Source organism: Molossus molossus, unplaced genomic scaffold (assembly GCF_014108415.1).
Source record: "Molossus molossus isolate mMolMol1 unplaced genomic scaffold, mMolMol1.p scaffold_m16_p_1, whole genome shotgun sequence".
Taxonomy (NCBI): Eukaryota; Metazoa; Chordata; class Mammalia; order Chiroptera; family Molossidae; genus Molossus; species Molossus molossus.
In genome coordinates this window covers 121784676-121926206 of record NW_023425344.1, presented here as the reverse complement: position 1 = coordinate 121926206, position 141531 = coordinate 121784676, and the positions used below count along the sequence as shown (strand labels likewise).

At 49.5% G+C, this 141531-nt stretch overlaps 5 protein-coding genes, 1 long non-coding RNA gene and 3 pseudogenes across 7 annotated transcripts; 3 read left to right on the top strand and 6 right to left on the bottom strand.

Moving 5' to 3' along the window:
* Positions 1-19109: 19109 nt before the first annotated feature.
* On the top strand, positions 19110-20634 carry LOC118637756 (small proline-rich protein 3-like). The gene is made up of 2 exons (XM_036273351.1): positions 19110-19114; positions 20196-20634. Exons 1-2 carry the CDS (start codon positions 19110-19112, stop codon positions 20632-20634), a joined length of 444 nt encoding a protein of 147 aa, XP_036129244.1.
* A 2663-nt stretch (positions 20635-23297) lies between these two features.
* ODF3L1 (outer dense fiber of sperm tails 3 like 1) lies at positions 23298-26839 on the bottom strand. Its single transcript, XM_036247396.1, has 4 exons — positions 26719-26839; positions 25792-25902; positions 24325-24438; positions 23298-23779 (listed from the first exon to the last, which is right to left on the bottom strand). The coding sequence occupies exons 1-4, from the start codon at positions 26837-26839 to the stop codon at positions 23298-23300; spliced, it is 828 nt and encodes a 275-aa protein (XP_036103289.1).
* A 10506-nt stretch (positions 26840-37345) lies between these two features.
* Positions 37346-73923, top strand: CSPG4 (chondroitin sulfate proteoglycan 4). The gene is made up of 10 exons (XM_036279168.1): positions 37346-37402; positions 57818-57981; positions 59395-62922; positions 64063-64545; positions 64880-65056; positions 66883-67081; positions 67163-67297; positions 67410-67576; positions 71593-71776; positions 72066-73923. Exons 1-10 carry the CDS (start codon positions 37378-37380, stop codon positions 73880-73882), a joined length of 6879 nt encoding a protein of 2292 aa, XP_036135061.1. The 5' UTR covers positions 37346-37377; the 3' UTR covers positions 73883-73923.
* A 6747-nt stretch (positions 73924-80670) lies between these two features.
* LOC118619586 lies at positions 80671-81183 on the bottom strand (annotated as a pseudogene).
* Positions 81184-88814: 7631 nt separating this feature from the next.
* Positions 88815-92816, bottom strand: LOC118617809 (annotated as a pseudogene).
* Positions 92817-108767: 15951 nt separating this feature from the next.
* Positions 108768-119138, bottom strand: SNX33 (sorting nexin 33). Its single transcript, XM_036269911.1, has 2 exons — positions 116494-119138; positions 108768-110566 (listed from the first exon to the last, which is right to left on the bottom strand). The coding sequence occupies exons 1-2, from the start codon at positions 117959-117961 to the stop codon at positions 110313-110315; spliced, it is 1722 nt and encodes a 573-aa protein (XP_036125804.1). The 5' UTR covers positions 117962-119138; the 3' UTR covers positions 108768-110312.
* Positions 119139-123330: 4192 nt separating this feature from the next.
* Positions 123331-125898, bottom strand: LOC118635018. Of its 2 annotated transcripts, none has more exons than XR_004960426.1 (3): positions 125813-125898; positions 124867-124949; positions 123331-123733 (listed from the first exon to the last, which is right to left on the bottom strand). It is a non-coding gene; the product is annotated as an uncharacterized LOC118635018 (long non-coding RNA). The 2 variants fall into 2 exon arrangements; XR_004960428.1 differs by having other exon boundaries at positions 124867-124954; positions 125813-125891.
* A 134-nt stretch (positions 125899-126032) lies between these two features.
* On the top strand, positions 126033-127732 carry IMP3 (IMP U3 small nucleolar ribonucleoprotein 3). The gene has a single exon (XM_036271500.1). The coding sequence runs from the start codon at positions 126088-126090 to the stop codon at positions 126640-126642; it is 555 nt and encodes a 184-aa protein (XP_036127393.1). The 5' UTR covers positions 126033-126087; the 3' UTR covers positions 126643-127732.
* Positions 127733-134939: 7207 nt separating this feature from the next.
* LOC118634609 lies at positions 134940-135682 on the bottom strand (annotated as a pseudogene).
* Between the last annotated feature and the right edge of the window lie 5849 nt (positions 135683-141531).

Sequence of the window (141531 nt, the reverse complement as noted above, 5' to 3'; positions counted from 1 at the left end):
TCCATGACAATGATGTAAAGAGGTAAAAATGAGGGACAGGCAAGGACCAGAAGGAAGAGTTTTGAGGTCCCAGGCTCATCCTCAGCCCTCCTTCCACAGACCCCCACCCATCTATCTGGTCCCACCCCCATCTCTACTATGTGCCTGGCAGGTTCATGATGCTGACTCAGCAAATTTGACCCCCACACATAGACTCCCCATGCAGCCTTGACAGCGGATGTCTGCCCAGCTCTCTTTGGCCTAGGTGGGCTCTCACTCACAGCAAGGAAGCCCAGCCCCAGCCTTCCTGGGAATTGAAGGCTCAGGGACCCCAGAAGGACTGCAGCATGAAGAACACTCTGTGCCCTCCCATGGAGGTATGGCTTCTCTGCTGTGGGAAGAAGGTCCTTCAAACAGAGCCATGGGCTCTGTGTCCCAGCTCAAAGGAAAAGACACCTCTCAGATGTGCAGGCCACAGAGATCAGTATGCCCCAAGCCCTTGCCGCAGCTCTGGGAGGAGAGGCAAGAAGTTGCCTCAGGGCCCCCACTTGCTGGCCCAGAGAGAAGGGCCAGATAAGCCCTGTTTCCAATGTGGGATGTGCCATAGCCTCTTCTCCTGCAAGAACCCTGCTGCTTAACCTCCGGGGTGGGGGGGTGGACATACTGGGTTAAAGCCACCACTGGCCATGTGATTCTCCTCTCTAAGCCTCAATTCCCCTTATGTGAACTACCTAAGGCACCTAGGGTGGCTTCTCTGTGTTCTAGTCTGTGGGGTTTGGGGGTTGGAAGATGAAGATTTTGTAACCTTGTGTTACTGCATTCTCAACCTTGTGTTAATGCATTCTCAGAAATCTGGCCCAACGAGATGCATTGAGTGCTTTATTTGCATGTGAATAAGGGTTTGTTATCCTGTAAAAAGCAAGAGACAAAGCTAGGGTGTATGGTTTGCAGAAATGCCATCTCAAGGAAATAATTTACATAAATCCACTTGTAACTTGGGGGTACCAATCTGCAAATAAATAGGACTGCATCCAAAGATCTGGTGCATTTGCTCCCTTACAAAGCTCTTCCTCACTCCAAGCAGTGGGTGCTTGTAGTTTCATTGTGTTGCACCTATCCCGGCAGGCCAAGAGATGGCAAGTGGTGACCCCAACGTGACTCAGATACGCAGCAGTGAGATTCAACCTGACCAGCAATGTAACAGTATGTAAAAGGGAATTAGAGATCTGGATCCAAAGTAAACTTCACTCAAGAAAGAGTTTTCTGGAGCCAGCGGCGCCCAGCTTGGGACAGCTGCCCGCATATCTAGTGTTGTTAGGAGTTTCCAGTAAGACAGCATGGGGTCAGGATTTTCTAAAGATCAGTGACTCTAGCCCTGGCCAGTTTGGCTCAGCGGTTGGAGCGTCCACCTGCGGTCTGGAGAGACCCGGATTCAGTTCCCGCTAAGGGCATGTACCTCGGTTGCAGTTTGTCCCCGGCCCTGGTTGGTCGTGCGGGTGGCAGCCATGTGTCCCTTTCACATCGATGTTTCCCTCTCTCTCTCTTCCTCTCTCTCCTTCCCGCTCTTGGTACAAAAAATGGAAAAATATCCTTGGGTGAGGAAAGGAAAGAAAGAAAGAAAGAAAGAAAGAAAGAAAGAAAGAAAGAAAGAAAGAAAGAAAGAAAGAAAGAAAGAAAGAAAGAAAGAAAGAAAGAAAGAAAGAAAGAAAGAAAGAAAGAAAGAAAGAAAGAAAGAAAGAAAGAAAGAAAGAAAGAAAGAAAGATCAGTGACTCTATGCATGAGTTTTACAACAGCTGCTGAAAGCTGCTCAGTGTTCTGCATCAGAGCAGCAGCTCTGGAAGCTTCTGAGGGATGTTCAGGAGTTCTGCCTGTGGTTCCCTAAAAAGGGCACATTGGATTCTGACATATGGTTCTGTTATGAAAAAGACTCAGACAGCCCTGGCCGGTTTGGCTCAGCGGTTAGAGCGTCGGCCTGCGGTCCGGAGAGACCCGGGTTCGGTTCCCGCTAAGGGCACATACTTCGGTTGCAGTTTGTCCCCGGCCCTGGTTGGTCGTGCGGGTGGCAGCCGCTCGATGTGTCCCTTCACATCGATGTTTCTATCTCTCTCTCCCTTCCTCTCTCTCCCTCCCACTCTATCTGTACAAGAAATGGAAAAATATCCTCGGGTGAGGATAAAAAAAAAAAAGACTCAGACAGAACACCGGAGGAAGCGAAGAGGTTCCTTTATTCATGCATGCGGACCCAGAGGAGGCAGTCTCCAAATTCTGGGCCCTGAGTTGCAGGGTGCACCTAGCTTTATAGTGAACTGGGTGGACATTCTTTAGACGTGAGAGCAGTAAGCAGCTTACAGAAGCAGAAAGCAAAAAGGTCTGGTTATCCCTAGGAGGCAAAAGGGTCTAGTTGTCTCCTGGGAAGCAAAAGGGTCTAGTTATCTCCTGGGTACTTGCTTTTTCTAAAATGGCTGTTTACTTCTTCTATCAGTTCAAAGTAGGGGAAACTTTTAGGGTGCACAAAAATTTAGGGTGTAAAATTTCCACCTTGACTCTTATGGCAATTGATATTTGCAGCATTGCAGCAGCGGACTCAGGAGATCAGTCCCAGCAGCGTGGCGGCTTCAACCTCCTCTTTGGAGGATATTAAGGAGCCAACCACCCCTGCATGGTTGCCAAAGGAGGAAAGTTTTTCTCCCCATCCTCCACCTTTTGTGGAGGGTTTCTTAGCCTCACCACACCCAGCAGTGGAGGGCTATCTTATAGAGGCCAGGAAAGTGGGCAACCTTGGGGCTTTCCCAGCTATAATATGGCCAGGTCAACAACCTGTGCACGAATATTTGCCCTATCAGGTTTTTAAAGAATTCAGGCAAAGCATAAAGGGGAATGGTTTGCATAGCTCCTTTACTATAGGAATGTTGGAGGGAATAGCTGCTAGTTATCTGATGACTCCCTGGAATTTGTAAAACAGTGTTGACACGGGCCCAATTCTCCCATGTGGAAGTTCAAACAGAGCCTCCACAGCAGGAAGTGCCAGCCTGGATCTTATCACCACCACACAATTAACCCTTAAGGAGTCTGATGATGTTTGTTTAGTTCCTACAGGAGTGTATGGCCCCTTGCCAGAGGGGAAAGTAGGTTTAGTGATTGGAAGATCTAGTTTGACAGTGAAAGGAATACAAGTGATGCCAGGGGTAATTGACTCAGATTTTGAAGGAGAAATTAAAGTAATGCTTAAGGCTGTGGGCTTTCATGTATTAACACTGGAAACCTGAATATCTCAACTCCTTTTGTTATCCTACTGGGTTCCTGGAGCCACCTCCATGATAAGAGGGAATGCAGGGTTTGGGAGCACTGGTCAGTGTGATGTTCTCTGGACTGTGGCTATTAATACCAGAAAGCCCTTGCTCTCCATTAATATACAAGGGCAACTATTTTCAGGATTAGTGGATACAGGGGCAGACATTTCTATTATAACAAGGGAATGGCATAAAAAATGGCCTAAAGCCCAGTGCCTCTGCTAGTAACAGGAGTGAGAGGAACTCAAGCTCCTCCACAAAGTACTCGCGCCCTTTCCTGTACAGGTCCAGAGCGACAAAAGGATGGATTCAACCTTATGTCATGGAGTCTTCCCTAACTTTGTGGAAAAGGGATCTTCTCTCTCAATGGGGAATGGTTATTCAAACCCAGCCTTTTGGCTAGGGGTTGTCCGATGGCCTGGGGGACTGGCGCCAGGCAAAGTGCTGGACCATTGTCTCCTTGCTCAGCCTTGTCTCCCACCCTGAACGGCCTGCCTCTAGGCTATAGATTAACTCCCATCTTGCTCTTATCTATTCACATTCCAGAGGCTCCATGCATAGCCCCCACAGGGCCAAACCCTAAGGGACAAATTCCAGCTGCAACAGGCAGATATAAAAGACACAAGCCCCTACATTGAGCGCGGCTTCTAGGACTCGACCCCCGGAGTCTGTGAACACGCCCGGAGTGCACCCAATAAAGCCTGATCCCTGTTTATTTGGCTGATTGGCTCTCCAGTCTCTTCTCTGTTTTATTCGGCGGCGCCCCCCGATTCCTTACAGGGGTCACTGGTAAAATTCCCCTCCTTTCATTGGCCTGGAAAACAACAGAGCCAATATGGGTTGATCAGTGGCCCTTAAAAGGGGAAAAATTGTTACATGCAAACAGATTAGTAAAAAAGCAATTAGAAGCAGGTCACATAAAACCTTCAGTCAGTCCCTGGAACACTCCCATTTTTGTAATTCCTAAAAAAGGAAATGGAGATTACTACATGATTTGAGGGAAATCAGTGCTATTAAAAAAACCCATGGGAGCACTACAAGCTGGGGCTAGAATTGTATTCATTGATGGATCAGGTAAATCTCACAAAGCAGAAGTATCCTGGAAAGAAAATGAAAAATAAAAAATATCAGCAGCCTTGAGCCTGGGTCAACTCAGTATGCTGAATTACGGGCTGCAATATTAGCTCTTCAACATTTTACAGAAGAGCCCTTAAATATATATAGTTAGTGATTCACAGTATGTAGTTAAAGTGTTACAAAGAATAGAACAAGCCTTTATTAAGCCTTTAACTGATCAACATCTATTAACCTTATTTTTGTCTCTCAAAGCTTTAATAGGCCAACGGAATCATCCTATTTTTTTTTTTTTATCCTCACCCGAGGATATTTTTCCATTTTTTGTACAGATAGAGTGGGAGGGAGAGAGAGGAAGGGAGAGAGAGAGAGAAACATCGACGTGAAGGGACACATCAAGTGGCTACCACCCGCACGATCAACCAGGGCCGGGGACAAACTGCAACTGAAGTACGTGCCCTTAGCGGGAACCGAACCCGGGTCTCTCCGGACCGCAGGCCGACGCTCTAACCGCTGAGCCAAACCGGCCAGGGCTCATCCTATTTTTATAACCCACATTTGATCTCATTCCACGCTCCCTGGACCTTTAACACAAGGAAATCAACAGGCAAATGCCATCGTAGCAACAACTCTTGCATTTCAGCAAGAGCAGTGTTCACATGCCTTTTTTCACCAAAATGCTCGAGCACTCATGAAAACCTTTCATTTGACCCTCTCGCAAGCTCAAGATATTATTAAGTCTTGCCTAGATTGCCGACTTCCTGAAGGGACTTCAACATCAGCAGGAGTCAATCCTCAGGGTTTATCCCCTAATGCCTTATGGCAAACAAATGTAACACACATTTCACTATTTGGTCAATTTCAGTGGGTACTTACTGTAAGGTCGGCAGGCTCTGGAGTGTTGCATGACCAGGGAAATGGACGACCAGAGGAGAAATCAAAACCTAACTCGGGACCCTCTGCCTTACCTGGATGCAGCTGAGGTGACACTCCTGGTCATGTCCCACCACCCTTCCCAGCCAATCAACATATGCCACACCCAAATCTCCCTAGCAGCTTGTCAGTCACCTGACATCATGCCTAATCACCCCACCTAGGTCCCTAACATTCCTATAAATCTTCCCTGGCAAAAGTAGCAGCACGACTTCCCTGGCCCCCGCTACGTGGACCAGAGAACCTTGCCCAGGAAAGCTTCAATAAAACTTTCTTGCCTGGCCCTGGCTGGTTTGGCTCAGTGGTTAGAGTGTCAGTCTGCGGTCCAGAGAGACCTGGGTTCCCTTCCCACTAAGGGCATGTACCTTGATTGCAGTTTGTCCCCGGCCCTGGTTGGGTCGTGCGGGTGGCAACCACTCGATGTGTCCCTTTCACTTCAATGTTTTTCTCTCTGTCTCTCTCCCTCCTTCCCACTCTATCTGAACAAAATGTGGAAAGTGTCCTCGGGTGAGGATTAAAAAAAAAACTTTCTTGCCCACTTTTGCGGCTCCATTTCTCTTTCTTCCTCAGTGAGATACCTTACATCTGGTGCCAAAAACCAGGTGGAGCTTAAGCCCACCTAGGCCGCTCCTCTCCCTCCCTCCCAAGGAAAACCAGGAACCACCGGCCTTCCACACAGTTCAGCACATGGTGTGGTAAGTCCCCCTGCCTCTGGCCTTCCCTCAGTTCTCTCCACCAGCAGGGCTCCCTGTCCATAATCACAGCTGCATCAGGGACCTTCTTTCCATTCTGAGTGTGTGGGGTTCCACGGAGCCCCCCACTCTGTCTGTCCAGTGACCAGAGATTGAGTTGCAGGACACCAATTCTCATCTCCGATCATGCCAGGACTGAGGCCGACCATGGGCAATCAGGAATCTTGACTGGATCCAAAAACACCTCTTGGATGTCTCATTTTAAATCTCTCAAAAATAGATCCCTCCCTAAAGAAGAAGAAACTGTTCTTCTCCACTATGTCCTGGTCACAATACCCACTGGACAACCAGTCCAGAAGGCCTCCTGAAGGGACTTTCAATTTTACCATACTCACCAACTTAGAAAACTTATGCCAAAGAAATGGAAAATGGTCGGAAACCCTATATATTCGGCCTTTTTGGTATTTGCGATCCTGTCCTAACCTCTGTGCTTTCTGTTCCATGGCACAGGTCCTCCTAGCTAAAGACACCCCCTCCAGACCCTCAGCTCCTGACCTCTTCTCATTTGCCAACCCCCCAGAGGAACTGTCCCTGCCTCCCATTTGGCCTGACCCCACTCCTAACTCTCCTCCACCTTATCCTGACCCATCCACCTCTAACCTTCCTCCACCCTCCATCTCGACTCCCACTCTCTCCTCCCCTGTCAGTGCTCACATGAGGTCACATCATGACCCACGGGAAGGAGCCGACCTCCTCTGCCCTCTTCGTGAGGTAGCAGGGGCACAGGGACTTGTGCGGCTCCATGTCCCCCTTTCTCTCTCTGATCTATCCACTATCAAAAGGCATTTAGGATCTTATTCTTCCAATCCCCCAGCCTTTATCAAAGAGTTCAGATATCTCACTCAGGCTTATGACCTTACCTGGCATGATCTCTATGTCATTATGTCCTCACCCCCAACGAACACGATCTGATCCAAACAGCAGCAAGAGCCCATGCCAATCAGGTACATCTTACAGACAATCAGATGCCCATCAGGACTCAGATAGTCCCCGACTGGGCTTTTCAAGCAGGACAGAATGATAGACAGAGGCGAGACCAGATGGTCCAATGCCTCTCGGCAGGCATGCAGAATGCAGCCCAAGAGGTAGTTAACTACGACAGACTAAGTAAGAGAAGTCACTCAGGAACCTGATGAGAACCCAGCTCTATTTCTAAACCAACTGACTGAGACTGTGGTTCCCCACACCCGACTGGACCCTGCCTTAGTAGCGGGGGCCACAGTCTTAGCTACTCATTTTATCTCCCAGTCAGCTCCAGATATTAGAAAGAAACTTAAAAAGGCATAAGAGGGCCCTCAGACCCCTATCTGAGACCTGTTGAACATGGCATTTAAAGTCTTTAATGCCCGGGAGGACAAGGCTGAGGCCACTCATCAGGCCCAAATGTAGTAGAAGGTAAACCTCCAAACCCAGGCTCTAGTGGCAGCTCTGAGGTCAGCAGCCCAGCACGGGCAGGGTACAAGGGGCGCCCGACCTAAGAAGCATAATGTCTCCAGGCTACTGAAGGGAACCCCACCAGGGGCCTGCTTCAAATGTGGCAATGAAGGCCACTGGGCCTGTCAATGCCCATGTCCACGGCCACCTACAAAACCATGCCCAGACTGTAAGTAGCCTGGTCACTGGCAGAGCGATTGCCCTCTCCAGGTGATGGGCTCATCCTCGGCACCTCCACGCGGGGAACAGGCTGGCCAAATGGGCCCATTGCTTTAGCTCCTCGGCCTCATGGACGACTGACGTGGCCCGGACTCTAGGACTCCAATCACCCCTGCTGAGCCCAGGGTAAAGCTGCAGGTAGCGGGTAAGTCCATCTCATTCCTGGTGGACATGGGGGCTACCTTCTCTGTTCTGCCATCTCACTCTGGGCCTCTAGTCCCTTCTCAGGTCTCGGTTATGGGAATTGATGAGACACCCTCCTTTCCCCTTCGCACACAACCTCTGTCATGCAGTCTAGACGGATACTTCTTCCTTGCTATCTTCACCAGCCCACCAGAAAAAAAGAGCAGTTTTCCTCCCGGTCCTAGTGGGTCTCTTCCTAGCCTCCTCCTTCATTGCTGCAGACATGGAAGGTGGCACCATAGGCCACAGCATAACCACCACCACCCAGCTAGAAGAAAAACTCTGCATAGTTGTAGAGGTGTCAGCCACCTCCCTAGCCTCTCTCCAGCGCCAGACCACCTCCATTGCTCAGGTGGCACTCCAAAACCGATGGGCACTGGACCTACTAATGGCTGACAAAGGTAGAACCTGCCTCTTCCTTCAAGAACAATGCTGTTACTACATCAATGAGACCAGCCTCCTAGAAGAAAATATCAACATTTTAGATTGCCTACAGGACAAACTCCGCAGGAGACAGACTACAGATAACCCTTTCTCAGGATGGTGGCAGTCCCCAGCATTTACATGGATAGCTCCTATCCAGGGGCCTCTCCTAGTTATCTGCCTGTTACTGATGTTTGCTCCTCTTTTCCTCAGATTTTTGCAGAAGTGCGTCCGTGAGTTTTCTTGAGTGGCTATGAACCAGATGTTGCTTCACCCCTACATGCGACTCCCAACTGAGCCTCTGGCTACTGACCTCCCAGACTCATGATGCCCCTACCCAGCAGGAAGTAGCCAGATAGAAAGTGGCACCCATATCTAACACAAAAGGTTGATATGTAAGGTCTGCAGGCTCAGGAGAGTCGCATGACCCGGGAAATGGACGACCAGAGGAGAAATCGAAACCTAACTTGGACGCTCTGCCGTACCTGGATGCAGCTGAGGTGACGCTCCTGGTCACATCTCACCACCCTTCCCAGCCAATCAACATACACCACACCGAATCTCCCCAGCAGCTAGCCAGTCACCTGACACCACACCTAATCACCCCACCCAGGTCGTAATATCCCTATAAATCTTCCCCAGGCAAAAGTGGCCCCTGCCCAGTGAACCTCACCTGGGAAGGCTTCAATAAAACTTTCTTGCCCACTTTTGTGGCTCCATTTCTCTTTCTTCCTCAGTGAGATACCTTACAGGTACGTGTTACTATAGATACCCATTCCAATTTCCTACATGCAAACTTCACTACCAGGGAAAAAGCCAAAAATGTTAAGGGTCATTGGCTGTCCTGTTTTGCACATATGGGGGTGCCACTGAAAATTAAAACAGATAATGGGCCAGCCTATACATCTCAAAGCTTTAAATTATTTATCCAATAATGGAGCATTAGCCATAAAACTGACATCCTCTATAACCCTACAGGACAAGCTATTGTTGAACATGCTCATGTTACTTTAAAATTATTAATTACAAAACAAAAAGGAGGGAGTATGGGTGAACCCCCTGTAAATCAGCTTTCTCTGGCAATCTATACCTTAAATTTTAAAAATTGAGATCGCTTTGGCACTACAGCTGCAGAGCGACATTTTCGACAAAAGGCTTCTGCCACAGGGCCCAAGCCTTTAGTCCGGCACAGAGATCCACAGCAGGGCCTGAACGGCAAGGTCCTGCAGAGTTACTGGCTTGGGGGCAGGGCTGTGCTTATGTTTTGTCTCCTACAGGTCCCAAGTGGCTGGCAGCACGGTGGATGAAACTTTACCATGAACAGGAAGGACCTGCCCTTCAACCTGACTCCTCAGATGGCACAGCTGACCTTGGACACTGATTGTAAAACTCGCACTTGCTCTCAGACTCAGTCCCAGGGCCCCTCTCAAACCTTTTCTAGGGTTACCTGGGGAAGTCTTAAGCAGTTGCAACAACATTCTGAGGAAATGCTAACTAGAATGGGGGCTTCTCTTACCCCAGAGAATATTTTTGACTTGCTGATCTATAATCTCCATCCAATCTAGGGTAGGTATTTTATGCTACTTGCCTATATTACTGAAGCCTGCAGCAACAGATACAATTGGAGGCTCCAGCGTGATTTCCTGGTGTTTTGCTACACCAAGTGGTAGATGCCTAGGATGGACAGCCTCTCCTGATCCGGCCATCAGACCCCTATAGATCCGAGGGCCCCAAAGATCCTACTTGGGTTTCCAACGAGTGGCCAGGAAATGCCAAGACATCCCCAAAAAGATTGAAGGAGACCTGGTAAAGCCTTGGAGGTGCGTTCTGGGTGACCGGTCTGTCTAGATGAGAGTGAGAGGGCCGGACGTGGCGCAGCCTCTCCTCTCCTGGGAATCCCCCTAAGACGTTAGGTGGGGTTCAAATCCGGCAAATTCTGTTCATTCAGACCCACCACTGGGGTGGAAGGGGAGACTGATCACCTTCCAAGTGGCATAGGCGCCACTCAGGATAGGAAATTTCTGGAAGAAAATTTAAACAGTGTGTGAGTGTGACTATGTGAATGTAATTGTGTGTGAGTGCCCATGCTCCAGGATGCTTGTTGTGAAGCCTGTGTGAGTCCACACCTGTGTGGGGAGCAGCCAGGCGGACGAAGCAAAAGTTTCTGTCTTGTGTGTCTTCCCTTGTTTTTGTCCTCATCTGCCTCCCTACTGTGTCTCCCTCAACTTTGTTATTGTTAGTCTAATCATGGGTAGCAGCCCTACTGCCCAGAAGACCTCAGTGGGTTGCATTTTGAAACATTCTTAGAGAAAAGTTTGAGGAAGGTTCTGATTTGGGCACATATACTGGTAGTGGGCCCCAAACTGGGCCCCAAGAGAAACCAGGGCAAAGGTGGGGCAGTGCCTGCGAGGCAGAGTTACAGCTAAAGGCCCAAACAAGTTTCTGGCCCAAACATACACTCTTTGGGCCCTAATTAGAGATTGCCTCGATCCTGTGCAGAAAACAAAAAGGTGGGGAAGCAAGGTGTAGTGAAAGACTCGAGGAAAGCCGAGAAAGGCTATGAGTCCTTAAAAACTCCCCCACCGTCTTCCGCTACAGCTGTGATTAATATTTGTGCTTTGAAGGCCTGGAAAGAGCTCCCAACAGAAGAAAAAAAATTGCTAGATCTTACATCCATCAGACAAGAACCTGAAGATACATATCAAGATTTTCTAGCCCGGTTGCTACAGGGAGTTAACAGAGTAATTTGTGTTTCAGGGGCTGTCCCTGCTGGTGGGCTGCTCTGTGCATCCTGCACAGTACTGCGCTTTGAGACTGGGGTCCAGTGTGGAGAGCCCCTCGTCCTGGGAAATGGGGCGGTGGGTGGTGGGCACACAGGCACTTACACAGAAGGGGCGTGTTCCTTCGGTGCCAGCCCAGGAAGCTCATCTGTCCGCTGCCCCAGGTTTGGCAACAGCTAGTTTCCAACAGGCTTCTCTGAACTTTGGGGAGTTGAAAATAGGAATCCCAGGTGCGGGTTCAAAGTGCTCTTGGAGAGTTGAAAAATACTCTGCCCTGCATAAACATGCACGCTAGGACAATGCTCCCCTTTCCTGTGTCCTTATGTAAACCTGGGGTCAGAGGATATTTTCCCATCCCTCTGCCCACAGTGGGACCCAAATACTGCTGGGGGAAGGGCTTCCTTGGACACTTTTCACCGTGTTCTCCTGTTAGGCCTATTGGCCCAATTGGCTGAAATAGCAAAGGTGGTAGTAGCAGGGCTCTCGAGGAAGGATCACCCTAGGAAGGGTCTAGATGGCAGGCCTAGGTCCTGATTAGGGATAGAAAAATGACACAGCCAGGGCTCCTTCCAACTGAGCCCTCAGGAGCCTAGTATAACAAGACAGTAGGGGACAAACTAGTTAGTTTCCTGATAGATACTGGTGCAGCAGACTCGGTCCTGACCAGGCCAATGGGCCCCTAACCTACCCCTGGACTTCAAAGAGGACTATGGACTTTGGGAGAAATACTGTGACTCATTTGTTTCTGGTCATGCCAGAGTGCCCATACTCCCTACTCAGACATGATCTTCTCCAATGACTGCTCAATTACTGGCCACTGCCACTCCAGGCCAGCCCCACCTCAAGTTTTACAAGACATTGGCCATAAATCCTGCCAGCCTGATTCCTGCATGATGACCTGGAGAAACCTCTACAGGACTACCTGCAGGTAATTGACATAGTGCAGACGGCCCGCCCAGACCTCAAGGATGTTCCATTGTCATCATCAGTAAAGGTATTGTTCATAGACAGGAACAGCTATGTCCAGGAAGAAATCAGGTATGCTGGGGCAGCAGCAATAACTCTGAACCATGTCATTTGGTCTCAGTCATTAAGTAGGGGAACTTCAGTCCAATGGCCTGAATCCAGGCTCTCCGATGGGGCAAGAGAAATCTGATGCAGATCAGAAAGCTTGGGAGGCAACCCTAAAACCAGTGGGGCCTCTCCAGATATACTAGGTCAGAAAATGACCTGGCTTAACAGAAGCAAATCACCCAAGAATCAATGGACGATGGACACTGCCTGATGGGAGGTTGTTAGTCCCAGAGGGTTTAGGTTGGACTTTAGTCAACCAGCTGCACAAGACTACCCACTTAGTTTACACCAAGCTTACTAAACTCCTGAGAGGCAGGTAATGTCCAGTAAGGTCACAGGAAAAGGGAGAAGGCAGAGAGAAGCAGGAATGCGTGGGTCTGAGTAGGGAGGAAGAGAAGGAAAACTGGGCCATGTGCAGACAGCAGAGAAATTGAGCAAGCTCTCAGGTTTATGTCAGGGAAAGGACTAGGAAAGTCGCAGAGGGTCTATGCAAGTTAAAGAAAGATTATACAGAGGAAATAAAAAAACAAACAAGGATAAAAGAAAGGGATATACTTACTGCAGGACAACAGGACCTTAAAGGAAATCTTAACCAAATTTACTTTAGAAACCAGTGAAAACTGGGACACTCTGCTCCCCCTTGCCCTCTTACAGTTCTTGCAGGCCCTACAGTCTGCCCTGAAAGCTGTCCATAAATTCATCTACGATGCCCTGCCTGTGCCCATCTCGAACCCTGTGCACCCTTTCCAGCCCAGGGACTCAATATGGTTTTCTGAGGACTCTGGTGAATGGTGTTCTCTATGCAGAAGACCAAAAAATGAGTGATGACGCTTCTGACCACAGCAGCAGTGGCAATCCCACAATTTCAAGAAAACAAAAAAGGGGGAGATGTGGGGTTGGGGGTTGAAAGATGGATGTTTTGTAACCTTGTGTTAATGCACTCTCAACCTTGTGTTAATGCATTCTTGGAAACCTGGCTCACCCAGATGCATTGAGTGCTTCATTTGCATGTGAATAAGGGTTTGTTATCTTTTGGCTTCAAAGTCTCTTCCCCGTAAAAAGCAAGAGACAAAGCTAGAGTGTATGGTTTGCAGAAATGCCATCTCAAAGAAATAATTTACATAAATCTGCTTGTAACCTGGGGGTACCAATCTGCAAATAAATGGCACTGCGTCCAGAGATCTGGAGCATTTGCTCCCTTGTAAAACTCCCCCTCACTCCAAGCAGTGTGTGCTTGTAGTTTCATTGCATTGCACCAATCCTGGCAGGCGGAGAGACGGCATCAGTCCAGAAGCTCACAGAGGGATTGGAGACCCTCTGATTCTACTCAAGTGCACAAGGGTTCAGCTAGGAGATGCTAAGGGAAGGGAAGGTGGGAGAGAACCCAAAAGCCTGGAATAAAGAAGGCCCAGGAATGACCACTTTGCCCCAGCCCCAGAACAGGCAGCAAAGCCCAAAGAGCCACTTCTCCAGGAGAAGGGATTCAGGTGGCAGCTGGTAGTCATAAAGCCATTCAAAAAGGCTCCTGACAGCCAAGGATAAGTGCCTGTGCCACCACCAGCATGAGCCAGTAAATTACCATTGAAGACTGTACCCCCTCACTCTGTATTTATATCTGCCTTGGTGCCTAAAAATGAGTATTTATGCATTTTCAATATTTAGGGTAAATACTCCCTCACTCGGTGCCACGTGATCGCAGTGCATTACACAGGTTCACTGAAACACTCCTCTCCCACCTGGTTTGCCAACTGCAGGGCTTCTAAGTGGGTCCTGGGCTGAGAGCACCCTGAAGAGCCCCCACTGTCATCTGCAGGCTCATGTGCCCCATGGGGAAGTGGAGAGAACAAAGGGCCAAGCAGAGCTGGACTGTCTCTTCCAGTCTCCAGATCTTTCTTTGTATCTGTTCACATGAGATCTGCTTCATCCTGGCTCTGACTCTGTCTCTTTCTCGAACCTCTGTGTGTCTCTGGGCTTGTCTGTCTGCCTCTCACCAGCTCAGGCTCAGGCTCTTTCTCTGATTCTTTCTTAGTGTCTCTGCATGTCTCTCATTCCTGGTTCCATCTCTCTCTGTATCACTCCAGCCCACCCCTATCTCCCTGCTGTCCTGATTCACACACTTTCTTTCCTTCAGAGTTCCTGTTTTTGTCCACCCGTCATCCTGACTTTGTCTTAGGGATGAGATCAGGGCAGGATTGGAAGAAGTTGTCCTGGTGTCCAGGGGAGCCTCCTTGGGCAGTCATGTCTCCCCCCCACCCTGACCCTGTGAATTGAGAACCCCCTCGGCCCCTGAGCCAATGAACCCACAAAGAAGAAGTGGGACTAAGAGTGGGAAGTTTCTGGGGGTATGTTTCTACTCAATGAAAGCAACTGAAAGACAGTGAGTGTTCCATCCCAAGCTGTGCAGAGGGAGCTCTGCAAGGAGATTTCTACACCATTCCAACCACGTGCCCTGAAGAGCTGCTGAGATTTGGGCTGAGTGATGGGGTTGCTGGGCCTTCCCTGAGCTAAAAGGGTTAATGCCCTGAGCCCTGAGGGTCTCCCAACCTGCTCCCACCCCTTCTTCACCTTCACCCTTCCAGCTACCCCCTCTTTTTCCTCCCTCCCCGTTGTCCCTCTCTCCTTCCTTATTCCTTTTCTCTCTCCATCAGGAATGGTAAGAATTCATTAAATGTGTCCTCAGCTCCTGTCTCCTCACTTCCCCCAAGGAATTAGCCAGTTCCTGCACCTTGAGCCCTGTGTATGTTCTAGGAACATACCACTTTTGTGCGCTGTTGCATGAACTGGCCCATATAGGTGTTCCTGCATATAAAGGGCACACTGTGCTTCCGCCCGTTTCTGCAGGTTCACCAATGTGGACACAGGTGTGAACAATTTCAGGTGCACTGCTGGATCTGAAGACACATCATGATCACCCTGCACACACACATTCTTCCTGGCTCCCCAGCAAGAACCATTGTGCCTCGTCTTTGGGGTAATGATGGCGACAGCAGCGACAGTGCAGATGGCAGGAGCTCCAAAGCGGGAAGGTGGCAGTGGTGCAGAGAAGACACTCACTAATGAGGCCACTTGCCTTGCCAGCCTGAGAGTTGGTGCCACTAATTATTACCTTAGTAAGCACTTCCCCAGAGAAGGGCTGCTGCCTGAGCCCTGCTCTCCCCCTCCCCCGGGACCCTTTTCCCCACCTCTTCCCAGTCTTGAGAGACTGCAGGAGCCAGGGGACCAAGAAGGGCAGCCAGAGAACAGAGCTGTGTCTAGTCCCACAAGGAAATTCAAGTTACTTGCCTGCCTGCCTGCCCATTTTTCTGATGCCACGAAGCCCACTGTTAAAGCACACTCTCCAAAAGGCCTCTGGGGATCCAAGGTGCTTCTGGGGGAAGGGAAGCCTATGTGCCCTGACCAGTCCCTCCACAAACAATGAGCATGCTTCTGTGAAATGAGCACTAGGCTGGGAGTCTGGTGGGCTGGCTGATAATTCCAGCATTGTGTAACCTTGGGCAAGTTCCTGTGCCTCTCTGGGCCTTGGTTTCCTTGTCTATAATATAAAGGAAAAGAACTAAAGTTATTTTCTCAAAGAATAACGTATGCATCATTGGTGAGAAACAAGACTATTTCAGATAGTACACAGATAGCATGTTCTATTTTAACTATATATTTATTTTCATGTGTCTATTCTCACATGTGTGTTTAGCACATCAGACCCCAGGGGCCAGCTCATTACCCCATCCCTGTCCCAATCTGGACACCTCTTCTACACTCATAGTTCACACCTCCCCATGATCCCCCAGCTCCCCACACCCCCAGGCAAGAGATGTACCAAAGGGGGCCTGCTCCCTGGCCAGAGCTCAGTCCTCCTAGATCTGCTGCTTGCTCACCCCTTCCCATTGCCCTCAGAAGGATCTATCCCAGGGCCAAGCCAAGGCTGGACATGCCAAATTCCAGAGCCAGAATGGATCTCTGAAGTGATCCAGAACACACATGCAGATATTTTACAGGTGAGAAACCAGAAATCCAGAGAGACACCTTGCCCAAAGTCACACAACACAGTGGTGTGGCTGAGATCTGAGCTCACAAGACCCCTGGACCAGTCATTTCAGTTTCTGGTCATGGCTAATTGTCATATGGCCATGGGAATAATTTTCATCTCCAAATGCAGGCCCCTCTCCAGAGCATGGATGGACCTGGGTTTGAATCTCTGTTCCACCACTTTGTGGCTAAAAGTTACAACCTCTCAATAAATAAATAAATAATAAAAGTTACAACCTCTCTATTTCCTCACCCAAAAATTGGTGCTCAAAAATTACCCTAACCCCTTGTGGTTGTTATGACGCTCAAGTGATATAATATTGGTAAAGTCCAGGAACAGAGTGGGGCCCCTGGCAGGTTCTTCCTGCATAGTGAAGATAGGCCTTCATCATCCCTAATATGTCAAGGGGCCCCATTGCCTTTTGCTTAGGGGAAGGGGGACAGTTCAGGACAGTGGAGCAGGAAGAACAAGGAAAGAATGTGTATAGGGCTGCAGGGCAAGAATAAGGCCACTTCCTGCTGGAGGAAAGCCTGGAACACTCCCTTGAAGAGGTGGCTTCAAGCAGAGGATTCAGTGTTCCACCTCTCTTGCCCTGAGGCCCCTTGGGGGTTTCCTGTGGACCACATGGCTTCAGGGAAGCACCCTGCTCTGAAAGCCAATCCCAGTCCAAGCTTCTACCCTGAGTGATCTGGAGGTAAGTTCCTCCCCTCTCTGGGCATCTGCAAAACGGGTCCAGAGAGGACCAAAGAGCACTCCCTTAGAGGCCTCTTCCAGCTCTGGCCCTTTTGCAATCTCATCCATACCTCTCTCCTGCAGTACCCAAATCTTGCCACTGGGAGGCAGCATGGAGTTGAGCTGGGGAAACCTTCCTTTCCGCTGCCGAGGCTGGAACTGCTTGCTGGACAGTCCCTCCCCCAGCACCATGTGTTCTTTGTTCCCCCACACCCTCAGTCGGCTCTCCAAGGAACCAGATCTGGGTGAACACCCAAACTCAGACAACATTTGATCCTTCCCACAGCCCTGCAGAGCAGCCAGCATTCTCTCCACTTTCAAGATGGGGAAACTGAGGCCCAGAGAGGGAGGACTTGTTTGAGGTCACTCACTAGACATGGCAGAGCCAAGTTTCCACAGCCCTCTTTCCCAGCCCCAGCCCCTAGAGGAGGCTGTTTGAAGGGAAGATTAGAGTCAGATTAATTTGGGCTGGAACCCTGGTGCCCCCAACCCTGGCTGTGTATCACTCGGCAGGTCATCCACCCTCTCTGACTTTCAGCTTATGTAAGTACCTGGCACATGGAAAGTGCTGAACACACGAAGCCACTGCTTTTTTTCCAGTAGACTTTACAGTCCACAAGAACAGACACTTGTCTATCTTACTCACCTTGGCATCCCAGAGCTTGGAGGCCCTCTCCCTTCTGGGCCCTGCTTGGGACTCAGAATCAGGGTCTCCTTTTTCAAGCACTTTCTACCATCCCAGATTAACTCTTTCATTTGTCTCCTGACCTAGTAGCCCTGCCTGGTGTTCACACGCACCCGGGCCCTGAGGCAGGGGCTTCTGCTCACCCGGCCCACCTTTCTCCCATCTCTCAGATCCCTCTTCTCCATCCTTGTCACTCTCTGTCCCTCTCTCCTTCTGAGTCTCCACTGTACACTACATGCTGTGTTTACAATGACGACAGTTTTTTATTTCTCTTTTGTCTCCCTTCCTCCCCTGAAGGGTAACATGCCTCCACTCTCCTAGGGAAAAATGAAGCTCTGGAAGAGAAGAGCAAACACAGGACAGTGAGACTATGGATGCCCCCAGCCACACTGCCCACAGGCCACAACGCCCATAGTCCTCGTCTTGTCAGGGCCTCTAAGAACAGCTTCGTTATTTGCGGGGTGACTAAATATCCATCTTTACTCTAGAGGATAAACAGGGCAGAGGGACATGGGAGCAAGAGAGAGAGTGAAGGACAGGAGGGGAAAAAAGCCAGAGGGAGGCAGAGACTTGGAAAGAGAGGAGTCAGATGGGAGGCTGTGGACACAGAGAGGAGAGGAGAAGCTAGAAGGAACAGGACTCTCTGCCTCCAGTGAGCTTAGAGATGCAGCCGTTGACCCCAACCAGGAATCCAGGGACACATGCCCTCCAACCAGCTCCCCCACCCCCATCCGGTCCAAGGATGAGGAACTGGAGGGCCAGGTGGCAGGAGCTCCTACCAGCTTGTCCTTGGGTGGCTTCTCAGGTAGGCATCTCTGAATGCTGGGTCTGGCTTATCTTGGTAGGCAGGGTCTCGCAGCCAAGTGTACCTCATCCAGAGGTAAGACTCTAGGAGCCAGCCAGTGGCAACTCTAACCCCGGGGGCCCAGAATCATGCCCCAACTCCCTGAGCACAGAGATCCTCCTGATCTCCCCTATGCACCTATGCCTGGCATGGAGAGAAGAGGAGGCATTGCCTTGGTTTTTCTACTTTATTCTTCAGGGCACTGGGCCTTCTGAGTGAGCCTGGGGGAAAGGGATGTGTGTGGTGTATACTGTAGTGTCTGTTTGCACGTGTAGTATAAGTGTATGCTGTGTCTATCTTTCCCTGTGAGTGTAGTATAAAGCCTGTGTTTAAGTGTGTCTGATACTGGGGGTGCCTGTGCATGCGTGTGCATACACAAGTAAGCATGTGCAGTAAGGAGTGTCTGTCTTGCCTCTGTGTATATGTGGGTAAGGGATGTGTGTTTGTGCACAACCCCTACCTGTGTGCCTGTCTGTGGTGCATTAGTGTTTTTCTAAAGTCAGGTCTTCACATTTGCTCCTGGCTCAGAGCCACCATGCCCCCAGCTCCTGTGAGCCACAGTAACAAATGGCCTTCAGTATCTCTTCAACAACAATAGAATGACAAAGACCAGCCCCCCAGCCAGTTTATAGGAGGGTCATGTGATTGTAGTTTTACCACCCAGCCCTGGTAGGGCTGATCCATGGAGTGAGTCCCCTAGAAAGAAGGAAAGAAGCTCTGGTGGGCACCCTGCCATACCTTGAATCTTATCCATCCTCCAATGTCTGCTCAGGTTTGGAGGCAGCTGCTTCTCATCCTCCCAGCAAGACAGCCTCTGAACTCTTGAAAACCTTTGCCATCCTTTGGTATACTCAGGCATACCCAGAGCCTAGCAAAAGGCAGATCAGCTAATGTTTGCAAAATGAAGAAATAATCTTTGTGTGATAAAGTGCTGGGCTCCAGGCCTAAGATTTAAGTCCTATAAGACCACACTTACTTCCAGGTCAAGCTGGACCCTCTAAGGTGTTTAAAAGAGGTGGGGCTCTGGCCAGTGTGGCTTAGTTGGTTGAACATCATGCCATGTACCAAAAGGTCTCCAGTTCGATTCCCAGTCAGGGCACATGCCAGGGTTGAGGATTTGACCCCCAATTGATTGATCGATTGCGCCCGCGCTCTCTCTCATTCTCTCTCTCTCTCTCTCTCTCTCTCTCTCCTACTCCCTTCTTCTCTCTTAAAACAAAATCAATAAATTTTTTTTAAAAGGTGGGGTTAACACTCAGACAGGCCTGGGAGGCCATACCCACCTGACCTTCTGCAGGTTACCTACTTTGGAATCAAACTTTTGACAAAGCAGTCCCCATCTCTTGGCCTTGACTTAAAATTCAAGAGGGAGGCAAGGCCAAGAGATAAGGACCACTTTGTCAAAACTTTGATCCCAAATTAAATAGCTGTGTCATTTTGCAGGCTGAGGCACAAGGCAAGCCCATTCACTTTCCCTAGAGGCCACGTCTCCTTCTTGGCAGGGCCATCTTCATCCCCTGAATATGCATTCTGAACCCTCCAAATTCCTTCTCTCCTTCCCATAAGACCACAAAACCACACTAGGTTTAGTTCTAGCTCTAGGGCTAACTTCCAGTCCCTACCCAGATAGGGAGGCAGCTGGAGTCTGTCCCAGAGTGAGTCATGAAGGCAAAAAGTAGGATTTAGTCCTAATATAAGTCAAGGGTCTCACATCTGACTGAGCCCTGACACTAGTCACAGACTAAGCCACAACTCTGGTGACACACAGCCCAGACCCTGCTCGCACGCTGAGCCCCGACCCTGCTCGGACGCTGAGCCCCGACCCTGCTCACACACGGAACCCCGACCCTGCTCGCACGCGGAGCCCCGACCCTGCTCGCACGCTGAGCCCCGACCCTGCTCGCACGCTGAGCCCCGACCCTGCTCGCACGCTGAGCCCCGACCCTGCTCACACACGGAGCCCCGACCCTGCTCGCACGCTGAGCCCCGACCCTGCTCGCACACGGAGCCCCAACCCTGCTCGCACGCTGAGCCCCGACCCTGCTCGGACGCTGAACCCCGACCCTGCTCGCACACGGAGCCCCAACCCTGCTCGCACGCTGAGCCCCGACCCTGCTCGGACGCTGAGCCCCGACCCTGCTCACACACGGAACCCCGACCCTGCTCGCACGCGGAGCCTGGACCTTTATTTAGAGACAGTCCATTAATTTGTCATATGGCCAAAGTTACTTTTCTGACTCTGTGCCTCAGTTTCCTCATTTTTCTACCCCCAGGACTTGTGAGGGGCTGAGCACTAAGATAGAAAATCCTCATTCAAAGGCTGCCATGTAGCTCTTCTGACCCAGTAACAGAAGAGCCTCAGCTGCTGAAAAGAGCCAGCCCCGCTCCTACCCAACACTTGCAGCCCAAGCATCCCTAATTATTGCAGCCTTCATAGTAAATGAAAATGTTGCCTGGGCCTGTTTGCTCAATGGTCAGAGTGTCGGCCTGTGAACCAATGAGTCGCGGGTTCAATTCCAGTCAAGGTGGCATGTACCTCGGTGTGGATTTTCCCTGGCCCTGGTCCGGTAGTGCGGGAGGGAACCAGTTGATGTGGCTCTATCACATTGATATTTCTCTCTGTCTCTCCCTCCCTCCCACTCTATCTGATAATAAGTAGAAAAATATCCTCAGATGAGGAATAAGAAGAAAGAAAGAAAGAAAGAAAGAAGAAAGAAAGAAAGAAAGAAGAAGAAGGAAGGAAGGAAGGAAGGAAGGAAGGAAGGAAGGAAGGAAGGAAGGAAGGAAGGAAGGAAGGAAGGAAGGAAGGTAAATAAATGGCATTGTTGGCAAAATGACATCTTTCTAATCTGCTGCAAGACAGATTGGTCCCTAAGCTCACTCACTCCCTATCAAGCCTGCCCAGCCCAGGCTTGTCAAAGACTGTGGAAGACAGGATAACACAATACTCCGGGCCTGAGAGGGCCTGGGGGAGGGACTTCAGGCCCAGAGCCAGGTATGACCTGAGTTTTTCTACAAGCCTATTTTTAAAATACTCAGGTGTGTGTGTGTGTTCTTTTAATATTCTGAAGATATTCTCTGCTACTTTCTGGCAAAAGTTAGTTCAATTAAATTTTCATTTTCAATTAAAGCCTAAATATTTCTCAAATGCACAAAGATGAAGCAGCAGACACATCAGAACATTCTGAGTGGCCTTTTCTCCTTCCTCTCTCAGCTCTTGGGGCAAGAGATGCAGAAGAATGTGTCTCTGCCTGAGCCATGGGATCTGGGGGACATTTTGCCTCCTCTCCTCTTCCCCTCAGCCCCTCTCTCTCCATAGTCCACCCTCACTCCTGCCATTGGCCCCAGGCTGCAGAGCAGGGGTAGAAGTCCCCCCTCACACTGCCTGTGTCCAGGGGGCTGGGAGAGGGGCTGGTCCCAGGCATGGGGCACATCAGAATGGGAAATCCAGATACCAAGAATTAAGGAAAGACAAAGACCTTAGCCTTTCCAGAGCTGGCACCTGTCTTCCCAAAAGCCAAGTCAAAGGGTTGGGGGCGGTGGGCAAGGCCTGGACTCAGGAGCGAAGCAACACTGTACCGTCCTGACTGGTGTGTGGCTCCTCCTCTAACAGGCACTGCAGGGCTAAACTGTTGAGGCTGGGGACATACAAGTGACTCTCCAAAGACAACATGTGACATGCAGACCCTCCTCCTACCAGCCTGCTCGGCCCTTTTGCCTCCTTCCTAGGCTGACTGTACAGCCTTCAATCTCTGCCCATCCTGCCAACCTTTTCTCTCTGCCCAAAGAATTCTGAAAATACTACATTTTATCTAGCCCCACTGCACTGAGGACAAAGTCTGAGTCCACTCCAAGCTGACCATCATCTGGTCCCATTGCCAGCCAGCCTCCTGTAGCTTGGGCTGTTACCCTCTGCATTTCCTCATCTCCCTGCTCTGCACCCTTTGGTCTCATCTACTTGCCTTTGCTCTTATCTTTACCTCCACCAGGAATACCCTTCCTTCTACACATTACCTCTGCTTGTCCTCCTGGTACCCTCCCCAGGAAAACTCCCCTCAGAATGACCCTTCCCCTCCTCTGCCCACCCACTTGCTCTGCTCCCCTCTGACATACTGAGCACTGTCAGAGACCAGAGTCACACAGTTCTGGACCTGGAAGAAACCTGGATATCCTCCAGGTCAACCCCAAGGCCCAGAGATGGGTGGAAGCTACACAGGACCACACAGCACACTAGTGGCAGAGACAGGACTAGAACTCAGCCCCCTAGAATCTCTGCCCAAGGCTTCTTGAGAACATGTGGCCTCCCCTGGTGAGCTAGAACAGAACTTCTCCCAGACAAGGCCCCTGTAATGCCTCCCAGTATCCCCACCCCTCATCCAGGGCAGGGCCCAAAGGAAGCAATCATGAACATTTGCAAAATAAAGAAATTAATAAATAACAATATTTATCTAATACCTTCTGTGAGCTAAACATATCAGGCACCAGCTCTGCTACTCAAAACCCAGGTAATTGCCCTGGCTAGTTTTGCACAGTGGTCGGAGTGTCAGCCTGCTGACTGAAGGGCTGAAGGTTTGATTCCCGGTCCAGAGCATACACCTGTGTTGCGGGTTTGATCCCTGGCCCCAGTCAGGGGTGTTCAGGAGGCAACCAATTGATGTGTCTCTCTCACATTGATATTTTTCTCTCTCTCTCTCCCCCTCCTTCCTCCCTTCCATCTCTCTAAAAATCAATAGAGAAATGTTCTCAAGTGAGGATTGATAAAAATAATAATAATAATAATAATAAAACTGTTCTAAAAACCTAGGTTGCTCAATTTGGTATAGAAAATATCCTCTGTGGGGAGGAGTGTGTGAATACACCAGGAGATGCCTCAGTTGTGAATGTCAATGACCAGAGGGAACAGGTAGGGTGAGTGTTTGATGCCCATTGTGAAAGCAGGTGTGCGGGGCTTGTGTACTGTGACCTGCTGGACATCATGGGAACCCGGGCCAGGCTGAGGTGTGTGGCCCATCGGGTAGGCAAAGCGCTTGGCCATGCTGTAGATGGGGCTGCGGTTCTGGTAGACAGACGGCTCAGGTCGGGTGTGCGTGGCTGGCCCAGGACCTCCTGCCACATTCTTCTTGCAGAACCAGTTCTTGTCTGTGGAGGCCACACTGTAGCATGGAGCAGCTCGGTTGATGGGAATGTTGGGCCCCAGCAAGAGTGGCAGATCATAGCGGTTGGGGGCCGGATTGGGGTCCGTCACTCTGTATGGGCACCGGTAGCCGAAAGTGTATTTTGGAGCCCTGCGTTCCCCAGGAGGGTGGGTCTTCTCCAAGCAGTAGTGGCAGGAGGCTGGGGTGGAGCTCAAGCCTGAAAGGGGTGAAGGTGGGGAGCTGAGGCCTTGGCCAGCCTGGTGTGACTTCACTAGAACCACCCTAGCTTTGGGCAGGGACACATCCAACCCATCATGGGGCTATGGGCAGGGGAGGGACTTAGGCCATCCTGATATTAGAATGTGACACTATTGTCATAATATAAAAACCACAAATGTCATCAGAACATCACCCTTGAGCTATCAGCATTCTGACATTGTCCCTGTGATAACACCAAGAAACCATCCTAAAGTCCACGAGTTCATTAGCGTGGCAATACTAATGAGGCCCAATATGAGCCCCACTTTTATCATAACAATCACCCTATCACATATATACATAACACTGGCTTTAAGCTGTTAAGTACTATGACACAGACATGGTGACATCAGTGTCTTGATGTGAAACTACAAGGAGATGCCAGCATCCACAGACACACCTGGAGAGAGGAGTCCTGATCCTTTGCCCCTGTTCAGGTCCTAAGGGTGAACCTCCATTCTTTAACCTCCCACCCCCCACCCCCCACCCCCCATCCCATCTTACACAGGTTAGAGATGCGCTCCTTCATCGGGATCTGCAGGCAGCTGGACATTCCAAACCGAGTTATTTTAGGATTCAAGAAATAGCAAGGCTCAGGGTTGCATGCATCTGTGATCCCTGCAGGAGAGGCAGCCGAGGAGCTCAGTCAGCCCCAGAGGCTGCCCCAAGGTGAGCCTGGACTGTCCACAGGTGAGACCCTCCTCCCCAAGAGAGGGGATAAGGGTTTCCTTTCAATTCTTTGGGCTCTTGGGTATTTTGGGAACTTTGAATCCTCATCTGTAAAATGGGGCTTTTAACATTCTCAAAAAGTTGTTCAGAGGGACAGATAAAATAATAGCTGCACAGCAGTTTGGTCCACTGGTCAGGGATTGGTGCTAAGCGGTCATAGTAGGCATGGTGGCTATTATTAGTATTAAAAGGAGGACCAAACAAAATAAACTGACAAACAAAATAGTTGCAGAGGCATAGATGCATGGAACAGACTGACAGACCTCTGAGGGGAGAGGGGTAGGGAAAGAGATTACCCAAAGGCCATATATGCATTGCTCATGGACATAGACAATAGTGTGGTGAAGGTCTGGGGAGGGGCAGGGGCTGGGTGGAGGGGGACAAGGGGAGAGGGAATGGGGGACATCTGTAATATTGTCAACAATAAAAAAGGGAGCCCACCCGGCTGGTGTGGCTCAGTGGTTGAGTGTCAACCCATGCACCAAGAGGTCACCGGTTCAATTCCTGGTCAGTACACAGGCCCAGGTTGTGGGCCCGATCCCCAGTGTAGGGCATGCAGGAGGTGGTTAATAAATGTTCTCTCTCATCAGTGTTTCTATCTCTCTCTCCCTATTTTTCTAAAATCAATAAAGGGGAAAACATTTTTTAAAAGGGGGGGGCAGCCTCAGCCATGGGAGCCCCCTGCTGAGGCAAGTGTGTCACCCCAGCGAGGGGCCTAGCAGGCACCCTAGATCTCAGACCTCCAGATACATACCCCTGCCCAGCCTCTCCTCTCACTGGCCGTGGCCAGCAGTCCCATTTCTCTGTGACCCTCTGCTCCTGTTCTTCCAGGGGTTTCTAAGCCACCTGGGAAACTTTGGGAGCTGCTATTCCCACCACTTTCTTCCCAATCCCCAGCTATTCCTGCCCAGCTGCTGTGGCTAGTGAATCCATAGTAGCCAGACTGCAGGGCCCCAGCCAGTAACCAGACAGAAAGGAGACCCTGCTCTGCTAGCTGGACGGTGATAGCATCCCTTTAAAGCTCCCTCAGGAGGTGCAGTTGGAAGATGCCCAGAGTTGCCTTCAGAGTTGCTGACATCCATCTGGACACAGCAGATCACTTTGATGTCCAGCTCAGGGCAAGCCTGGGTTCCCAAGGGCCTACAGCTACAGATAATGGCTCCTTTCCTCTCAATGCCACCTCCAAATATCTAACAATAATAACCCTACAACCAAGAGGTGATGGATGTGGGGGACACTCACGCTTCTCCGAGTGCCGAGTGTGCAGAGTGCAGGCTGGCTCCTGGAACATGGTGTTGTCATGGCCTAGGTAGCCTGTGCAGGATTGCCGCAGATACTTGGCAGGCCCCGGACCTGTGAGAATGGACAAAGCAGCACTCAGTCTGGGCCCACCAGATCAGAGGCAGGAAGCCCCAAACACGGTGCACCATGAGAACACTGGGGTCCTTGCTTCCACTGATGTCACACTACCACAAATCCCACCATCGGGCTGCTTCCTTGGGTGAAATACTGTTCCCAGATAAAATGTAATTTCTCTTGGACAGGCAATGCATAAGAAAGGTAATAGTTACAATTAACTAAGAACTTATTCTGTGCCAGGAAATACACTAAACATTTTATATGGATTATTTCAGTTAAGCCTCCTTACAACTCTGTAAGATACAGACGATCATTTTTCCCATTTTACAGATGAGAAAACTGAGGCTTAAAAATATCAGTTTGCCCAAAGTCACACAAGCTGGTAATGTGAAAATTCTGAGACAATCAGCAAACAGAGCCCAAACATTTGATCACTTATTAAACCACCTCCTAAACAGAGCAATAGTCAGTCATTAATAATGTAGTAAAAATTAGTATTTCTCCTGTCAGTTGAAAGTAAGATTCAAGGGAAGTGAGGAAAGCTAAAGCTGGGTTAAAGGCTCCAATAAATCTATAGCCTTTTTCCAAAGCTGGCTTCACTTTATGCCTCATGCTCCCTTCATCTCCTACCCACCTCCTCCCCCAAAATTCCCAGCAGCTAATCACTGCCTATAAGTTTCAGCTTGGAGGCACAGATCTTCTGTGGACTTTGAAGAGAGTCTGCAGGAGGCAGTAGGGAAGGCAGGGACACCTTCAGCGCCCAGCAGAGAGAGGAATGGGCCCAAGCTCAGGGCAGGGGTACACTCTCACCTTTGATCATGGCCATGATCACAGGGGTCTGCTTTACTTCCTGCCATGAAGGCATCTGCACCTTCTTTTCTAGGTGCTGCCCACAGGACACAGAGTTCCTGGACCCCTTGGGCAGTTTCATGGCTGAAGCCAAGGAAGAGCAATAGCAACTACCAAAACATTTAAGCAGCAGGCAAGGAGCTGGGATTGTGTGGGGCCTGTTCCAGCTACCCCTGCCCAAGCTCCTGTGTCTACTCTCCTTCCTTCCAGAGATGGCGAGGGGGCTGAGAAGGAAGTCAATACTCCAGCGTGAGCAGCTGATACAGTCTAGGGTACAGCTAGCCACAGGGCCCAGCAGGCAGGAACTGGAGATGACATCACTGCAGAACTTAGACTGTGAAGCCCAGCGTTTATTTCAGTCAGTTGCCATGGTGCCTGAACTGTGGCACTGAAATTCTATGCTAGCAGCTCAGTTGTGGAACCCTGAGAACTCAACCCCACTTCACTTTACTCCCAACCAGACTAAATAGCCTGAAGTATCCCCAGGACCCTAGGTCAGGGAAGGAAAAGGGAGAGGTGGAGTGACAGAGCCAGATCTTCACTCCTGGTGGGTGCCCTAGGGTTGGGAAAAGGAGCAGAAAGAATAGGTAGGTCATGGGTTAAGGGTTCCTGAAGCCTTCACAGCCGCCTAGGGTAGCCCTTTTCCCCCTCCTCCTCCTACCTATCGCCCCAGACTCCCACCTATGCTCTTCCTTCTATCAAAGTCTGTTTTTCTTTGGGAAAGGATCAAACCAATTATTTCACATGAAGGTGTAACTGCCTGATAGCTTCCCAGACTCTTTTTCTAAGGCCAGTATCTAGAAATCTATGTCTAGCTCAAGGAACACTTGCCTGCTGCTGGCATTTCAGTCAGGGAATGAGAAACAAACACAGGAGGATGGAGGAATGGTGCTGAGCCTTAAGAAGCCACTTCCTGTGCCTGTGGTCAAGAACACCCCACGGGGGGGGGGGGGGGGCGGTGTGAGAAGAAACATATGATTGAAGTATGAGCATCAGAGCTGAGGAAATGCTGGAGACTTCTACACCCTTAAAATTCCAAGAGTTTTTTGGGGTCCCAGGGCCTGCTTGCACCTACCAGTTCATAGCTCAGATGAGATTTGATGGAAACCAGGCAAGAGGGGTTTCCATCTTAGGAACAGATGACAGTTGGCTTTAGAGAGGGTGTCAGTCACAGCCCCAGCACATAGATAAGGAAAGAGAGGCCCAAAAAAGGGAAAGACTTGCCCAAATTCTCCCCCCACATCAATAGCAGAGACAGAACCAGGACAAAACCCCAGGGCTCTCTTTGGATCATAGGCCCTGAATCTAACGGAAACCAAAACATGCTGTGCACTCATCCCCGCGAGCAGGCGCAGTCAAGACTTGAAGCAGAACAGCCATGCCTGCTGCGTGTTCCAAAAGCCCCTTGTCAGACTAACAGGCTCACCTATGGAGTAGCCAAGCCTCTGACTTCTGGGGAGGCCAGGCTTGACAAAGTGGGGATTGGCCCAGCCTCAGCTGGCCTGGGGCCACAGGCAGTGTCACATCCACACCCCATCCTCGTCAGCTTTTCCTGGAGAAAGCTGTGAGCCCGCTGGGCCAGAGCCCTGATGGTCTTCTCATGCCAATAGGGGCCAGATGTGGAGCCAGAAGCTTCACCTTCTTGGTTAGGGGGTGGGTGGGAGGGTGGTTCTTGGTATTTCAGATTCAGGGAGCCTTCCTTACACTTCCCCCAACCCCCACCTCCTGCATCGCTCCTGTCTGTCATCCTTGTGCACAGCTCTCTTGGAAAAGCTGAGCCACTCTACACCCCTGCTTCTGCTCCAAATGCTCCCTCCCTCCAGCTCTTACAGAGACCTGGTTCACCCTGAAGACAGACCTCAGTCCTCTCCAAAGCTTCTGTTCTGTCTCCTATACCCCTGTCCCTCCAAGCCCAAGGTAGAAAGGGTCGTTTTTCTCCTCAGTACCCACCAGGCACTGCTCCTCCAGGGTTCCAGCCTCCAGAGTGCCCCTCCTCATGTCCTCAGGACTACCATCTGTCCTGGCTTGTACACTAGTGGCTCTTCTTCCCCACCTCACCAACTCCTGCCATTATCCTGGTGACTTAGGCCTCCTCAGGGACCTCCCATCAATCCTTTGTCCTGCCAGTTCCCAGACCTCCACTCCCTCTCAGCCACCCGCCCCCAGCACATCCCAGCTTTCTCCCTGCCTCCACTGCACTGACCTCCATTCAGCTCTGACCTTCCTTCAGAACGCCAGCCCACCATTCCACTTGGCTGGTCCTAGTACTCTGGCACAAATCACCTACTACCACTGAGACCCTGTCTCTGACCCTGCAGTTTTCCCCATCCTTCAGTCCCTTCCTGCCTTCATTAACCTCCTTGTCCAGCTTTTTTTCCGTAAATCATCATGTCTGCTTTGTCCACCTGCACCAGGCAGCTAAAAGCTTATGGTCTCTAAACCTTGGATTTGCCTTCATACCCATCTCCACTCTGGTTGGCTTGCTGTCTCCCTTTCCAGAGATTATTTCAAGCACAGCTCACTCCCCTCTTCAAGACTGGCCCTCCCTCCAGCCCCTGCTCCACCTCCTCCTCAGTTAAGAAAAGAGAGGCCCCTCCCTGCCACACCATCAAAACCATCTGCTTCCACTGTCACCTGCTCTCACTTCCCTCTGGGGCTAGGAAGGCCTCTCTAAGACTTCTCCCGGCTCCTCAAGAACATTTGGTTCTCCATGACCCCTCTTTGTGTTTTAACCCCTCATCTGGCACCTTCTTAGCTCACTCTACATACCCTACATTCTTCCATCTATTACAGACCATATTCCTGGCCCCATCACTGCCTAGACCCCTTTCCTCCAGTCCACAGTCAAACTTCCTTCAAGTGGCATTTCCCTATTGTCTGTTCTCACCTCCCTTTCACACTTCGACTCTCCACCAACTGGCTTCGGGCCCATGACTCTACCTCCACAATGACCAACATGTGGAGGCTGCAACCAATCGATACTTTCACTCTCACACAGTTAGCCTCTCAGGAATGCTGGACCAAACTGACTGCCCATTCCCTCCTCCTTGCAGCACCTCCTCTGGTTCTAAGATGTTCTGGTCTTCCTCCCATGTCCCCACTGTGCCTTCACAAGCTTTCTTCCTGGCTCTTCTTCCTCAATCTGACTTTTCAATGTTGGCAATTTCTAAGGGAAAAAGGGTAGCTTTACAGGGAGAATCCTGGCAGGCACCACCTCAACCAAGTGACGGAAGTTAAATATATTAACTCTGTACAACAGGACAGAGAAGTGCTGTGTGCTTCCCGAGAGGTGCACTGAGAAGGACACAGCATCTCTTCTGGGCTGTTCCCACCAAAAATACATAACCTGAACCTAATTAGGAAGAAAAGAGATAAACTCAAATCAAGATTCACTTTACAAAATAACATTTCTGAAATGTCATGAAAGACAAAGAAATACTGAAGAACTTTTCCAGATTAATAGAAACTCCAGAGATAAAACAACTAAATGCAACATAGGAGCCAGAATTTTCCTTTGCTATCAAGGATGTTATTGAGGCAAAATTGGAAAAAATTATGTGGCTATTTTAAAGTATTGTACTAATGTTAATTTTCTGATTTTGATCACTGCACTCTGTTTATGAAAAAGAAGGTCTTTGTTCTTAGGAAATACACACTGAAGTATTTAAAGATAAAAGAGCATTATGTCTGCAACTTACTCTCAAATAGTTCAGAAAAATATATGTATGTACACAGAAAATAATTTAAAATGTGGTAAAATATTGATATTTGTGAAATCTAGGTGAAGGGTAGGTAAGAAATATTTATGATGATCTTGCTACTTTTCTATAAGTCTGAAATTTTGTCCAAAAAATGTTAGGAGGAAAGAATGTTGGTGTGTCAGAGTTCAGTCCTGGGACTTTTGTCATTTTCCACCACCCTCCTCTTGCCTGGGTAGTCTCATCTTCTCTTGTTGCTTCAATCCCATTATCTGTATGCCAACAATTCTCAGATATTTGCCTCTGGCCCAGACCTTTGTAGAAGCTTTAGACCTACATATCTAGCAGCCTCCCCAGTGTCACTTGGGTTTCTCAGAAGCATTTCTAAATCAACATGCCCAAAATTTTTCTCATGAGATGCCCCTACTGCTCGTTTATCTCAGTGAAATGATGTCACCATCCATTCAAGTGCCCAAGCTAGAAAATTGAACTTGTCCTAGACATCTCACTTATCCTTACTCCCCACATCATGGAGAGCCTGTGAGCTCCCAATGACAAGGTTTCTGTCATTTACTCTTATGTCTCCAGCCCCCAGCATAATGCCTGAAAAATATTGTTGAATGAATGAATGAATGAATGAATTGATCCATTGATTGATCAAGGAAACATCATTTCTCCTCAAGGGAGCAGAGTCCTACTTTCTGAGTCCCAGACACATTCCCAGTCTGGCTCACTGGACTACTATTTACAGTTGTGCAGGTTTGTATCAGTTATCTGTTGCTGAGTAACAAATTGTCCTCAAAACCTAAGCCTGTTTCTATGGGTCAGGAGTTTAGGAGTGGCTTAGATAGATGGTTCTGGTTCCAGGTCTCTCAAGTGGCAGTCAAAATGTCACAAGTAGGGGCTGCAGTCACCTTAAAGTTGTATTGGGGTTTGCAGATCCATTTTCAAGATGGCACAGTCACATGAATGGTGAGTTGATGCTGTTGGTAAGAGGGCTCAGTTCCTTTCCACATGGGTCCTCCACAGGCTGCTTAAATGTCCTCAAGTCATGGTGTTAGCTTCCCCCAGAACAAGTAATTAGAAGAACAAGGCAGAAGCTCCCATGTCTTTTATAATCTCACCCTAAAGCCTGGTCAGTGTGGCTCACTGGTTGAGCATCAACCCATGCACCAAGAGGTCACTGGTTGATTCCTAGTCAGTGCACAGGCCCAGGTTGTGGGCCCGATCCTCAGTGGGGGGCATGCAGGAGGTGGCCAATTGATATTCTCTCTCATTGATGTTTTTATCTCTCTCTCCCTCCCTCTCCCTTCCTCTCTCTCTAGGATAAAAAAAAAAAAAAAAAAAAAAGGTCAATAAAGAAAAGAAATTTAATTTCACCTTGAAAGTCATACTCCATCATTTCTGCAATACCTTATTGACCATGTAGGTCAGTCTTATTCAGTATGGAAGGCAACTACACAAGGGCATGAATGCCAGAAGATGAAGACCACTAAGGGCCGTCTTGGAGGCTGGCTACCACAAGATTTTTATTGCACAAGGACACCTAGCCAATGGGGCTGAAATCCAAGCTTTATGTTCTTATGTAGAATGGCACACCCACTAAGCCTCACACAGGCTGAAGACAGCCATGCCAGCTGGGTCCAGCTGGCTCTTGGTTGTCAGTCTTGCCTCTTCCTCAAGGGAATCCTGAGAGTCATGCAGAGAACAGAAGCCTGGTATCAACACTTCCCATCAACATAACCACCAGGCACTGCCCTTCACAGCTTATGAAGCCCTAGCACCTCTGTTGGAGGGCATCATCCAAGCACCATGGTGGTTCTACAATTTACAGATGAGGGGAATGGTACAGAGAAGTGCAGTGACTCACCTGAGGCCACACAGGCTTGGCAGAACCAGACTTCTTGCTCCTAACCTCACATTCTTTCCACTGCCTTGCCCACCCTCCAACTCAGATCCACATCTTCTAATGTCCAATGAAGCTTCATTCAGTTCTGAGCAGGCATTTCTCACCCTTTTGGGAAGCCCTCCCCAATCCCCAAAAGTGCCTGCACTATGCTAGACCCCAAGCAAGTATTTGCACAGATTTTCCATCCAAACCAGGACTGTTTGTTCCCCATCCCAGAGGCTCTCTCTGCAGGTAGCCAGATGTCCTCTAGTGGGGTACAGCAAGGTTAACAACATGAATCACTATTTAGAAATAGTGCAACCCCAGGGGAGTCAGCAGTGGCCAGCTAGTCATGGTCACTGAAGCCACAGCTTTTTTGGACATAGTGTGGAAGATGAGTATCTGCTCCTGGGAACAGAGGCTCGGAGAGGGTTCTCCCACCCCCAGCCTGTCTGCCCCGTAAGACTTGGGCATGGCTTAGACCCTGTCCCTGGCCTCCAGTTCACAGCCAACTCCCAAGGGCAACAAACATAATTTTTCAGCTCCTGAATTTTGTAATTGTTGGGAATAGCTGCCCCACCCTCCTCTGTGCCTGGCCCCTAAACTTGGAAGAGTCTGTCAATGCCTTTAGCTTAGAGCAGGAGCAAGACCACTCCTAGCCGAGGCCCCATGTCAGAGGCCAAAGGCCCAGGCCTGGGCCCGCTGCTGTGGAGCTCCTGCTCATGAAACCGCAGGGGCCCAGAATCAGACCCAAAAGCCTGTGTCCCCTTGCACAGTAGAGACCTGGGTTCTGTGTCCTTCGTGGCAGAAGGTCAATTCCCTAAGGGCAGGACCTGGGTATTGAATGCACACCCCAGCTTAAGTACCATCCCGTCTAGGCACAAGCACCCACCATTTACCAGAAAGCTGGCTTTGGCCACAGGTTCCTTGGGTGGGGCCCATGCAGTCAGGGTGCAAAACAGAGAGGGACTTAGAGCGCCAGGCCCTGGCTAAGGGCAGGACCAAGCCACAGTCACTGCCGGAGCAGGCATTTAGTATCAGAGGCATTGAGGGTAAGAGTGACCAGGAGGGCCTGACCAGCATGCTGGCTGAGTCTGCTGGCAGGGAAGGAGTGATGCTGGGCTCTCTATTTGTTCTCCCAGAGGTAGATCTCTTGGGGAAACTGAGGCAACACATACCACAGATCATTGTAGCTTCAGAAAACTTACAATCCTTCTCCACCCCCGGGCTGTGGACATCTTGCTTCATTCTTTGAGTATGTTTTGAATCTCCCTCTCCCCGCACTGTCCTGTGCTTTTCTGGGAAGGAGTCAGTCAAGAGGGCAGGGGAGACCCTGACTCACACTTTCTGACCCAGCTAAGCATGAGGAGAATACAGACATCACTACTCCAAGAAGCCTGTGGAAAGGAAGGTCAGTGGTGGGAAAGCGCTTCCTGGAGGAAGCTAAGATGTGGCCAGGGAGGCAGGGGCAGTTAGAGACGGTCACCATGGACACCTGGCCAACCCAAGCCAGAGAAAGTCCTGGCAAAGGTCGGAATGCAGAGGGAGAAGACCTGAGGATGCCAGGGAGGCCCTAGTCACCTCTACTCAGGACCAGAGCTTCAGGGTCTCAAGGGGCATGCTGAGGAGGCTGGGGAGGGGTTGGGGAGAGGCAGGCAGCAGGCACTGCCCAGTCCAATGACTTTTGCTCTGAGACAGTAGGAGGTAGTCAGGGACCAGTTCAAAAGTAACATGGAGCCCCAACTTTCTGCCAGTCTGCCTGGCATGATGCCATTTGGCACTGGTCCAGGGTTCAAATGCTAGGCTACAGGCTGAGCAAAGGACAGGTTTGTGTATGCCAGAACCCAGCATCACTTTCCCACCAGAGTCTCAGTTTTCTCATCAGTGAAAAGGGAACACTGTCTCCCCACACACACACTTCCCAGGGGTATCAAGAGACCAGGAAAATGTTTTGTAAACTGGGAGGGCCAGCAGAGAAGCAAGCATGAGATGCCATTATTTTTCCAGGCCTGTTTCTTTTCCTAGCTAACAGCAAGGCAGGGGAGGCTTCAAGCTACTCCCGACTCCAACCTGAATTGTGGCTGGAGGCTCCACAGACAGTGGACTCCTGGTGGGTAGAGATCAGGCAGAAGGCAGAACATGGAGAGGGGGAAGAAAGGGAAGATGGGGTGGGTATAAATCTCCCCCAAGTTTCTGACTCATACAGAAATAAAGCCCGCCCTGGCCGGTTTGGCTCAGCGGTTAGAGTGTCGGCCTGCGGTCCTGAGAGACAGGGGTTCGGTTCCCGCTAAGGGCGCGTACCTCGGTTGCAGTTTGTCCCCGGCCCTGGTCGGTTGTGCGGGTGGCAGCCACTCGATGTGTTCCTTTCACATAGATGTTTCTCTCTCTCTCTCTCTCTGTTCCTCTCTCTCCCTCCCACTCTACCTGAACAAAAAATGGAAAAATGTCCTCGGGTGAGGATAAAAAAAAAAAAAGAAATAAAGCCCTGGCCAGTTTGGCTCAGCGGTTAGAGCGTCGGCCCGCGGACCAAAGAGTCATGGGTTCGAATTCGGTCAAGGGCATGTACCTCTGTTGCAGTTTGATCCCTGGCCCTGGTTAGGGTCATACAGGAGGCAGCCAGTCGATGTGTCCCTTTCAGATCGATGTTTCTCTCTCTCTCTCTCTCCCTCCCTCCCACTCTATCTGAAGACAAATGGAAAAAAATATCCTTGAGCGAGGAGTAAAGAAAAAACCATGAAGAAGCAAAGGCCTTCTCCAACCTTCTTTTTTCATTCCTAAAATGAAAGCTTTATTCCTCCAAACACAGTCTTCCCAGCAGCCCCCACCCTCTACCCTAGGCCCACACTGGGCCAGTAATTAACCCCTAACAAGGACCAGGTGTCTTGCTGACTTGGGGAGAAGGGGGAGAAGGGGACAAGTTGTGGAATCAATGGCTTTATTGCCACTGAGACCAACTAAACACAGCCCCACTCCAGGCATTCTAGGGGGAACTAGATGGGGCTTCTTAGGTTTGCCAAAATTCCCACAGAACAGCAGCAACTGGCTTCCTAGTCAACCCCAGAATGCATTTATTGAGAACCTACTATATGTAGCTTCCGCTGAAGGGGAAATTTCAGCCTTCAAAAGACTTTCCTTCAAGGGAGGTGAAGAGAGTGAAGCTGTATGCAAACTGAAACATGAAAGGATGTGTGCAGCAGGATGACAGAAAAGTAGGAAAGGACAAGCATTTATTGAGCACTTGCTGTATACTAGGCCCTGGGCTGGACACTTGAAGTACATTAAAGCATTTAATTCTCACAAGCCCAATTTTAAAAATGAGGAAATTGAGACACAGAAAGGTAAAGCAACTTGCTCATGTTTGGACAGCTATGTAAAAAATCTGGAATTTGAAATCAGGGCTGAGTTCAAGACCAGTTCTCACAACCACCTCACAAACCTGGCACCACCAAACTGTGCCGTGGTGAGTGGAGTGCTGGGCTTGGGGGTCAGAGACTTGGCTCTACTTCTTAGCAGCTGTGTAGACTTGCTCAAGTCCCATAGCTCTCTAAGCCTCAGTTTCTTCTTCTCGAAATGGGGCTTAATTTTGTTGCAAACTGTGAAATTTTATTTTTTATTTTTTTTCTTTACTGATTTTAGAGAGAAAGTGAGAGAGATAGAAACATCAATGAGAAAGAACATCAATTGGCCACCTCCTGCATGCCCCTCACTGGGCATTTAGCCCACAACCTGGGCATATGCCGTGACTGGGAATCGAACTGGCGACCTCTTGGTGCATGGGTCGACACTCAACCACTGAGCCACACCGGCCAGGCGCAAACTGTGAAATTTTATACACATGGTGAGAATGTTGCTGGTCAAGGAGAGAGCCTGGGGAGAGAGAACTTGGTGGGATGGGGTTGAGGGTGGGTTGAAGCAGGCAGGTATGACAGAGAGATTCTGACAGAAGAAGGGAAAACACTCCAGGGGTGCTCTTCCACCCATTCCCTGGACATGAAAACTGAGGCCAGGCAATGCTGAAGTTGGGGCCAGCAGAGAGCAGGCAGAGCCTCTAGGCCCCAGAAGCTCTGCGATAATATTGCTTTTTCTCCTCCTGTTTGGGACAAGGATGATATTGTTGCCTGGGAGGGAGCCAAGAAGAGCAAGACCTCTGCCTGAAGCTGTTAGGTAGAAGCTAAATCCAGGGCCAGATTTCCAGGAGGCAGCCCCAGAAAGTTGAAACACCCCAATTCAGAAAACCTGGAGTTTGGGGTAGCAAATGGTCAGGGACATAATCTCCACCTGGGGGCCTTGAAAGAACAGTTTCCTACTCCATGAAATGAGGGGAGGGGTGGTTCTACCCACCATGCAGGGTTATTCTGAAGCAAATGACACCATGGAATCCTTCTTGCCTTGTGGGTGAGGGTAGAACATCTCTCCTCTATAGACAGAGAAACTGAGGCCCTGAGTTGCAGAGAAGGTCAAGGTTGCAGCGCCAGTGGGCACAGAACTGTTGTAGCTCCCAGGCTGAGATTGTCTGCCCAAATGAAATCCTGAGAAGACCTCAGAGGCAAAGAGGCCCAAAAGTAATATGTGGGGTGGGATCCTTCTTCCTAGGCCTGGTTGGAGGACCCCACCCCCGAGCCTTGCAAGGGCAAAAGGGAAAGAAGTGAGGGGCTAGCCCAACTCATGTAGGTCTGATCTCCTCTGGGACTTTGTCCCAAATTTTCAGGGTGGTGCCTGGGTCTGACAAGCTGTAAGGGTTCCCTCACCTCTGCATAGAGAGGAGCAACCTAGCATGGGCCCTTTAAGAAGGTTGCCAGGGTGGGGGCAGGCAGGGAGCCCAATACTGAAACCCGAGTGATGGTCTGGCGCCTGCTCCGCCCCCAGAATTAAGTAGGCGGCAGGCACTCAGAGCCCCAGCCCTCACTAGAAAAGCGGAGTTCTCTCAACTGCCGATTTTGGCTGCTCAAGTCCTGCTGCCAGCCGGCTGCGATGCAGGCAGGTCCTCAGCCCCCAACCCCAGCCTCTGCCCTGGTCCTGGCTTTGACCTTGGCTATGTTGGTGGAACCAGCATCTGCAGGTGAGTAAGGGGCTTGAGACCCCAACCCAGACTGGCAGGAGCTGTGGAGGGTTCCTTAGAGAAAAGGGACAGAAGGGTTCAGAAGTGGCCCCCAAACCAGAAAACCAGGGGGTGCACTCCTGCCACCCCAGGATGGGGTCTCTGGGAGCTCCACCAAGGATACATGCTCTCCATCTCAGGGTTATATGGGCTCTGGTTTCCTGAGCTTGGTCCCAGAGTGGGATTGCCTAGGGCATGGCTCTATGAAAGACTGTTCTCTATACCAGTGGAGCTGCCTCAATGCTGCCTGGGCTCCCTGAGCCCAGCAGACTTTCTGAAACCACGTGGTGCCCAAAGGACACCCAGCAACTAGAAGTACCCCAGCCTCAGCCACCCAGGCCAGGAATGGGGAGTGCTTGGCTACAAAGCAAGAAATGGGGAGGGAGCCACACTGCCCTACCCTGTGCAGGGGAAGGGGGCAAAGGCACTTCAGCCTCTACCGCCTCCAGCCACCTCTGGCCTCCTCCAGCTGCCTCCCAGCTCTGCTCCTGCTCCTACTCCCTTTGTCCCCAGGTGCATTTTCTGTCTGGCTTCTTCATTACCACCTTCCTCTGCCCTCCTCTTCCTCCTCCTGTCTTTTTCTCTCTCCTCGCTCCTCACCGAGAAGACCTGGTTGGTGACAGACAGGACCACTCTTCAACCTCCTAGACGCAGGGCTGGTGCCCCTTCTTTTTTTTTTTTTTTTTTTCTTTTTTTTTTTATCCTCACCCGAGGATATTTTTCCATTTTTTGTACAGACAGAGTGGGAGGGACAGAGAGGAAGGGAGAGAGAGTGAGAAACATCGACGTGAAGGGACACATCGAGTGGCTGCCACCCGCACGACCAACCAGGGCCGGGGACAAACTGCAACTGAAGTACGTGCCCTTAGCGGGAACCGAACCCGGGTCTCTCCGGACCGCAGGCCGACGCTCTAACCACTGAGCCAAACTGGCCAGGGCTGGTGCCCCTTCTTATCCTGAGCTCCAGGAAGGCCTTGTCCCTCAGACAGCCCTGGGCAACCTCCCTGTCCCAAGCATTGGTGGCTGACCCCAACAGAGAATGAATGACAGTTTACCTTCTGAAGGGTGCTAGAATATGTCCCCTCTCTGTCACAACGCCAGAAATCCCACCATTGCAGCATTCTTCCTTCAGATAAGACATCATCTAGTTATGCCATAAAAGCTGTGGCCTCAGAGCCCATCAGTCATGACTACCCATACATGACAGTGCTTCAGCCTACAGCTTTCAGGACCATTCCCAAGAGCAACTTTGAGTAGAAGAAGGGTCCTAGTCTCCTTTCTAGTAGCCAGGCCACTAGGAGGGAAATGAGTCAGGGGAGGACCCCATACACACTGAGGTGAGTCAGAGCTACATCCCCAGGCTTGCTGCTCTCATTCCATGGGACCCCATCCTCCAAGGTCTCAGAGTTAGGATGATTGGATGGGCATCTAGAGAGATGGGAAGGGGGCATCTGAGGTGACTAGGAAGGTCCACTTATGTGGCCCCTCAGCCTCCAGCCTAGGGAAAGTTTCTAGCTTCACTACTTCCTTGGCTTCAACCAAGAGCCCCTCTCAAAACCTCCTCAGCATCGACAATGTGCAAGGCACCATGCTGGGCAATGAAGAGTGCACAGAAATTTACAAGCTGAACTTGGATTCATTCAAGAGGCAGAAAAGCATATTAAAACTCAGACAGCAATTCCTATCATGTCTGCAAAGATCCACATAAAGAGTGTGAAGAGAAATTCAGAGGCAAGGTGGGGTAGGGCAGAGGGTGATCCTTGAGCCAAGGCTTGAAGGATGTGAAAGGGTCAGTATTCCCGGAAGGGGCTCAGTGAGCAAAGACCCTGAGGTGGGTATGAGCAGAGGGATGTTGAGATATGAAGGCTAGCAGCCTGCTTGAAAGGTACATTTTGAGCACAAGCCAGGAAAAGCAACTGCACTTGGGCACAGAAATTTTAAATGGCAAAATGCAGCCCACTGCCTATGCCCTGTTGAGGAGCCAACAAAGGTTTTAGAAAGGAGAGCAGCCTGGTGCCAGAGGGGCTTTATAACGTTAAGCTCACCCTTGCCTTTCAGAAGAATTTGGAATCGGGTAGGGGGTTGGTGAGCTGGTATCCTCTCCCCTTCCCAGGTAGAGCTCCCTCCAAAAACCCATCTCTGTCACCATGCCTGGCTTAGTTCTCTGTCCTAGTCTCTGCAATAGGTTTTGCTCAGTGGTTAGAGCATCAGCCCACGGATCAATGAGTCTTGGGTTCGATTCCGGTCAAGGGCATGTACTTTGGTTGCGGTTCATCCCCGGCCCTGGTCGGGGTTGTACTGGAGGCAGCCAGTCAATGTGTCCCTCTCACATCAATGTTTCCCTCTCTCTCTCTCTCTCCCTCCCACCTCTCTGAAGATAAATGAGAAAAATATCCTCAGGTGAGGATTTAAAAAAAAAAGAAAGAAAGGTAGAAGGTGAAGGACTGAAGGACTCAGGCAGGAGTACTTGGCAGTGAGGGCTCATGTGTAACCGGGATGAGGACTCTGAACCAATGGAGGTGTCTTACAGAGCATGGGGGATCAGTTGCAAGGAATTGAACCAGGGAAGACTCTACTGGATGATCTGGGGGGACCAGTGATGTTAGAGACAGTCTCTGAGCCACGCATGCACTGCCCTGAGCCTCTGGGGCAGGGCAGGGGCCAGGGCCCTTGGCCCAGCCCTCTGGGACTCTGGAAAAGCTGTTTCAGAACCAAGTATAACTGAGCCCCACCCCCAGTGTTTGCCTGCCTGCCTGGGCAGGACAAGAAGGGCCTTTCAGTGCAGCCACGTAGGGGGCCCAGAAGGGGGCCAGGCTAGGTGGGCCAGGCCTCTGGCGATGGCTAGGAGGGAGTGGGGCATGTGTGGAGTTCTCAGAGGAAGTATATAGGCTCAGTCTGAGAACTGGGCGTGCTGCCCAGGAAGGGGGAGGCCGGGAGGGGGAGTCGGAAATAATCCTGACGTACACACAGATGTGAGCTTGCACATGAGTACAGACAAGCCGGCACACAGCCAGCTGCACTCATAAATCTGGGGTGGGTGGCTGCTGCCTCCCTACCTGGGAATCCAAGGCCCATATCTCACAGACCCAGGCTGGGTGATGCCTGGGTGGAAGAAGATGAGGACAAGATGGGGCCAGAAACGCTATGCTGAGCTGTGGCTCCTATTTGGTGCCAGGAACAAATGAACAAGGGGGCCTTTGGGTCTGGGACTTGAGCCTGCTCCCTCCCTGGTCCCTCTGCCCCTTCACTGATTATCTCCCAATTCCTGGCCCCATCCAGCTCCCCTTTTGCTTCCAACATGCCCTCTGCCCCAGCATATGTCCAGTTCTGTAGTGCCTCCTAGAACTAGGACTCCTCTTCCAGGTGCAGGGACAGGCTGTGTTTCAGAAGTACCGGTGTTACCATTGTTACTGAATCTATAGGAGTAATTTTCTAATGAACTGAATTGGTATGAATAATTTTTTTTTTTTATCCTCACCCGAGGACATTTTTTTATATTTTGTTCAGATAGAGTGGGAGGGAGAGAGAGAGAGAAACATCGACGTGAAAGGAACACGTCGAGTGGCTGCCACCCGCACAACCCAATCAGGGCTGGGGACAAACTGCAACCAAGGTACATGCCCTTAGCGGGAACCGAACCCCGGTCTCTCCAGACCACAGGCTGACTCTCTAACCACTGAGCCAAACCGGCCAGGGTGGTATGAATAATTTTATATTGTATTTTCTCTAGGGTAGGAAGTCCTAGTTCTTCCTGCTTCTCAGTAGAGCCCATAACTCCAAACAGGGGATAGAAGGGAGCTATAATAAGGCTCCTACCTTCAGAGATGCCCTGTGGGAGGGCTAATCATGTTGTTGTGCAGCCTCACAGCCCTACAAGGCAAGGAATATTCCTATTTCACAGTTGAGAAAATGAGGCTCAAAAATCAGGAGGGACTGGCCTCAGGTCACTCTCTGGGCACACAGGTCATGGTATTCTCACTTACCCCAACAACAGCTGGGTCTCCCAGATAAGTCCAGGTGGACAGCCACCCACCAGTGGGCTCAGGCCCCCAGCAGGGAAGAGAGACAAGTCTTCAGGGGAGAGACATCTCCCTGAGGCCCCCAGATCTCTGTTTCCATCTCCCCATGCCCCTCCAATCTCCTCCCACCTCTCTAAATCCTCTCCTATTTCTCACAGCATAAGCAAATCCTCTTCAAGAAAGCCCCCCACTTCTCCTCCAATAACTGGAATGGCAGAGAAAGCCACATGTGTCTCAGATGCGGGGTAGTAGATCTGGGGCTGCTGGCAAGATGACATGGTGGCATGGCTCACCCATGTTCTGGACAGTGCCTATCCTGTTGACCATTCCTTCCTCCCACTCAGCTTCTGTCCATGCCCTGCAGCTCCCAGCCTGAGAAGGAGCTGGCTCTCCCAGGCCTCCCACCACTATTCATACTAAACTGTTTCAGTGTGTCTCTCTCATGGCTTAAGTGTCATGGTGGGTCAGCAAGACTGCCTCCCCTCCCAGACCTTACTGCAGAGACTACTCATCCCAGGCCAGCCTCCCATGGTTCATAGGGAAATCAGAGCCCAGAGAGAATCAACTGTTTTCGCAGGGTCACACAGCAAGTCCTTAGCAGGGTAGGTGCTATGCCTCTCTGCTCTTTGTCCTTATACCCTGGTTTGGATGTGGCCTTGCCCACAAGACCACCAGTCCTCCCATCTGCTTTTTTCAGGTGTCTCCACTATCTTGCTGTGCACAGGACTGGGCCCTCAAGGGGCACAGAGATCACTGAGCCAACCAGGTGTTTTCAGACTCTGCCCGAGATGCTCCATAGTTTTACATCCCTATATCTGGAAATGCCCCACCCTAATCCATGCATAGCAGCTCCAAGAACATACATTTAGAGACTGGGTTTTTGTTTTTGATCAAGTATTCTGTGGGAAAGAAGAAAGAAGGAAAGAAAGAAAGAAAGAAAGAAAGAAAGAAAGAAAGAAAGAAAGAAAGAAAGAAAGAAAGAGAGGGGGGGGGAGGGAGAGACGGACTTGAAAACATACTAAGAGCAAGTGAGATTCAGGTCAGACACAAGGAAGAGCTTCCTGGCTTTCAGAGAATCCAAATCATGATTGATACCAAGGACCCCTGGAAGCTGTTTGTCCCAGATGGACAAAGTCTGGGGTCCCAAAGGCAGAGAACAAAACACAGTCCCAGATTCCTCCCAGCCAGGCCTGGGGACCTGGCCTCTCCTGCCCTGCCATCCCACTCCTGCCCCTCTTAGAGCCAAATAGAACATTCCTAAGCATTCAGGTAGGCAAGAGCCTCATGGTGCCACCTGTTGGAAAGGGCACCATGACTGGACTGGGCTCTCTCCCCGCCTCAATATATCAGCCTCCACATTCAAGGTGATCCTGTGTCCCACAGCCTAACTGATTAACCAGGACATCAGATAATAATCCATAACCCCTGTCACCCTTCCACCTTCGCCCAACCTGTTCCCTACAATTGGTCTTCCCTTTTTCTCCCCATTCTTCAAGATCCAGCTCCAGTACCACCACTTCTGGAAGTCTTTCTAACCATTGATTTCTGAGCCCCTCAGCCTGTTTGCCCTCCTCTGCATCTCTATGAGGTTACAGGCCTTTCCTCCCCTACCTTCATCTGGCCTCTGCCCCCTGGTCCATGACCTCCACCATGGTGACGCCCAGTAGGATCTTGCACACACACGCACACACATGCACACACACATAGTGTTGCTCAGCATCCTGGCTCAAATCCTAGCAAGAAGAGTGTTCAGCCCCTGAGACAGAAGTCCTGGGGGAAATGCCCAACTTAGGACACACAGGCCCTAGCTCCACCACCAGAGCAGGGCTTCTGGCCTGAGTCACCCAGTTCTCTGGGGACAAAGAGGGGGCTGGGAAGAGGAGACCAACTTCCGTTCCCACCTAAGAGCAACTCCTCCCCCACCCACATTTCAGGAGGGGCAACTATAAATATCAGTGGGCCCAGGATGCTGATTCCCATAACACCAATCCCTCCCTGCCCCCTTCCCTCATACGCAGTGGCTTGGACCAGTCCAGCTCTCCTGAAGCTTTATGCCTCAGGCCTAGACACACACACACACACACACTTTCCACCATGGTCAGGGGAAGGAACAAATTACCCTTTTTTAGTGTCTTGGAGCAACTAGAAATGAGCTCTCCTTCCATCCTCAGTTCTGACTCAGGCCCCACCTCTCCCAATTATGAATCCTCAGCTCTGGGAACCTCTACAGGGCTGGGGGAGGAAGGAGGCAGGAACATAATGGTAAAGAACAATGTTCGATAGCCTAGGATTTAATTCCAGCCCTACCACTGGATGCATGGCTTTGGGCAAGTGACTTGGCCTTTCCAAGCCTCAGTTTTCTCCTCTCTAAAATGGATAAATAATTCCTACCTCTTCTGCTCAGCAAGGATGAAAGCCCTTTGCCTGGAGTAAATGCCCATGGGTACCTGCTCCTGAGGTTGCTGTTACTGTTTCCGTGTCCTTCTGGAATGGGGGCGCCCAAGCAAGATGGGGGCTCCTGCTTAGGAATCTTTCAGAAAGGTCCCAAGGTGGGAGACTGGATGTGGTGGCCCTGAGAGAGGGTCTTTGTGGGACAAAGTGACGTGGAAAGTAGGAGGTCGGCTCCTGAGGGAGCTGTCAGACAGCCTGCCCAGGACCTTCAGACAGGGGAATGGGAGAAGAGGGTCTGCATCTCACTGACCCACTGAGCTGAGACTTACACACCCCTCCCACCAGGAGGAGTAGCAGGACAGCCCCTCCCAGCCCTGCCCCAAATCCTAATAGTACCTTAGATGGAGATCACTGAGCCAGAGTGTTACATAATCAATGTGTACTGAACAAATGACACACAGTCCTGTCCTGAAAGTAGATGAGAGGGAACAAAGAGGGGACAGGCACCAGGATCTGCTACATGATGGGGAGCCTAACCGCCTGTCTTCTCCCCCTCTGCCCACCCCTTGGGCAGCCCCTCCGGAGGTAGGAGCAGAAGGCCAGGGCCATGAGATGGCTCAACTGCCAGAGTTCCCATGGGGCTGTCACTACCACTCATTAAGCAGTAGTGGCTGTGTAGTGAGGAGCAAAATGCAGACAGAGGGATGGGGGGACCCTCTCTGCCCTGGGCTGCTTGGAGCATTGGGATGTTGGTGATGAGTCCCTGTACATGTGAAATCAGAGTCAGTAGAGGTGAGGGGAAGTGAGTCTTAGGAAATGATCAGCCTGGGAGTGCCACTGGAGGGACACTCTGGAGAAGGAGCTAGCTAGAGCCTGGACACCCAGCTGGAAATCCCAGTGTGTGAGCATCCTCTGCCTTCACCCCCATAGAGGTAACTCTTCTCAACAGACCTTGGGCAGAGCCCAGCTGGCTCCCCGGATGTGCTAACCAGCTTCCAGATGAGGCTCTCTTTCTGGGCATCTGGTGCCCATATGTTTCCAGCCACCCATCTGGAGCTCATCTAAGCCCCCCAAGAGGCAGGTACAGTTGTTCCCCCTTATCTGTGGGGGATGTATTCCAAGACCCCCAGTGGATGCCTGAAACCACAGATAGTACTGAACCCTGTTTATACTATATTCTTTCCTAAACAGGCACACCTAGTTTTATTGTGCTTCACAGATACTGTTTTTTTTTCTCATTGACATTTGTGGCAACCCTGTGTCAAACAAATTTGTTGCTGCCATTTTTCCTCTTGTGGATAGCATTTTTTAGCAATAAAGTAGTTTTTAATTGATCTTAGAGAGGGAAGAAGGGAGAGAGAGAGAGAAGCATAGATGTGAGAGAAATACATTGATCAGTTGCCTCCCGCCCACTCCCTGACTAGGGATTGAACTCACAACCAAGTTATGTGCCCTGATGGGGAATCGAACCCATGACCTTCCAGTGCTTCAGCCACATCAGCCAGGGCAGCAATAAAGTATTTTTAATTAAAGTATGTACATTGGGGTTTTTTTTAGACATAATGCTATTGCACACTTAATCCTATTGACTACAGTATAGTGTAAACATAACCTTCATAAGCACTGGGAAACCAAAAATGTGTGTGCCTCACTTTATTTCAATATTTGCTTCATTGTGGTGGTGTGGATGCAAACCTTCTATGTCTCCTAGGTATGCTTGTACATACACACATTTTCACTTAAAGGAAGAACTTCACACCTTCACTAGTCTTGTACTTTGGGACCATTAAGTAAAATAAGGGTTACTTGAACATACCAGTTAATCATCAAGCCAGCTACTAAGTGACGAAGAGGCAGGGAGCATATACAGCGTGGAGACACTGGACAAAGGGATGATTCATCACACTACCCAGACCAGCGCACAATTTAAAACATGAATTATTTCTGGAATTTCCATTTCATATTTTCAGACCATGGATGACCACAGTAACTGAAGCCACAGAAAGCAAAACCACACGTTTTGGGACTTCTGTACTCAGGTGGGAGCCTGCCACTTCAACTGTTGACAGCCTTAGGGCAGGGGAAAGTTGTAGGGACCTGAGCCAGCTGTGTAGCCCTAGTGTGGGATACCTGGCCTGCTGTGTGGCCTTGGGCAGACCTCTATCCCTCTCCAAGGTCAACTCTAAAATTCTGAGCTCAAGCCTCTTAGGAATAGGATAGGGGATTCTGCTTCTGTCCAGAGAGAGTCAGATGCTTGTTCTGGGCAACATAGCAAGGTAGGCTGGGCCTGGGATGGAGCTGAGAGGCAGCCCAGCCTGCCAGAGCTCCTGGCATTGGGAAACCGCTTTCCTCCGTGGCACAGAGCCTTAGGTTTCTTCCAGAATGAGTAGCAGCTTCTCTCTATCCCCAGTTCCCATCTTATACCCCCAACCCCAGCCCCACCCCGCCAAAAATAAACCCAGACCACCCCATCTTGTACCAGCTAGACCCACCCAGCCCCTCCAGAGCCAGCTGAGTCACCACTTGGAGCTGCTGCTTTTTTTAACTGTCTGAGTCACCAGGGTGGCTATGGCTCCATGACACATACCCCAAGCTTCAGCCCCCGGTGGTACAAGTGAGGGAGGGGTCAGAACAGAGGCTGGCAGTAGGTGTAAAGTCAGGCTAGTACCTCAGCTTATAAACCCTCCATGCCTGGGGAACTCACCCCCTAGCAATCCAGAGCCCAGACCTGTCCCCAACAGTCATGGCACTACCCTGATCCATCTGCCCAGGAGTCCTTAGGGGATCTTGGTGACAAAGCCCATCTGTATCAGCTCTGCTTCCACAGCATTTCTTTGCCTTCAAATAGGTCTGGGCCTCTCACTCTGAAATTGCCAGTAACAGAGGGCTGCCAGGCCCCGGACCCTGGTCGGTAGGAGTGAGTGTGGCCTGGCTTTACAAGGTGAAGGCCACAGAGATGCCTAATTCCTGCCTTTCCTGACTGGATCCAACTCAGACTCTGACCATTCTGCCCAGAGCACCTGGAAGACTTTCTGTGGGACGGACGCCCACACTTGAAAGCTGTCCTTGCTCTCTCTGTGTACCTTCCACACATAGATCAGCTGGGCTGCAGACCTCTCTCCCCATCATCCCTGTTTCTCTCACTCTCTGTTGGCCCTGTTCTGTTCTTCTTTACTGAGTCCCAGGTCCTGGTGGCAGTCCAAAATGCTCCCTCTGCAGCTGGCACCTCCACAGATCCTTCTCTGCCTTCCCAGACACGACACACCTCACCTCCACCCATTCCCACAGGGACTCTGGGTCCCAGGGACCAATCCAGAGAGAAAGTTTCCATCCCCCTCACCAAAGCCCCCTCCTTCCCCTGTCCCAAAGCACAGCTACATCCTGTCTCAGGGAGTGTCAAGATCCCACAGGCACTTCCTTGGCAGCTGAGGGAGGGAGGGAGGAGACCTGGGAGGCCCCATCCCCCAGCCCATTTGGAGCCTGCACAGCCTCAAATCTCATCCATCTCATGTCTGTGCTATGGCCTCCAGCTATAAATAGGGGCTCTGATTCTATTTTCTTTAAAAACAAGCACCAAACTCTGTTACCACAGGCCCAGAAAAGCACTCCTGGCTGGGGCAGGGTGGGGACTTTGTGTCCAGGCCCCTGCCTCTGGGCAATGGGGCCCTGGAGGACAGAAGGGATATGAAAATAAGCCTGGAGGTGAGACAAGGTTGGGGACTGCTGGTCTGAGTCCCCAGGTGTAATCCTTGCGGGCAGTCCACTAAGGAATGTGGCTGCCCCTCTCACCCTGCTGGGCCCTCCCTCCTTTCTTCCCATCTCCTTCACCAAGCAGCCAATCTTGTCCCAAGACTTACAGTGTTAATGGAGAGAGGTGACAGTAGCATAACTCCCCAAGCCACAGCTGAGTGTCTCTGGACCCCCAGTGCAAAGGGGCTTTGGGCTGTGGGGAAGGGCGGGAACTTCTTTTTGGAAGGAGCATGAGGGCATTTCACAGCAGAGAAGTAGGAAGAACTCTCCAGGTAACAGGCTCTGAGTAGAGGCTGGGATTAGGGACCTGATCCGTGTAGATAGAAAACAGCCCAGCCCTGGCCGGTTTGGCTCAGCGGTTAGAGTGTCCGCCTGCGGTCCTGAGAGACCCGGGTTCGGTTCCCGCTGGGGGCGCGTGCCTCGGTTGCAGTTTGTCCCCTGGTCGGTTGTGCGGGTGGCAGCCACTCGATGTGTCCCTTTCACATCGATGTTTCTCTCTCTCTCTCTCTCTCTCTCTCTGTTCCTCTCTCTCCCTCCCACTCTACCTGAACAAAAAATGGAAAAATGTCCTCGGGTGAGGATAAAAAAGAAAAAGAAAACAGCCCAAGGTCTGGCGAGGGTGACATGTGGGATGTTCAAGGGAGGTGTACAGGAAAGCCTGTGGAGCTGGGGCAAGGTCACTGAGCACCCACATCAGTGCTGCGCTCTGGGGTTGGGCTTTGATCATGGACAATGGGGAGCCATTAAAGGCTTCCAAAGAATGATGATGAAGTGATTTGCATTTTAGGTTAACTGTGGCTGCTTTTAGCAAAACAAGGTAGAAAATTTATTAAGCCAGGCAAGGAATAGTGGCCATCTGCCTTGTGGGATAGCTCAGAGGAGCAAGAAGAGGAAATGAATTTGAAGAATTTAAGGGTAGGATGGGTAGACCATGGAAAGGGAAAATGTCTGAAACAACTTTTAGTTTTCTGCCCAGCAGTGGGTGAGTTGTAGGGCCTGCACTGGATGGGGAGCAGGTTAGGGTAGAGATGACACTGACTCTGACTTGAGATGGGTGGGCTTGAGGGTTCCTAGGGGTGTTCCTGGTGTAGGGGGCATTGGCCAGTTCCAGAGACAGAGATGTAGGTACCATAGCAAAGAGGTGGTACCTAGGCCAGGAAAGAGAGATGGACTAGGGAGAGTGGCAGAGTGGGCATAGCTTGGAGTTACTGAGAGTCTGAAGGGGTCTACAGAGATAGTGGGTGTGCTAGTCAGGGACTTAGGCCAAGAGGATACAGGCCTATGTGGGGGAACTCAGTCTGGGGACTTCTGAGGTGCCTGGTTAGCACAGAGGCCACTGAGGTTACCTGGTCCACCCTCCCAGGCCACACCCTCCTACCAGCACGCCACCAGCATGGGTGCTCTGCCCATCTGCTGTCAGCTCTGCCAATAAAAAATCCTTCATATGAGCCAAATGCCACCTCCATTTAACCGTTGTACTCCCTTAGATGCTAATGCTTCTTCTGTTAGCACATGTGCATGGTCTTCCTGGATGATAGATGCCTTGGGTACAGGACACAGGTTCTGGGCCCTGTTCTCAAGAATTTCTACTCTGGCCAGGCCTGTGGTCCCTGAGGCCAGAGGTGGAGTCTGCTGTACCTACTGTAGTGACCACAACTCTCCTTGTGGGCTGGGGTGGGCTGAGCTGGCCAGGGGCCAGGTGTCTGTCTCCCAACTCAGGTCCCTTTTCACAGTTGGAAAAACTGAAGCGAGAGGGAATATGGCTGCACATGGCTCTGAGTGTAGTGTGTGTGTATGTGTGTGTGTGTGTGTGTGTTGGGGCTACTGGTGACCCAAGCCTCTGCTTCCCCCAGGTCTCCAGGACATGGAACTTCTGTCTGTGGGGTCATCCTACCTCCTGTTCCTATATATCAGATGGGAGACCTAAGGTAGAGATAGTGGTGTCTTCTCCAAGACACAGAGCTTGGCCAAACTGATCCAGACCTCTGTCCAGACCAACAATCATGGCTTTCACTGTCCCCCCATCCCAACTCACACACTCACTGTCTCCAAACCTAGTCTGCCAGGCTCAGGGAAGCTCCGAGGCACCTCTCCAACAGGCTGCCCTGCTGGTTTCTCATCCCAGAGCAGAAGGGTTCCTGCCAGTGAGGAGACGGCCCCTCGGCCTCCTGGAGCCAGGCTTCTCATTCTGGGTGGAACCCACACTTCCCACCTCTCTAGCCTCCTCCCTGACCTCTAAAACCTCAATGGGCTGGTGGATCAGGGAGGGACCTTCTTCAGGACTGGCTCACTTATCAATATTTTCTGGAGCGTGCCATCCTCAGCCAGCCCTGAAGAAGGTCCCTCCCTCCCTAATCCATCAGTCCCCAAAACCAGACCCTATCCAGCTGCGCCAGGCATGGAAAGCAAATACTTTCCCCCTCTTCCTCACTCCCTCCTCCTCCACCACTCCCAACCCTGAGAAAGGGAGCCTTGAGGACAGGAAGGGAAAAAGTGTGTCTTCTCCAGGCAGCGAGCCAGTTCTCACACCCAGGCAGATGCTCCCCTTCCAAGTCACACATAGCGACCAATACCCCCTTCTGTATGCATACCCCACCCTGATAACCATAGCACCAGGCTCAGGAACCACATCAGCAGGGTCTTGAACCCCACTCCACAGCTGCTCTTTAGGCCCTAGCTTAGGTAACTGCCCTCCTTGCCTCAGTTTCCTCGCCTGTAACATGGAAGCTATCTCACAGGGACCCTGCTGGGGCTGGGAGGGCTGGGAAGGCCCAATGCCAGGCAAGCTCCCTCCCTCTTTTTAGAATCAGCCTGGTCCACTGAGATGAGGGACCCATATTCCCTCAAGGGCCAGAAAAAGGGAATGTGGAAGATGGCCTAGAAATCCTCCCTATTTAAGGAGGAAAATCACAAGGCAAGGAAAAGCCTCTCAGAATTGCTCCAAGCCACAGAAGACCCACCCCTCTATGCCTCAGGCTCGGGGAACGCAGTCTTCCACAAAGACTCCACCGAGGGCCCTGCTTCCTCCTGTGCCAGCCTTCCAGCCTTGCTGGACTCTGGGCTGCTGCTTCCAGCAAAACCTCTCATTTTCTCTCCCACTTCCTCTGTGTTCCATGTGGCCCCACGATAGGGACACATGGCTGGGAGTCCAGGGCACCAGCCCTGCTCCATCAGTATCTGTGGACCAAGCTCAGCATCTCACCCCACTGGTCTCCTTCTTCCTCTCCAGGGACACTCACTTTCCAGAGGGAGTACCTAAGTTGGGCATATTCCTCGGTGTATGCCCTTTGGCATGGGTGGCCTCCAGGTGCTTGGTTAGAAGACCAGAAGCTGAGGCCAGTGACCAGGGTCAGGGCTCAACCAGTAACTGAGGAAGCCATTGTCCTGCCCTGTCCTCATTGGTCTGGCAACCAAACACAAGATCAAGTATCCTGAGAGTGAGTCTTGTGGTCAAGAGTTCTCACAGTGAGGAGGGATGGTGACTGCAGCTGAGGTCTCTGTAGTATTGAGATGTAGAGACGGGGGTTTGCCCACAAGCACAAGAGACTGGTGTTCCCACACTGTACTGGGACAAGCTGTTGTCTCCTGAGAGAAACAGGAATAGCTGCTGGGTTTTGTGTGTGTGTGTGTGTGTGTGTGTGTGTGTGTGTGTGTGTGTGTGTGTGTTTGTGTGTGTGTGGTACGTGCCCCTAGTGGGAACCGAACCTGTGACTCTCCGGTCCACAGGCCGACACTCAACCGCTGAACCAAACCAGCCAGGGCATAGCTGCTGTTTTAAGTTCCCTGTCACTTTGAACTAATCTACTGTTGTTTCTACGGCTGTGCCTTGAGGGTGCTGGGACGGCCCTGGGTTGTGGGCTCGATCTGGAATTAAGGACACAGGTAGTGAGTACTGATGGTCTGCAGGGGCGTGAGCATCTTTCAGCCAGCCAGCCTGGCAGGTGGTAAGCCATCTCAAACTTGACTCTTGTAACTCCAATGTCACCACCGCAGGTAAGTTATGCTGTACCTTTGGTCTGGCCTAAAGTCTGTCCCTGTAACTTTGCCCCTTGTTACCCTTGGAGGTAACAGGCATTGGGGAAAGTGAAAGTTTAGAAAGGCTGAACTTTGAGCCTTGGGTGGAAGGGCTGTGGGACATGCTGAAGGAGGGGCTGACACCTGAATAGACACAGTGACAGCTTCTCCCTTGCCCAGGAGCCCAGGTACACAGTAGTGGCTGTCCAGGAAGGGTCTTTGTCCAGTATTCAGAGCCAAGCTGGGCCCACTGCACCGAATCCTCCCTTGTCCCCCACTCACCCCCACTGCTACCCACTGTGCAAGGGCCAGAGTCTGTGGTGCTCTGTGGAACTTCATACCAGTACATTTGCTCTCCCAGCTCTGCAATGGACAGGGCAGCATAGGAAGCATCATCCCCACCAGGTTCTAAATCAGAGAGAACTTTCCACCCTACTCCAGCCTCCTTAGAGTTTCCCTCACTTAGGCAGCAGAGTGCTGGGGATCTGGCCTAAGGTCCAGAGGACCTGGTGACCTCAGGGAGGGCCCAGCTGCAAGGGAAGGGCACTTGGCCCATCCTTGCTCTCTCTCAGGGCCGTTCACGCACACTCAACCAGGAAGGAAGACGAAGGACCCTTCACCTTTGCCTTGCCCTCCCAGCACACCCCACCCTACAGACTCCCCAGGGGGACCCTCCCAGCTTCACCCTGCCTACCCTGGATCTGGAACCAAGACTTGTCACTCCTGGTGACAAGGGACTATGGTGGAAAAATCCAGCTTCACTTAAGGCAGGAACCCCTTTCCCCACAACTGGCAGGGTGTCCCTCCTCACCCTCCTCACCCTCCTCACTCCTATCCACAGCAGCAGGCTCACTGACAACATCCTGCCTTCTCCATCTCTCTTGGGTTTGTCCTCCTCCATCTTCCTCAGGCCTCAGTCTGGATCCCTGAGTTCAGTCTTTGTGCGGGAAGAGTCTTTATTTTTCATTCTCAGCTGTAATATCTTTCTCAGGCTGTCTTTCCCAGGTTGGTTCTCCTTCTACATCCCCATCACTACAGTATTGTATTTGTGAATGAATGAATGAATGAATGAATGAATGAATGAATGAATGAATGAATGAATATGGTTCTGCCTTCTCTCACTATCCATCTCTCAGTTTCTGCTCTGGTTCAGTACCAATAATTCCCTCCTCGACATACACATGTCCAGGTTTCCCACCACCACACTTGACTGTGGGCCCAGGCATTCCCCACCGATCATCCTTTCTAGCAGCTCTCAGCTCCCAAACTTTCTCCCTTATAAAGTCAGGCAGCAGCAGACACCCAGGAATGCTGCTGCTGCCTATGACGTATGCTGGCTATGGAACCGCCTGGCTGCCCCCAGGCTACTAGGAATGTGGCAGGAGCATGGGCACACAGGCATCCATTGCCAGGGAGGGTGGGGGTGGGGGTGCCCAGACATGTGGCAGGATCAGGACTGCAGGCTTTCGACTTCTGTCAAATTGTTTCTTTTCTGGGGCTTCAAGTTTCCTGACTGAGAAGTGGTAGCTAAGTCTCCCTACTCCAGGCAGGGCTGCAGACAACTTCAATATTGTGGAACCCATCACCCAGGAAGTAGAGACCCAGGGCTGAGGGGGAAAGAGGCCTCAGGCCAGGCTCTCTAGACTGTTCTGGAGCAAGAATGATGCTCCCAGTTACAGCCAGGATGGGGCAGAGGAAAGACGGGAGGCAAAGACAAAGGCAGGGAAAGATGAGGAAAAGCAGAAGCAGAGACAGGCAGCAGGGTGGCTAAACAGACAAGACAGAGACAAGGAGAGATGAGACAGAGCCAGGAAGAGACAGTGGCTAGCTCCAGAGTTTCTAAGGACTCAGAAGGAGCAGGGTCTGCAGCAGCCTCCTAGACTAGAAAGGCACCCATGCTTGAGACCTGCCCCTAGCCAGCCTGGGAAGGGTCGACAGCCTGAAGTGCACATATTCTGCCCCATGTCCCAAGAGCCTGTTGTCAGGCAGACACTTGAGCATCATGATGGAAGTAAGCCTCATGTTTGGGGTTCCCCAGGAGCAGGGACTAGGTTCCCATTCATTGGCCTCCTAGGAGTGCCCCTAGGGAGCCAGAAGATGCCCACGTAACCTTGCCCTGCAGAGAGTGGTTTGCTAAGGGCCCTTGGCTAGTCTTCATCTCCCCATGTGAGAAGGGGCTTGGTAGGGAAGGACACAGGCTCTTTCTGTGCTCCCAGCCCTTGTCTCAGGAAGAGGGATGGAGCTGCCCAGCCCTAGGCCCAGACAGCAGTGCCCTGTTCATGGGCAGGAAGGGTGGGATGCTATGAGCCTTCTCCACCTTCAGTAAACCTCTTAGATAGATGGGCGCTGAACAGGAGGGGCAGGAACACAGGGCCCCTTTCATGGAGCCAGGCCCAGCCAAGTCATGGAGGGTGGGCACTGAGGGGAAAGACAGGCCTGGGCACAATCGCTGCTCTGTCCTGGCAGCTGGCAGCTCCTGGCCCACACATGAACACATACACAAATACACAGCCTGTGCAAATCCAAAACACACCCCCCAGCAGCCACCCACACACTTGCGCACACATGCAAATGCACATCTATATAGCCCTGGATACTCACCTATGTGCCTTCTTCCAGGCAGAGAAACCCAAACATGCGGGATTCTTCTTGCTCCCTCATTTATCCCCAGACCCTGTGGGGCATCCTGCTCCCCCAATTCTGAATACTTGTCACCACCCTGGCAGCCCACAACATGAACCCTCTGCACACCCATATTAGAGAGCAGACCTCTGGATGGGGGAGGGGCCTCAAGGGCGAATCCCCAGAGACAGGAGGAGGAAGGATTGGAAAGAAGTGCTCATTTTACAAAATGGTGGCCCGGAGGCCTACACTGGGTCCTTCAGCTGCTGCACGCCTGAGCTGGTGTTTTGATGAATAATGGGTCTTTTTGACCCAAGAGAGTCAAGGGAAGGTCTCCAGCAGTTCTAATGCCTCCTTTTCTCTCCCACCACCCAACACCCCATCAGGCTTAGTCATGTTACCTTTCCCTCTATTCCTCTGTCTTCATCTTTCCAGATCCCATATATTCCTGCCAGTCTCTCATTGTCCTTGCTGCCCATTCCCCTCCCTCTGCTCTGCTACACCACCTTGATCTCCCCCGGGAAGTCTTTGGGGATTGACTCCTAGCTCATTACTTCTTTATCCTATACCCCCTATCCACTCAAAGTCCCTCTCCAACTGCCCCCACCCCCACCCCAGACAGAGATCTTGGTTCTTGCAACTACAGTTCATCAGAGACAGTAAGATGGTCAGAAGAGAAGAACAGAAAGTAGGGGTGGTGAGACGGGGGAAGTGTGTGTGGGGGGTCACTGTCAGAGTTTCCAAAGCCCTGGCCAGCAAGGCCTCAGAAGCCTCTGTCGGGGCAGGGTGGAGGGGTTGCCTGACCTGTGCACTCCCAGCACAGTACAAGGCTGCTTGTGTGAGCCCTTCCCTGCCTGGCCCCACTGGAAACAGCAGGGCCCAGCCCCTTAATGAGCCCATTCAGACTCCAGCCCTCTGGAAAGTACCTCTACATCCTGCTGCTCTCCCACTTGGGCCTGGAGAACCAAGCCAAACTGGTGGCTGCTCTCCCCTACGGGGAGGGCACTAAAGACAGGATGCTTATTGGTTAGAGCCAGCCATCTACTTCAGTTCCTGCTTAGTCTAGAGCCCTGACCTTGATTATTCCCCAACAGGTTTATATTCACCCTTAGCAAAAGCGAGTGTGGATGGGTGTGTGGCTCATTCCCACATAGGGGAGAGAGATGGGTCCTCTCCCTGTGGGTGGTCGGCAAGTGAATGTTTAGCAACAGGCCCTCTAGCAGAAAGGGAGCCCTGATTTGTGGTATTGGCCTCTTTCCATGGTATAAATATCTTCATTGGGCAACATCACCTGGCTTACAAAATTCCTAAAAATTTACAATCAGCTCTTGCTGGCTGCTATGAACTCTGGCCCACCGTGACACTGTTTTGCAGGGACCACGTGCCCCACCCTCTGTGCTGTGGCTGCCCTCATTGTAGTGTGCTGCATTTTATTCTTAAGAATCAATGTCCAGCCCTGGCTGGTTTGGCTCAGCGGTTAGAGCATCGATCTGCGATCTGGAGAGACCTGGGTTCAGTTCCCGCTGAGGGCACATACCTCAGTTGCAGTTTGTCCCCGGCCCTGGTTGGTCGTGTGGGTGGCAACCACTTGATATGTCCCTTTCACATCAATGTTTCTCTCTCTCTCTCTCTCTCTCTCTCTCTCTCTCTCTCTCTCTTCCTCTCTCTCTCTCTTCTTCTCTCTCTCTCTCTCTCTTCCTCTCTCTCCCTCCCACTCTATCTGAACAAAAAATGGAAAAATGTCCTCTGGTGAAGATAAAAAAAAAAATCAATGTCCTTACAGATAAGTCATCCCATAGGTGCCCACCACCTGCCAGTCTCCTGACCTGTCCCTTACCAGCACCAGGGTTTGTTGGGCCATGTTGCACAGATGGTTTTACAGTTCTTATTTGACTCCTTTAGCTTCCCAAACAAAGGCTCTGATGTTTCCAACAAGTGTCAGCAAAGGAGATGATGACTAAAGGGGATTTAAGCTCAGCCCAAGAGGAAGAGCATTATCTGTCTTGGACATCCCCCAGGTGATGCTGGCTGTCTGTAGGGCATACATGCCTCAGACTCCTCCAGTGGCTATTTTCCAGGCACATGTAAGCTGGCTTAGGTTGGTGGAGAACCAGCAGGTATGTAACTGGTGCCAGATCATCCCTATCAAGGCCATCAGCCTTTATTCACTCTCATGGGGTTTAAGGGAAGCCCAACTGAGAGGAATGATCTTTTTAACCCATTACTGTCTGCCTCTCACAGCCTTGAACATGTTGGGGACAGACCCAAAGTTATTTTTGGCCCTAATCTTCACACAAAAATAAACCAGAGCCTGGATGGTGCGGCTCAGTGGTTGAGCATCAACCCATACACCATGGAGTCACTGGTTTGATTTCCAGTCAGGACACATGCCCAGGGTTGTGGGCTCAGTCCCGAGTAGAAGGCATGTAGGAGGCAGCAGGTTGATGTTGATGTTTCTATCTCTCTCTCCCTCTCCCTTCCTCTCTCTCTAAAATCAATAAAAAATATATTAAAAAAGAAGAATAGACTAGAAATTGTGGCAGCAAATTGGAGGTCAGGGAAGCTAATTTGGGGAAACTTCATGGAAGGAGGTATCAACTTAAAAAGAGGAGGTGTCCCAGTTTGGGACAAAAGGGAGCCTTCACAGTGACCACTAACCCTGTGAAACCCCTGCTGCCTTGGCCTGCCAAGCAAATCCTTAGCTCCTCCCAGGCCTTGTCTTCAGCCTCAGACTCTGCCTTGGAGAACTCAGCTGTTGTCATTCCTGGATCCCTGGTCATGGTGAAAACAATGGGAATGGATCTGACTGCTCACCAGGGACCATTAATAGCTCTATAGCAGGATGCAACATGGGATGATGCAAGAAGTTTTGGCCCATTTAGGGTCTAGTACTGCACATGGCCTCTATCTGGCCTTAGAACATTTGCTCCTCAGTGGACTCAGGCCAACAAGCTGCCTCTGCCAGCCCAAAGGCAGCTGGGAGCATGGCCCAAGAGAAAAGCAAAGATGGGTGGGCTGCCTGACAGCAACACCACCAGCCCCCAGACGTGGCCCCAACCAACCCATGATGCAGGTGGGGCATAGCATGAAAAGCATGCCCAAAGTATAAGGGCACTTAGGAAAAGGAATTTGAGCAGGGATCCATTGGGGGCAAAAGTGGTTCTTCTAGAACTCCAGTCCTGGTATTTGTGACCACCAGGCAAGTGATCATTCCAGTGATGGTTTCCCTTTGAGCCAAGGAGGGGCCAGACCCAGGATGGAGATTCTGCTGGGGCACAGGGGAAGAGAGCCATTGTTGGCAGAGGCCCCTGGTCCCAGGAACTTCTGAGGAGGAGACCTGAGTTGCTTGAAATTGCTTGGTTGGCTCTTCTTCAGAGGCAAATCTAGTCTGGGTACCTTCTGGTACCAGGACCAAGCAGGTGCTGGGATCTGGCTGAGGCCCATGGGACAGCTACATGGGAGAACCATGAGGGTGTGCCAGCATGAAACCCTTCCTTGCAGCCCATGCATTCATGCTATAGCACATGTCCTCCTCCAGGCAAGGGTCTGAGACTTGACCAAGACTCCCTCTCCCACACAGCCTCCTTCTTCGGAGAGAATCACCTGGAGGTGCTTGTGGCCACAGTTCTGACCAACATAGACCTACAGCTACAGTTCTCCACATCCCAGAGTGAAGCCCTACTTCTCCTGGCAGCAGGCCCAACTGACCACCTCCTCCTGCAGCTCTATTCCGGATGCCTGCAGGTCAGTGACATCTCTCTGCTAAACTCTAGCTTTCAATGGCCCCTAACCAGCTGTGTGACCTTGTGCAAGTCATTTTCACCTTGGGGTCTCAAGTTCTCCACTGTGAGATGAACAAGAGCATCCTAGAAGTTGTGAGTTTCTCATGAACTGAATCTGCCCTTCTACTCTCCAACCTCACTTCGTACCACAACTCTAGCTGGCCTTTAGGTGCTAATCACACTGATGACTTTCAGTTTCCTGTATCTATGGTCTCTTGCTATCAAGTCTTTTCTCATTCCATTCCCTCTGCCTAGTGCCTGCCTTACCCACTCCCTGCACTTGCCTAACTCTAGCCTCTCCTTGAAGCCTCAGCATGGACATTTCTTCCCCCTCTCCACCTACCTGTGGTGCTCACTTGGGCTCTGCATAGCATCAATCCTGTCTGTTAATGATGGTAACAATAGTACTGCCACAGCTTCATTATTTTTCCATTGTATCCTTCAAGTCACCACAAGCTATATTAGCAAGGATTCCTCTCTCGATGCTCCCCACTAACCATGAAGAGTTTAAGAACCCACAGTCTTAGTCCAAATGAAAGCCATCTGATTCCACACTGCACTGAGGAGAGGGCTATGGCCGGATCATCCATCAGTCCATCTGCTGCTATCATTGCTTCTCACTGCCATAAGGTGTCACTGTTGAACACAACCTGGTCCTAATACCCTAATACCCTTCCTCTCCGTCAGATGCAATAAGGCCACACCCCTACAGAGGTGCTCCTTACTTGTACTCCCAAGGTTGGTTCTTAATTCTCTGCTCTTTCAGTTCCCCTGCTCTGCCAAGACCCATTCTACCATCTGGTGTCAATGTCCTGGAGACAGAACCATTTCCTTTTCTCTCCCCAAGGATCTCCCCTCACTTTAGGTCAGGGAGCTTTTCTTACTAAACTTTCACAATGCAGAGCCTCTGACTGGGCTACCCTGCACTGAACAGTGAGCCTGGCTGCCTTGGTAACCCCTGTGTTTGCCCCACTCAGGGCCCTCAGCAGGGGTTTCCAGGTACCCATGATGGAATCTTTAGTATTCCAAGGTAATTTTTCTGGTACCTCTCACCCAAGGAGAGGGGGAAAGAAATTTCAAAATCCAGGTTGAATGTCTAGAGAGCATCCTCTGGATGCCAGTTATTTGTGGATAGGGACCACATCTAACTCTGAGGCCTGAGCCCAGAGCCTGTCCAGGCCTCACAGGGATCACTTGGTGAGTGTTCGGAAAATGAGTAAAGAGATGGCAGGAAGGAGAGAGGGGTGGCATGAGAAGACCTTGTCCTAGGCCCTCTGCTCTGGGGATCCCAAGCATTCCTAGGGACTAACTATGCTTTTCCAGAAAAAGTAATAGATTCACAGGGCTGTCTCCCCTACTCCCCATCTCTCCTCAGGTCAGACTTGTCCTAGGCCAGGAGGAGCTGAGGCTACAGACCCCATCAGAGATGCTGCTGAGCAACTCCGTCCTCCATACAGTGGGGCTGACAATGTCAGATGGCTGGGCCTGGTTGTCAATAGATGGGCGCCTCAACAGATCAGCCCCAGTCTCAGGGGGCCCTCTGGAGGTCCCCTATGGGCTCTTTGTCGGGGGCACTGGAAACCTGGGCCTGCCCTACCTGAGGGGAACCAGCCGACCTCTGAGGGGTTGCCTCCATACAGCTACTCTCAATGGCCGCAGCCTCCTTCAGCCACTGACCCTGGACGTGCATGAGGGCTGTGCTGAAGAGTTTTTTGCTGGTGATGATGTGGCCCTGGGCTTCTCTGGACCCAACTCACTGGCTGCTTTCCCTGCCTGGAGCACTCAGAATGGAAGCACCCTGGAGTTTACACTCATCACAAGGAGCCAGCAGGCACCTCTAGCCTTTCAGGCAGGGGGTCAGCATGGGGACTTCATTTACTTGGATGTATTTGAAGGCCACCTGCGGGCTGTAGTGGAGAAAGGCCAGGGCACTGTGTTGCTCCACAACAGTGTGCCTGTGGCAGATGGGCAGCCCCACGAGGTCAGTGTTCACATGGATGCCTACCAGTTGGAAATCTCCGTGGACCAATACCCAACACGTACTTCCAACCGTGGGGTCCTCAGCTACCTGGAGCCACGTGGCAGTCTCCTCCTCGGAGGACTAGATGCAGAGGCCTCTCACCACCTCCAGGAACACCGCCTGGGCCTGGCAGTGGGATCTGTCAGTGTCTCCCTACTGGGCTGCATGGAGGACCTCAGCATTAATGGCCAGAGGTGGGGGCTCCGAGAAGCTTTGCTAACTCGCAACATGGTGGCTGGCTGCAAGCCTGAGGAAGATGAATATGAGGAGGATACTTATGGCCCCTATGAGGTTTTCTCCACCCTGGCACCTGAAGCTTGGCCAGCCATGGAGCTGCCTGAGCCCTGCAAACCTGAACCCGGGCTGCCTCCTATCTTCAACAACTTCACCCAACTGCTGACCATCAGCCCCCTGGTGGTGGCTGAGGGTGGCACAGCCTGGCTTGAGTGGCGGCACGTGCAGCCCACCCTGGACCTGAGGGAGGCTGAGCTGCGCAAATCCCAGGTGCTGTTCAGTGTGAGCCGCGGGCCGCGCCACGGCAAGCTAGAGCTGGACATTCCGGGTGCACAGACTCGGCAAATGTTCACCCTTCTGGATGTGGTGAACCACAAGGCCCGCTTTGTCCACAATGGCTCTGAGGACACCTCTGACCAGCTGGTACTGGAGGTGTCAGTGACAGCTGGGGTACCCGTGCCCTCCTGCCTTCGGAGGGGCCAAACTTACATTCTACCCATCCATGTAAACCCTGTCAATGACCCACCCCTCATCATCTTCCCGCATGGCAGCCTCATGGTGATCCTGGAACATACACAGAAGCCACTGGGGCCGGAGGTTTTCCAGGCCTATGACCCAGACTCCACCTGTGAGGGCCTTACATTCCAGCTCCTGGCTAGCGGCCCCGTGGAACGCCTAGCCCAGCCTGGGGAGCTAGCATCCGAGTTCTCCTGCCGGGAGCTGGAGGCAGGTAGCCTTGCCTATGTCCACAGAGGAGGGCCTGCCCAGGACCTCATCTTCCGTGTCAGTGATGGGCTGCAGGCCAGCTCCTTGGCCACACTGAAGGTGGTGGCTGTCCGGCCAGCCATTCAGATTCGCCATAATACAGGGCTGCGCCTGGCCCAGGGCTCCACTGCACTGGTCTTGCCCACCAACTTGTCAGTGGAGACAAACGCTGTGGGGCAGGATGTGAGTGTGCTATTCCGAGTCACCAGGGCCCTGCAATTCGGGGAGCTGCAGAAGCAGGGGGTAGGGGGAGCAGAGGGCGCGGAATGGCGGGCCACACAAGCCTTCTACCAGCGGGACATGGAGCAGGGCCGCGTGAGGTACCTAAGCACCGACCCACAGCACCGTGCTGAGGACATGGTGGAGAGGCTGGCCCTGGAGGTGCAGGTGGGCCAGGAGATCCTGAGCAATCTCTCCTTCCTGGTGATGATCCAGAGAGCCACGGTGTGGCTGCTGCGGCTAAAGCCACTGCATACTCAGAACACCCGGCAGGAAGCCCTTACCACAGCCCATCTGGAGGCCACGCTGGAGGAAGCAAGCCTGAACCCCATCACTTTCCACTATGAGGTGGTTCAGGCTCCCAGGAAGGGTAATCTGCGGCTCCAGGGCATGCGGCTGTCGGAAGGCCAGGGCTTCACCCAAGATGACCTGCAAGCTGGTCGGGTGACTTATGGGGCCACAGCACGTGCCTCTGAGGTGGTCAAGGATGCCTTCCATTTCCGTGTCACAGCTCCACCACACTTCTCCCCACTCTACACCTTCCCCATCCACATTGGTGGTGACCCAGACGCTCCTGTCCTCACCAACGTTCTCCTCTCGGTCCCTGAAGGGGGTGAGGCTGTCCTCTCTGCTGAACACCTCTTTGTCAAGAGTCTCAACAGTGCCAGCTATCTCTATGAGGTCATGGAGCGGCCCCGCCATGGGAGGTTGGCATGGCAGGGGGCACAAGACAAGAGCACCATGGTGACATCCTTTACCAATGAGGACCTGTTGCATGGTCGTCTGGTGTACCAGCATGATGACTCTGAGACCACGGAAGATGACATCCCATTTGTGGCTACCCGTCAGGGGGAGGGCAGTGGGGGCATGGCCTGGGAGGAGGTACGTGGTGTCTTCCGAGTGGCCATCCAGCCCGTGAATGACCACATCCCCATGCAGACCATCAGCCGAATCTTTCACGTAGCCCGGGGCGGGCGGCGACTACTCACTACAGATGATGTGGCCTTTAACGATGCTGACTCTGACTTTGCTGATGACCAGCTGGTGCTGACCCGTAAGGACCTCCTCTTTGGCAGTATTGTGGCTGTGGATGAGCCCACGCGACCCATCTACCGCTTCACCCAGGAGGATCTCAGGAAGAAGCGAGTACTGTTTGTACACTCGGGGGCTGACCGTGGCTGGATCCAGCTGCAGGTGTCTGATGGGCAGCACCAAGCCACCACATCACTTGAAGTACAGGCCTCAGAGCCCTACCTCCGTGTGGCCAATGATTCGAGCCTTGTGGTCCCTCAAGGAGGCCAGGGCACCATTGACACAGCTGTGCTCCAACTGGACACCAACCTAGATATCCGCAGTGGGGATGAGATCAACTATCATGTCACAGCTGGCCCACACTGGGGTCAGCTGCTCCGGGCAGGCCAGCCAGCCACAGCCTTCTTTCAGCAGGACCTGCTGGATGGGGCCATTCTCTACAGCCACAACGGCAGCCTCAGCCCTCATGACACCATAGCCTTCTCTGTGGATGCAGGGCCTATGCACACGGATACCACTCTACAAGTGACCATTGCTCTAGAAGGGCTGCTGGCCCCATTGCACCTAGTCAAGCACAAGAAGGTCTATGTTTTCCAAGGGGAGGCGACTGAGATCAGAAGGGATCAGCTGGAGGTAAAGGTCTGGGGGATGAGCAGAGATATGGGCCTTCACGCTGTGCATGTGTGGATGTTTCTGGTATGCCTGTGGTAGCTTCTGGGTCTGGTGTGTGTACACACCTCGGGTATGCTCCTGTACACATGCATGTGCCAAGAGTTTCTGGGGAACTTGTACATACAGCTGCCTGTGCATTGTGTGTGCCTTCACATGTCATATGCATGTGTGTATATGCTGTGGCTAACCATGCAGATTCTTGTGACCCAGCCAGGCTCCAAAATCTCTGAATTTGAGCCTATGAATCTGTATTCTAGTAACAATAAGTTATCTGGAGGGTTTTCATAGACACAAACTTTGAGGACTACAGGCCTTGGAGATAGGCTTAGCTGCCCCCCACCCCAGGCTCCCATGTCTTCAGCTCTTTTCCCAGACTTCAGACTAGGACTCAGTCTGGAGAGGGCTGCTGACCTCCCAGGAACCTCACAAGCAACCAGAGGCCTCCCAGCAGGCCCACCAACTTGCTTTGGGATCTCAGGCCAGTCTCTTGCCCTCTCTGTGCCTGACTCTCCTACACTGCCAATTTCTGAGCCCCTCGTGGTTCTGGCTGTCTGGACTTTGGGGCAGAATGTGACTCTACATGTCTGGCATCAAGCTATGTTTGCCCTGGAGAAGGCAGCATTTGAGGCAGGGTTTGAAGTGTCTGGCGTTTTAATAGCAGGAAATGGAGGAACCATATTACAGGCAGAGGGAACAGTCCAGGCAAAGGCACAGAATCAGGAATGTGAATTTGGGGGTGGATGATCAGGCGAGGGAGCTCCCAGCAGCCCTTGGTCTGGATGGGGTCTGCAAGCTCCACAGAGCCTATAGTATCTTGAAATCTGTGCCTCTAGGAAGGATGGGGCGCTCTCTGGTGGTGAGAAGTGGCAATAGTTGGGGTGGGGCAGTGTGTGTGTGTGTGTGTGTGTGTGTGTGTGTGTGTGTGTGTGTACATATGTACGTGTGGGATAATTGTATGTCTCTGTTGTTACGTAAGATTATATGTCTGTATCACTGAATCTGAGAATGTGTGATTGTGTACATCTCAGGGAACGTGTCTCAGAGGCCATGACAGCCTCCCCCTGTGCCTGTGGTGAGTCCCTGTGACCCTCTGTTAACCAGGCAGCCCAGGAGGCAGTGCCACCCGCAGACATTGTGTTCTCAGTGAAGACTTTCCCAAGTGCTGGCTCCCTCGTGATGTTATCTCACAGTACCACTGTGGCTGAGCTGCCAAGGCTGGCCCCTGTGCAGAGCTTCTCTCAGGAGGCAGTGAATGCTGGCAGGGTCCTGTACCTGCATTCCCGCCCTGACGTCTGGAGTGATGCCTTCTCCCTGGATGTGGCCTCGGGCCTGGGTGCTCCTCTTCAGGGTGTCCACATGGAACTGGAGGTGCTGCCCACCACCATCCCACTGGAAGCACAAAACTTCAGTGTCCCCACAGGTGGCACTTGCACCCTGGCCCCTCCACTGCTCCGCATCCCTGGGCCCTACTTCCCTATGCTGCCAGGCCTTGACCTGCAGGTGCTAGAGTCACCCCGGCACGGAGCCCTGCGGAGAGAGGAAGACCCTCAAAACAGGACCCTCGGCACCTTCTCCTGGAGAGAGGTACATTGTCAGGGAGGCCCCAGGGGTACAACCCAGTTCTAGGGGCTGAGTGTGGGAGCCCTAGGGGTGCCCAGTCTGGGGATGTGTGCAGAGAGGAGGCATGGAGCCCACCTTTCTGGAACATGTCTGTTTCAAATGCCTTACCTCATTCTTTCTTCACCAGGAAGATAAAAATGACTGTCCCATTTCCTTCACGCCTTCATTCCTTTACTGGGAGTAAGGGTTGTCCCCACCTGCAGAAACTGAAGCACTGAGGGCCTCAGTCTCCTCCCCAACCCAAGGGCAGGGCATGAAGGGTATTGAGCCTGACCTCCAGCCCTGGGCCGGCCCACAGGTGGAAGAGCAGCTGATCTACTATGTTCATGACGGGAGTGAGACACAGACAGACGGCTTCATCCTGGTGGCCAATGCCTCAGAGAGGGACCGACAGAGCCATCCTGTGGCCTTTGCTATCACCATCCTGCCTGTCAACAAACAACCCCCTGTCCTCACCGCAAACACAGGCCTGCAGGTGAGAACATTCTAGGACCACCTCCCACACCCTCTCCTGGAGAAAGGCCCAGCACACAGCTTCCCTCTCTCTCAGACTGTTTTCTCCTCCTTAAAATAGGGACACGGCCACATGTCTCACTAGGTTGTTGGGAACAGGGAAGAGCTAGTGCCTCAAAAATACAACACAGGTGTGAGCTTTGTTCTTGGACTTTTATAAGTGCAGTGGACAGCCTTGTGAATGGCCATGCTTGGCCCAGCTCTTTCCTGGACTCACTCTCAACAGAAGGGTTTTTCTATGGCTTAGAAGCAGAACTTCTGAAAAAAGTTCTTCAAAGCCCTGAAGAGTGGATTCCAGGTGGGGAACCATTAAGCTCCCCACTTCAACCCCCAGCAAGTAAAGCTCACAGCTTGGTTCCCCAAGCCCCTACCCCCTACACAGGGTACAGTGGTGCCCTCGTTCAGCAAAGGTGGAAGTTGAGGCCCAGACAGGTGACAGAACTTCTCCACAGTCTCAAAACTAGTTGTTAGTGGAACAGAATGGGTGTGGCTTGACCAAGGTCACCCAGCAAGACTGCAGATGAACAAAGTGTGGACTCCAGGTCAGCAGGAGCCATGGGAGTCTTCAAAATAGAGCTGACAGACTATCTGTGACATGAGCACTGGGCATTTTTGTGGTATAGGATGTGCCTCTGGGGAGCGGCTCAGTGGTGGGGAGACCAGTAAAAGGTGGAGTACAGGCTAAGGGCTGCTTTGGGACTCCAGTCAGGCGGTGCTGTCTGGAATCTCAGCAACTGTGCTCATGCCAGGAGCCTCTATACATAGCGGCCCTCCTTCCATAGCTGCAGCGGGTCAGCCTGGGGCCAGGGGAGGGAGCCCAGGCATCCCAGAGGGCTTAGTTCTCCAAGTATGGAAGCCCATCCCCAATATTGCTCACAAGTTGTCAACTCACTAAGACATGTAACAGGCCTCTGGGAATGGGACCCTGCCCTACTGGCAGGGGAGGGCTAAGGAAGGTTCCCCTTCGCTCTGAGGATAGGGAGGGGCAGTCTGCATCCAGGCACACCTCAACCACCCCTTGGGACTTGGAACTGCCCTGACCCCAGTCCATTTCAGTGCTTCAGGACAGTGGCCAGCCATCAGCTTCTCTAGCTCTCTCTGCCTTCCACCCCTTCCCCTCACCTAATAGGGGAGCCCATTTCTAAGTATCCTAGGCAGGCAAAAATCACTGTTTTCTTTCTTTCTTTTTTTTTTCAATCCTCACCCGAGGACATTTTTCCATTTCTTTTGTTCAGGTAGAGCGGGAGGGAGAGAGAGGAACAGAGAGAGAGAGAAACATCGACGTGAAAGGGACACATCGAGTGGCTGCCACCCGCACGACCAACCAGGGCCGGGGACAAACTGCAACCGAGGCACGCGCCCTTAGCGGGAACCGAACCCGGGTCTCTCAGGACCGCAGGCCGACGCTCTAACCGCTGAGCCAAACCGGCCAGGGCAAAAAATCACTGTTTTCATAGTGTGTCCAGTCCTGTCCAGACTCACTATGGAGGGTCTAAGGGAGACCCCCACCCTGCCAGTGAGACAACCGGATTAAGCAGTGTTGTCAGTCAGGCTTGGAGGATTCTGGGGGGTGAGAAGCCCGTGAAGGTAAGAGCTGGGAGCTTCCTGAGGTAGAGGGACATGAGCTGTCCTTGAGGGACAGTCAAAATAAAGGCAGATAGGAGCAGGGAGCCTGGGCATGGGGGCCCTGGGGTAGCAGGAAAAGGTGAATGGGGTGGGGCCCTTTGTGGAGAGGAGCCCAAGATGGGCATTGGTGGCAGCAGAACCTTCATAGGCCTGTGTCCCCAGATGTGGGAGGGGGCCACTGTGCCCATCCCTATGACAGCCCTTAGGGGCACAGACAGCGACTCAGAGCCCGAGGACCTGGTCTACACCATCGAGCAGCCCAGCAATGGACGGGTAGTGCTGCAGACGGCACTGGGCACCGAGGTCCACAGCTTCACACAGGCCCAGCTGGACAGTGGGCTCGTGCTGTTCTCACACAGAGGTGGGTGCTGAGAAGTGGGGACACCCTGAGGATGGGGTACCAGCATGAACTAGTAAGACCCAACTCTACATCTGCCCCCAGGAGCCCTGGATGGAGGCTTCCACTTCAGCCTCTCTGACGGCAAGCACACTTCCCCTGGACACTTCTTCCATGTGACGGCCCAGAAGCCGCTGCTCCTTACACTGGAGGGCAGCCGGACACTAACTGTCTGCCCAGGTAGGTCTGCCTAGTGTGAGTGGCACGCCACACTCAGGATGCCTTTCCAGCAGTCACAGGCCTTGCTCTGACTGCTGGTCTAAGTCTGACAGGCCCCTTTTGCCTCTCACAGGGACTGTCGAGCCGCTCAGCAGCCAGAGCCTGAGAGCCAGCTCCAGCACAGGAACCGACCCCCACCACCTGCTCTACTGGGTGGTGCAGGGCCCCCAGCTTGGCCGACTATTCCACACCCAGCAGAGAAGCACGGGGGAGGCCCTGGTGAATTTCACTCAGGCTGAGGTAGGGGCCTAACTATAGCCACAGCTCAGGTGGCCCACTCTGCCATGGATACATGTGGACATAGGTACCAGGTCCAGCATAGCTGGCAGCACGCTTCCTGGGCCTCTTATGGTCCACACCATGCATGCCTTACCCTCCAAGAGCCACTAGCCCATAGGACAAACAGGGCGTAGTGTTCCATGGTGATAAAGAAGGATGCAGGATTTCAGGGCGACAGGGTCTCAGAACAGGGATCAGGTCCTGGGACTTGGCTTCCAGAAGGAAGACGCAATTGGACCCAAGGGGCTAGAAAGTGTATATTGGGTGGGGTCCACTAGTATACCCCAGTGGCTGGTAAAGGGCAGTGTTTGGTTCAAGGGACAGAGTTTGAGATGAAGGCAGCTGTTGGGCCTGTGGATAGAGGTATGAGCCTGGGTCTCAGATCAGGACCAGCAAGAAGCAGAGCAGGTCCTGGGAGCATGTGAGTGGACAGAAGGTAGCTGAGTAGGTCCAGCACGGAGTGGAGCTACCACCTGTCCATCACTGCAGTGTCAGGGCTTGGCTGTCACAGAACATGGCAGAGGTTGTCACTAAACAGATTGCGAGGCTTCTGGGATCACAGAGCTCTGTGCTAACTGTACCAGTACCAGTACCCATCACTTAATGCCCCTTCTAAACACAGGAGGTGCCAGGTCAGCCTTGGTTCTCCCAAAGACAGAGCTGGCTAAGAGTTTTCAGGCCTCAGGAAAGGAGGGGCTTTAATGGGGGTGGGAAAGGTTTCTTGGGTCTTTCATATCAACATCCACTAGGCTTGGGTTCTCTGTTCTCTTGGAGCCCTGGCTTCTGCTATGGCCCCCGTCCTGCCCCTCCCTATAATGAAATATTCAGCTGGTTGGAGGCTGCAGCCACTGTGCACCCTGAGTCCCTGGGAGCCTTTGTCATCAGATGCCCAGGAAGTGGAAGAAAATGGACCAGGCCTTCAGAGCCCTGCCCCCACCCTACAGTGCTTCTCCCCACATCCCAGCAATCTGAAAGACCAGGCTGTACAGCCACCAATGGGTGGGCTGGCAGGGCCATACAGAGAAGCCTGGAGGAGACTGCATGGCAGAGACCCATCCATACTTGGGGAAGGTGGTATCTTACATCACCACTGCCCCACAGTAGTCTGAGTTGGGTGGGGCAGAGAACAGGTATCCCCATTTCGCAGCTGAAAAAACTGAGGCTCACAGAGGTCAAGTGACTTTATTCAGAGCACACGGCTAGTAAGATGCAAACTATGATTGTGCCTTCTGACTGTTAGTCCAAGGTTTCTTTCCCTAGATGACACTGCTTCCTCCCAGAGCTCAGGGACCCTCTCCACCTTGCCTGTGATTTGCCCCACCCTCAAACAGATCCCTCCCACCCAATATGCTCCTATAGCCAGGCATTCAGCCTCCCACTCCTACTCCCAGGGGTCTTCATTTCCTTTCTGCCCACCCTTCAGCCTGGGCCAAAGATTACAGCTCGCTGTCCTTGCAGGCCACATCTGGCTGACAGATGTATTTTAAGTGGCCTGCACAATGCACTTAATATTTTTGTTTGTTTGTTTTAATGCACTCAGCATTTGAGTCGCATTTAATATTTTTAAATTAATGGTCAACATACAACCTTTGAGACATATCAAAAAAATCAAATTTGTCCTGGCCAGTTTGGCTTAGCAGTTACAGTGTCAGCCCGCAGACAAAAGAGTCACGGGTTTGATTCCAGTCAAGGGCACGTACCTCAGTTGCGGTTCAGTCCCTGGCCTTGGTTGGGATCATGCGGAAGGCAACCAATCAATGTGTCTCCCTCACATCGAAGTTTCTCTCTCTCTTTCTCCCTCCTTTCCTCCCACTCTATCTAAAGATAAATGGAAGAATATCTTCAGTGAGGATTTAAAAAAAAAAACACAACTAATTTGCAGGGGGTTTTTTTATCCTCACCCAAGGACATTTTTCAATATTTTGTTCAGATAGAGTTGGAGGGAAAGAGAGAGAGAGAAACATCGACGTGAAAGGGACACATCGAGTGGCTGCCACCCACATGATCCAACCGGGGCTGGGGACAAACTGCAACTGAGGTACGTGCCCTTAGCGGGAACCAAACCTGGGTCTCTCTGGACCGCAGGCCGACGCTCTAACCACTGAGCAAAACCGGCCAGGGATAATTTACAGTTTTTTAAAGTCCTGTGTTCCCTCTTACGGGAACCAGCTGAGAAGCTGCCACCCCTTTAACTGGGCTGTGCTCCCATTGCCACAACCCCACTCTCCTAGAAATCTCCTGCATCAATCATTTTCCATTTTACTATTATGCAAGTCTTATTTTTCTAGAGAAGGAAAATAGTTCTGTGTCTTCTAAAAGGGGAAAACAAAAGATAAGCTAAGAGGACACAGTTGGATCAGAAGGGGGAAGGAGTTTACTTCTTTGTGAAAATGAAGACTATGCCTGGTGTTTAACACGCAGACAGCCCTAGCACGCGGCAGGTTGGCTAGAGGAGTTGCTGAGGGAAAGTGGTCAGAGGTGAGGTCGAAGGTGTAATGGGGTCACAGCAGGGTCTCTGTAGTCAAATGATAAGCTATTGCACTATTTGAGCAAGATTGACATAACCTTACTTTACAAAGTCTTACTCTGGCTTTTGTAATAAGAACAGACTGTGGGGAGGAGGGGAGCAGAGGCCAAAGCTGGGCCATAATTAGGAGGGCTACTGCCATAATCCAGGTCAGAGATGATGGGGCATGGGAAGAGGAGGGAAGTCAGGAATGATGCCAGAGTTTGACCTGAGCTGTTGGAAAAATAGAGCTGCTGCTGTCTTCTGCAGTGGGAGAACAGAAAGGTGGGCAGGTCAAGGGTCCTCATGGTGCACATGGCATTTGAGACACCCACTAGACATCCCTGAGGAGCTGCTGAGGACACAAGTAGATATGAGAGGCTGAAGTTCGAGAGAGAACAATCCAGGTGGGAGATACACATAAGGGTCGTCCCTGGCACTGAGGACTGAATGAGGGCACGTGGGGCCTACCTGTAGATGGAGAAGAATCTCAAGGCCAAGCCATAGATGTTGGGGAGAAGAGGAGGGACCAAGAAAGTCTGTGAAGGAGCAACTACTGAGGTAGGAAGAAAACCAAGACAGCGGGCCATCCTGGAAGCAAGGGTGCATTGAGGAGGGCATGCTCCCATGTGGCATACACTGCTGAGCCGGTAAAATGAGGCCTGACAACCCACCATTGGATCAAACAACATGGAGGCCACTGGTGCCCCTGGCCAGAACAGGAGCAAAGCCTTGGTGGAGTACACTTAGGACAGCATGAGGGGAGTGTGGGCTATTCTGTTTGTAGTTTTGCTACAAAGAACAGCAAGATACCTTATGTGTATCTCCCACCCGGATTGTTCTCTCTCGAACTCCAGCCTCTCATATCTACTTGTGTCCTCAGCAGCTCCTCAGGGATGTCTAGTGGGTGTCTCAAATGCCATGTGCATCCTTGACCTGCCCACCTTTCTGTTCTCCCACAGCAGAAGACAGCAGCTCTATTTTTCCAACAGCTCAGGTCAAGGGGGAGGTGGCAAATGTTTGTGGGAAAAGTGAAGTTAAGTTTTCTCTTTAAGATGGAACAAAGAATAACTATGGCATAATGATGGGAATGATCCATTTGGGGGGAAATTGATGCCACACAAAAAATAAGGGAGATGGTCTCTGTCAAGAGAAACACAGGTAGCATATTGCTTTCCCCAGAAGCTCAGAGAAGAGATGTGCTCAAGGTGGCAAAGCCCAGATTTGACACAGTCTGGGTCTTCAATGCCACTTGACCTAGTGGTGACCCACTGAGTCAGGGAGAGAGTGCACAAGTTATAGACACAGAGTCAGGCACAACTGGGAGAGCCTAGAGTGAGGCTGAGAGGCTATTGCCATAATCCAGGGGTGGTCTGGGGAGGGTGGCTGAGGGCCCAGTGCCAGCCTGGGAGGGGGTTGCTGGGCACAGATGCTGAATCTACCTCATCCTAATGATGGGGGTCTCCCACAGGTATATGCCGGGAGTGTTTTATATGAGCACGAGATGCCTGCTGAGCCCTTCTGGGAGGCCCGTGACACCCTGAAGCTCCGGCTGTCCTCGCCTCCTGCCCCCGATGTAGCCACCACCTTTACTGTCGCTGTATCTTTTGAGGCTGCCTGTCCCCAGCGCCCTAGCCGCCTCTGGAGGAACAAAGGTGAACAGCACGATAGGCTAGCAAAGTTAAGGGGACACTGGGAGAGACCCAAAGAGAAGTGGACACAATGCCAGGGTCAGCCCCCAGGACCTGGATGTTAAAGGGAGGGTGGAAAGATAGAGAGACTTTGAGGTCAAAGGGAGACATGGTCCTTGTTCTTCCTGGGAATCCTGAACCCCATCCTGAGGTACCTGGTCTGAGTGGGAAAGCAAATCTTGCCTTGGGGACCCTGGTCTGAGGGTCCATGGTTCTTCCCTCAGTGGACTGAACCTAGCCTTTTTACCCCCAGGTCTCTGGGTCCCTGAAGGCCAGCGGGCCAAGATCACTAGAGCCACCCTTGATGCCTCCAACCTCCTGGCCAGCGTTCCTTCGTCCCAGCGCTCAAAGCATGATGTGCTGTTCCAGGTCACGCAGTTCCCTGCCTGGGGCCAGCTGCTGCTGTCCGAGGAGCCCCTCCATGCTGGGCAGCCTCACTTCCTGCAGTCTCAGCTGGCCTCAGGGCAGCTAGTGTATGCCCACAGTGGTGGGGACACCCAGCCAGATGGCTTCCGCTTCCATGCCCATCTCCAGGGGCCAGCAGGGGCCTCCTTGGTGGGACCCCAAACCTCAGAAGCTTTCACCATCACAGTACGAGATGTGAATGAGCAGCCACCTAGGCCACAGGCCTCCATCCCACTCCGGCTCACCCGCGGCTCCCGCGCCTCAATCTCCCGGGCCCAGCTGAGTGTGGTGGACCCAGACTCGGCTCCCGAGGAGATCGAGTTCAACGTGCAACAAGCACCCCACAACGGCTTCCTGAGCCTGGCAGGGGCCAGTGTGGGGCCTGTGAGCCACTTCACGCAAGCCGATGTGGATGCAGGGCGGCTGGCCTTTGTGGCCAATGGGAGCAGTGTAGCAGGCATCTTCCAGTTGAGCATGTCTGACGGGGCCAGTCCACCCCTGACCATGTCCCTGGCAGTGGATGTATTGCCCTCCACCATTGAGGTGCAGCTACGGGCACCCTTAGAGGTGCCTCAAGCTTTAGGGCACTCCTCACTGAGCCGGCAGCAGCTCCAGGTGGTTTCAGACCGGGAGGAGCCAGACGCCACATACCACCTCCTCCAGGGGCCCCAGTACGGTCATCTTCTGGTGGGCGGGCAGCCAGCTGCAGCCTTCAGCCAGCTCCAGGTAGACCAGGGTAAGGTGGTCTTTGCTTTCACTAACTTCTCCTCCTCTCATGACCACTTTAATGTCCTGGCACTGGCCAGGGGTGCCAATACATCAGCCACAGTGAACGTTACTGTGAGGGCTCTGCTGCATGTGTGGGCAGGTGGGCCATGGCCCCAGGGTGCCACCCTGCGCCTGGACTCCACCATCCTAGATGCGGGTGAGTTGGCCAACCACACAGGCAGTGTGCCCCGTTTCCGGCTCCTGGTGGGACCCCGGCATGGCCGCGTGGTCCATGTGCCCAAGGATGGCCAGCCTGTGGAGCAGTTCACACAGCAGGACCTTGAGAATGGAAGGCTAGGGCTGGAGGTAGGCAGGCCAGAGGGTAAATCCCCTGGCCCCGCAGGTGACAGTATCACTCTAGAGCTGTGGGCAAGAGGTGTCCCACCTGCTGTGGCCTCACTGGACTTTGCCACTGAGCCTTACAATGCAGCCCAGCCCTACAGCGTGGCCCTGCTCAGTCTCCCTGAGTCTGCTCAGATCGAAGCAGGAAGGCCAGAGAGCAGCCCCCCAGCTGGCGAGCCAGGGCCAGCAGCCTCCAGCCCCATGCCCACTGTGGCCAGAGGGGGCTTCCTGGGCTTCCTCGAGGACAACATGTTCAGCATCATTATCCCTGTGTGCCTGGTCCTCCTGCTTCTAGCACTCATCTTACCCCTGCTCTTCTACCTCCGCAAACGCAACAAGACAGGCAAGCACCACGTCCAAGTGCTGGCAACCAAGCCCCGCAACAGCCTGGCCGACGACACGGAGACCTTTCGCAAAGTGGAGCCCAGCCAGGCCATCCCACTCACAGCTCTGCCTGGTCAGAGGCCCCCACCAGGGGGCCATCCCGACCCAGAGCTGCTGCAATTCTGCCGGACATCCAACCCTGCCCTCAAAAATGGCCAGTACTGGGTATAAGTCCTATCCTGGGCCCAGATGTTGGCAGGCCAGGGACAGGCTTGCTCAGGCCCCAGCCTCATTGCTCCCATGCCCTGGTGCTGTCTGAGTGTTCCCAGAGCCAGAAAGACCTGAGGACACCAGGGGTGGAGGGTACTGTGAGGAAGTCCCAGGGGTCTGAACAGAGTGGAATCAAGAACTGGAATCTCCCCAGCTCACTCCATGCCTGGAGAACTATAGGGGCCACGGGCAGAGGCAGGCTCAAGGAGTCAGTCCCCTGCCCTGGAGCTAGTTTGGGCTGTTGAAACCAGAGCAACCTCCTATGTGGGTCAGGACTCTGAGTCCTGGGTCTATGACCTTAGGTGAGTCACCCCTAACCCTCTTAAAAGCAAGGAAAGGTCTGTGACCTTAGGTGAGTCACCCCTAACCCTCTTAAAAGCAAGGAAAAGAACAGAAAGAGGGGCAGACGTGTTCCTGGGTGCTCCCTTCAAGCCAGGCCTCCCCTCGTCTCTTTCCCAGGCTTGAGAGGAAAACTTTTCCCCTGGTCTTTTAGGGAGATGATATTCCTGGAGCAGATGACAAGAGAGAGCTCCTCCACTCTCTGGAAAGCATAATCCAGTAGAATGTGTTCAGAGTGCAAGATGGGTGGGTTGCTCTGGGGATGGGTTTATATAAGGGAGATTGCAAAGAGTTGAGTTAGCCTGGACTAATGGAGCCTCTGACAATGTGGGATGGAGGAGGGTCTGAGGCCAGTTAATTACCACCTCTATAGGATAAGGGCTAAGCAAGCATGGGTCTGTGGCCCTGCAGCAGATTGGGCTGGGGAGCATGCAGGGTCTGATGCCATGGGCACTGTAATGCCTATGCTCTCCTAAGGACTGGAGAGCAGGCAGTTGGGGACACTTGGCTCCATGGGGCCTAGATAAACGGTGCTTCCGAGGTTCTGGACAGCTGTGTGTTGTTTGTCTGACCATGCACTGGGCCCTTGTCCACACCAGCCTGCACTTCCCCTGGGCCTCAGCCAGCAGGATGGCCAGGGCCACAAGAGCCCTGAACCTCTACCTCCTAGGGCCTTTCAGATCTCTACCCCATCTTTGTGGGATGGGACCAAAGCCCTTTGGTTTAGTAGACATAGTCTAGCCCCTCTCCAAAGAGCTTAAAGCTAAAAAGGAAACCAAGAGATGTTCAATGTTTAGCCTTAGATTTTTTTAGCCTGAGTTTTGGCTTCCTCAGTCCTATCCCTCCCTACCCACATCTCAAGAGGTTAGAGCAGCAAAGGTGAGGAGAGTGATGGGGGACCCCAGGCTGGGCCCTGGTGCTATTGGGCCCCTAGAAATGTTTACAAGGAAGCTCCCTAGAAATGTTTACAAGGAAGGTTTCTGCTGGCCTATAACTTTCCAACAACGGACAAAGGGTCCTCAAAGGCAAAGTAAGCAGCAAGGATTCTGAAAGCTGTTCCTGTGTGTAGCCCAAGAGGTTGTCATTTGGTTAGGGGTCGGTTTGAGACACTGGGTCACCAGAAGGCCCCCTCTGAGTTCCTGAGGAGCCACCACCCTCTGACCCTTTCCCTTTGGAGGGTCTCCCAGGATTGGGGGCAATGGAGACAGATTCTAGGTCCCAGGCAATACCCCAGGTTGAAGTCCTCAGAAGAAGCATGAGAGATGTCAGAGCTATGGGATGGAGGGCAGGGGCCTGAGCACAGCCAGATTTGGGGTGGAGAGCCCCAGCCAGCCTTTGGCAGCTGACCTGTGTTTGGGAACCAGAGTCACCTCTTTCCTGTGCCTCAACATCTGTAATATCTAAACCAGAAACTAGGGCAAGAGAGGAGATCTCCTCCTCTCTCCCCACTGGTTGCCCCCAGACTATCTCTCCCTCTGATACCCTTTATTTTTTTAATATATTTTTATGAATTTCAGAGAGAGGAAGGGAGAGAGAGATAGAAACATCGATGAGAGAGAAACCTTGACCAGCTGCCTCTTGCATGCCCCCTGACCAGGAATCGAACCGGTGACCATCTGGTGCATGAAATGACACTCAACCGAGCCACACCTGCTGGGCTCTGCTGCCTTTTACATCTCAGCATATGGCTGCCTAGATCCTATCACTCCCTCAGAAGGTTCAGCAGAACACCTAAAATACTGTTGTGTCACTGCAGAAAGGGCCTCAGAGAATCACAGAGAGACAGAGTCAGAGAGGGGAGAATCACACACGGCAAGGCAGCAGTAGAGTAGACCAGACCCCTAGGCCCAGCCAGCTCAGCCAGGGCCCATAGGTGGAGATCCCCACAGAGACTCCTTCATACCCAGAGCTCACAATCCTGGCCTGACTTCCTGATCTCTTCAGCACCCTCCAGGCCAGCATCACAAAGGTTCCAGCCGAGGCTGTCTCCATGCTACACCCCATGCTTTCCCCTGCCCCTCCCAGAAGCCCAGGGCTGGATCCTCAGAGCTCTGATATCTGAGGCCATTCTCCACCTTGGAACTGTAAGCCAAGATAAGGGTGACAGACCCTCCAGGCAGGACCTGGCCTCAGCTTGGATTTCCCCCAGAGGACTGACACAGCCCTCTCTATTACAGGCCTGCCTGCCCTGCCCCAGATGTCTACTCTGGCTCCTCTAAGCCTCTGCTGGACAGTGGGCTGGCACCCAAGGAATTGTGCCAGCAGCTCTGTCAGGATCTTAACAGATTCCAGATATGCCCCCGAGGCTTAAGGGAGTTAGTTGCTGTCCACTTTACAAAATAATTTGCCATCTCCTTCTGTTAAGGAGCCAGCTCCTCCTAGGCACTGAGGATAGAAGCCAACCTGTATACAAGTGATCAGGAATGTCTGGGAGCCTCTGACCCTCTTTCTTATACACACACACACAGTGTATTTGTACAAACAGTTGTGCACCTTCAGATCTTCAAACATCCAACACAGAGATAAATGCCTGCCTACATAATACATATATGCACACACAAAATTTGAAGATATATGCTCCTTACCTGTGGCCTTCCCACAGTCCCAGGAGCTGGCCACATTGAGCCGAGGGCCAAGATGCCCTGCCCATCCAGGGACCCAAGCTGACATCAGCAGAACTGGGAAGTACCCCACAACGGGGGTGTGGGAAGCAAAGTAGGGGGTTCCAGAGAGGCCCAGATCTCTGGGTACCCAGTTTGGAAGCCTTGCCCACCAACCTAAATGGTTTAACCTCTTAGGTGCTAAAAAAGGGGCTGTTTCTGAGCCCCTCTCCTTATTCTAGAAGAGGGCCCTTTAAGTGGAGTTGCTATGGCAGCTGTGGAACCCACAGAGCTAGAACCATCATTGTCCAATAGAAAGCAGGAGAAATGGTCCCCCACCACCACCTCTGCTGACCAATGGGAACTGCTAGGGTTGCTGACATCTTCCTCTGGCCCTGAAGATTCCAGATCTTAAAGGAATGAAGGTACTGGGCAGCCCCACCAGCGTTCTCTGGTTGGGTCTCCTATTCCTGGCCATACATGTGAGTGAGCCCTGGCAAGTGGGTGGAGCAAGAATGGAAACCAGACCTACAGGACCCTTTTTTCCAAAGCTCCTGGCCCACCCTAGGTTCTCTCAATTAACACCACCCCTATGTAGTTACTGCTATGATCAGTCAGGCGTTAGAAAGGGTATTTTGTGCCAAAACTGCTATAGGGAATGCAGATAGAAATCCACCCAGCCTTTCCTGAAGATCCCCAGACCTGCAAATGAGTAACTACCATACCATGTCACCTAACCCAGTGTTATGAGCTGCCTGATGAGGGGAAGCCCAGAATGAGAGGACAGCTGACTCTGTTGGCTTCCTTCTCTTTTTAAAGAGTATTGGGCCTTTCCCTGGAAGGATCAGCCATACAGCCACTAAAGCCGAACACACCCAACTTACCTCCTGATAACATTTCCATTCTCAGTGCAATGAGGTGCAGTATTTAACTGATAGCCGCTGTGTGCCAGCTCCTCAGAGGGCCCCCGTGGCCACTACGATAAAGAGTGCATTATACAGTGTTCTTTCATGTTTCTGCTGTCCTAAGAGCTCCTAAAGGCAGAAGAGCCCTTGGTTAAGTCAACCAGTGGCTAAGAAGGAGCTTTCTACCTGAGCACATCCTCACTGGGACCTGAGGGAGCTCCCCTGCTCCCAATCTGGAAACTGCCAACTCTGTTAGGCTGGAGCTGGGAGCTAATCCCAAGGCTTCCCTCTGATGTTTAGTGAGATCACAAAGGGCTCAAGTGACCACTTCTGAAGGCCCAAATTCAGTGAGTTGTCTAAGTTTTTGCTGCTCAAAGTAGGATCCATGGACCAGCAACACCAGCATCACCTGGGGGCTTGTTGGAAATGAGGAATCTCAGGTGCACCCCAGAGTTGCTGAATCACATTCTGCATTTGAACAAAGTGCCAGGTACTTGAAATGCAACCAAACAGCAAAACTGAACACATACTGACTAAGTCCTCCCTCTCAACCTCTGGGGAAACTGAGCCAGGAGAGGCAGGGACCAGGCCAACATCACACAAAGGCAGCAATATCAACCTTTTTCATCTCATGTCATACATAAACTAATTACTAAAATTCTGTGGCACACCCAAAAATATATTTTTTACCAATCTGACAAAAAATTAGATATAACTTTGATTCATTCCCACTAGATGGCTATTGTTGTGTTGGCTGTTGTCATTTGTTGTTGTTGTTGTTGTTGTTGACAATCTAAGGGAAAAGAGGTCCGTGCCCCTGACTAGTCAGATACTGCATATTTTTAAAAATTCTTGCAGCACACCAATGTGTCCTGGCACACCAGTTGAAAATCACTGCACTAAGCAATGACCCAGGTGGAAGGAAGGAAGACCTCATGACTCTGTTCCCCGTGTCTTTCACTCCAGTGGCAATAGATGTTTACTGAACATCTACTGAGCACCTAATCTTGGGCTGTCTGTCCTTCTCCCCTACACTCTTTTGAAGTTCCCATATACCCCACACATTTGGGGAGATAGGGTTCTGATGTGGGGGTTCCTGCTCCAGGGGCCTCCAGTGAGGCAAAGAGGGAAGCAAAGGAGGGTGAGGCTGGCAGCCAGATCTGTTCCAGAGGGGAGAGTCTTCAGGAAGCAGCCACTCCCATCCTGACCTCCCAAAGACTGGTCTCTGGGAAATGCAGCAGACCCTATACCCTACTTTCTGCCACCAATTTGGTCCTTTCCTCCCTGGCCCCTCCCGACCTGTCTTGGTTCCACATGCAGAGTGAGAAACAAAGGGAGGTGTTGAGCCAAAGTCACCAGCCAATGTATCTGTTTCACCTATAGGGGAGTAACAGGGGACAGCAGAGAAGGGGAAAGAAGCTGCCTGTCAGGCTACCAGCCAGGCCTGATCAGGAAGGAGGGGGTTGGGCCTCCCAAAGCTCTCTGTCCCACAGAGGGTGGAAGTAAGAGAGGCTGCCACACTAACTGTCCCTTCTGCCTCCCAGAACAGATATCAGCCATGGCCCCAGCCTGTATGCTGCCCTGGGTCTAGCACCCAACTCCCATCCCAAGTTGCTGAGACCCTGGCGTGAGTGACGGTCCTTGGTACCTTATAGCAAACAGAGTTCAATGCTGTGTGCTCCTTCAGGGCAGTGTCCAGCCTGGCCCAGGGATAGGTGCATAGTAGATGTTCAGTAAACATCTACTGCTGGATTATAGCCCCTCCATTCCACCAGACCAAGAGGTCTCTAACCACCAATCCCATCCAGACATCTTTTCTTTTTTTTCTCTCTTTTTTTAAAATATATTTTTAATTTCAATTCAACAAAACTGAAGTAAGCCTGCCAGTTACACATTAGACTTCACACATTCACCTTCCCTTCCCAATCCCCCAAAAGCTATCATCCTGAATACAGCTCTGGTACAAAATCACAATAAACCATAACTTGAGCATCAAATATTAAAAGAGCCAGATTTCTCAATCTATGGGATAATCTCCAGTATTCAAATAAAACACATTCTAGTTTCACATCATTTCCCACAGCTAACTACTTCATGAAGTAATGCCCTTATTCCCATTTTATAGTGTTAGGCCTTGACCAAGGTTCCCATCAGAGAGGAACTCAGACCTTAAACCTACCCTACTAAGCCCACCTTCTTGCTGCACCCCACTGGGCAAAGTCTCCTGGTTTGTGTTTCCTTGAATCTGTAGTCCAGCTGGTACTTTACTTTTGACCAAGTAAACCTATTCTTAAAGTGACCCTAGAGGGCTTTGGTGTCCATGGGCTAAAACCAGCACAACTGAAGTGGCAGCAATATCAGTGTCCTAAGGAGGAGAAAAACTACTTGGCAGACCCTCAGTAACACCTCACACTCTCTTCCAAACCTTAAATCAAGATCTGAACAAGAAAGAAGGTGAACTGAGAGGCAGCCTCCACAGCCAGGCCCCTCAGGAGGAAAGGGTCAGTTGGCTTTAGTTTTAAAAGTGAGCACTGCATAAAGGTTTGCCCTTGGATTCTGAAAAACACCCAGAGAGAGACTGAATGGAGGGGACATCCACACTGCCAGCCTCAACTCGCTCCAACCAGACTCAACTACAGCAACTCTTAATTCTCCAGAGCAGGGTCTGGAAGAGGAGTTGAAACCAGTGGAAGCCAGGAAAAGGCCACAGGACCAAGACAGGATGTCAACAGGCTGTTGATCCCAAAGTCCTGTCCCCATGCAGGTCTTCCTCCTTGTGCCTATCAGACTGGATACATACCATGCTGCTGGAATGATTAAGGAGCATTTTATTTTCAGAATCTCGGGGGACAGAACTGGAGGCTTCCTTGTAGCTAAGGTAACCCTAGCCCACAAGCCTGGGGCCTTAGTCCTGGGCACTGGCTTTCAGAGTTACTTTGTACTTCCCTGTCATCTCCTTGGGTAACGGCACCAGGGCGGGCAGGGCACCTGCCCTTCCACCTCACAGACGCACTCCCGACGCAATATTTCACCGCCCAAAGTGGGCTGGATGAGAAAACTGCTCTTTCTCCTGCTCCTTCTGCTTGAGAGTTTCCTCACTCTTCCCCAGGATTTTTTTGATGTGCTCCATGATCTCTTTATTGCTCTTGGTCTCTACATCCACAAGAATCTGCTCACCAGAATCTAAATAGAATCGAAGGAAGGGTGATAGTGTCATGTTCTTAAACATCATGATCTGCACCCAAGGGTTTTTGTATTAGATCTGAAGTCTGTTGAAAAACACAAATTTCCTGGAGCCTTCGCCCAGCTCCCTGTGCGTGTTGTAGTTTACCGTCATGACCTTCACGGAGTCCTTGAACACCACGTCCCCCTGGCTCAAGTACTGCAGAGTGTGGCGGATCGGGAAGCAGCCTTTCATGGGCGTGGCAGCAGCAGCCCTGCCGCAAAGCGAGCGGCAAGGAGAGACCAGAGCAGCAGACACTGCCCCTGGCGGGCCTCGCATAGCTTCTCCTCCCCAGACATCTTTTCTTAAGTTGCCACTAGTTCCCCTGGTTTTCCTCATTCCCAGAGCTGCTGGCTGGGTTCCCAATTGCTGCTCTGGCTCCCAGATCACTTTCAGGGTCCAGGCAGACTTGACCTCAGGCCCTAAGTTTCTAAGGAGCAGGTTTAATCTGTCCCTCCCAGACTCTCAGAGTTCACATATCTCTCCCTCCGTACTCACTCATGGCTCCCTCCGACCCAGACACCCCAGGTCTATCTGCTCAGAAACCCATGGGCTGCTGCCACTTTCACCAAATCATGCATGAGAGCCCACCACAGATATAATCAAAGTTGACTAAATGGGGCAGGAAGAGGAGACAATCCAGATCCCCCTCCCACTCAGCTTCCTCCTGCCCTACAGGCCCTCCTTAGAACCTCCTGTGCCAGCTCATCTGACCATCGCAGGGCTTACCTGACCCAACCTTCAGGAACAAGGAACACAGTAGAGCCAAAGGTGCCCTCACTGGTACCCAGCCCAGAGGACCCTGCATGCGATCAGAGGGCTCAGAAGCCTAACCTTAGAGGAGTGACTATCACAATGACACAACACACTTCCTGGAGGCTTGGAACACCTCCAGATGCCAAGAACATGTCTCCCAGCAGTGGAATTCCTGGCACCTAGAGAGGCATTGGGGTAAGTGTGAGTGGGCCAGCAATGCCAGACATGTGGGGCCCCAACAGAGACCTTCAAGAACCAGTGAGATGCAGGGGAATCCTGTTGGATCTTGTTGGGGAAGGTAAAGCCTGTTCTAAAGGGCCACTGAGCAAGCAGGCAAGTGGGTGAAGTTGGCAGTACCTGCTTGCTCCTGAAGGTAGTGACTCAGGGCAGAAAGGCCCCTTCTGAGTCAGCCCTGGTAAGAGTTTGCTTTATGGGCATGGTATCTGAATAAACAGCTGGTGCAGGACCTGTGAACCCCAAGAAGATTCCAGATGACAGGACTTCAGCCCCTCTCCCCCATGTTCTGCCCTGAGAACCTCAGAGTCTAAGAACAGAACCCATGAACTGAAGAAGGGAGGGCAGGGGTGGTGATTGTCTGCCCAATGAACTTGTGCAAGTCCATCTACTTGCTCTAACTCAGGCGGAATCATTGACCCCAGAGAGTATGGATCTAGGCCTAGGGGAGCTTGATGCCTGCTTTCTGCCTGGAGGCCCACCTCCTGACTTCATTTCTGCCCCATTTCCCATTCCTAACAGCATACATGGGATGTGGCTAGCCAGAGGCCCCAGCTCAGCTCCCACTTCTCTACCTGAGTTAAGACCTATCAAAACAGAGCAACTAGCCAAGGCTTCTTTTTAAAGGGTCATTGTTGTGGCAAAGTTCTTAGAATCACACCAGGCATTTAGTAAATATTGACCATATGATTAGTGCTGTTATAATAGTGGTTATTTTTAACTTCCTAGCATATGGGTCTGGCATGTTGTAGGTGCTTTAACAAATGTTCAGAGTTGATGTTATTTTTATTATTATAATTTTTTACAGCCATCACAGTGCCTGGCACATAGTAGGTACTAAAAAATGCTCACTCCTCCTGGAAAGCCAAATGCATGCATTCCTCAAAAGAGGACATCGAGGCACTCGTTTGCTGGGTTCTGGAAGGGAGTGTGAGGTGTGCAGCAAGCAGCCAAGTTGTGGGTAGAAGCTGGCAGACCCACTCTGACTTCCCCTTTTCCACCCCACTGATTCAGAGGACTCTCCCTGAGGTTGGGGGTAGGCTGGGACCATCTGGCCTATCTTGGAGAAAGAGAGGAGGGTGGGACAGGTGAGCTCAGAAAGGGCCAGAACACAGGCTTCTTAGAGGAGATGGGCTCTGAGGATTAGGTTGAAGGAAGCTGTGGAAGGCTTGATCTGACAGGGAGTAATCTCCACAAGTAAACCTGGTGCTGGGCTATAGGCATATTCTTCCACCACTGCCCACTTTCCAGGGCTAACTCTTCAAGATGCAGAATTTAGATGCAGAAATAGGGGAAATGGTCGGGGGGGGGGGTGGTCTGAGACCCTGGGCCAGAACTCTGTACCCAACTGTCCCCAGTTTGAGTGGCCTCAGTTGTCCAACTACCCAAGAGTCACTCTAAAAACGTTAAGAGTTAGCCACCCCTGCCTGGCCAGTGTGGCTCGGTGGTTGAGTGTCAATCCATGCACCAAGAGGTCATCAGTTCAATTCCCGGTCAGGGCACATGCCCAGGTTGTGGGCCAAATCCCCAGTGAGGGGCATGCAGGAGGAGGTCATTTGATGTTCTCTCTCACTGATGTCTCTATCTCTCTCCCTAACCCTTCTCTCTCTAAAATCAATAGAGAACAATTATTTAACAAACAAACAAAAAGAAGAAGGCGGCCCTGGCTGGTTTGGCTCAGCAGTTAGAGCGTCAGCTCACGATCAAAGAGACTTGGGTTCAATTCCAGTAAAGGGAACGCACCTCGGTTGTGGTTTGGTCCCCGGCCCTGGTCTGGGTCGTGTGGGAGGCAACTAATTGATGTGTCTCTCTCATATCCATGTTTCTCTCTCTCTCCCTCCCACTGTATCTAAAGATAAATGGGAAAGTATCCTCAAGTGAGGATTTAAAAATAAATAAATAAATAAACAAACAGAGTCGGCCATCCCTCATACATGCATACCCCATACCCCACCCAGCTGATGTCAGCTTTACTGGGCTGAGCTTTAGTGCCAGGGAGGAAGGAGGCTGCCCACTCTGCCAGCTAGGATGGCACAGCCTCCTGCTAACCAGAGGACAGGGAAAGGCTCTCCAGGCCAACCTGGCCTCAAGCCCAGCCCTCCAGAGGGTGGACAGGGACTGGTGCATACCCTTTCCCACCCTTTCACACTCAGGCCTTGCTGAGAAAGAAATACACCCCAGAGCAATTCCTAGGTCCTGGGAGTGGGAGATGATGTCAGGGCAGAAGCATGCATTCAAGCATCAGCTGCTGCAGGAGCTCACATACACACATGCACATGGGACTGCCACACGCAGTTGTGCACAATTATGTGCAGACTACTCACTGATAGCAGTGAGACTGTGCAAACCAGAACCTGCACACACATCCTCCTTAGAGACCTGAGACACAACTTAGCACATGTCCCAAGTGATCTGCTATGAGCCAGGCACCGTACTAGGCACTAGGAACACAGCAGTGAGCAAGACAAACACCAGCTGCCCTGAAGGCTGCCTTCTAACAAACAGGTGCATGTAAAATCTAACTTTTGCACTGAAGTATTTGCAGATGAGATTGTGTGATGTCTCGAGTCTGTGGGAAGTAAGGGATGTGGGGGACTAAAATATCGGCCCAGGGTTGATAATTGTTGAAGATGAAGTATGGCACATGGGGACCCACTGTACTGTATTAATTTCTCTACTGTTATATATGCTTGAAACTTTCCATAATAAAAGGCTAAATACATAAACATATATAATTGGCAGTTGGTAATAAGTAAACTGAAGAAAAATTGGGCAGGATGTGGTGACACAGGACTAAAGCTTAAAAGAGTATTTTTATAAATTGATTTTAGAGAGAGGAAGGAAGAGAGAGAGAGACATCAGTTTGTAGCTCCACTTATCCATGCATTAATTCATTGATTTTTTTTTATCAAAAGTAAAAAAAAAAATTTATTTTACAGAGTGGTTGATATTTGTAATATACCAAAAACTGTAATGTTATACTTCCCTATTCTCACTGCTTGTCTTATATCAGTGGTTGAATTTTCTCCCAAACATTTACTTTGCATTTAAAGTGACAATACAGATTTTGCTTAATGGATTTAAGTTATAATTAGAAACTAGTTTTATATACAGAAAATCCATAAATATAGAACATTTCTTTTCTTATCCCAGGGCTATGCAAAAAACTTGACTAAAATGTATCATTTGAGTCTTTGTAATAAACATGTAAATACATTATTTACAATAGAGATACTTCCTGACAGAAGTAATTTTGGTCTTCACTTGATTCTATCATTATATGCTCACTTTCAAAGATGGTGTGATGCATCATGTTCACTCAAATTTTAAGATTCTTGTTAAGCACATAATTCAAATAATGACTTACTTGAACAATGAATACTTCATTCTGTATTTAAATTTTTTATAAACTTATCTTTATTGTTGAATATATTACAGATGTTCCTCATATTTCCCCTATTGCTCCCCTCCTCCCCACTCCCACCCCCCTCCTACCTTTCCCCACACTGTTGTCTGTGTCCATTGGTTATGCATATATGCATATAAATTCTTTGGTTTATTTCTTCCCACCCCCCAACCCCCCCCCCCCCGGTCCCTTTGAGGTTTGTCAGTCTAACAACCAATTTGTACTTCTTAATCCCTTCACCTTTTTCACCCGTTCCCCCAAACCCCCTCCCATCTAGCAACCAAAAAATGTTCTCTGTATCTATGAGAATGTTTCTGTTCTGCTTGTTCATTTTGTTTGTAGATTCCATTGCCGATAGATATGTATTCATTGCCATTTTGTTTGTTCATATATTTTATCTTTTTCTTCAAAAAGACCCTTCAACATTTCATATAATAACAGTTTGGTGGTGATGAACTCCTTTAGCTTTTTCTTGTCTGGGAAACTCTTCATATTGTCATCGATTCTAAATGATAGCTTTGCAGGATAGAGTAATCTTGGTTGTAGGTTCTTGCTTTTCATCACTCTTAATATTTCTTGCCACTCCCTTCTGGCCTGCAAAGTTTCTTTTGAGAAATGAGCTTACAGTTTTATGGGAACGTCCTTGTAGGTAACTACCTGGTTTTCTCTTGCTGCTTTTAAGATTCTCTTTCTGTCTTGAACCTTTTGCATTTTGATGATGATGTATCTTGGTGTGGGCCTGTTGGGGTTCATCTTGTTTGGGACTCTCCGTGCTTCCTGGACTTGTATGTCTGTTTCCTTCACCAAGTTAGGGAAGTTTTCTGTCATTATTGTTTCAAATAGGTTTTCAATTTCTTGTTCTCTCTCTTCTCCTTCTGGCATCCTCATGATGCAAATGTTGGTACACTTGAAATTGTCCCAGAGACTCCTTACACTATCCTCATTTTTTTGGATTTTTTTCTTTTTGCTGTTCTGATCAGGTATTTTTTGCTTCTTTATATTCCAAATCAATGGTTTGCTTCTTGGCTTTACCTACTCTACTATTGAATCTCTGTACATTATTCTTTTTTTTTTTTCAGAGGGTATCAAAGCCCTGCTGAAGTAAGTCTTTTTGTTTTTTGTTTTTTATCCTCACCCGAGGACACTTCTTTCCATTTTTTGTTCAGATAGAGTGGGAGGGAGAGAGAGAGAGAGAGAAACATTGACATGAAAGGGACACATCGAGTGGCTGCCACTCGCACGACCAACCAGGGCCAGGGACAAACTGCAACCAAGGCATGTGCCCTTAGCGGGAACCGAACCTGGGTCTCTCTGGACCGCAGGCCGACACTCCAATCGCTGAGCCAAACCGGCCAGGGCGAAGTAAGTCTTGCTCTGTGTGGTGGGCCCCTGCACAGCTGATCATCCGAGGTAGTCAGAGGTTGGTGGATAGTGGGCACAGCCAGTCCTTCAGCTGATCAGCCTGAGTAAAACCCTCTCATTGATGCGCCAATAGCAATCAAGACTCAATTACAACAGAAGGGTGTAAAGTCCACACTGAGAGGTGCACCTTGAGGGCTCAGCTGGGGGAGGCTGTGCCACTGGACCTGCAGGATACCTACTATAATAGGCCACCATAGGAAGCCCAAAGGACATAGCAACTCTACCCAATATATAGAAACAAACAATGGAGGCAAAATGAGGAGACAAAGAAACAGGTCCCAAATGAAAGAACAGAACAAAACCCCAGGAAAAGAACTAAGCAAAATGGAGATAAGCAACCTAACAGATGCAGAGTTCAAAACACTTCTTATAAGGATGCTCAATGAACTTAGTGAGGGCCTCAGGACCATAAAAAAGGACCAGTCAGAAATGAAGGAGGCATTAACTGAAATAAAGAATAATGTACAGAGCCCTGGCTGGTTTGGCTCAGTAGTTGGAGCATTGGCCTGCAGTCCAGAAAGACCCAGGTTTGGTTCTCACTAAGGGCACGCACCTCAGTTGAAGTTTGTCCCCGGCCCTGGTTGGGTTGTGCAGGTGGCAGCCACTCGATGTGTCCCTTTCATGTCGATGTATCACTCTCTCTCTCTCTCTCTCTCTCTCTCTCCCCCTCTCCCTCCCTCCCACTCTGTCTGAACAAAAAAATGGAAAAATATCCTTGGGTGAGAATAAAAAATAAAAAAAAAAGACTTACTTCAGCAGGGCTCTGATACCCACTGAGTCCACTCATTGAGTGTGTCACTTATGGAGGTGGTTGGGTGGTGGTGCTTCGCAGTATTCTGAAGCTGTCCACTGGGTGTGCTGGCTCTGGGGCCAGGTCAGCCACTGCCTGGTGTTCTACCTGGGACCTCCAGGCATAAGTTGCAGTCTGCAGATGGCTGCTTCTTGTGCTGGGCTTGGAGGTGCCCAGGCAAAGCCAAGATATGAACCAAGGCTGGCTGCTTCTAGTGCCAGGCCTGGGGCCACTTAATGAGAGGTATGGGGTTTGCTGAAACCAGATGCTGCTTGTTTGAAAGAATTTAGGAAAATCTGAAGCAGGATCCAAGACAGGCCATTCCTTTGGTAAAGCAACTGGCAATAGGTTGAGTGGGCCTAAAAGTTGGGTGGGGCAGGGCCTCAGGGAATCACCAGGGCAGGGCAAATAGTGTGAGCCAAGTTGCTGGAATCCCAGATTTGTCTGCCTGCCCTGTGGGAGAAGGGCTCACCAAAGGAACAAAGGTCTCTGACATCACGTCTGTAAATGAGAAAGCCACCTCTCCAGCCCTCGCCCCAATGCCAAACAACTCAGTTCTTCCCCATATGTCTCTGGTACCTTTTGAGCTGCCTCCCCCACACTGGAGCCTGGAGGGTGTGAGTCCATGTGCCCAAGCGCAGGCCCTTTAAGAGGAACTGCCTGGGGCTCTAGCAGCCTCAGCCTCCCTTGGTCTCAGTTCCCACTGGTTTTAGTGCCAGAAGTTATGGGGACTTCTCTTCCTGGCACTGGAACCCTGAGCTGGTGGCCTAGTATGGGAGGGGGACCCCTCACTCCTCAGGGAGGATCTCCACAGCGGAGGTATCCCCCTGACTTTTATCCGCCACGCATGGGTGTGGGACCAGCCCACCCGCCCCTCCGCCCCTCCGCCCCTCCTACCAGTCTCAATGAGGCTGCTTCTTTAATTTTTTAGTTGTAGGACTTCCATTCAGCTCGATTTCAGGTGGTTTTGAATGATGGTTATTCTGTAGTTTATTTGTAACTTTGATGTGGTTGTGGGAGGATGCGATACCGCGTTTCTGTATTTAAATTTCTTTTAAGAAATATTCCTTGATCCAATAGTAAGGAAGTTTAATTTTTTTTCCAAATATGACCAAACGTTTCTGGACAATTATGTGCAATTTTCTGCCTTCTGGCAATACTCTAAATACTTAGTCATTTAATCTTCATTGTTCACCCCCTAGAGACAGTTCCATTATCTCACATGATGTAAGTACCATCTTTGTTGTATTTCATGGACTCCATTTATTTTGTCATAACCAGGAAAAATACTGAAATCCAGTACTTAGGCCAGACATATGTTGAAAGTACTCCTCTTTCTCCACTTGAGTTATTAAATTGTTTACTCCAGCATTTTTAAGTATTCCTATAAACTGCTGCACCATTCTTTGTTCCAGTACATCAGATGTCACCTGTATATGAATTGTTCCTGCCACAATACTGGCAGAATGACGCTAAAAATAAGGGTCTTGGTATGATATTAACCCTTCAATTTCCTGCATCTTTTCTAAGGCAAAATGTGATTATTTTTCATATTCTAGTGGTAGTACTACCTGTCACTCACCTTTTTTTTTTTAATTTATCTTTATTGTTAAAAGTATTATAGACGACCTGCCCCCCCCCATCCTTATTGACACCTTCCTCCCTGCTCCTGTCTCCCTACTGCCTTCACCACACTGTTGTCTGTGTCCATTGGTCATGCATATACATGTAAGTTCTTTGGTTTATCTCTTCCCACACCCCCATCTCCCTTCCCTCCGAGGTTTGTCAGTCTGTTTCTTACTTCCATGTCTTGAATCTATTTTGTTGGTCGGTTTATTTTGTTCATTATATTCCACAAATAAGTGAGATTGTGTGATACCTGTCTTTCTCTGATTGGCATATTTTGCTGAGCATAATGCTCTCCAGGTTCCTCCATGCCATCTCAAAAGGTAAGAGGTCTTTCTTTATATAAGTACATAGTATTCCATTGCTGATAGGCATCTTTAATCAGTGGAACACTGAGAAATATTAATATAGCAATAAAAAGAACAGAGAGGATCAGCAATGAAACATCCAAACTAATCTAGCCCTGGCCAGTTTGGATCAGTGGTTAAAGCATTGGCCTGTGGTCGAGAGAGACCTGGGTTCGGTTCCCGCTAAGGGCATGTACCTCGGTTGCAGTTTGTCCCCGGCTCTGGTTGGGTCGCGCGGGTGGCAGCCACTCGATGTGTCCCTTCACGTCGATGTTTCGCTCTCTCTCTCCTTCCTATTCTATCTGAACAAAAAATGGAAAAATCTCCTCAGGTGAGGATTAAAAATTTTTTTTTAATTTTTTTTAATCAAACTGCTCTATAAGAATTGTGGATACAACTATTCCAATATTGCCAAGTGTGTCCCTCATGTTAGTATTCATGCCTCTACCTGCGGATCCATGGCTGTGACCATGCCCATGGACACTGTGTCCATGCATATGGTATGAATGGCCGTGATCAGATGAGTGACAGCTTCCTTGAGAAGCTTCATGGGTATTGTTATGGGCATGGCTAAAGGCACAGCACCAATAAGGTTTACTATCAGTGTTTCAACTAAGACTTGTGTTAACATGTGTGTGTCTAATTCCAGAGGATCAATTAATCTAGTCATTGACTCCATAAATACAAAGAAAGCTATTACCATTAGAAAAAAATCCATTAATAAATCCAGAGAGAATTTCTATTTGGCCATACCCATAGTAGAAAATCTGAGTTGCTTTCCATCTACTCATTAGAGCAGCAAAAAGTCCCATGACCAAAGCAGAGCAGTCAAAGAGCATGTGAAATCCATCTGAGATCAGATCCAGACTACTGGTCGACACATCATAAAATAATTCCACAAAAGTAAAGAGCAGATTGAGACACGAGAAATAAAAGATCTGCCTAGAGTCATTCTCTTCAAGAATTTGTTTTAGTGATTCCTTAATAAACCTAGGGATTGATTGAGAGCTATGCTGAAAAGCATCACCCATGGAGTTATAAAGAGGTGTTCCTTCAGGAGAATATCCAATTAGGGTACCTTTCTGTCCTCTCTCAGAAGGAGATAATAAGATGTTAGCAAACAAAATGAAGAATATATGGCTCACTACCACTCCTCCAGACAGGAAGTGTTCAGTGCTCTCCTGGTGTGCTGCTCTGTTCATAGCCCAAAGCTTGTCTGTTATTGGATGCATTCAAAAATTTCCAAAATGTAGAGCACTAATAAAAATGGGGAAGGATCCATAGTGGGCACATTTGGGAACTTCCATTTTGACTGAACAAATGGAATCAACATAGAAATCCAGGATCACGACAAAAAAGATAACCATTGTGAAAGACATAATGAGAAAAAAACAAGACTCGACTTTACTCTCAGTTGTCAGGGCAGCAGAAAGGCACAGAAATAATATGAGATAAAGCTTGAAGACATTTGACTCCACCAACATCTATAGAGAGTTTTCTAGAAGCTGTATGAAAACTTTATAACACAAAGCCAGTACTAGCAACAATACTTCACCCTTGTAATCTGCCACACCTAAGAAGGCAATGGCTGTGTAAAGTATGTGACTTAGAGCATTGTCGTGATGTTCTTCAGAGAATTTAGCCTTTTTAGCCATGAGATCATCATTGTTAAAAAGCAGATCACAGCAATAAAAATAAAAAATTTAAAAAGTAGCTTCCGTGTCTTTGCTGGTCCTCCTCCAGAACTAGTGAACAAAACCCTGAGTAGTGAGCTGACAACAATATCACTGTGTTCAAATAGCAGCAAAGTCCTTAGTGGTCCACAAAGAATGAGGCCAAAAAACCACAAGAGTGAAATGATACACCCAGCAACTGCATCTTTAAATATTTTGATCCACTAGTGTTTGGTAATACTTTTTCCAGAAGAAAATGGCTTTTGAAACAAAACCATAAGAAATGCAGTCCCAAGTTTTGTTTTATTTTATTTTATTTTATTTATTTATTTATTATTTATTTATTTTTATCCTCACCCAAGGACATTTTTCCATTTTTTGTTCAGATAGAGTGGGAGGGAGAGAGAGGGAGAGAGAGAGAAACATCGATGTGAAAGGGACACATCAAGTGGCTGCCACCCGCACAATCAACCAGGGCCAGGACAAAGTGCAACCGAGGTATGTGTCCTTAGTGGGAACCAAACCCGGGTCTCTCTGGACCACAGGCCGACGCTCTAACCGCTAAGCCAATCCAGCCAGGGCATGGTAATACTTTTTCCAGAAGAAAATGGCTTTTGAAACAAAACCATAAGAAATGCAGTCCCAAGTTTTAATATAAAAATGAACTAAACAATGTGAACTACTTTTAGGAGATAATATGATTAAAAAAGTCCCACTGCCTTCAAAATGTAGTGAAACATAGTAACAATATATTTTGTTAATCTCTTGTGGGAAGGGGAGTGGAGGGGCAAAGAGGAATTTTCCATTTTTATTCTGAACTTCTGCACTGTTTTAATTCTTTACAATGAGTACACATTTCTTATTTAACAATCAAATAAAACCAAGAAAGAAAAAAGAAACTAGATGACAGGCTATATTCTTGATGTACAGAGTTAGCCTGAACATCGAAGTTCAGCTGTTTCTACTTTGGTTTCTTCACTTGAAGATATGATAGTGACACCTTCCCCTAATTTAGAAGGAATATGTCTGAAAGGTTAATTAGTCACTATACTACTATTTTAGGAAGAAACTGCCAACAATATACTTCTGGCTCATCAGCAAAGCCTCCCACGTGAACTAACTGGCAGTTCTAAGGTTAATGGCCCACCCTGAAATCCACAGTTTCAAGCAGAACCTTCCTGGTTTTAGAGCATTGTACAATAGGGAACAGAGGAGCCAATGAAAGCTAGAAGCAGCCTAGAAATGGAGAGAGAACAGAGGACTTCAGAGCACATACTGAACCAAGGAGGGCATTCTGGGCTGTCAAGGAGTTAAGAGGGACGCCGGTCCCCGTGCACACCCAGGTAGAGTCCAGGGAAGTGGTCATGGGAAGTGTGTGTGTCGGGAGTGGCCAAACTGCCGTCCAGGTCAGCGAGTGAGCAAGCCCACAAGCGCAGGCAGGTGGAGAAAGAGGCTCCGGAGGCTTGGACCAGATTGGTCCCTTACTGAACGCTGGGTATGTCCACTGGCAGGAGGCCGCTGCCACCACCAACACCCAGGGCAGCTAGTACATCCCTGAGGTATTTCTTCACCATTCCAGGGTTCAGGAGCCACCACCACTGCCTCTGCCACGAGGTCTCTTCATGGAACAGTGGAGTCAGGCACATCACTCTCCCATGGCAGTGGCCTCCTCGGGTTCCTGCAGGTCAGGCTGCAACTGCAGACACTGGTTGATTCTCGTACGTGCTCTGACTGGGGATCTAACCACAACCTTGGCATATCAGGCACCAAGCAACTGAGCTACCCAACCAGGGCTAGAAACACTCTTTCGATGGTCAGGGAAGGCTTCTCCAAGGAGGTAACATGTAAGCGAAAACTTAAATTAACTGAGGTGTGAACCACACAGACATCTGGGAGGAAAAACATTCTAGACAGAGGGGACAGCAAGTACAAAGGCCCTGAGGTATCAGAAAGCTTGGTCTATGTGAAGAATACTCAGTAGTTCAGTGGGCCTGGATTTGTGTGTCCAAGGTGATATCACAGAGAGGCCTTGTGGTCTGCAATAGGAGTTTGAAATCTATCCTACAAATGGCAGAAACCCCTGGAAGTTGAAAGCAGAGAGGGACATAATTTTATTTAGAATGTAGTTTTAAAAGATCACTCTGGACTTCCGGTCAAGATGGCGGGGTAGGTAAATGTGGTATTGCATACTCCTACAACCACATCAAAGTTACAACTAAACTACAGAACAACCATCATTCAGAACCACATAAAATCGAGCTGAATGGAAGTCCTACAACTACAAAATTAAAGAATAAGCCACAACAAGACTGGTAGGAGGGGCAGAGGTGTGACAGGCTGGCCCCACACCACGTGTGGCAGATAAAAATCAGGATGATACCTCGGCTGGGAAGGTCCTCCCTGACGACTAAGGGGTCCCCGTCCCACACCGGGTGCCCAGCTCAGGGTTCCAGGGCCAGGAAGAGAATCCCCAAAACTTCTGGTTGTAAAACCAGCGGGAACTGAGGCTCAGGGAAGCTGAGGCGGCTGGAGCCCCAGGCAGCTCCTCTTAAAGGGCCCGCGCACAGACTTATCGGACTCACTTCCTCTAAGCTTAGACGGGAGGCAGCTCCAGGGGCACCAGAGACATACAGGGAAGAACTGAGCTGTTTGGCACTGGAGCGAGGGCTGAAGAGGGGGCTTTCTCTGGGACAGATGGCTGTCAGAGGCCTTTGTGCCTTTGGTGAGCCATTCCCTGGGGCGGCAGACAGCCGCCTTATCTGGGACTCCAGCAACCTGGCTCACACTGGTTGCCCCGCGCTGGTGATTCCCTGGGGCTCCGTCCCACCCAACTTTCAGGCCCACCCAAGCTCTTGCCAGTTGCTTAACCATAGGATTGGCCTGTCTTGGATTCTGCTTCAGGTTTTCCTAAATTCTTTCAAATAAGCAGCATCTGGTCTCAGATAGCCCCATACCTCTCAATAAGTAATACACAGAAACAAACACAGGGAGGCAGCCAAAATGAGGAGACAAAGAAACAGGTCCCAAATGAATGAACAGAACAAAACCCCAGGAAAAGAACTAAGCAAAATGGAGATAAGCAACCTAACAGATGCTGAGTTCAAAATACTGCTTATACTGATGCTCAATGAACTTAGTGAGAACCTCAGCGAACTTAGTGAGGGCCTCAAGAACATAAAAAAGGACCAGTCAGAAATGAAGGAGGGCCCTGGCTGGTTTGGCTCAGCAGTTGGAGCATCGGCCTGCGGTCCAGAGAGACCGGGTTCGGTTCCTGCTGGGGGCGTGTACCTCGGTTGCAGTTTGTCCCCGGCCCTGGTTGGTCGTTCGAGTGGCAGCCACTTGATGTGTTCCTTTCGCGTCGATGTTTCTCTCTCTCTCTCTCTCTCCCCCTCCCACTCTATCTGAACAAAAAATGGAAAAATATCCTCGTGGGAGGATAAAAAAAAACAAAAAAGAAGTGAAGGGAGGCTCTGGAGCAAGAGTTTTAGGTTCTATTCCACTCTGCCCTCACTTGCTGGGTAAATTAGAGAAAGTTATATACCCCCCTGTGCCTTGGTTTCTTCATCTGTGAAATGGAAATGATAATAATAAGTGTACCTGCTTTAAAGAGCTGCTTTGATGATTAAAAGACTTAATCCATGTAAAACACGTAAAACAGTGCCTGATATATAGCCATGTCTAATAAAGTTTCAATATTGCTATGATTTAATTAAAAAAAAGAAATGAAGGAGAAGACACTAACTGAAATAAAGAATAATTTACATAGATTCAATAGTAGAGTAGGTAAAGCCAAGAAGCAAACCATTGATTTGGAATATAAGGAAGCAAAAAACGCCCTATCAGAACAGCAAAAAGAAAACAGAATCCAAAAAAGTGAGGATATTGTAAGAAGCCTCTGAGACAACTTTAAGCGTGCCAACATTCGCATCTTGGGGGTGCCAGAAGGAGAAGAGACAGAACAAGAAATCGAAAACCTATTTGAAACAATAATGGCAGAAAACTTCCCTAATTTGGTGAAGGAAACAGACATACAAGTCCAGGAAGCACAGAGTGTCCCAAACAAGATGAACCCCAACAGGCCCACACCAAGACACATCATCATCAAAATGCAAAAGGTTCAAGACAAAGAGAGAATCTTAAAAGCAGCAAGAGAAAAGCAGTTAGTTACCTACAAGGGAGTTCCCATAAGACTATCAGCTTATTTCTCAAAAGAAACTTTGCAGGCCAGAAGGGAGTGGCAAGAAATATTCAGAGTGATGAAAAGCAACAACTACAACCAAGGTTACTCTATCCTGCAAAGCTGTCATTTAGAATTGATGGGCATATAAAGAGTTTCCCAGACAAGGACAAGCTGAAAGAGTTCATCACCACCAAACCATTGTTACACAAAATGTTGAAGGGTCTTCTTGAAGAAAAAGATAAAAAATATGAACAAACAAAATGGCTATGAATACATATCTATCAACAATTGAATTTACAAACAAAATGAACAGGCAGAACAGAAACATTCTCATAGACACAGAGAACATTTTGTTGGTTGCCAGATGGGAGGGGGGTTGGGGGAATGGGTGAAAAAGGTGAAGGGATTAAGAAGTACAAATTGTTGCTAGACTGACAAACCTCAAAGGGACCAGGGGTTGGGGGGTGGGAAGAAATAAACCAAAGAACTTATATGCATAACCAATGGACACAGACAACAGTGTGGAGAAAGGTAGGAGAGGGGCAGGAGTGGGGAGGAGGGGGTCAATGGGGGAAAAATGAAGAACATCTGTAATACATTCAACCTTAAAGATAAAAACAAACAAACAAACAAACAAAAAATCAGGTCTACTATGTAGGCTTTAAAGATAAAAAACAAAAACAAAAAAGAAAGAAACATCTCCGTTTGATTCCCAGTCAGGACACATGCCCGTGTTGCAGGCTCAATTCCTAGTAGGGGGTGTGCAGGGGGCAGCTGATAGATGTTTCTCTCTCTCTAAATAATCAATAAAAACATATAAAAAATAAAAGATCACTCTGGCTCCTGTTAGACTGTCATGGAGCAAGAAAGAGAGAAGAGCAGCTTGGAGGCTACTGTAATAGTTCAGGCAGGCATCGTTGTGCCTTAGGCCAAGCAGTGAGATGATAAAATGGGTCAGATTTGGGATGTGCTTTGAGGATCTAACAATGTTTTGATCATGGATGAGATGTGGAATGTGAGAGACAGAGGAGCTGGGTGACTTCCGGTCAAGATGGCGGCGTATCACAATTACAACCACATCACAATTACAACTAAACTACAGAACAACCATCCTTCAGAACTGCCTAAAATTGAGCCAAATGGAAGTCCTACAACTATGAAAATAAGAAGCCACATGGAGAGTGGCAGGAGGGGCAGAGGAATGAACCGGCTGGTCCCACACCCACGTGTGGTGGATAAAAATGAGGAGGGACACCTTAGTTGTGAAGGTCCACCCTGAGGAGTGAGGGGTCCCTGTCCCACACCAGGTGCCCAGCTCAGGGTTCCAGTGCCAGGAAGAGAAGTCCCCATAACTTCTGGCTATAAAAACGAGTAGGAACTGAGGCTGAGGGAGGCTGAGGTTGTTGGGGCCCCAGGCAGCTCCTCTTTTTTTTTATCCTCACCTGAGGACACCTTTTGCATTTATCTTCAGATAGAGTGGGAGGGAGAGACAGAGGAAGGGAGAAAGAGAAACATTGATGTGAGAGAGACACATCGACCGGCTGCCACCTCACGACCCTAACAGGAGCCAAGGACAAACTGCAACCGAGTTACATGCCCTTAGAGGGAACCGAACCCGGAACTCTCTGGTCCACAGGCCTGGAAGTTCTTCTTAAAGGGAGTAGCTACACCCTGGCCGGTTTGGCTCAGCGGTTAGAGCGTCGGCCTGCGGTCCGGAGAGACCCAGGTTCGGTTTCTGCTAGGGGCACATACCTCGATTGCACTTTGTCCCCGGCCCTGGTTGGGTTGTGCGGGTGGCAGCCATTCGATGTGTCCCTTTCACGTTGATGTTTCTCTCTCTCTCTCTTTCTCTTCCTCTCTCTCCCTCCTGCTTTATCTGAACAAAAAATGGAAAAATGTCCTCAGGTAAGGATAAAAAAAAAAACAAAAGGGACTAACTCCAACCTGCTCCCCCTGGGCTCCAGCTCTGGGGAGGCAGTTTGAAAGGCACTAGAGACCTATGGGAAAGAACTGAGTTGTTTGGCATCAGGGTAAGAGCTAGAGGAACAGCTTTCTCCTGGACAGATGTGCTGGTGGAGGCCGTTGTTCCTTTGGTGAGCGCTTCACCAACGAGGCCGGCAGACAGCCGCCATATCTGGGATTCTAGAAACCTGGCTCACACTGTTTTCCCTGCCCTGGTGATTCCCTGAGTGCCTGCCCAACTCAGCTTTCGAGTCTACCCAAGCTGTTTCCAGTAGCTTTACCATAGGAATGGCCTGTCTTGGCTCCTGCTACAAATTTCCCTAAATTCTCTCAAACAAGCAGCATCTGGTCTCAGGTAGCCCCATACCTCTTCTTAAGTGGCCCCAAGCCCGGCACTAGAAGCAGCCAGCCTTGGTTCACAACTTAGCTTTGCCTGGGCAACTCCAAGCCCAGTACAAGAAGCATCCATCTGCAGATTGCTCTGTAGCTTATGCCTGGTGGCCCAAGGTAGAACACAGACAGTGTCTGACTTGCCCTAGAGCCAGCACACCTAGTAGACAACTTCAGACCACATCGAAGTACCACCATCCAAACACTTCTACAAGCAACACATTCAAGAAGTGGACTCACAACTTCCAGTCAAATGGTGGCGTAGGTAGAAGCGGTATCGCATCACCCCACAACCACATCAAAGTTACAAATAAACTACAGAACAATCATCATTCAAAACCACCTGAAATAGAGCTGAATGGAAGTCCTACAACTACAGAATTAAAGAAGGAACTGCATCAAGACCGGTAGGAAGGGTGGAGGCAAACGGGCTGGCCCCACACCCACGTGTGGCAGATAAAAATCAAGAAGACACCTCAGCTAGGAATGTCCTCCCTGAGGACTGAGGGATCCCCGTCCCACACCAGGTGCCCCGCTCAGGGTTCCAGTGCCAGGAAGAGGAATCCCCATAACTTCTGGCTGAAAAAACCAGTGGGAACTAAGCCTCAGGGAGGTTGAGGTGGCAGGAGCCCCAGGCAGCTAGGGCCTGCACACAGACCTATCAGGCTCACTCACTCTAAGCTTGGAGGGGAGGCAGCTCCAGGGGCGCCAGAGACATACAGGGAAGAACTGAGCTGTTTGGCATTGGTGCAAGGACTGGAGAGGGGCCTTCTCCGAGTCAAACGTGCTGTCAAAGGCCTTTGTTCCTTTGGTGAGCCATTCCCTGGGGCAGCAGACAGCCGCCATATCTGGGACTCCAGCAATCTGGCTCACACTGGTTGCCCCGCCCTGGGATTCCCTGAGGCCCCGCCCCACCCAACTTTCAGGCCCACCTAAGCTGTTGCCAGCTGCTTAACCATAGGATTGGCCTGTCTTGGATTCTGCTTCAGGTTTTCCTAAATTCTTTCAAACAAGCAGCATCCGGTCTCAGATAGCCCCATACCTCTCATTAAGTAATACACAGAAACAGACACAGAGAGGCAGCCAAAATGAGGAGACAAAGAAACAGGTCCCAAATGAAAAAACAGAACAAAACTCCAGGAAAAGAACTAAGCAAAATGGAGATAAGCAACCTAACAGATGCTGAGTTCAAAATACTGTTTATAAGGATGCTCAATGAACTTAGTGAGGGCCTCAAGAGCATTAGAAAGGACCAGTCAGAAATAAAGAATACACAGTCAGAAATCAAGGAGGCACTAACTGAAATAAAAAATAATTTACATAGATTCAATAGTAGAGTAGGTAAAGCCAAGAAGCAAACCATTGATTTGGAATATAAGGAAGCAAAAAACGCCCTATCAGAACAGCAAAAAGAAAACAGAATCCAAAAGAGTGAGGATAGTATAACAAGCTCTTAGACAACTGTAAGCATGCCAACATTCGCATCTTGGGGGTGCCAGAAGGAGAAGAGACAGAACAAGAAATCGAAAACCTATTTGAAACAATAATGGCAGAAAACTTCCCTAACTTGGTGAAGGAAACAGACATACAAGTCCAGGAAGCACAGAGTGTCCCAAACAAGATGAACCCCCAACAGGCCCACACCAAGACACATCATCATCAAAATGCAAAAGGTTCAAGACAAAGAGAGAATCTTAAAAGCAGCAAGAGAAAAGCAGTTAGTTACCTACAAGGGAGTTCCCATAAGACTATCAGCTTATTTCTCAAAAGAAACTTTGCAGGCCAGAAGGGAGTGGCAAGAAATATTCAGAGTGATGAAAAGCAACAACCTACAACCAAGATTACTCTATCCTGCAAAGCTGTCATTTAGAATTGATGAGCATATAAAGAGTTTCCCAGACAAGAAAAAGTTAAAGGAGTTCATCACCACCAAACCATTATCATATGAAATGGTGAAGGGTCTTTTTGAAGAAAAAGATAAAATATATGAACAAACAAAATGGCAATGAATACATATCTATTAGCAATGGAATCTACAAACAAAATGAACAGGCAGAACAGAAACATTCTCATAGACACAGAGAATATTTTGTTGGTTGCCAGATGGGAGAAGGGCTGGGGGAATGGGTAAAAAAGGTGAAGGGATTAAGAAGAACAAATTGGTTCCTAGACTGACAAACCTCAAAGAGAAGGGGTTGGGGGGCTGGGAAAAAATAAACCAAATAACTTATATGCATAACCAATGGACATAGACAACAGTGTGGGAAAAGGCGGGTGGGGGGGTGTGAGCAGGGAGAAGGGGTCAATGGGGGAAAAATGAGGAACATCTGTAATACATTCAACAATAAAGATAAAAAATAATAATAAATTTTTAAAAAATACATAAAATAAAATTTTTAAAAAAGAAGTGGACTCGGTACCAGAGCACTGCTGAAGTAAGTCTTGCTCTGTGTGGTACGCTCCTGCACAGCTGATCCTCCAAGATAATCAGAGGCCACAGCCAGTCCTTGCAGCTGATCAGCCTCAGTAAATCCCTCCCATTGATGTGCCAACAGCAATCAAGACTCAATTACAACAGAAGGGCAGACAGTCCATACGAGGAGTGCACCACAAGGGCCCAGCTTGGGTGATGAGGGAGACTGTGCCACTGGATCCTACAGGACACCTACTACACTAGGCCACCCTAAGAAGCCTAGGAGACATAGCAACTCTATGTACCTAATACATAGAAACAAACACAGGGAAGCAGCCAAAATGAAACAAAGAAACATGTCCCAAATGAAAGAACAGAACAAAATTCCAGGAAAAGAATTAAACAAAATGGAGATAAGCAATCAATCAGATGCAGAGTTCAAATCATTGGTTATAATGATGCTCAAGGAAGTTAATGAGAACTTCAAGGAACTTAAGAACTCCAAGGAACTTAGAACATCAACAAGATAAAACAGGATCAATCAGAAATGAAAGATGCACTAACTAAAGAATAATTTACAGGACCCTGGCCAATTTGGCTCAACAGAGTGTTGGCCCGTGGACTAATAAGTCATGGGTTTGATTCCGGTCAAGGGCACGTACCTTGGTTTTGGTTCATCCCTGGCCCTGTTTGGGGTCATGCGGGAAGCAACCAGTTGATGTGTTTCTCTCACATTGACATTCCCCCCCCCCCCCCCTTTCCCTCCTACTCTATCTGAAAATAAACGGGAAAAAATCCTTGTGTGAGAATAAAAAAAGAAAAAGAAGAAATTACAAGGAATCAGTAGTAGAGTAGTTGAAGCTAAGAGAAACCATCAATTTGGAATATAAGAAAGCAAAAAACACCCAATCAGAACAGCAAAAAGAAAAAAGAATCCAAAAAAATGAGGATAGTGTAAGAAACCTCTGGGACAACTTCAAGCATACCAACACATGCATCATGGGGATGCCAGAAGAAGAGAGAGAACAAGAAATCGAAAACCTATTTGAAACAATAATGACAGTCTACAGCCATATCACCCTGAACACACCCAATCTCGTCTGAAACAATAATGACAGAAAGCTTCCCTAAATTGGTGAAGAAAACAGACATACAAGTCCAGGAAGCACAGAGAATTCCAAACAAGATGAACCTAAGGAGGCCCACACCAAGACACAGAATATTGAAAAAGAGAGAATATTAAAAGCAGCAAGAGAAAAGCAGTTAGTCACTTACAATGGAGCTTCCATCAGACTGTCAGCCGATTTCTCAAAAGAAACTTTGCAGGCTAGAAGGGAGTGGCAAGAAATAATCAAAGTAATGAAAAGCAAGGACCTACAACCAAGGTTACACTGTCAGCAAAGCTATCATTTAGAATCGATGGACATATGAAGAGTTTCCCAGACAAGAAAAAGATAAAGAAATCCATCACCACCAAACCAGTATTATATGAAATGTTGAAGGGTCTTCTTGAAGATTAAAAATATGAATAATAAAATGGCAATAAATACATATCTATCAACAACTGAATCTGCAAACAAAATGGACAAGCAGAACAGACAATAGACTCATACATACAAAGAACTTTTTGTTCGTTGCCAGATGGGAGGGGTTTCAGGGGGATGAGTGAAAAAGGCGAAGAGATTAAGTACAAATTGGTTGTTAGACTGAGGAACCTCAAAGGGAAGGGGGAGTGAGGTTGGGAAGAGATAAACCAAAGAATTTATACGCATATATGCATAACCAATGGGCACAGACAATAGTGTGGGAAGACAAGATGGGTGGGAGCAGGGAGGAAGGGATCAATGGGGGAAAAAAGAGGGGACATCTGTAATGCATTCAACAATAAAGATAAGTTTAAAAAAAAAAAAGAAGAAGAAAGAAACAAACAAATAAACAAAAGACAGAGGAGCTGGGCTTGAGCCAGACTGGGGAACACCTGACTGCACGTGTAGAGTGCCACCACAAGGACCTATATACTCAGGCACAGGTGCACTCAGACGCACTCAACCATCACACAGCTGGATGCACACATTCCAGGGTGCCAAGCACAAGCATAGACCCTACTACCTGATGTCTGCCTGCCCCAACCTTCTCCCACATAAAAACCCCAGGGTCAGAGTCCTCCCCCCACCCCCAACCTTCCCAGCTCAGCCTCAGCACTCACAGGGCCCCACTCCCACCCCAATGTGTCCCTACCAACTCTCACTCCTGCCCATAGTAGTTCCTTTAGTGAGGAGACTCTTGATTCAGATTCTTCTCAGAAACCAGAGCCTGGCTCCTGACTCCAGCTCCCTGCCTTTGGTCTCACCTGTCCAGTCCCCTCCTCCATGACCAGATCCTGATCCCACACACCAGCCTGAGGCCCTACAGAAACTTATCACTCAACAAATATTTGTTCATTGCTCTCTGTGGGCCAAGCTCTCTGCCCTTTCACCTTGACTTGAAGGCCACGTTCACCTAATACCCACCACCTGCCCTATTCCCAGCCCCACTGCATTCACTCTGTGGGATGGCTGCCTGCCCCACCCCCCACCATATCCCCCAGCCTACCAGCCATGGACAGGCAGACCTTAGCCCCATCCACCACCAAGCAGCTGCACAACCTCACACAGGTGACTCAGTGCCTCTGAGACTTCATCTGCTAGAAAAGGTTGGCAGTAATTCTCACCTTCCAGACTGCTGTGGGCAATAATTCACAGGAAATCCTTATCCCGATGCACAGCACATAGTAGCTACTCAACAGTAGCTATTGTGCACTCAGGCCCACCCCTGCCTTACTGGCCTGTGTGGCTTTGAAAACAAAGCACACCTGGGACAGTGGCAATGCCCACACTCATCTCATGCCCCTGTGTAATCATGATAACCACCACTTGAGTGATGTTGGGGGAAACTAAGACTGAGTGGGTGACCTTGCCTAAGGTCCCCCAGTGAATCTGTTGTGGGACTCCTGAAGTGTGAGCCTGCCTTGTAAGTACTGGGCCATGCTATCCTGTGTGTGATGGAATATGTAACAGCCAATGGACCAGTAGACACCTTCTGCCCTGGACTGACAAAGACTATGACAGCCGGGAAGCCCCAAAAAGTCCACTCCCAAGGAGATAAGGTGGCAACTTGTCGCAAGGCTCAAGGTCTGGGAGTGGTTGGGGACCTGGTCCCAGGCCCAGCCCTGCTATCTACCCAATATGTAGCCTTAAAGGGCTCATCCAGATTTCTCACCTATGAAATGAAGCAGCGATATTCTTGGCTCAAGGGCTGCTCTAAGTTTCTGCTCAGAGGTTGGCAATTCCTGTGGCTTCTTACTGAGCACCTGCTATGTGCAAGTACTGGCCAGCTGACCAGTTTTGCTCATGTAACCCTCCTAAAAGCCATCTGAAAGTCCTGTTATAAATGGACACATGGAAGCATGGAGCAGTTAAGAAACATCCCTAAAACAAGTACTTCCAGGGTAGGATTTGCACTTGGGCTCAGCCACTCAGGTCCTGCCTCTGGATAGAGGAAAAGAAGCCAGGGACTTATTGATACCTGGGGGCATCAGAGCTGTTTAGTGGAGCCTCATACCCTGCTCATCACGCCCCCTCCCCAGAGCCCTCCTGTCACAGTAGCAACAAGGAGGTTCAGGTCACCCCAGAAGAGGCTCCAGATACCTCCGGGCTCTAACCAGACTCCAACTCCTACCTCAAGCATCAGCCATTTGCCTCCCAGCACAGGTGGCCCAGGACTGGGTATTCTCACACCAGCCTTGGCTGCTCTAGCACCTGCCTCATTAGGCCTCATTTCCTAGTCCTTTGCACATAGGGTGGCTATAAAATAATGGCCACCCAATGTCCATTATAGTGCCGCTTGCGCTGAAAGACAGTAGAAGCCCCAGACTTCAGAAAACAGAGGCTTGGCCCTGGCCAGTTTGGCTCAGCGGTTGGAGCGTTGGCCTGCGGTACAGAGAGACCCGGGTTTGGTTCCCGCTAAGGGCACGTACCTCGGTTGCAGTTTGTCCCCGGCCCTGGTTGGTCGTGCGGGTGGCAGCCACTCTATGTGTCCCTTCACATCGATGTTTCTCTCTCTCTTCCTCTCTCTCCCTCCCGCTCTATCTGAACAAAAAATGGAAAAATGTCCTCGGGTGAGGATTAAAAAAAAAAGAAAACAGAGGCTTGCACAGTGCCCACAGTGTCTCTAAGCAGCCCCCAAAGCTCCTTGGACTTGAGCGTGAGGTGGGAGCTGTGTACTGATGACCACAAGCCCCAGAGAGAGCCAAAGATCACAGAAGGGATACTGCCACACCCTTGAGGCCCACAAGGTAGAGGGACAATTGAAGGGGCCCTGAGTGCCAAAACAGAGAAAGGGCCAGACCCAGAGGCCTCAGGATGGGGATCAAAGGAGCAGGGGGGTGGAAGGCGGGAAGATGGCCAGAGAAAAGGCAAAGAAAATGACAAAAATCAAAATTAATAAAGTTTTATTAAATATCTATAAGACAACACATTGTCAAGTAATAATGAACCTAACTCAAATAGGTATATATTAATGACTTTTAATGTGGAGTGCCAGCAACATTCCTAGGGTATGGGGTTTGGCCTGTAAAATTCAAAGTGCCAGGGGCCTGCCTATGGTCTTCAAATGTGCCACCCCAAAAATATAGATGTATCCCTCAGGAAAAAAAGGGTCTCCATAATAATTTGAGATTAATTTTCTACCATGTGGGGGAATGAAAAAGCAAGAGAGGAATTCAGGTCAGCTATAAAAAAATGAAGTGCTGCTCCTCACAAATTAATCTGTAATGGAGTCCCTGAGTCACCTCAGACACTGCCCTGCCATGCCCTTGTCAGCCTCTTTATCCCTAGGGGAGAAGGGGTACCCACCTACCCTTAAGCCCCTTCGCATTTCAGCACCTGGGTTCACCAGCCTCCGGTTTTTTCCACCTCTTAAGTGAAAATCTGCCACCCCTCTTCTTTCAAACCTAAATGAGTTAACTCATGTGACTTTAAAGAAGGAAGCCAGAGAGCTGGGTTCAAATTCAAAGGTCTCAGACTCATCATGTGATCCCAGGCAGGACCTACCCTCCCTCGCTAAGTCTTGGTCTCTTGTCCGTGAAATGGAATAATGATGCTTAGAGCAAGGCTGCTGCACAGACCAAGCAGGCCACAACTGCATGAGATCCTGCTTTTTAAACAGAATGGACTGCACTGGGCTTTGGCTAACAAAACAAAACCCAAAGAAAAAAGGTTTGTGCTAAACTATGTTGAACCCCGAAGAGGTGTTTCACCATTGGCCTTTCTGAGCTCTGTCTGGGGAGGTGAAGTTTTATTGTTCCCCATGGTCTTTTTGCCAGGGCTCACTGTCTCTTTCTGCCCTACCCAGTAGAGAGAGGCACTAGACCTGAATTGGTGGGTAAGCAGGTTTGAGGGGGAGGAGTGGTAGTGAGTAGAGCAGGCTTGGCTCCTAGAGGTCTGAGTCAGCAGCAGACAGGGCGGACCCAGTCCTCGCATGCTTAGGGAGATGGTGCAGGAATGTTCCTTCAGCCCAAGGGCTCTGCCCACCACATCCTGGCTCTTGTGGATGCAGCAGCCTCAGCTCTGGCTCAAGAGATGGGAGGTGCCTGGAGCTTTGTTTGATGGCTTCTGCCAGGGGCCTTCAGAGGCAGCCTGAACCTAGAGATTGGCCCAGGAGTGCGCAAGGCCAGGCCAGAGCCTGCCAGGAGCGGAGCTCTGGTCCGAAGCATCCACCAGCACGCTGGGTGATGCAGCCAGCTGCCACTCCTCACTAGACCTCAAGTTCCTTGTCTGTGCAAGAACTGAATGTGGTGGTATTAGGTGATGGGTGATCCCAGGTGGCTCCCCAAGAAGGTGGTACAGGTGCAACTACATGTGTGTGACACCTTTGCTATGTTCATGTGTGACTTTGTGGCAGTATGTGTGTATCATTGTGTGAGGAGAGTATGGCTGCGTGCATGAGACTGTAGTATGGCTGTGATGACACAGCTGAGACTGATGCTGTAAACAGATAACATGTAAACATGGCCAAGTGTGGACATGGCTGTGAATGTGACAGTGTGTGGCACTATGGATAGGAGTGTGACTGTGAGAGCACATGACCATGCATACATAGCTAATGTGCCTGTAGAAAGGTTATGTGACTGTGTGTAGCCATGTCTGCTTTGGGTTGGGCAAGAGTGTCTGGGACCATGTGGATGTGTGGATGACTGTGTGGCTGTGCCACTAGATGTAGGGGTGGTGGTGAATTGGACCTAGGACTACATGTCTCCCCCAGACCTGGCTCTGCTCCAGCTGTGACACAGTGGTTCACAGCCCTCCTGTGTCCAGGAGGTAAAAGGATGCAGGATCTGAGAACCATCCTCAACACCTCACATGTGGCCACAAAACAGACTCCTTTCCTGGGCTGGGCCAAGACTGGGTATCAGCGGTCCCCAACCCTCAGGTCCTGGTAGTTGCCCAGGGCAGAAAGAGAGGCCTTATTTTCCACCCCCCTCAAAGCAAAATGAGGGCAGGAACTGGAGGCGGCTGGGCCTAGCTCATTCTGGAACATGTTCCTGGCATGTGACTGAGCCAGCCAGCAAGCCATGCCACCACAAGGATACTCCCCCACACCATTCCCCCAGTCCTCTGCTGATAAGGGTTCTGGCCAGCCCCAACAGATCTCAAATTCCTCCAATACCCCATCTCACACACAGATAGAAAGAAACCAGCAAGAGGAGCTGTGACATTCTCAGTCCATATACACACTCCTGGCCATATACACACGTATGTGTGACATTCTCCGTTCCCACCACAAACAGGTTATCTCAGACTAGAGATCTCAGTATGTCTGGAGTAGGCCTAGCCCACTGCAAGATTTTCACATTTTGGTTCTTCTAGGTCCAAGCTGACCTGGTGTCAGGCCAACTCCCTCACCCTGAGGATGGGAGGTGTGGGAGATGGTCCCATCAAAGAAGGGACACGAGAGCACAGTCCCAGGGCAAGAAGCATTAACTGCACTGGCCAGTTTGGCTCAGCGGTTGAGCGTCGGCCTGTGGACCAGAGAGTCCAGGGTTCGGTTCTCATGAGGGGCACATACCACACACACAAAAAAGGCATGAACAGGGACTTTCCAGGCACTATGGGTTAAGAAGAGCATTCTCACCCCATGTAGATTGGCCTCAAGAAGGAGCCACCAACCCCACCCTCACCACCAGCCCCCTTGCTGTGGTCAGATTGCCCTGTGCAGAAGGCTACCTGGAGGTCAAAGCTCAGAAAAGAATAAAGGGAGTGGGAGAGTCCAGCCGGTGTAGCACAGTGATTGAGCACTGACCCAAACACCAAGAGGTCGCTGGTTCGATTCCCCGTCAGGGCACATGCCCAGGTTGTGGGTCAAATCCCCAGTGAGGAGCATGCAGGAGGTGGTCAATTGATGTTTTCTTTCATCGATAGTTCTATCTATCTCTCCCTCTCCCTTCCTCTCTCTCTAAAATCAATATAGAAAAAAAATTATAAATGGAGCAGGGGAGGTCCTCAGAGGGACTGGATATGAAGGAAAGAGAGGAGGGAGCAGGGAAGGGAAAATTCCACAGAAAGTCCCAAATCTGTCCTAATTTTGACCCAGGGTCAAGGGCCCATTCCAGAAGTTCCCCTGAAGACATTCTGCCCTGAATGGGGAGCCCTGCTGACCCCTCTGCCGCTGTATCTGCCATCTCATCTCACTGCCCTGAGCTCCCAGACCCCTGGCCTGGCCAAAGCCTCCTCTGATGCCCGGATCCAGACACTCCTCCCTTCACCAAGTCCCCATTGCCTCAAAAGAACACCTTGGTTTCATCACACTCCTCTTTCCCATGTGTGAAGAGTCCAGTTCATCCTGCCTGGGGCCACCCCATGGACAGGGCTGAGGAGTCCTCCTCAATTTCCAACATGGAAGCTACCTCATGGCTGGGTACCTAGCACTGCCTGGGAAAGGACACAGTTTCTGAGCTACACTCTCTTCCCTTGGACTGGGGCCTCCCTGGGGAGAGGAACCCCATCAATCAGACTGTCCTGGAACATGGCCTTCTATCCCTTTCTCATGTGACCCTCAGCCCTAGATCAGACCAGCTCAGCCAAACCCCTGGCAGGACTCCACCATTTGTGAGATGAGAGTGAGCTCTGGTACCTGGCCAGTGTGGCTCAGTCGATTGAGCACTGTCCCATGGACTGAGAGGTCCAGGTTCGATTCCCGGTCAGGGCACATGCCTGGGTTGTGGGCTCAATCCCCAGTAGGGGGCATTCAGGAGGCAGCAGATTGATGTTTCTCTCTCTCCCTTCCTCTCTCTCTAAAAAATCAATAAAAACATATTAAAGCTCTGGCCGGTTTGGTTCAGCAGTTAGAGCATCAGCCTGTGTTCCAGAGAGACCCGGGTTCGGTTCCCGCTAAGGGCACGTACCTCGGTTGCAGTTTGTCCCTGGCCCTGGTTGGGTCGTGTGGGTGGCAACCACTTGATGTGTCCCTTTCACGTTGATGTTTCTCTCTCTCTCTCCTTCCCACTCTATCTGAACAAAATATCAAAAAATGTCCTCAGGCAAGGATAAAAAAAAAAATTAAAAACATATTAAAAAAGAGAGTGAGGAATGAGAAGGGAATGCATCCAGCTGAGCTTCTCAGCCACCTCTAGATCCCCAGATAGCACCTCCCACCAGCACAGCTCTCCCCCCAACTGTTGAGGTTCTGGGGTAAATTTTGTGCCTTTCCAGACCTCAGGGATAATTAGGGTTCTAACCCTAACCCTAACCCTTATCCCCTCTGGGATCTAAATTAAAAAGTCATATTTTTGTTATCTTAATTGTAAAAAGTTTATCAAGAAAACAAGAAAAAATATTCAAGCAGCAGCAGCCAGGAAAGGCCATGACCTCCTGGAAGGGGCTAGCAAAGGTACCTCTCAAACTGCTGCTGGACCACACCCTGGCCTGGGGGGAAAGATTAGCCCCCTCGTGGACCTAACCATGGGTGGAAGACAGCAACTAACCAGGACCCAGGTAGGAATCACATGAGGCTAGCCATGGGTAGGTGGGCCCAGGGTCCCTGGGTAAGCCAAGCCAACCTATCTTTTTCCCTTGGGTTTCCCACTATGCACCAGGAAGGATTCCAGGATTCATGGGGCCAAGGACCCTAGGAGCCTGGAGTCTGAGCCTGCTAGAGTGTGGGGAGCTATTGCTGGTGAACTCAAATATCTGGTACCTTTGGGATATCCCCTCCAAGAAGATAACACCAGGGTCTTGGGGTTCATGACTTGTCTTAACACATTGAGCCCAGGGAAAAGATGCTGCATGGTACCCTAACCAAGGGGTGATGGGAACTTAGCAGGTGAAGAGCAGTCAGGAGGGTACTGGCCTGCAGCGCCTTCTGCAGGGGGCAGGGGTGGGGCACAGACAGGAACATGGGAGTAAGGAAGATCCCTCCCCACCAAAGTAGGGCAGCAAACTTACTTGGGAAAGTTGAGGGAGAGATGAAGGGTGTTTTCATGACTCCACACCTTTGCCCATGCTGTTCCTCTCTTCTAAATGTCCTCCACATCTACTGTCCTCATTTACTATCTGGTAGGTTCTTATCATTCCTCAAGACACCACTCAAATGTCGCCTACACCATGGAGTTTTCCCTAACCTGCAGAACAAGTGGTCTCCTCTTGTGAGCTTCAAAGAACCCCTTATTTACCAAGAGTCATTCTGTACTACCCTCCATCTGCTTCTGTGTCTGATCTCCACCTTGACTGGGGACACCCTGAGGGCAGGTGTCATGGCCCTGGGTGTTCAGCATCTGACCCAGGGCCACAGCAGGCCCCAGTGTCTGCTGAGAGAATGAGGGGATGGTGGCCAGGTACACAAGCACTAGAGGCTCTACGATTGGCTAAGACTGTCTTGGCCTCAAGTGACTGACCAGGCCTCAGCCTGGAAGGTTCCTGGTCCCATTCTCACCCATGCTGTGCCCCTACCTCTAAGGGGTGGAGGGCTTTCCCAGGGGTACTCATGACTCTTCCAGAGCCCACCCCTAGCTGCTGCTGGTGTGAGAATTCTGGAAACCAGAGTATACTGCAGTGAACAGGTTGAAGGTGGGGCTGGGCCAGGTACTCGAGGTCAGAGGTTGTCGTACATGCGCAACGTCTTCTCCAGCTGCTGGCCCACCCTCTGGTAGAAGAGGATCTGCTGGCGCAGGTAGCTCTGCATCATGTGCTTGAAGTCGAGCTCACGGCGCTGGTGGAAGTGGTTCATCTCAGCCTGCAGGGCGAAGCCCACCACGCGGCAGCGCCTACGAATGCCATCTGCTTCATCCTGCGCCATGCGGCCCTCGTCACTCATGCGTTGGCTCTCCTTTACCTTGGCAAAAGCGCCTGGCATAGGTAGAGCAGAAGACAAGGGAGGTTAGGGCTCTGGTCTCCCCAGTTTGTTCCCTAAACCCCCATTAGTACCCTCAAGGGCAGACAGTACCCTCATCAGCTCAACTCAGGCCTCACTCCTGTAGTCCAGACTCCCTAGTCCTCACCTAAATTAGATATATCATCTTCCCTCCAAACCTGTGGCATCACCAGCAGCCCACACACAAGCAGTCACAGCTCTGCTAGCTACACTGATTTCTAGAACCGGATATCCTAATTCAGTTCAGATATTACCTCCTCCAAAAAGCCTCCCATGCACCCCCACTGCATTAGGTTTCTCCCGATAATCTCAGATGCCCTGGGTTTCCCTCTCCCACAACCCTTACCACCCTGTGGTTTCTCTGACTGCCTCCCTCTGGGCTGTGAGCTCAATATCTCTAGCACCCAGAACAAAGCCTAGCAGATCCTCATACATGTCCACTGAGCTGATTCAACCTATTCCTCATTGGTTGATTACAACAGCCCCCCAAAGACCTCTCTACCTCAGTCCCAGCCTCTGAGAGGTTCTCCATAGCACCTGAAGAGCAGCCAAGCTGGGCACCCATAGTTCCAGACTTTCCTTGGCTCCTCTCTATCTGCAGATCAAGATCCACACCCATTCATAAGGCCCTCTAAAAGCTGGTCCCTGCACCCATTCCACACTGACCCCATATTCAGACTCACCCTGCTCTTTCCTAACTTCATCTCTCTGCCCTCTAGAGATTCCTATGCATAATTCAATGCCTCCCATCAGGTACACCAGGAGCCCCCCTCAGTGCTCCCAGGGACAATGCTTCCTATTCCCATCACACTGCGGATTCTAAAACAGAGTCTCAAAGGTCACCTGGAGTTTTCCCTTGTGTATGTCTCCCCCATAGACAGATCCTGGCCCCTCCTCACTCCAGCTCCCAGGGGACTAGAGGAGGCTATTGTAATAACCAGGTAACAGATGGAGGGCAGGAGATAAACCTGAGCAGGTGACCCAATTTGGAAGAATCTGAATGAATCGACAAAGCAATTGGTGAATGGATTCCAGTTCTGAATTAACAGGTACTTGACTAATTCTGCATTGAAGCCAGTGGGGACAGTTGTTGAGAGGGGTAGGCAGTGTGCCAGTGCCTGGCACTCACTCCTGCAGAGCTGAGGGGAATTCACTGTACAAAGAAGAATAAAGAGATAGGAAAGGTTGGCACAATGAACAGCACACTACCAAGTACTTCAAAAGGATCCACTGCACACAAATAACATGTTCACAATCATGCTTCCCATTTCTTCTTTAAGGAGGCTTCTCAATATGTGTTATTTTTACCCTCAAATTGTTCAATGTATTCATAGATGCATTTTGTTGAGCATTTACTATATGCCAGGCCCAGCTCTATATCCTAGAAATAACTCTGGGGGCCTTTAGAACTGGCAGCACACACTTAGTAAACAAGTACATGGCTAATTGACTAATACTGGCATTTTGGGCAGACAGACTCAGGTTTGGACAGTCTCCAGGGCTGCTCACAGAGCACTCAAAAGAACACTGATGTTACCAGCTCCCAGCCCACCACTCTGTCCCTCTGCAACATTCCTGTTCCATCCCAACTGCTCAGGCCTGGGCAGGAGAAGCAAGATCATTCCAAGGCCCATGATAAAGACCCAATAAGAGACTTCAGAACAGGAGAGGTCCTAGAGACCAGGTGCCTTCCCCACCTCCCATGCCACTGCTGTACAGAGGAAACTGAGGCCATGAAGGGAAGGGACTTGCCTAGGGGCTCCCACCTCTTTCCTGCCCCTCACATAGGGGATGCCTGGCCCAGAGGCATCCCTCCACAGCTGGGAGGTAGATATGACTTCTACTGCAGGGAACCCATGCCATGAGGCATTTGTGTGGGGCCCCCAGACAATGGAATCAGGGATTTGAGAAGGTGCTAAGAGAAAAGGAAGGACTATAAGAAGAAAGGTAGAAAACAAAAGGACAAAGAAACTGGAGTTAAGCTTCAGCAAGAAGAACCTACTGGAAGAGGAGACACTCACCAGCCTGGATTCCAACTGCCTGAGAAAATCCAGGTATTGTGGAGGTGAACCTGTACTCTAGAGGGCACTTCTCGCCCATAGCCTTGAAGGAGGAAAAGGTCCCTTTTATTGATTAGGAGATTAAGGCCCAAATAATAGAACTGAATCTATTGAAATTGCTAGGTATGTAAAAACAGGCAGACAGGCAAGGAGCCAGGGATGGGGCACAAAGGCCATGGCGGTAAAAGGGAGGTAAAGGCCCCACCCTGTTCTCTGTCACCTCTACCCTCTGACTCAGATCTGGGGCCTGGACCAGCTAACGCTAAAGTGCCCCCAGAGACCAGCTGGGAGTCAGGGATCAGGTCTAGCCAGCATCCCCCCTACATTCCACTTTGGACTCAACCTAAGAGCTGAAAACCCAGGGGAGCCTCCTGCCCTGGCAGTTGTTCTATAGGCAGGGTCCCAGGAATAGGAAAAGGAAGGTTAAAGTCCCAGAGCTCCAGGGCCCTAGGCATAGTCCCTAAGCTCCCACCTTAATCAATCTTGTCCCTACTTCTTGGAGGTTGTTACCATCTGCCCCAGGTTGGGGGCAGGAGGTCTGAGTTCTGGTCCCAACTATATAACCTCTAGCAAGCCACTGCTCTTGCCTGGTCTGCAGTCTTCCCCACATCAAGGGGAACAGGTTGGACTAGATATAATGCTATTGACAACTGTTCACAGCAGGCTAATGCTTTAGTTTCCACATCTGTAAACTGGGATAAAAGTACCTACCCTCTAGTGTAGTTGAGGCTTGATTGAACTAATATGTATAAAGTACTGAGGACGGCACCTGACCAAATAAGAACTCAAAATGCTACGTGCAATTGTGTGCAAACTGCTTTTCAGTCACAGCAAGAATCAGCGGTGAAGGCTTGTGGCAATGATTCTCTTTGTTTATGGAAGCCTAGGAGGGGTGAAAGAGGGAGGATTAGATACAGGCCCAGAACAGAGGACCTACCTGTCCCCCAGGCAGGTGCCTGGCCTACAAGGGCCACTTAGCCTTGGCCAATCTAGGAGCTCCTTGGCCCTTCCATGCATGCTCTGTGGTCCTGAGTCTGCCTCCAGCCCACCAAGGATTCCAGCTAAGTTAGCACTAAAGCATCTAAGCCTCCGTCCCTTCTCCTTCCCCTCCTAGCTCATCTATGCCAGGCAGCCATCCCTGGGGAACCTCCTTCCCCCATCTGTCAGGCACAGTGGACACAGCCTAGGCTGTGGAGTAAGACATACCCAGGCTCTAATTCCTGCTCTGCTAACCATCCCACCTCACTACACTTTGTCTGTAAAATGGAGGGGACAATATGAACTTCCCTGGCATGGTTGTGATGAATCTTAGGACAGAGCCCTAGCTCTCAGATAGGGGCAGTCACTGTTTCCACTTATTGTCCCAGAGTAATTATGATTAGGGCAGTCTTACCCCTCAAGACTGCGCTTGTTTGGACTGAGGTCCAGGGGCTGGGCCAGTGAGCAGAAAGGCTGGTGAGTCTCATCTCAGGGCCAACCAGACTCAATCTCCGATTTTACTAAGGTAAACACTGAGGGGAGAAAACTCTCTCAAGGTCACCTCAGAGACAACATTTGTCCAAATCCTGGTCTTCTGATCCCATCGAGGCTTCCCACTTCCTTTCTTCCATAGCCTCTCCCACATACTCACCATCTTTCAGATGTCCAGACAAACTGGATAGAATCCTGGGGGAACCCAATTTCCCTGCTCCTTCTTCTGACAAAAGGCTCTACTACAGGGCCAGCATGGGACCTCTCCTCCCTCCAATAGGCTATGGGCTCCCAAAGCCTGCCCAATTCTGTCCCAGCCAGATTCCAAGTCCCCTCCCTAACTCACCGGAAACACAGGCCTAGGGATGGTAATGCAGAGTCCAGAAGGAGAAAGAAGCCAAGAAGGGCTTCACTTTTTGAGGAGGGGGTCCTCCAGGTGAGGGGAGGTAAGCTGGCCTCTGCCTAAGCTTGAATACATCACCCTAGAGGACTGTTGGCCCCTCACTCTTAGAAACACCTCAAGTGGAAAGTCAGAAATGGCTTCTCTCAGCTATCTCCCTGCCCAGGGTCAGAAAAGACAAGTCTTGCTTCACTCCCTTCTACTTCAATGTGAGCCTAGGAGCCCTGGTTATGAAGCTGCCTTCCTGTCCCCAGCTCTGCCCTGGGTGAAGGTCCCCACCCACAGTGCAGCTGCTTAATCACTATACCTCCGCTTCCCCCTTCTGCTGCCCAGGTAGGAACATGCCATCCAAGGAACTGGTTGAACCAGCTTTCCCAGGCCCTGAAGCAGCAGTGGGTGTGGCTCCATTCAGAACCAGGGAGACACCTTCCCCAGTGGGCCCCAGTGGGCCCCAGCCAGCCAGGCTTCCTCCACTACCCTATCTCTGCCCCAGAGCTCAGAGCTAGATTGTAGGCATTACTCTGTCCTCAACCAGACACTCCCTATAAGTCTCCCTCTCCCATCTTGAAAGAATAAGAGCGCGCTGAGTCTTCCCTCCCTTGTTTTATAGATCAGAAAACTAAGGCCCCAGAGACAAAGGCACTTTCCAGAAACACACACCAAATTGGGAGAAGAGCCAAGACTAGAACTCAGGCCTCATGTCTCCTGAAACTGAAAGAAGAGGGAAGCAGAAAAGGAATTGGGAGATAAAAGGACAGAAAATAGAAAAGAGAAATTTAAGGGAGAAAGAAAGCTGGGAGGTACAGAAGTTCTAGAAGTCAACCTCCTGGTAAAGGAGAGCAGGGATGGTTTACACCAGACTCTCCTGGGAACCAAGGTAGTGGGTTGCTTTTCTGACCCCCAGGCTCAATCCAGAGGCCTGACTCCTGACTCCACCCAGAGGAAAACTCTCAACCAAGCCAGGCCTGACTTCAGGGCCTAGGGGCCAAGGAGCCAGCCCCACACCCTACAGACGTTTTCCTGAGTTAACCAAGCAGCCCCAGGGAAGACCACACCTCTCTCCTGACATCTGCCCTGCCTGTTGTCCCCAGGACTCATTCACCCTATAGGTCAGGTCAAGACTCACTGCTCAAGCAAGATGAAAGCCAGATTCCGGATGGGGTAGTTAGATGGACCATGTGCCCTTGGACCCCTGGTTCCTCCCTAGCCCAGCCCAGGTGCCCCGGGGAACCAGATAAGTCACTTCCCTGCCAGTTCCTTGATGGCCCCACAGTAACAGAGAGGGGCCCATCCTGTTCCTCCCTTTGTGAGAACTGAAAACACAGCCAGGCTTGGAAGGTGGCCAACATGGATGTGTGCCTGGGGAGGCACAGGAGACAGAAACAGTCCCAGCTGGGCCATGGACTCCCTGTATCACCACTCTTCTGTGAATACCACCTTCTATATCTGCAAAATGGGGACAGCAGCCCTCCCCTACACATATTAGGAGCTCACAGATAGGATATGCAGTGGGGAAAACAGGCTCTGAAGAGAGGTGAGATTGTGAGGCAATGGGAAGATGGGCCACACTGTGCTTGTTATCTGAGTCTGTATCCATGTGGGCTCCTCAAGGGCAAGGCCTAGGCCCTGGTCATCTGTGTTCCCAGAACCAAGCCTGATACCTTGAAGGGCTCAGTGTATAATGTGTAAATGAGAAAACAAGTCAGAAACAAACAAAAAAAATGAATGAAGACAGGAAGGTAAACAGTGAGCTCCATGAAGAGAGGAACCAGACCTTTTCACAATATCCCTATATCTACAATAGCACCTGCTACATAGTAAGGTGCTCAACAAAGTTTTTGAATAAATGAACAAGCCAGAGACAGAATGACTAGATGAGATGTTCCATTCTGTGTAGGCCATGTTCACATCCCCACATCCAGAAGAGTACAGATTTAGTAAGGGTCTCCAGACGTGCTGCATTGGCTCTTACCTTTCTGCAAGTGGATGATGTCGGGGAAATTGGAGAGCAAACCCTGGTAGAGAGACAGTGTGTCGAGCATCTGGAAGAGGTCATTCTTGGGCTGCTCAGCGAACATCTCGCCAACAGCTTCATAAGTACGGCCCGTATGAGAAATGGCACTGTTGAGGGCCTCAGAGCTAAAGGGGGGATCCATTTGAAAGGCATGACTGATGGCTTGGAAGGCACTGCCCAGCTTCTGAAATTCTTTGCGGAAGCCCCCCACATGCTTGCGCACCAGCTCCAATGCCACAGTGCTGAGCTGCAGGACACTGTCGTCCATCTTCTTGCTGAAGGCCTTAAAAGTGTCTACACGGTCCTCCACATCCTGCAGATCCTGGTGCTCCGTGGGGATCTGGAAGGTGAGGAGGAAGCTGGCACCCACCATCTCGTCCTTCTCTGCCCGGCGTTTGCCCATCTTCCACTGCTTGTCATCCAAACAGCTCAGGAAATGCTGGAAGCCCTCATACTGGGACAGCACGGGGTGGCTAGTCATGTGGTCCATCCAGAGGATGAGCCGCCGCTTCCGCTTCTCAATAAAATCCTCCTCAAAGCGGCCTGTGGCCTGCTTCTCCGGCAGGTGGGGCACAGAGATGACAGTGAATTTGTGAAGCAGGCGGTTATAGAGCCAGTCAAAGTGCTTGTAGCGCCGATAGACAGGGGAGCCAGCATGGGTGGGTGTGAGCTTGTAGGAGATGTAGCTTTTGATGCCCTTGAATTTGGTTTGTTTGGTGGGGTCTTCCACAGAACAGGCAAATGGGTGGGGGTTGGCCTTCCACTGGGGGCCACGAGGGCCCATTTCAATGGAGTAAGTCTCAGCAATCTTGGCCATCATGGGCACATTACCCAGGATGAAGGCCTCCACTCCAGAGCGCACAAAGCACGAAAAACGGTTAAGATTGCGGCCCACCACACTGCCTCGCTTGGCAGATGCCAGGCTGTCCTGCCGCTCCAGGGGTGGCTTGGGTCGAAAGGCCATGTGCTGGCTAGGGTAGGCACCAGGGTAGGAGAGGTTGAGTGGGGGGTGCCCATTGGTGCTCAGCCCACCAGCCCGTGGCTCCTCCACCACTGTGCATCCATCGTCCCAATCATCCCAGTCATCATCATCCTCCTCCTCAAAGCTGCCCTGGTTTGAGAGGAAGCCACTGCCCACACCACTCCCAGGGTTGGCCACACTGGGACTGTCATACAAGCTCACCTGGGTGCCTGGAGAGCCTGCAGGGCTGCAGGAGTAGTCAGCATGGTTGAAGCTGGTGCCAAAGCTGATGATCTCCACATAAGAGGCAGGGAAGAGCCCTGTTTCACCACGGCTGTTCTGGCCCTGCAGCCATCCATCCAGCGAGGTCTCGCTGAAGATGACTAAGTCCTCACCCTGCTGGATGTTGATTTCCTCCTTGTTCTCACTGTAGAAATCATAGAGGGCTCGGCCTTTTAGTGCCATGGCTTGGCCAGTGGTAGAAAAAAATGAGGAAAGGGTCCTGCCCAGAACTGGGATGTCCAAGAACGTACTAGTAAACAAAGGCCTGCCCCAGCAGCTCAGTCTCTCAGCCCCTAAGGCAGGTCTCAGCACCCAAAGATGCTGTCTAGCCCTCTCTTCAAAGCTATGCCCATGGCCCAAAAACTTCCCTATCACAACTCCCAGAACACGTCTGGGGGCCTCATATCCATCGTCTTCTTCCCTTCCCTTGGCAGCCCCTCCCACTCCCAGGAGAAAAGTCAAGTGACTCAGAGAAATTAGATCTGAGAGAGCAAGAACTCCACTTTCCACTAGAATAATGTACTAAAACAAAGGAGAATCACTCGGAAACCACCATTCCAGAACCTGGGCAGCTCTGGCTCCCAGCTCCTTCTGGCTCCTCAGGCCTTGGAAGACGCTCTCACATTCCTAGCAGATCTGCTCCTTCCTCTTTCCTCCTCCTCCTGGGCCACTGGGTTTTAAAAAATCCAGAAAAATCCAAGAGAGGCAAGGAAAAAAAGCATCAGCCTTCTGAACTGAGTCCAAGGGTAGATGTGTCCAGCTTCCCAACTAGCCAGGCCAGGAAAACAAGAACTGAGACTTACACAACAGGCCGCCAATCCTCCGACCCCGGTGGCCCAGGAGGCCTCCAGACTGCTCCGGTGCCCTCTCCCCACCCAAGTGGCTAGTTCCCAACCCAAAGAAGGAGGGGAGCGAAGTGGGGCTCAGGCGACTTCTGGCCACCAAATGTGTGGCCTCTTTTGTTTGCCTAATTCCTCAGGAGTTTCTGTGCCTGGAGCTGACCCGATCTGAGTCGGAGGACCCGTCCAAAAATAAGCTGTCCGATGCTGGCGTACAGACCCCCGCCCGGCCAGCGGGCACGCACACTCAACAGGAGTTTGCAGGAGCTCCGGGGGAGCAGATGGCGCCCGGCCAGCCGGCCTCCGCTCTAGCCCGTGGGTTCGGTAGTGAGCACAGGCTGTGCCCCCCAACCCGTCTCCTCTAGCTCTCGCAGCCCCTCCACACCGCCAGCTAGAAGCTAGCTCCAAAACAAACAAACAAAAAACCAGCGATTCCGGGAGGTGGCGTCCGAGGGAAGGAGGGAACAGCCGCTGGGGAGGTAGCAGTGGGAAGCGACAGGGAGGGAGGGAAAGCAGGCAAACTCTACGGCACTTCCGCGCAGGCGGCTGCTGGGCCGGGACTCCGACTCCGCCCTCCCAGCCCGCCAGCCCCTCTCTTCTTTCCCACCCGCAGTGGCCCTCACTAGCTCCCCGGAGAGGAAATCGGAATGTGAGAGGAAGAAGATGACCCGGAATGAGCAGGCTGTGAGCCTCCAGGGTCAGTCCACCCTCCAGGGGAGGCAGGTCTTACCCTGCGGGCTTGAGGGAGGGCAGTGCTCTCCCCCGCCATTCACCTCCGCCTCCTCCGCGTCTCCGGTCACCTCCCAGACTTTTTCGTGATGACAGTGGAGGAAGACTCCAAAAGTTTGCAAAGCGAGGGGCAGCAAGGAGAGCGCCAGGGCCCGACGGACAGAGGGAAGGGATTGAGGAAGAGAGCTTGGAGAGTCGCAGACACTCCCCACCCCCCCCCACCCCCCACACCCCCGTTGGCCGGTGGCCCGGGATTGGTCTCTGGAGGGGCCCACCAGAGCACTGTGCCAGGGCCCTTGGGATTACAGCACTGGAAGGTTTCAGTTCACCCCTTGTCCTTAATTCATCCATTCTGTCTGTCTCATTCATTCAATCATGCACCCAAGGAAACATTAACTAACTATTGGGTACCAGGTCCCTGGACTACAAAGACAAATAGGACATTGTCCTTACCTTTCAGGGACTCAGATGTGTCTGGACAAGTAGTCAGATGCTCCTTGCCCAGTGTAACCAATACCATGAAATGTGCTCGGGAGGGCACAGATCCCAGCCTGAATGGGGCAAGGATCAGGAAAGGCTTCCTGGAGGAGGTATTGTGGAGGCAAAGGCTTCAGCTCCTACTTCCCTTCCTGCTATGCCCTAGAGCCTTGCCTACCCCTCTAGCTAGGACTTACTTCCCTCTCATTCTCACGATTCCCACTTGATGCTGATTAACTGGCAGAAGGCAATACCACTAAAGGTGGACACCTTTGGCTTTTTGGGGTGGGAGGGGTGTGATTTGCAGGCTCTAGAACCCGAATTCACTGGTGCAATGAGTAGATCTAATTCCGTGTGCAGGGCTGGCATTTGACCCAAATAAAATCTTTTGTAAAAAGCCCAACCATTAATTTGCACAGAGAAATAGAACTGTCAGGCAAACTTGAATTTGCATCAACAGAACAAAGCAGTTTGGGCTACTCCTTGGAAAGCCCAGTTACCAAAAGGTTAGCACAGAGAAACTAGAACCCCTAGAATGGGTAAGGGGGATGGTATAGCAAGAAACCTTACAATCTTATTCCCCCCCTACACGGCAGCCTTGATTCTATGGGCTCAGTTTAGTCTAGTATCTCTATGACCAGAGCCTGAATACATGTTTCTCTCAGCTGCTTTGGGATGTCTTTTTTCTGTGATTTCTCTTGTTCACAAAGCCTCTCTCCAAGCTGGTTTTAACAATAACTACTTCCTTAGAGACACTGTTATAAACATTTTACCTTTATTAGCTCATTTAGTACAATTGGGATTTCTGCTCACACAACTAGGTTGCTAGTACAGCCCCATCCCCTTGAAGGGCTTTCAGCCACCACTCTGATGGCCTTTAATTGATTCTCAAACACTTCAGTCACACATTTACAGACCAACCATGTTTTATTTACTCCCACATCTGTTCTGGGTGAGCTTTTCTAATTTTCAGGGGTCACCCTTATTCCCAGATTCTTAGAGAAAACTCACTCCTCAGCCTCAGACATTTCCAAAACCTGTATCTTCTATTCCCTCCCTTCCAGAGACTCCAAGACTAGGAGTTATAGAGACTCTGGTCACACATCTCAGGAAACCAGTAACTTTTATGGTTTCCCTACACTCTGCCCATTCCTTTGGGAAAAGTTTCTTTATTAAATTATCTCCACATTATTGTAATTGGAGTATGTTCTCTCTTTTCTGCTGGGATCCTGGATCCTGCACAGGAAACCACATCCATCTCCCCATCCAGGCATCCAACATTCCTCCTTTAGAAAAGAAGTCAGCAAGGGAGAACCATGGCCAGTGGTACCAGGCTAACCCGGCCAGTAGCAGCATGGTAAACACACTGGACATTACTATAGTAATACAGACAAGAAAAGATGACAGCCTGAGACAGGGCAGAGGTAATGGGCTGGAGAGAAGTAAATCTGGGAGTTTGTGGAGGTAGAAGAGACAGGAATGGCAACCAACAAGATGTGGATATTGAGAGAAGAATCAGCCAGCATCTTTAAAAAAAAAAGATTCTTGACTCCTCTTTCCCCCACAGCTATTGCCCCATATCTCTGTTCGCCTTTGCAGCAAAACTCATCAAAATGGCATCTATTCCAGTTGCCTACAATTAAGCCCTTTCTCATTTTAAACCTCTCTAGCCAGTCTTTCACCTTCACACGCCACTGAAATTAATCAAGGTCATCAGTGACTTAATGGTTATTCTCACTCCTCCTCTTCTTTTTTTTTTTTTTTTTTACATCGAGTGGTTGCCACCCACACGACCCAACCAGGGCAGGAGACAAACTGCAACCGAGGTACATGCCCTTAGCGGAACCAAACCCCTGTCTCCTTGGACCGCAGGCCGACTCTCTACCGCTGAGCCAAACCAGCCAGGGCAGTCCTCCTCTTCTTACTCAACCTGTCAATAGCAGTTGATCAAGTTGGTCATTCCTTCCCCTTGCATACACTTTCTTCACTTGCCTTGGGGAGACCATATTCTCCTGGTTTCCTTCTACTTTGCTGATTCATCCTCTTCTTTCCAATAATTCTTAACACTAGAGTGACTACAGTATTGTGGTGCTCTTATCTTTCCTAGCCATGTTCACTCCTTTCTTTTTTGATTAATCCTCACCCAAGCATATTTTTCCATTGATTTTTAGATACAGTGGAAGGAGGTAGGAGAGAAACCTAACCTACCCCCATGAGAAAGAGACACATTGACTGGTTGCCTCTCACACAACCCTGACCAGGGCTGGGGATCAAACCTGCAACCCAGGCATGTGCCCTTAACCGGGAATCAAACCTGTGACCCTTTGGTTTGAGGGCCAACTCTCTAACTGCTGAGCCAAACTGTCCAAGACCCATATTCACTCTTTTTTATTTATTTACTTACTTATTTTCCTCCCATATTCACTCTTTTGATGCTCTCACCCAGAATCATGGCTTCAAACACCATCCATCTCCTAATGACACCCCAAATTTTTTTTAATCTCCAGTCCATTCCTTTCTCTAAAACTCCAAATTCACATACTTTCTCCTTGATTTTTCTCCTTGGATCTTTAATAGACATCTCCAACCCAACATGAGCAAGACTGAATTTCTGACCTTGCCACCCCACCCCACAACCTGTTCTACTTGGCATTCTTCCCCATCTCAGATGATGAGTACTTTTTCCCAGATGCTCAAGCCAAAAACTGGAGTCATCCTTGACTTTCTTCATTATCTTGGGACTCCTCTCTCATCAGTATCTCACTGCTGCTCTGCTAGTCCCAGCCACTGTCTTTCTTGCCTGGATCATTGCAACAGCTTCCAATGGCCTCTCTTTCCACCCCTGCCTCCCAATAGTCTGTTCTCAACACAGCATCAGGGTGATCCTTTTAAAACAAGTTAGATGTCAATCCTCTGCTCAAAACCCTGCAGTGTCCTTATCTCACTCAGCATAAAAAGTCCTTACAAGGGCCAACAAGCTTCTTTATCTGAGTCCCCTTTCCTCCCCGCCTAGCCCAAGCCCACTCTGCTCCAGCCAAGATGACTGTTACTCTTCTGACATGCCAGGCACAATCCTCTCTTAAAGCATTTGCAGTGACTGTTTTCTCTTCCTAAAATGCTCTTCTCCCGTACACATGGCTAAACCCCTTTAAAATATCACTTCAGTAAGACCTGACATTCCCTATTTAAAATTATAGCCCATCCTCACCCCAAGCCCTAAATAACATTTCACCTGCTAACATATATAATTTACTTACTTATCATGTTTGGGGAGAAGGAAGTTACCCAAGAGTCCTGCTGCATACATGTTGAGCGAGACTTAGAAGGAAATGAGGCTAGGAGAATATGAAGGGTAGAGATAAAGTACAAACTAAGAGAAGATATACCATATATAACTGGTTACAGATTAACATCCGTAATATATAAAGAACACCTTCAAATCAATTAGAAAAAAAAAGCAAGCAATCTATGAGTTTTTTTGTTTTGTTTTTTACTGCAGCTGTTGTAACAAATTACCACAAACTTAGTGACTTAAAACAAAACAAACTTATTATCTTATAGTACAGGAGATCAAAAATCCAAACTTCGTCTCACAGGGCTTTAATCAAGGTGTCAGCAGGGCAGTGTTCCTTCTGGAGGCTCTAGAGAAAAATATATTTCCTTGCTTTTTCAGGCTTCCTAGAGGCTGACCATATATATTCCTCTGCTCCTGGACCCCTTTCATTTTCAAAGCCAGTAATCACATCATTCAGACTTCTGCTTCCATCATCATATCTCTTCTGGTTCTTCTGCCTCTTTCTTTCACTTATGAGGACTCTTGTAATTACAGGGAACCCATCCTGATAATCTCACCATTTCAAGATTCTTAATTTAGTCATGTCTGGGTGGACATCTTTGGGGGACCATTATTCTACTTACCACACAGTCCAATAGAAAAACAGAAGACATGAAGAGGCATTTTAAAAAGGAGAAAATACATATGAAACCATTATTCATCAGGGAAATGAAAATTAAAATCACAATGAAATACCATCACACACTTCCTAAATTGGCAAAAAAAAAAAAAATTTAACAATCGAGAATGAGGAGCAAAGGGAACTCTCAATTGATACAACCCTTTTGTTAAACAATTTGGCAATATAGGTGTGCTCTCCCTATGGGGAGCACTCCCATGCCATTCCTTCTCCCTCTTCTTCCCTCACTTCTTCACCCATAGGCACTCATCTCTTAAACTCTAAGAGTCCCCAGGAGACTTGCAACCAGGGGAGCAATGGGTAGCAGCAGTTCATCCTAGGCTAATCCCCTGAACCTGTCTCTAAGGCCCCCTTTTCGAACTTCCCAGTGAGCTAAGGCAGCCTAACCTAGGCTTCCTGTTGCTTTATCTATGCAAAGCCCTTCCTTATTTTACTGTCTCCAACTTTAATAAACATATCACCATAGTCAAAATAAATAATAAAAAATAAAAAAACAATTTGACAATATCTAGTAAAGTTAAACATGCACATAACTTACAACTCAGCAATTCTGCTGCAAGATGCAGACTAGAAGTTATTGTATATGCGCAACAGAAGACCTCCAAGAATGTTACTAGCAGCACTGCTAAACAATAGTCCCTCCAAAAAAATGCAACAGGAAAAAAGATTAATAAATTGGATAGAGCCAAACAATGGATTAGTATATAGCAGTAAAAAAAAAAAAAAAAAAAATAGCCCTGGCCAATTGAGCTCAGCGGTTAGAGCATTGGCCCTTGGACCAAAGGGTCTTGGGTTCAATTCCGGTCAAGGGAACGTACCTCGGTTGCAGTTCAGTCCCTGGCCCTGGTCCAGGTTGTGCAGGAGGCAACCAATCCATGTGTCTCTCTTACATGAATGTTTCTCTCTGCACCCCCACCCCTACCCCCACTCTATCTGAAGATAAATGGAAAAATATCCTCAGGTGAGGATTTTAAAAAGCAAACAAACTACAGCTACATATATAAACTCCATGTGGTGAGATTTCTTCTGAGCAACACTTCTCAACTGTTGGTGTATATACACAAATTACCTGATGATCTTGTTAAATGCAGATTCTGATTCTGTGGGACATGAAATTCTGCATTTCCAATTACTTCTCTGCTGCTCCACAGGCTACACTTTGAGTAAGAAGGATGCATATTTAGGGATGCATGTATAATGATAAAAACTATTTTTCTTTTAAACAAAAAGTTAAACAAAAGATTCAGGAGAATAGATACCTTTACCTCTGGTTGGGAGAGTAGGTAGGAGACATTTTCTTAAACTGGATGCTGGGTTTATAAGTATTTATTATACTTTATAACTTACATATGATACATATATTATTTTTCATATCAAGTATCATACTTCAAAAGACAACGAAAATCGTACAAAATCCCCAAAATGATCACTGACTAAGCTATGTGACGTCAAAAGCTTGGGCAAATGACGAGGTTAGTCCTGCAACGCTACAGATACAACCTACACTCAATTATTAGGTGACCAGATACCCACCCTGGCAAGCAAATTCATTTGAGTCTACACTAAAGAGTCGGGGTTTGTGCCTACTATCCAAATTTCTCAGACTTGTTAAGTTTTATTAATTAAGTGGAACTTCTGTCAACAATGCATATTTCCAAGTGGCTCCCGTGTAGATCCCGATTCTGGGCGTCTAGTAAACTACCGGAGAATCTGTATTTCAGAGGTTCGCTGCAGCCCAGCCCCACCTAGCATATAAAAACCTTTCCTCGCACCTAGTTAAACCTGGTTCTGGCGATGGGTGGGCACTACCAGGTCAGCCCATGGGTCCACAGACTCCGGGAGGCCCCCAACAAAGTGGAATGAACCCAACGGTTCGTTAGCACTACTTAAACCCAACCAAACAAGTGCCGTCTTTCCTCTTCCTCACAACCCACCTCTTTAGCTCTTGCTCGGGAGACTCTCCTGGGTGTCTCCAAAAGGCAGATAATCTGAATAAGAGCAAACAATTGGCTTACCAGAGGACTGGTTCCTGGCCATTTCACACGGCTCCGCCCTCTCCGGTCCCCGGCCCCCGCGCCCCAGCCCGGCCTCTCGGGTGAGGGGAGAAAACACGCGAAATACACCGTGGGGCGTGGCCCAATTCTGACCAATGGGATTTAGGGGTGTGGCCACGAGTCTTTCTTTCATTGGTCCAGTTGCGGGGGGCAGGCTTTCTCAAGCCGAAGCGGAAGTCGCGCGAACCCGGAACTCACTTTTAACCTTGGGTCCTAGGGAGCTGGCAGTGGCCATCATGGTGCGGAAGCTTAAGTTTCACGAGCAGAAGCTGTTGAAGCAGGTGGACTTCCTGAACTGGGAGGTCACTGACCAAAACCTGCACGAACTGCGCGTGTTGCGGCGTTATCGGCTGCAGCGGCGCGAGGACTACACGCGCTACAACCAGTTGAGCCGTTCTGTGCGCGAGCTGGCGCGGCGCCTGCGCGATCTGCCTGAAGGCGACCCATTTCGCGTGCGAGCCTCGGCCGCACTGTTGAACAAGCTCTATGCTCTCGGCCTGGTGCCCACGCGCAGCTCTCTCGAACTCTGCGACTTCGTCACGGCCTCGTCCTTCTGCCGCCGCCGCTTGCCCACCGTGCTCCTTAAGCTGCGCATGGCGCAGCACCTCAAGGCCGCCCTAGCCTTCGTGGAGCAGGGCCACGTGCGCGTGGGCCCGAACGTGGTCACCGACCCTGCCTTCCTTGTCACACGTAGCATGGAGGACTTCGTCACCTGGGTTGACTTATCCAAGATCAAACGGCACGTGCTGGAGTACAATGAGGAGCGTGATGATTTCGATCTGGAAGCCTAGCGGTCTTTACTCCCCAGCTCCCCACCTTCTTCACCAGTGCTGCATTTTATATATTGGGAAGCTGAGACCTGGTGCTGGAGATTCTGTGAAGGCGCTTTTCCCCAAGAGTATGTCAGCCAATTCTCGGTGCTTAAGAACTCGGCTCCTCACCTGCAGGCCACGCTTACAGCCAAAGGGTACGCCCCCTTTTCTGCGAAATTTTCTTAGCCCTTGGACTACTGATAATTAAATGACTTGCCTCGAAACAGTGAGAAGCGGTTTTGTTTTGCGCAGGTTTGTTAGATTCTTGTGCCTATAACATTGCAGTGTAGCTTCCGGACCCAACCCACAGCCCGCTTTCCCCTTATTATATTATAGCAGGACAGTTTCGTTTAATTAATTTAACTCGAATTCTTGCTTCTGTTGGTAACCACTGCGAATTTGATCTTACGTTTTCATAAAATGGGGTGAGATTTTAGTGTTCTGGGTACCATCCCTTGTTTTAAAGGAGTGCTTTTTTGATGCCAATAAATGGTACAAATACTTTGTAAGTGCAAATTTGTGCCTGTCTGGTTTTCTCACATAGGGTCATATCTGTAGGTCTCCTTTGCTCAGGAACCCAGAGAAAAGAAATGGGGTCAAGGGTCAGCAACTGCCTGCCTGTATGTGAGGCCTGCAACAGGGACAAGTGAAGGTTGCTGGGTGTTGTACAGGGCTGGGCATATTTGTGAGTTTACCAAACCCTTCCTCGGATGGAGTGCTTATGCAGAGCTCTTCCCCGCAGGACTTCCTGTTGATATTCCAGCCCCAGGAAATACCATATTAGAGGAACTGAAGTGTTTGCTTGCCTAAGAAAATGATCACCTTGTTTGCTTGGCCATCTAGCAGTTAGAAGTGGCCCAGGAGGTTCCTGAAAACTTAGATGTTCTTAGGAGTGGGAGGTAATTGGAAGGAAGAGTAGGAAGACACCTGGTTTTACACAAGACTTCTACAAGGAGAATAATAGAATGCCAAGACCAGTGGAATCACTTTTAAATTGTCTCCTCCGCCCTGGCTGGTTTGGCTTAGCGGTTAGAGCATGGGCCACGGACCAATGAGTCACGGGTTAGATTCTGGCCAAGGGCATGTACTCAGTTGTGGTTAGCCCCTAGCCCTGGTCGGGGTCCTGTGGGAGGCAACCAGTCCATATTTCCCTTGGATGTTTCTCTCTCTCTCACTCCATATGAAGATAAATAGAAAAATATCCTTGAGTGAGGATTAAAAGAATAAACACATTTGTCTCCTCCATTTCCCCAGGTGTGAGGCAGCACTTGAAGATACAATTAAGGGAATGAGGCACTGGGGATGTACAGTAGTCCCTCGCCACTTTGCACTTCGACTTTTGCGACTTTACTCTATTGCAGTTTTTTCAAATATATTCATTAAAAAGTTGATTGAGACAGTGAAAATGATACAGCGCGCGCTCGGTTGTCTGAGTCGATTATACACCCCTGTATTACAATTAAAATTAAAATTATTGTACGTATGGACTGAAGGCCTATGTATATGAGCACCCCAGGAATCCTTCAAAGCCAAGTGGTACCACTAGAGTCTGGAACGGATTAACCGTGATAAAACAAGGTATTACTGCAAATGCTTTACTACATGCCCCAGGCATGGTTTTAAGAACATTACATATCTTAACCACTTAATCCAATATTCCTCTGAAGTAGAGAATCCAATTACTGTAATTTCTACTTTTCAAGTGAGGGAACTGAGGTAGAGATGGGTCAAATTACCCCAGATTGCACAGCCAGTAAGTGGAGTTGGAATCATGCTCCCTTTAGGAAAGTCAGCATTGGCACAGCTGACACTTAGGATGTCTCAAGGTTTTTGTGTTTATTATTATTTTTTAAAGGTCTTAAATATGCCCTCGCAGTTTTGGCTCTGCAGTTAGAGCATCAGCCTGCAGACTGTGAAGGTTCACAGGTACGATTCCAGCCAAGGGTCCATACCTGGCTTGCAGGTTCAATCCCTGTCCCTGATCAGGGTCGTGTGGGAGGCAACCAATTGAAGTCTCAAATATGCCTCAAGTTTTAATAAGATGCTCTATATACACATTTACTTACTACTAAAAATTGAAATGGCACATCAAAAAATGTGTTAAAATTCAAATTTTTGAAAACCAGAGAATCTAGTTCTTGCACCCTGCACTAATCATACTCCAGCCATACCACCCAATGTTTTCTTTTTACATTTCTTCCACACAAGTTACTTGCTTCTAATTATTGATGTTGGGTTTCATCTTACTGGCTTCGGGCTTCTGAAACACAACACAACACTCAAGACCTAGTACTTCTTTGGGTCAAATAAAAAAGGAACTGAAGTATATTGAAGTTGTTCAAATGCAAATCACATAGACTCCTTATAAGTTAAAGACATCACAGAACTTCTATTGTAGGTTATCAAAATATTGGTAGACAGTTTATCCTAGCGTAGAGTAGTTCCCCAAGCTGCTGCATAATGACCTTAAAATTACTAGCAAGAAAAAAAAAGACAATAAGTTTTATAGCTAAATCTATTCCATGTCATATTCTTCATGCTAATATTACCAGAACAGTCTCAATGATACAGGCAATAATGACAGCCACATCTAAATTTTTTGAATCTAGACATACTCTGCCTCCTGGGAGCATGCCTGAGCCTTTCCCTTCCCCCTCAAGCATGCATATCCTAAACTTGAAGGGACCCCACAAGACTTACAACAAGGGAAGCATTGGTCAGTGGCAGGGGCAGCTCTTCCCTGGCTAACCCCCTGAACCTGTCTCCATGATCCCCTTTTCTCTGACTTTCCAGTAAGCTAACAGCAGCCCCGCCTTGGCTCATTCCCTTCACTGTGACTTTTATTTCTCAGTCAGCCAAAGCAGACCTGCCTAGGCTGTCTCCTGTTGTTTCTTCTATCTTAAGCCCTTCCTTGTTTCATTGTCCCCAGCTTTAATAAATATACTCTCATTTAAAAAAAAATTTTTTTTCCAAATCTTGATTGAATCTCAGTTTTCTTCTCCTGTGGGTCTTTTTGAAGCAGAGACTGGTTGTGGTATCTAATAACTTGTAACATCCTTTCCATCCACTCTCCGAGCAGTTGCCAATGCCCTCACTCCATGTCTCCTCTAGAGCATGCCTTGACCCAGCCCCAGTCCAAGCCCCTGTAAGTTTTTTTTTTCCTTTGTCCTGCTGTTAGGGTGGACATTCTGTTAAAAGGGCAGGGTATTTGGTGCTAGGGTTGAGAGTCAAGTTTCCGAAGTTCTTTGTTAGTGCTTCTGAGACAGCTTGAGTGCCAGCTGAATCTTCACAGGGCATCTGAGAAGACTCCAGAGTCAAGGTTGGGTTAATCTTTGATGAGTCTGCTGGAGGTCTAGTCACAGCCTGAAGCTCCTCTTAGATTCCCCCCAAAGGGATTAAGCATAAGATAATGCTCAAAACTCTCCAACTGTCACACCCTGGCTGGTTTGGCTCAGCAGTAGAACATAGGCCCACAGACCAATGAGTCTCAGGTTCAGTTCCGGCCAAGGGCACATACCTCTTTTGCGGCCCAGCCCTGGTCTGGGTTATACCGGAGACAACCAGTGGATGTGTCCCTCTCATGATGTTTCTCTCTGTTTCTCTCTCCTTTCCTTTCTATTCCTTTTTCTCCCTCTCACTCCATCTGAAGATAAATAGAAAAATAGTCCTCGTGTGAGGACTTAAAAAAAACAAACAACTCTCCAATTGTTACAAAATAGCCGGGAAAGAACTGTATAACCCAGAAATAGGAGAAAATCCCAAATTCCAACAAAACATGGTGAAAGAAAGCGCTAACCTCAGGATGTGTCAGGGTTTAGAAAAAGTCCCTGAATTTGAATTTTCAAGTCATCAGGGAAGCAGCAGCACTAAGCAATGTTGTATGAATGTTTGAGCAAGGAGCAGGCATTGAACTGCCAAGGCTTGACTAACACTGAGGCCCTGCCTGTGCTAAGGTGCCATTTGCTCTTCCCAAAAACCCTGTAAGGCAGTGGTCCTCAACCTTCCTAATGCCACGAACCTTTAATACAGTTCCTCATGTTGTGGTGACCCCCAAACATAAAATTATTTTTATTGCTACTTCATAGCTGTAATTTTGCTACTGTTATGAATCACCATCGGAAATATGTGTTTTCCGATGGCCTTAGGCGACCCCTGTGAAAGGGTGGTTTGACCCCCAAAGGGTTCGCAACTCATGGTTGAGAACTGCTACAGTATAAGGTAAGGTGATGCTATCTACACCTTTCAATTTGGGAGACAGAATTGGGACTAGAATTTATCCATGGCTGTCATTCAAGTCCAGTCTTATGTGACAACGAAGGCCATGTTTCTTTTAGTTCCATCCCTTGAGAAATGAAAGGAGAGAAAATCTTACTACTTCTCAACTCTGATGGCTAGGCACAATCTCTTCCCATGTCAGGGGTATTCTCAGGGCTTCCAGGATTAGGGATCACATTAAAAGAGGTGGCTCTGGAAGGCAGGACCACATGGGCCTGGCTGAGTACTCACTTGGTTAGAGTATCATCCCCTGATATGCCTGGGTTGCAGGTTTGATCCCTGGTCAGGGCACATAAAATGAATTCATAAATAAATGGAACAACAAATCTGTTTCTCTCTCTTCCTCTCTAAAATCAATAAATAAAACTTTAAAAAAAAAAAAAAGAAGGTAGCCCAGCCAGTATGGCTTAGTGTTTGAGCATCGACACATGCACCAAGAAGTCACCAGTTCAATTCCAGGTCAGGGCACATACCCAGGTTATGGGCCAAATCCCCAGTGAGGGGCATGCCAGTCGATGTTCTCTCATCGATGTTTCTATCTTTCTCTCCCTCTCCCTTCCTCTCTCTAAAATCAATAAAGAAAAAATAATTTTTTTAAAAAAGGAAAAGGCAAGGCCTAGCTGGTGTGGCTCAGTGGATTGAGCGTCGCCCCATGGACTAAGAAGTCCCAGTTCGATTCCCAATCAGGACACATGCCTGGGTTGCCAGCTTGATCCCCAGGAGGGGGTGAGCAGGAGGCAGCCAATCGATATATCTCTTCCACATTGATGTTTCTATCTCTCTCTTCCTCTCTCTCTCTCTAAAAAATCAATAAAAACATTTTTTAAATGGAATGCAGGGCCCTGGCCAATTTGGCTCAGTGGTTAAAGTGTCTTTCGGTCCATGGATCAAAGAGTTGTGGGTTCAATTCCCAGTCAAGGGTACATACCTTGGTTGCAGGTTCAATCCTCAGCCCTGGTCCGGTCATACAGGAGGCAACCAATTGATGTGTCTCTCACACTGATGTTTCTCTCTCTCCCCCTCTCCATCCTTCCCTCCCTCCCTTCCTCTCTCCCATTCTATCTAAAGAAAGGAAAAAAATGGAAAAAATATCCTTGGTTGAGGATTTTAAAAATAAGTAAATGGAAGGCAGGACTCCCACTCACCACTGCAACCCTCTGGTTCCCACCAGACCCCACAGGGCAAGGCAGGTAAATCTGCCCCTTTGGAGTAGTTGGAGCCTACACCTATGGCACAAGCAGGTACAACTTCAGAGTTCTCTTGATGGGAACTGGATTTAAGAATTTTGGAGTACAATACAAGATTCTTGAGAAAAGTCTTCATTTTTCCTTTTTGGGGAAGATATAAAAGAAATTACTTTAAAAGAACCTGTAACCAGAAATTTTGGACTTAAAAATAAAACACTATGGCCCTGGCCAGTTTGGTTTAGCAGTTAGAGCGTCAGCCCATGGACCAGAGAGACCTGGGTTCGGTTCCTGCTAAGGGCACACACCTTAGTTGCAGTTTGTCCTCAGCCCCTGTTGGGCTCATGTGGGTGGCAACCAGTTGATGTGTCTCTCTTACATCAATGTTCTCTCTCTTCCTCTCTCCCTCCCACTCTATCTGAAGATAAATGCAAAAATGTCCTTGGGTGAGGATAAAAAATAAATTAATTAAATAAATAAAACACTATGCAAGACAAGTGATTCAGAAGGTAGGCTCTGGAGCCAGACTGCCTGGTCTGTGTGGAGGCATCTATGTTTAATTAGCTGTATAACATTGATTACTTTGCTTAGCCTCTCTGTACCTTCCCCAGGCCATTACAATAAAAAGCCTAATGGATCCCTGGCTGGTGTGGCTCAGTGATTGAGCGTCAACACATGACCAAAAAGTCACCTGTTCAATTCCTGGTCACAGCACATGCCCAGGTTGTGGACCAGATCCCCAGTGAGGGGCATGCAAGAGGTGGCCAATTGATGTTCTTGCTCATTGATGTTTCTATCTCTCTTTCCCTCTCCCTTTCTCTCTCTCTAAAATCAATTTTTTAAAAAGTCTAATGGGTTAAAAAATATGTGTACACAATCAGCAGGAGGGAAAATTGGTACAACCTCTCTTGATATATATTGAACAATTTTTCCATATATATAAAGAGCCTTAAAAACATGCATTATTTCTCTAACCTAGAAATGCCACTCAAGAATTTAGCATACATGCCCAACCGGTGTGACTCAGTGGTTGAGAATTGACCCATGACCAAGAGGTCGTTGGTTCGATTCCTGGTCAGGGCACATGTCCAGGTTACAGGCTTGATTCCCTGTAGGGGGCATGTAGGAGGCAACCAGTCGATCTCATGTTGATGTTTCTCTCTCTCTCCCTCTCCCTCTCTCTAAAATATCAATAAAACATATTTTTAAAAAAGAATTTAGGCCCAGCTGGTGTGGCTCAGTGGTTGAGCATCGATCCATGCACCAAGAGGTCGCTAGTTGATTCTTGGTCAGGGCACATGCCCAGGTTGTGGGCCAGATCCCTAGTGGGGGGCATGCAGAAGATAGCTGATATATGTTCTCTCTCATAGACGTTTTTATCTCTCTCTCTTCTCTTCCTCTCCCTTCCTCTCTTTAAAATCAATAATGGAAACATTTTTAAGAAAAGAATTTAGCATAAGTAAATTATGGATATTTGCAAATATTAACAATATGGCTCTTTATCTCAGTATTTATGTATAATAGAGTGTAGAAGGGAAAAATTGAAAATGTGTCCCAAGGGGACTGGCTAAATTATTTATTTATTTTTTTTAATTCCTCAACCGAGGATACTTTTCTATTTATCATCAGATAGAGTGGGAAGGAAGGAGAGAGAGAGAGAGAAACATCAGTGTGAGAGAGCCATATCGACTGGTTGCCTCCCTGGAGGCAGAATCCTCCCCACCTCCAACAAAGAGTTGTCATCCCTTCCCCCACCAGGGGAATAGCTCTGGGTTGGAAATTCTCTCTCCAGTGGCTGGGCCTGGCTCCACTGGGGATTCGGACATTTGACTATGTGGGAGCCTGGGCAGAGCATGCAGTGTTAAAAGATGAAAGAGCCAAGCAGGGTAGGTTGCCTTTTCTCTCGTTCTCATTTTTATTTATTTTTCTCTATTCTCCCCTGCTTGGGGTGGCGACCAAGGTGTGCCAGAAACCCAGGCATAGCTGAACCATCCCAACACAAATCTATTTAAACCATCCTGACTAGATCTGATACCCCAGAGCCCAGTGCCATGGGGGAAAGGAAAGCAGCCCAGAGCAAATACATTCAAGTGGCCAGCCCAGAAGGCAACCCAGCATCTGGGCTAGGTAAGCCCCGCCCACTGGACTACCTGGGACCCCACCCTGCAGGGCTTCAGCCAGGAGGCCCAGAGCCAGGCAGGGACAGCAATTCACATTGCACTGCACCAGAGAACTGCCCAGACGATAGGGACCCACACCCAACAGGCCAGATCCAACAACATCAGAGCAAAATCCAGTGAGCTCCATAAAAAGTATATCCAAGGGTTTTTTGTGGTTGCTGTGGTTGTTTTGGTGTGTGCGTTTTCTTTTTTTTTTTTGCCTTCAGGAGCATGTTTATTGTGTTTGAGATGATACATCAGGTGCTCTCTGAGCTACAAAGGGTAAAAGGAAATCCTCTCATTACAAACTGACAAAGGTAAAAGGTAAAACATTTTTCACAACAGCATTAACCACATACTCAGAAATAGATCCGGGTTTAGTACAAATGACATAATTCCTAGTCACCTACGGCTACTTTTATAACTTCATACAGATAATGAATTAGGCTAAAATGCACTATAATATTTGGTAGACTTCAGGGCCTTAGTACATCACAAAATACATTTTGATATCCCAAAGAAGCAAGACTTGCAAGTAGGCATTTTAAACATAACTAATCTACAGCTACAAAGTTCTACTCTTGATAGCATTTACCTTTTCGGGAGTCTTCCAGTCTCCAAAGGATAAAAGCAGAGAGTAGAATCAGTATAACATATACACAGAAGTCCTTATTGTAAAGGCTTTAAAGATTTGCAGCACAGTGAGAAGATGCCTTCTGCTCCTTCACACTGCATACAGATTATGTGAATTATGTCACGTATCTCTTGGTCCACTGTCTGGCTATCCTGTTATATTTTCCTCTGTTGGTCAAATATTGAGTGGCTATGCTTCTAACCAGAGTATCCGCAGGGTTGCAGTCTGTCAAAAGAGAACAAATCGACAGCAAAACCTTTGAAATCGTCAAAGCAGGACTCCAGTTGTCTTTAAGGAGATCCAGAAGATGACTCCCTGACTGCTGATGTTACAGTGATAGATTCTGGTGGCGAAAAGTAACCTTTGGTGGCTTAAATGGATAATTGAATGAAAATGTGATATCCAGAAAGAACACACCACCTTTATATACAGAACCTGGTGGACCAAGTATAGTCGATCTCCACTCATAACTGTTATCTCCTGTAGGCCCAGCACTGCAGTTAGGAGGAGGATCAAGGGTTATTTCAGCTAGCTCCTTCTGAATTCTTTTAACCCTAGTGGATAACTTAGCAGTGGTTTTGCTAGAGAGTTTGGTGTTTTTCTTCTGCTGGGTGGCAGAAGGTTTTCTTTCTTCTTGTTCTTCAGGCTCTGGAGTGGCTGGGTCTCACTGGTCTGAATCTGAACTACCACTGCTGGTGCTGGGGCTCTCATCATCGGACCTTTGCCTATCACTGGACATCTTGATGAAGTTATTACTTGGAAAACTCAGCCGCTCTCCCGGCCCGCTCATGCACCGCTACCGTGTGTGAATTTTTATTCACTGTTTTTTTGTGTGTGTTTTTTTTTATCCTCACTCGAGGGTATTTTTTGATATTTTGTTCAAATAGAGTGGGAGGGAGAGAGAGAGAAACACTGATGTGAAAGGGACACATCAAGTGGCTGCCACCCTCACGACCCAACCAGGGCCGGGGACAAACTGCAACCGAGGTATGTGCCCTTAGTGGGAACTGAAGCCGGGTCTCTCCAGACTGCAGGCCGACGCTCTAACCGCTGAGCCAAACCATCCAGGGCCCCAGGAAGGATTTAATAGTAGATTAGAAGAAACTGAAGACCAAATAGTGAGTTGAAAGACTAGGTAGATAAAAACATCCCATTAGAGCAGAAAATTGAAAAAAAAAAATTAAAAAGCAGGAAGAGAGTTTAAGGGAGCTTTGAGACAATATGAAACATAACAACATTCGCTTCATCAGGGTACTAGAAGGAAAAGGATTGGAAAAAGGAATGGAGTATTTACTTTAAGAAATAATGGCAGAAAATTTTCCTGACATGGTGAAGGAAAAAGTCACACAAGTCCAGGTAACAAGAGAGTCCCAATTAAGATGAACTTAAAAGGACCCACACCTAGACAAATCATAATTAAAATGGTAAATGTTAAAGGACAAAGAAAAAAGCTTAAAGGCAGCAAGAGAGAGACAGAAAGTTACCTACAAGGGAGTTTCCATTCGACTGTCAGCTGATTTCTCAATAGAAACACTGCAGGCCAGAAGGGAGTGACATGAAGTATACAAAGTAATGAAAAGCAAGAGTCTGAATCCAAGACCAGTCTGTCCAGCAAGGCTATGACTCTAAATTGAAGGTGAAATAAAGAGTTTCACAAACAAAAAAAAGCGAAAGGAATTTACTACCACCAAACCAGCACTGCAAGAAATGCTAAAGGGACTGTTGTAAGAAGAAGAAAGAGAGAGGTAGAGAGAGAGAAAGAGAGGAACACAGGCATAAAGAATAAAAATGGCAACAAATAAGTACCTATCAATAATAATCTTAAATGTAAATGGATTAAATGCTCTAATTAAAAGACACACGGTAGGCTGAATGGATAAGAAAACATGACCCATATATATGCTGTCTATAAGACACTCACCTCAGAACAAAAGACTCACATAGGTGAAAGAGAAGGGATGGAAAAAATTTTACATGCAAATGGGGGGATGGATAAAAAGCTGGTGTAGTAATAATACTCATGTCTGATAAGATAGACTTCAAAATGAAGGCCATAATAAGAGACAAAGTCACTACATAATTTTTTTTTTTAATCCTCACCTGAGGACATTTTTCCATTTTTTGTTCAGATAGAATGGGAAGGAGAGAGAGAAAGAGAGAGAAACATCAACGTGAAAGGGACATATTGAGTGGCTGCCACCCACATGACCAACCAGGGCCGGGGACAAACTGCAACCTAGGTACGTGCCCTTAGCGGGAACCAAACCCAGGTCTCTCTGGACCAAAGGCCAATGCTCTAACTGCTGAGCCAAACCGGCCAGGGCCTCTAGTGAGGATTTATTTATTTATTTATTTATTTATTTATTTATTTATTTATTTTTATTTATTTTTTTTATCCTCACCTGAGGACATTTTTCCATTTTTTGTTCAGCTAGAGCGGGAGGGAGAGAGAGGAAGAGAGAGAGAGAGAAACATCGATGTGAAGGGACACATCGAGTGGCTGCCACCCGCAGGACCAACCAGGGCCGGGGACAAACTGCAACCAAGGTACGTGCCCTTAGCGGGAACCGAACCCGGGTCTCTGCAGGCCGATGCTCCAACCGCTGAGCCAAACCGGCCAGGGCTCGAGTGAGGATTTTAAAAAAAAAAAAAAAGGCAGAGGACCTGAATAGACACTTCTCCAAAAAGGACATACAAAAGGCCAGGAGAAATGAAAAAATGCTCAACATCACTCATCATCAGAAAGATGCAAATTAAAATGACTATGAGATATCACCTCACACCTGCCAGAATGGCTGCCATTAACAAATCTTCAAACAATAAGTGCTGGCAAGGATGGGGAGAAAAGGGGACTCTAGCACACTGTTAGTGGGAATGCAGACTGGTGCAGCCACTATGAAAAACAATATGGTGCTTCCTCAAAAAGTTAAAAATAAGCCTGGCTGGTGTGGCTCTGTGGTTGAACGTTGGCCTAATCAAGCCAAAAGGTCATAGGCTTGATTCCTGCTCAGGGCACATGCCTAGGTTGTGGGCTTGATTCCCAGCGAGGGGCATGCAGGAGGCAGCCAATTGACATTCTCTCTCATCAATGTTTCTATCTCTCTTTCCCTCTCCCTTCCTCTCTCTCTAAAGTCAATTAAGAAAGAAGATTTAAAAAACAAGAAAGAAAGGAAAGGATTACAAGTGAGGCTAAACTGGCTGTCTTAGAAAGTAAATTGGATACAGAACTCAGTGAGCTCAGAATCATTTCTTCCCCAAATTCAGTGAATCAAAGAAAGATAGGCTTTCTTCAAGCTCTGGAAGCCTGGTATGCCATCCTAACTTTGACCAGCTTCCCAAAAAGGTTCAACATCTGCAGATAACTGAAACAACAGTTTTATGAAACTGGTGCCCTCTGGTGTTTTCTATTTCTTTTATTCTTTTATTTTAATGCTGGTCCCAACCCACTAAATTTCACAATCCACTAATGGGTCAAACTTTTTGCTGAAGTTTGAAAGTTAAACTTTGAAAAAGTGCCCTTGATTACAATTTAGCATTTTCCAAATTAAATTGGCATTTTGACTTGAAATATTTAAGAAATTGCTCTTTCCAGCTATTAAGTCTGACTATTGGCTCATCTTTTTATTAAGTATTTGACCTCAAATAAGCTACTTGCCACCTGAGAACCTATGTGTTCATCTGTGAAATGGGGATAATGTGGAGTAAATAACATTCACACACACACAAAAATGTTGGCAGTGCCCTGGCCGGTTTGGTTCAGCGATTGGAGTGTTGGCCTGCAGACCAGAGAGTCCCAGGTTCGGTTCCCGCTAGGGGCAGGTACCAAAAAAAAAACCTTGGCAGCAGCATGCTTTAACTCAGAAAATGCTCAATAAATGTTAATCTAAAGCAAAACCAGCCATGGGACGATGGATCAGTTGGTTGGAGCATGGTCCTGTACACCAAAAGTTTTCAGGTTTGATTCCCAGTCAGGGCATATACCTAGGTTGTGGGTTCTATCCCTGGTTAGTGTGCATACTCGAGACAACCAGTCGATGTTTCTTAGTCACATCAATGTTTCTCTCAATTAATCTCTCTCTCTCTAAAAACCAATAAAAACATATCATCTGGTGAGGATTTATATAAAAGCAAAACCAAACCAAACCTTGTGAGATCAGTGCACCTCTGTGGTCATACTCTGGGATGTAGAACTGAGATGGTAGAGCCCTAACTTCTCAGTGTGGCATTCCAGGTCCTCCTGGATCCTGCCCACACCATATTTCATCTCTAGCTGCCTTCACTACATCCTTATGTGACAGCCCAAGCCATCTGCCTATGCAGTCATCTGGCAAACTTCAGCCCTGACATTGTCCCTGACCCCACCCACTATCCCTCACACTCCTGCAAAAAGATTTGGTGAAATCTTTTATGCTCTACAAGATGTCACTCTACATACTACCTTTATAAAAACATGTCTTGGGGGTTGGTGACTGTTGCCTTCACTCCCAAAGCTATAAGTTCCTCCAGGACTAGGGGCCTAAAAATCACAGCTGACCATCCATGTTATGCTCTCACATCGATGCTTATCTCTCTCTCCCTCTCCCTTTCTCTAAAAATCAAAAAACTATTCTTTAATTTTTTTTTTATCCTCACCCGAGGACATTTTTCCATCCTTTGTTCAGGCAGAGTGGGAGGGAGAGAGAGGAACAGAGAGAGAGAGAGAAACATCGACATGAAGGGACACATCGAGTGGCTGCCACCCGCACAACCGACCAGGGCCAGGGACAAACTGCAACCGAGGTACGCGCCCTTAGCGGGAACCGAACCCGGTCTCTCAGGACCGCAGGCCGACACTCTAACCGCTGAGCCAAACTGGGTATTGAGCCTGCAACCAGGGCATGTGCCCTGACCAGGGATTGAACCAGAGACCTTTTGGTATATGGAACAATACTCAACCAACTGAGCCACACCAGCCAGAGCATCAAGGACCTTTTTGAAGATAAATTAGTCAAGCCAGAAAACAGAAAAATGAATAAGCATAAATCCAACAAGAAGGAACCTTCAAGGTAATATTGATTATTTTTATTGAAATCAAAGGAAAATACCAGTTCTTTTTTACTGAGGTAAAATGTATGTAACATAAAATTTACCATCTTAACTAATTTTAAGTGTACAGTTTAGTGGCATTATGTACATTTACATTCTTGTGCATCATCACCACCATCCAATGCCAGAAATTTTTCATCTTTCCCAACTGAAGCTCTGTCCCCAATTAAACACTTACTTCCTATCCCACTTCCCAATCCCCCTCCCCCATCCTCACCCTTCTACTTTCCTTCTGTATGGATTAGACTACCATGTATATGGGGGGCGGGGGACTCTTGTTTCTCTACTCTACCACAACACTACTCATAGAATACTTCTGACACTCTGGTCACCAAATGTATGTGTGTGGGGGTGGGAGGTCACAGATCAAGCAATTCTGTGACAAAGACGAGTGTCCTACAATTTAAAGCTGAATATCTTATAATTCAATTCAGTTCTAATATTATCTACCTGGATGTGGTGTCAGGTCCACAGGTTAAGGGTTTAGTCCCACAAGACTGCATCCCCTGCCCATTTCAGATACAAATTAAGGTCCATGCTATTATGTGTGCTTCTAATGGACTGGCTATAAATCAGAGGTTACCATGACACCCTCCTGATTAATTTACTAGAGCCACTCACCAAACTCAGGAAACAGTTTACATATTTGATTATCAGTATATTATAAAAAGCTATAACTGAAAAACAGCCAGGTATCAGAGATAAATAGAGCAAAGTATGAAGGGGTGTGAGGCTTCCATGCCCTCTCCAGGCATGCCAGCCCCCTGACACCTTATTGTTTTCAGCAACTGGAAACTCTCCGAACACAGTTATTTACAATTCTCATTACATAGGTATAATTGGCCAAATCATTGGCCATTGGTGATTAGCTCGACCTTCAGCCCCTCTCCTCTCCCAGGAGGTTGGGGGTGGGACTAAATTTTACAACCCTCTCGCTACTTGGTTGATTCCATTAGCAACTAGCCTCCATCCTAGGAAATTTCTAAAAGTTACCTCAGCAAGCCCTGGTCAGGTAGCTCAGTTGGTTAGAGCATTGTCCCAATACACCAAGGTTTCAGGTTTGAACCCTGGCCAATGTGGTTCAGTTGGTTGAGCATTGTCCCATGCACCGAGAGGTTGCTGGTTCAATTCCCAGCCAGGGCACATGCCTGGGTTGCAGGCAAGATCCCCAGGAGGGAGCATGCAGGAGGCAGCCAGTCAAGGTTTCTCTCTCATTGATATTTCTGTCTCTCTCTCTCCCTCTCCCTTGCTCTCTCTCTAAAAGTAATAAAAACAGCCCTGGCTGGTTTGGCTCAGGGGTTAGAGCATCTGCCTGCGGTCCAGAGAGACCCAGGTTTGGTTCCTGCTAGGGGCATGTACTTCGGTTGCAGTTTGTCCCCGGCCCTGGTTGGGTCGTGTGGGTGGCGACCACTCGATGTGTCCCTTTCACGTCGATGTTTCTCTCTCTCTCTCTCCCACTCTATCTGAACAAAATATGGAGAAGTGTCCTCGGGTGAGGATAAAAAAATAAATAAATAAAATAAAATCTATT

Excerpts from the sequence above, each read along its gene's own strand:
- ODF3L1 (XM_036247396.1), bottom strand. The coding sequence starts at position 26,839 with ATGAAACTGCCCAAGGGGTCCAGGAACTCTGTGTCCTGTGGGCAGCAC. Across the intron at positions 25,903-26,718 it reads GATCATGGCCATGATCAAAG|GTCCGGGGCCTGCCAAGTAT; the intron begins GTGAGAGTGTAC and ends CCATTCTCACAG. Across the intron at positions 23,780-24,324 it reads GGAGCGCATCTCTAACCTGT|GCTTGAGCTCCACCCCAGCC; the intron begins GTAAGATGGGAT and ends CACCCCTTTCAG.
- CSPG4 (XM_036279168.1), top strand. The coding sequence starts at position 37,378 with ATGTTGGTGGAACCAGCATCTGCAG. Across the intron at positions 37,403-57,817 it reads GGTGGAACCAGCATCTGCAG|CCTCCTTCTTCGGAGAGAAT; the intron begins GTGAGTAAGGGG and ends TCTCCCACACAG. Across the intron at positions 67,298-67,409 it reads GACACTAACTGTCTGCCCAG|GGACTGTCGAGCCGCTCAGC; the intron begins GTAGGTCTGCCT and ends TGCCTCTCACAG.
- SNX33 (XM_036269911.1), bottom strand. The coding sequence starts at position 117,961 with ATGGCACTAAAAGGCCGAGCCCTCTATGATTTCTACAGTGAGAACAAG. Across the intron at positions 110,567-116,493 it reads CATCATCCACTTGCAGAAAG|GCGCTTTTGCCAAGGTAAAG; the intron begins GTAAGAGCCAAT and ends TACCTATGCCAG.
- IMP3 (XM_036271500.1), top strand. The coding sequence starts at position 126,088 with ATGGTGCGGAAGCTTAAGTTTCACGAGCAGAAGCTGTTGAAGCAGGTG.